Source organism: Lytechinus pictus, chromosome 14 (genome assembly GCF_037042905.1).
Source record: "Lytechinus pictus isolate F3 Inbred chromosome 14, Lp3.0, whole genome shotgun sequence".
Classification (NCBI taxonomy): Eukaryota; Metazoa; Echinodermata; class Echinoidea; order Temnopleuroida; family Toxopneustidae; genus Lytechinus; species Lytechinus pictus.
The window spans coordinates 27,646,050-27,790,228 of NC_087258.1; the positions used below are offsets into that span (position 1 = coordinate 27,646,050).

At 35.4% G+C, this 144,179-nt stretch overlaps 3 protein-coding genes across 3 annotated transcripts; 2 read left to right on the forward strand and 1 right to left on the reverse strand.

The window, feature by feature from the left end:
• The first annotated feature begins 6,478 nt into the window (after positions 1 to 6,478).
• Positions 6,479 to 12,547, forward strand: LOC129255511 (protein fem-1 homolog C-like). The gene is made up of 2 exons (XM_064109457.1): positions 6,479 to 6,615; positions 9,175 to 12,547. Exon 2 carries the CDS (start codon positions 9,216 to 9,218, stop codon positions 11,139 to 11,141), a length of 1,926 nt encoding a protein of 641 aa, XP_063965527.1. The 5' UTR covers positions 6,479 to 6,615; positions 9,175 to 9,215; the 3' UTR covers positions 11,142 to 12,547.
• A 9,108-nt stretch (positions 12,548 to 21,655) lies between these two features.
• Positions 21,656 to 38,023, forward strand: LOC129257061 (adaptin ear-binding coat-associated protein 1-like). The gene is made up of 9 exons (XM_064109314.1): positions 21,656 to 21,790; positions 26,224 to 26,321; positions 27,609 to 27,713; positions 28,918 to 28,999; positions 29,474 to 29,588; positions 33,071 to 33,260; positions 33,973 to 34,078; positions 35,471 to 35,546; positions 35,958 to 38,023. The coding sequence occupies exons 1-8, from the start codon at positions 21,699 to 21,701 to the stop codon at positions 35,502 to 35,504; spliced, it is 822 nt and encodes a 273-aa protein (XP_063965384.1). The 5' UTR covers positions 21,656 to 21,698; the 3' UTR covers positions 35,505 to 35,546; positions 35,958 to 38,023.
• A 7,857-nt stretch (positions 38,024 to 45,880) lies between these two features.
• On the reverse strand, positions 45,881 to 92,217 carry LOC129276821 (ephrin type-A receptor 4-A-like). Its single transcript, XM_054913226.2, has 16 exons — positions 92,119 to 92,217; positions 86,422 to 86,440; positions 85,343 to 85,498; positions 77,047 to 77,355; positions 68,332 to 68,570; positions 66,706 to 66,769; positions 66,275 to 66,383; positions 64,229 to 64,291; positions 61,706 to 61,756; positions 57,086 to 57,150; positions 55,097 to 55,258; positions 53,287 to 53,534; positions 52,685 to 52,888; positions 52,346 to 52,495; positions 51,537 to 51,724; positions 45,881 to 51,142 (listed from the first exon to the last, which is right to left on the reverse strand). Exons 1-16 carry the CDS (start codon positions 92,215 to 92,217, stop codon positions 50,881 to 50,883), a joined length of 2,388 nt encoding a protein of 795 aa, XP_054769201.2. The 3' UTR covers positions 45,881 to 50,880.
• Between the last annotated feature and the right edge of the window lie 51,962 nt (positions 92,218 to 144,179).

Sequence of the window (144,179 nt, forward strand, 5' to 3'; positions counted from 1 at the left end):
ACAAATGCATTTAGGATTGTAAAAAGTAATTGGGAAACAGAAACTTGCAGATATATGGAAAATAAGTCAAGTATTCTGGCTTCATGAGGCCCTATAGTTTACCACAGGAAGGCACAGATGCTAAATTCATGAAGTTAAGATTTCTTGAAGTGTGCTTAGTAGTTGGGTATGTGTATACACTCGTTAATTCCGAAAGTTTGTTATTGTGAAAAGCGCAATATGATACAGGTTCATTTTTGTAAATGATATTTGTAGAATTATTTCAAAGGATTGTTAATCCGCCAATAAGAGAAGGTACGTAATGAGATAAGTTCTGTGCAAGCCTTAGGCCTATTCGGAATATTGAACCTCATTTCAAATCTTTGGATATCCCATGGAGTAACTAACCTTCAAAATAACAAGCTATGCTTTAATGTTTGAAATACTGTCCTTTTTTTAATCTCATGCTCTCAGACAACAAAATAAAAGTTAATGATGAACAAGCAGGGCTTTTTTTTATCTGAGAGATAAATTTGGTCGAGATGTTCATTTTGAAGTAAAAAAATTACCACCTGTGCCCTTTTTTCAGTTTGGATTTGTTATCTTCCAAACTACATAACCTGAAAATGTGTTCTGGTTTAAGATGTTTGATTGATTGTGATTATGCAATTAATAAAGATTTTTTGGAAAGCATGAAAAGAGTATATTGCATTTGTATTGTGTACATAGTTCTATATATTTCTTTATGACAAATCCAAGCGGGAAAGTAATAATGGCATCTCCCTACTTTTTATGTATTTCAAAATCACAATTATCTCAATTTTTTTGTTCAAACTCGTTATAATGGTGAATTGGCAAATTTTGTTACTCTGGAATATTTTACCCAAAAGAAATTTTATAGAATAAGAAGACAAGGGGAAAGGAGTGGCGTTACATCAAGCAGCTCGTTCATATACAACATATTACTCCAAAATCTTTATGGAAAAAAATTTCATAACTTTTTGAACTTGTTATCTGATTTCTGCCTTTGTTGATTTGAGTTACCTGTTTAACCCATCTCAATTTCAGATCTGGGGCCGGTCTTACAAAGAAAAGCGAATCAATCGCAACTATGGAAAGCCAGCAAAGTCAACATATGAAATGCATGTTTGTTCAAAAAAATTCTAGATATGAATGTATATCCATAAAGTCGTTGATTTCTTGACAATTTGGTGTGTTCTCCTTTGTTTACAATTGACATTTTGCAAATTTCCTGTAGAAAAAATTATGACACAGATGGATTTCCATAGAGTTATGATTGATTGGATCAATCATAACTCTCTGTAAGACGGGCCCTGTTACACTTACAAGTTTAGCCCCTTCCATGTTTGGTCAATTCTCTAATAGTGCATAATGCTTTTCCAATTCCTAACGAGATTTTGTTACGATTGTGTGTACCGTGAAACAGTATTATGAAATACTATGAAATATGCAATACTTTATTTCATAAATGTTGCTATTCTTGGTCAGGTCCTTATCAAAATGAATGTATCTGCTAAGTTTATCATTCCGAGTTCTTGATTTAGAGAGTAGTGAAAGAAACAGAAGAGGAATAAGGAATAAAAAGAAGAGAGGAGAGAAAGGAGCTTGGAAACAGAAGAGTGAAGGAAATTGAGGAGGAAGGGAAAGGGTTGAAGGGAGAGAAAGAAAAAAGCAAAGGAAAGAAGAAGAGAGAGGGTTAGTAAACGGGTAACTGAAAGTTTAGCCTCTCCCCTCGAGCGTTACAGGTTGATGGATCGATGAGTTTTTTAAACATCTTTTTTTTTTTTTTTTAAGTTTTTTTCTCAGAGAGGAATTAGAAATAAAAAAGACATAGGAAGGGAAGCGTTCGCAGGTCCAGGGGGCCTTGTCCCACAGAAAATAATTGATTGAAAGAAAGAGGGCGTGAGGGAAAAATTATATTGTGAATCTAGAGGTCTAAATACCAAATGAAAAGTCGAGGGAAATTGAAAGATATGGGCAGATCGTCTTTGGGGCGGATCCAGAGAGCCGAAGCGACTGTGTCTCTACTGCATGCCTTGCGCAAAAAAAGGGGGAGAGAAGCAGGGGCGGCGATCGGGAGGGGGCTTGCACAACGCACTGAAAAGGTGCCCTTTTCACGCACGAAAAATGCCCCCTCACAAATTAACGTGTAATGTGCTCCTTTCACCTGAGGAGGAACCGTTTTAGGTGTTACCAAGTGCCCTTTCTCATATAAGTGCCAATTTTTACCCCCCAAAATACCCCCTCTCGAATGTGTTCTGTGCCCCTTTCATCTCAGAAGGACCCAATTTATCTGTTAGCAAGTGCCATTTGTCGTATCTGCCAATTTTTACCCCAAAAATGCCCCTCACGAACGTGTTCTATGCCCCTTTCACCTGAGAAGGACCCGTTTTATGTGTGAGCAAGTGCCCCCTTGCCTTCTTGTAAGTGCCCTTTTTGGCTCGGTGTAAAAATTGCAGGGGTAAAAATGGCACAGGTAAAAATGGCACAGGTAAAAATGGCACAGGTAAAAACGGCAGAGGTAATAATGGCAGAGGTAAAAATGACAAAGGTATAAATGGCCAGTCTTAAACCCCCATGCCAAAAAAATCAAATATCCCCTCCATGTACAGTAAATTAAATAAGAAAGGTTCTGAGAAGAAAATTTGAATTATAATGTTTGACTAATGGAATGGGTAGCATTTTTTAAATCATACTGTAGATTTTCTGCACCAAATTGATAACACCTGAGTTGTTTTTTCTTACTTTTTTCCTGGACTTTAATACATGCACAGCCTTCTCATGTCAAATCGCTCTTCTAATATTCAAATTTGAAGCACACTTTGGATCCCAAGTATTGTACTTAGTCCATTAAAGGAGAAATTCACCCTGACATAAAGTTTATTGTAAATATAACAGAAAATAATTAAAATGATATTGGTCAGGGTTTAAGGGAATCCATCAAAGATTTAAAAAGCTATTAGAATTTTATATTTTTATGGTGACGTTATTTGCAAGCAGTTTTTTACAAATCTGGTGTAATAAAAAATATCAATGAAATGTCATTAAAAAAAGGAAAATGGTTTTATTGTTTTTCAATTTTTTCAATTTTGATTTCAATTTATTTCATTTTCAACAGAACAAAGTAAAGTGGTCGAAATAATTACAATGAACTTATGCAGACAAATTAAATTGAGGCATGTACAATATATGATATTTTTCCATAAGTAAAACAAAGTATTATATATTAGCAAAATATAATTATAAAATAAAATTCTGAGAAAATGGAGGGATCCACTAAAAAGCAGTGCTTGTATTAATTGGACCCCTCTAAATAATTATTGTAGTATATCAACATACAAATCATTTCACATCCGCTCCTGAAAGACTTTTTTAGCAATCATGAACCACTGATTAAAAATTTGAAAAGTAATACGGGGCAGCTGCTCGTATATGACGTCACAGATCAAAAACTCAAACTTCTAATAACTTTCTTGATCTTTGATGGGTTTTCCGTAAACCTTCACCAATGAATTTTTCTGCTATTTTTACAGTAAATCATTTGTCAGGGTGAATTTCCCCTTCAAAACAGGTCGATTGAATGGTACCTAAGAAAAGCCTATAAATTTGAAATAAAATCCTTGATTCGCTACACATTTCCAAATTCATGCGGTAACTGTTACCATAGAAACTAGTTTAGGAACATGCCATCTACTGGACTAGCTGCAATGAGGTATTATTCTGAAAAATTAAACACTAATTGCTATTATTATATCATTTACACTAAACTATATACGTATCATATCAATGTCTATTCGGATCCATTATGATGTTGAAATATGAAAAATTACTTTTATTACAGAACGTTTTGTTATTTTTCTGTTATCAAAGTGATGCAAGTGGTTCGAAGAAATCCCGAACTTGTCTATTTCAGTGTGTTGATGGTAGCGCACATTTGGTGTTTACATTAAAATTCGTTTGGTATGTATGTGATTAAGTGCTGTTCTACTTTATGAAATGGCCAAGATAAATCCTTTAATCACTCACTAATTGAAATCATTTTGGCATGAAAATGTTTGAGCTTAATCATATCAACGATAAAGTATAGAGCTGACCTAAAATGATTTAAAAATCTAAATAATATCTTTTCAGCTCATAATGCTCATTCCGTCGATAGGAGTCCATTCAAGGCCAATAATTATGACTGATATTAACTGGAAAGGCTCCGTCTCTTCCTAGTTGATATAGCATGTCATGATCTTTACCTCAGTCATTTTTACCTCTGCCATTTTTACCTCTGCCGTTTTTACCTCTGCCACTTTTACCTCTGCCATTATTACCTCTGCCATTTTTACCTCTGCCATTTTTACCTGGCACCCCTTTTTACCCAAGGAAATTACCCCTCACAAACGTAATTTCTTCCCCTTTCACCCGAGAAGGACCCGTTTTATGTGTGAGCAAGTGCCCCCTTGTTTTCTTGTTAGCGCCCTTTCTGGAATCGGTGCCCCTTTTTACCCAAGAAAGTGCACCTTTACCTGAAAAGGACCCGTTTTATGTGTAAGCAAGTGTCCATTGCCTTCATGTAAGTACCCTTTCTCGTATCAGTGCCCCTTTTACCCAAGAAAACGGCCCCTCACGAACGTTTCCTGTGTCCATTTCACATTTGAGAAGGACCCGTTATATGCTTTTGCCTTCTTATATATGTGCCCTTTCTCATATTTAGCCTGAGAAGGACTCATTTTATGTTATAACGAGTGCCCTTTTGAAACAAGAAAACAATATTCTAATTTTTATATGTTACTACTTATGAAGGAAAAAACTTGTAAGGAAAATCATACATGCGTTAGTTTCATGAGTCATGTGAGTGGGATAGATAAGCATTGGCGTACAAATGGGGGGCTTTGGAGGCTCTTGCCCCCTCCCCAAATTTTTCTCGACCAAGTAAAAAAGGGAAAGGTAAGAGAGAAGAGTGAAATATGATATTAGGTTTTTTTTTATATTAGTTGTCAATATCTATCACAAAATTGGATTTTCGTCAGAAAAATGTCAAAATTTTTACTCGCTCGCAAATTCTTATAAATAATTACGTTATACGACATATCTAGCCCGGTCATTTTTTTGGTTCATTAGTCATGTTTTCTTTGTTTTAAGATAGTGCCCTTTTCAAAAGAAAGGTGTCCTATTTTTCCTGTACCCCCCCCCCCACTTTCCATTTCGCTCCGCCGCCCCTGGAGAAAAGAGTAAAAAGAAACTTAATAAAGAAAGGGGAAATAAAAGAAGGGGAGGAAAGTGAGAATAAAGGGAATTGGCAAAAAAAAAAAACTTTTAAGTAACTAAATCAACATAAAAAACACTTCCGCTCACATTAAGAAATCTTATAAGGATTACATATGGCTCTCAAAATATTTTGTTTTCCAAGTCAATATAAATTTAAAAATAACTAGTTATATATTTTAATCCGTGCTTCACACTTTCATTGGTTTGTTTTGTAGTATATACTCCCGTTGATAACTAAAAAAAATAGTGCTTGAAATGTTCCGTTTACATTACAAAATTTAGCTCGCGTTCCGCGCTCGTTTTTTTTCTTCTTTCTTTCCTTTTTTGTGTACGAGCTGGGAAAATACATGAGAACGAAATAAAAAAGAAAACGAAAGAAGATTAGGATCATGGGGAAAAGAAAGGAGGAATGAAACAAAAATTAGGAAGGGAATGAAAGGAGAAAATAGAGAAATAGTTGTCGAGATAAAATATCTTTGGAAACGTTTCTCAAAAGCAGTCTTCATTCGACATAGAGTGACTATTCAGATTATTATTAATATATTTTTTTGTTGGAGTTCAAAAAAAAATCCATGCCTTGGTGCAGCTAGAGGGGAGTACGGCGGTAGAGATCGATCTTGTTTTCTTTTTAATTTTGTTTTGTTTCTTTGTTCGCTTGATTGCTTTCTTACTTGAAGAAAAACCAAACAATTTTTTTCACAGCCCCCCCCCCCCTCCCTACTCTGCATCTTCCCGATAAAACTAAAAGCTTTCGATACTGAAGCCACCAATAAATCGATAGATAGGCCTACTTCCTTTCTTTCCCTTATTCCTTCTTTCTTTTCTTTCTATTTTCCTTTCGTTCCTTCTTTCTTTTCTTTCTATTTTCCTTTCGTTCCTTCTTTCTTTTCTTTCTATTTTTCCCTCGCTCTCTTTCTTTCTTTTTTTTTTCCTTTTTTTTTCTTTCTTTCTTAACTTTCTTTCATCTTTATTAATTTCTTTCTTTCATCTAGCTTTCTTTCTTTCTATATTTTCTTTCTTTCAAGCTATACCTTTAGTTTATTTTTCGTTCAAATTAGTGTTGGGTTAATTTTTCACGAATCTTTCCCACCCGAAATTACTGGTAATTATCCGGGCTGGCAGATTTTAGGAAAGTGTTTTCGTCATTGAACGGTGTCTGCGCGCGCAGTCGGAGCCAACATCTCTGCAATCCGCCAACTTCGGATTTAACACCACGTGCGTCATTTTTGGTTGGAGAAGATCACAATACAGTCAGTAGGTCCATAATATGATGAAGTTTTCCTCTTGAGTCATCGTGATCGTGTTGCCCATCACCGTGTCCATCCTACGAACAATTGCCCGCTCTTTCATCTTTGCCTGGTAAGATATATTCTCTTTCTTCTCGATTGTCAAATTTCTTGGAAAGGGGTCAAAATTAAGTGTTTTTAGTTTGTACAATTTTAAGACCGAAACATATACAATGAGATAACTTTTCAAAACATTGAAGGTTTATACTTTTTCAAGTATTATATGTTTTATATGATTATGTGCGGTGCCCATTGAAAAGGATAGCCAACAGCTAGTAGGGAAATTTATAGTCAAGAGTGAGGATGATATAACAACAACTTCAAGAGTTATATATTATGATTGTCTGATTGGATGTAAATTTTGCTCGGGCTGATTGATGAAGTAAACAGTCGGGTACCATGGTACTAATAAATAGGGAATTGTTACCTGATGGTAACACCATGTGCATGTAACACAAAGCAGTGTCGGAGCATGAAGCTATTGCTATAGCTCCATGGTCGGAGCAGTGTATTAATTTGGCCTGTATACCTGCACAGAACTTCCTTCGTGAGCTATACTGAACTCCGTGGTTTAAGATAATGAGATATTGCGTAACACCATGCAGGGATCAGCTCGCTGGAAAGAGAGAGAGAGATGGAGGAAGGGAGAGAGAGGGAGAGATCAGATAGAGGCGGCACCAAGGGAGGGGTGGTATGTGAGGCATTTGCCCCCGACCGGCCCAGCGGTTTATTACCAATTCGTCTAATACAAATTTGTCCAATTGCCAACTCGTCTACTATCATATTGGTCTACCATCAGTTCGTCCACTCGCCACATGGTCTACTTTCATTTAGTCTAATGCGATTCCGTCTAATAATCAGTTGGTCCAATAGCCATTTAGTCCATATAGCATTTGGTCTAATAAAGTGCTAACTGTGCGAAATGAAGGGAAACAAAATGGGTATTAGACCAACTGGTTATTAGACGAAATGGAAATAGACGAACTGGTGATTAGACGAAGTGATGATTTGACTTAATTGTTATTGGACCAAATGGTTGTTAGACGAAATGTTGATGGACTTGATGGCATTAGACTTAATGAAAGTAGAGCATGTGGTGAGTGGTCAGTAGACGAATTGCCAACTTACCGGCCCAGCTGCCCCCAGAAATTGTGAAACTGAAAAAAATGTGTAGTAAATGCTGCCCCAAAAGCTCCCCCCCCCCCCATATTTAAAAAACTCTAGTGCTGCCTCTGATGGGAGATAGGGGATGCCTAAAGCTTTAGTTCGGTCTCTATCAGTTGCTGGTGTTTGAGTCTGTATAGTATAGCGGTTGGAATTTTAATTCATTTACTTGGATTTCTATCCCGTACTATCATGCCTTGGAATTATAGTCTTAATCTTATATATACAAAACTTATTTGCCCCTCTGCAACCATGAAGTGACGTGGTTCTATCTTATTTAAAGGGGAACTTCACCCTATTTATTGTAGAAATAACAGGAAAAAGGACAATAAACGTTGGTGAAGGTTGGATGTAAATTCATAAAATATTAAAAAATTATTACAATTTTTTAAAAGTCGTATGCGAGCGCATTCCCCATATCGTGGATTGAAAATCAGTGAAAAGTCCATTTCTTAAAATTTAAAGAAAATGCTCTTTATTGTATCTTCTATATATCAACAGACAAATCATTTCACACCAACTCCTGAAAGAAAATTAAATTTCAGTCATCTTGAACCATCATAACATTTATATGCATTTCATATTATATGATAAGATTTATGAGGCAGCAGCTCAAATATGACGTTACAAACCAAAAACTTAAAATTCTAATAATTTTCTCAATCTTTGATGGATTTTCCTAAAACATAATAATGCTCCTGGGACCCGTTTCATTTAACTGTTCGTAAGTTAAGAGCGATTTAAAAAAACGACTGGTGATCCTTTCTTGTGGTACATGATATTCACCATTAATGTTCATTGGTGATTATTTAGCGCGTAAGAAATGATCACCAGTCGATCTTAAAAGTCGCTGTAATAGCTTTATGAAACATTCACCTGGTATTTTTACAAAACAAACTTTTCGTCAGGGTGAACTTTCCATCTTATATAGGGGTACTCAAGGATAAAATAATTTCTAAATAAATATAGTAAAATCAAACAAGAACGCATGCTTGAAGTTATATCAAAATCTGATAACTGAAGTTATTGAATTCCTAATTTTAGCAATATTTTGTGAAAAAATACACGCGGTCATGAATATTCAGCTGTATGAGCTGATGGTGATAACTTTATGTCCAATCTATCCCTTTTCTTATTCTTTTACATGGTAATTTGAATTGTTGTATGTTTTCATACATGAATCTTGTGTTTAATGTGTGTCTACTTTCTAGAAAACAAAATTTTCAGAAAAGATAATCTTACACAGTAAATTAGTAGTTCTGTTTTTTTCGAGCTAAATTGATGCACTTAACGGATGATTGATTTAGAGTAACTATAGTGCTCAGCAATGATCATTAATAACTACAATTGCTTTGGCGGTATTGTTCCCCTTTTGTTGTGTCGTGTCTCCTGTTATCTTCTAGTATTATTGGGCGATTATCAAAATTGTTTTTTTTCTGTTTTGTTTTGTTTTATTTTCCATGAATAGACCTAAAGAAGAACGTGTTTGATTCCTGGAACTAAGTGAAAATGGCGTCTTCCAAGAAGTCTCGAAACTCCCGTGCCATTAACTTGGTATCAAGAATGGAAAAGACCCCGACGATGAGCTTGAAAGATATCAAAAAATTCGCTGCTTCCCACCCCAAAGACTTCGATGTGAATGGTCGAAACAAGCACGGAAAGACTGCCTTGATGTTTGCTTGTGGAAGTCGTAACACCGAACTGGTTGCGTTCTTACTTGATCAGGGTGCCGATCCGAATTCTCAATGTGAATGTGGTAATTCACCAATTTATTTTGCCGTCTTTGATACCTGCTGCTATAGTATCTATGAGTTTAAACATGCTTATTCTCTAGTTCCTGGTACAATAGAAAGGAAGGTAGACATTCTCAGACTACTTATCGACCATGGAGCAACTCCAATGTGTAACTCCAAAGGTTTGGACCCGTGTTGTCTGGCAGCAATGTGCAAGCAGTCAGACTTGGTGAACTTTTTCCTCCAGAGGAATACAAGGTATATGCAGCTGTCAGATGAAGAACAGATACGAGCTCTAGAAATACTCGGGGTGACCGTTATTTTAGCTGAAGATTATTCCCTTGATGGAGACGTTGAAAGTGCGTACACGTATTTATCTAGAGCTAAATCTATTCGCAAGAAAATATCCAGTGCTTCTTCTGAGGAAAGAAGAAAATACACCTTCTCAAACGGCTTTTCCATTTTTTCAGGAATGGAAGTTGATTTTGAAGAATGGAGGAGTAGTCAGTTTGACAAGTGGAATATAATTACCCAAGCATTCTTGATAGCAGAAAGGACTCTACCAGAGAACATTGTAATGGACTACTTCGTGCCGAAACTTCTTTTGCACGCCCGAAGTGGTGTATTTCATTATCGCAGGGACATCGAGATGAAAGCACTTCAGATCTTCAAGGATGCAGTTCAGTTGGAACAACAATCGAAGCTCAAGATTGGTTCAGTGATAGGGTGTATCCTTGAAGGCTTGCGAGGAGTAGATGTGAAATTTTGGAAAAATTATGACGTGAAGGAGTGTATTTCAATCATGAACTCTTGCTTGCCAATATTTGAAAGCGCTCCAAGACGTATTGTTAGAAAGGCACAGGAAGAAATGCTGAAGTGTCTTGGTTCGGACTTGATAGCGATTGCAATGTCCAGCTGCCCCGAATCAACAGAGACATTTGAATCGTTACTGACGTTTGCAGAACAATTTGTGAAAACCATCAGAAAGAAATGTAAAGGATGTAATGTCACATCTGTCAGCCATGATATCATCGTACGATGTCGGAATTACTTACTAGATAGAAGAGTACGTGTCAATGACACAAAGTTAAAGCGTTTGAAACGATTGATTTCAAGGTTAGTACAGTGTGAAGATGCTACCCATCGGAATATTGACAGGAATACAATGCTTCATTCCTTGATGAAAATGCACCTGAGTATATATCCGCAGTTTCTGAAGGATGTGGCATTGGTTCTCATTCGGAATGGATGCGATCCAAAGAAGAGAAACAATCGCCATGAAACATGGGAAGAGGTGATTGATTATTTGCCGTACACATTGACTCCAGAGTTCAAAGATCTCAAGGAGATAATTACGTCTCAAAGTCATTCGGTCTTACCTCTCGAGGAAATCGCCTCAAGGACCATTCTCCGTCATCACATCACCCATGAGGGCGTCCTACCTAAGAATCTTTCTCGCATCGTAACTGGAGATCTTTGGCCACCAGACAGCTCTAAGTCGGACTTGGAAGGCGGCAGAGAGAGAAATGAAGATCGTGATCTGGACTCGGATTATGATATTGATCTGGAATGCGAACCGGAAAGCGATTCAGAGTATGATTCACACATGTATTTTGATTCAGACTCTGATTCAGACTTCTTTTTTCATTCTATGAGCCGATATGGTTATTATGAGGGAAGTTCTTCTGAATTTTATGATTGAGACTCATGTTCATCTGATGCTTCTTCTCCATTTATATTTCTAGAGGCGAATAATGATAACAAAACGAAGAGAGCGGGAATTTGGAGACATCATAACACCAGAGCAGAACTAGACGAATGTGACGCTTGTAAGGGCCTATATACGAATTCCCGAATGCTAATCACTTGGTCACTCTTTATGGTCAAGGATTGTTTGGATTCTTGTGTTTATTCTACGCCCATAGCTTTAATAATTGGCGTCGGGTTGTTGTTGTTTCGACCGGGTCTAATAATTCCCAGACCCTACCGTGATATATTCGTTAATTGTTATATTTTTGTATTTTGTCTGTTATTGCAGTTTTAAAAATTCATTTCATACTTCATAATGTTTTTCATTCTAAATTTTATTTCATCTTTTTTTTGGGGGGGGAGCAATGAGTTTAATTGGTAGCACAGTCCGTCATAGAGTAGTCGAAATTAGTATAAAAAACAACATTTTAAGGGGTTCTGGTCCAGGAATTCAGTGTCCTGTTTATGTACCCTGTAGTGATTGAGAGACATCTTTTTTAACAAGTACATTTTATGGAAATTACATAGAAAAAGTTACTATCAAATGCAACTGTCATCAAATTGAAATACGTCCGTTTTGATTTTTAACAAAATCTTAAGTGTGCATTCAGGAATTGTCCTTCATTTTTTGTTACTTGCCTTTTATGTTAAATCTCTGTCATGATACAAAGTGAAAACAAATTGCATACAAATCGTCAACCCTGTTTATTTTATATAAAGCAAAAACAAAACAAAAAAAGATTACATACAAACAAGAGAACCTATGAATGAAGGTATTACCTTAGATTAAAAAAAAAAATATTGTGGCTTTTCGAAGCTGCCCCAAATTATGTCATGTTATCAAAAATTCCGTAAATTCCCATTTTTTCCATACTTCATTATAACTGAAAAGAAAATTCTGATACAATTGTCGATGTAATCGTACGTTTGATTGAATTGAAAATGATGAATGTACTGTTTTTCAGTTATCTGGAAATAACATTTTATGAATTTTAGAACAAATAATTATGACAGAGCTATTCGTATTTGACGTCACAAAATTAAAACATATCAATTTATTTATTTATTTATTTATTTTGTTTTATTTACCCAGGGTAGTCTCTTCAGTATACAACTGCTTTACAAGAGAGCCCTGTTCAAATGTTAACAATAAAATATTACAATATCATACAATGTAAAAAGAGTAAAACATTACATACAACATACAGAGAAAACAACTATAAAAACCAGAGAACAACAAATAATACCAGCATGATAAAAATAGAAATACTAAAAATAGAGTAATACAATAAAATCAATTAACGCCAGTTATGTCATAATGGCGGTCTTATCCTCGATTTTTTTTTATTAACATCAAGTAAAAAGAAGAAAAAATGCTAAACAGGTATACATATATAAAAATATAGATTACAATAATATATTTAAAGAAAGAAAACAACAACAACAATCCCTCCCCATCCCCGACCCCACTATAAAGCCCACTATGACTATCACATATGATTATATCGGAATTCAGTTAAAATGTATTCAGTTTACTTTAAAAATGAACTAAAATTCTAAACTTAGTTGTTTACAATGCTTCTTAAAAATAATAAATGATCCACAAGTTTGTATGTTTAAAGGAAGAGTATTGAAAATGACGATTGCTTGATAAGAAAAAGTTGATTTCATATATTCTGTTCTAGGTGTTGGGACATGTAAAGGATTGGTTGCAGCATATCTTGTAGAGTAGTAAATTGGTCTATAGGAAACGAGTCTTGTTAGATACATTGGTACAAGGTTATTAATTATTTTATACATCATTATACAGTAATTGAATTTTATACGTTGTTGGACGGATTGCCAATTTAGGGTATGTAACAGAACCTTAGTTGGTGTATATCTATCGACATTCAAAATCAAAGTAATGCGGGTTGGCTTTGTGATCACTTGTCTAAACTGAAGGGAATCACACAAGTCTGTGATTTTCCGAGACAAAAGGTTGTTTGTTAACATATTACAATTCATGTCTCCTGTGATTAGTATTTTATTACTTATATTACAAACGTTTTCAATGTTATATTCTAATTCTTCAAACACATCTATTGTTGCCTTGGGAGGGCGATACACAATACCTAGTAGGTATGATTTCTGGTTGGTTATTTGGATTTCTATCCACATTAATTCCAAAGAAATATTTTCAAGGTCATTTCTCCTTTTATAGGTAATATTTGATTTAATATAGCAACCAACACCACCACCAGCTCCACAAATTCTATCTTTTCTCTCTAAGTTATATCCATTTATATGTAAACTTCCAGAGGGAAAATCATTGTCCAACCAGGTTTCAGACATTGAAAAAATATCATATGGATTAGAATCTAAAAACAACTCTATTTCATCCTTTTTATTCCTTAAACTGTGAACATTAAGGTGTGATACTTTAATTCCCCTCTCTGTTGGGAATTTATATTTTTGCAATTTAGAGTTCTCGTTAAAATTATCTTGAGATTCTCTTGTTAGAGGTACATTTATATCTTTTTGAGGTGAATTTTCAACGTAAAAAGGAAGTTCATTCATTAAACACTTATTACAAATCCAGTCAATCGTCGACATAAAAATATTATCTGAAACATTTCCACATTTCAAATGAGACCATTTTGAACATTTAACACAAAGGATAGCTTTCTGATTGTTTCTAACGGACTTATTACAAAAAATGCATGGGAAAGCTAGGTTCATATAATCTGAGCATTACGTTCATATTTGAACTAGTGTAGATTTCATGAGTCTATAGTTTTTCTATTTGGTTTTCAGAAGTGATAGTTACCCATCTTTGTGTTGCCTTCACAAGGGCTTTGACTCTACCATCAGTTGTGTATACCTTCGATATCAGATCAGATTTGTTAGCAGCGTTGACGAGGGACTGACGATGTCTTGTAAGGTCTTCATGGATGAAGATCTTAGTTCCTTTCAACTTTGCTCTGTTACTGTAGATCATTTTCCTGATGTTATAACGAGCGAACTTCATGATGATGACACGAGGCTTGGCACCTTCTGACATTCCTGATCGCGACGTGAGACGATGACTCCGATCAATATCGGTTGATGTTAGATTGATGTCCAGCTTCTCATTGACCACTTGTCGTATGACTTCGTCCGTGTTTTCGTCTTCCTTCTCTGGAATGCCGTGGAACCGTAGACAGCTTCGACGACTATATTATTCAACGGATTTTCACCAAATTAAGCTTTTATTACCCCAGTATACCCCAGAACAATGTTGATTTGAATAAATAGAGAAGAGAAACATCAACAAGCACAATGCTGAAAATGTTATCAAAATCGGATGTATAATAAGAAAGTTATGACATTTTATAATTATGTTTTTTTCACAGAACAGTTAAATGCACGACTCAGTGACACGCAAATGAGAGAGTCTATGATGTCACCCATGCACTCACTATTTCTTTCGTTTTTCTTCATGGTTTGAATTATACAATATTTCAATATTAACAGATTTTACATTAAAGGACAAGTCCACCCCAACAAAAAGTTGATTTGAATAAAAAGAGAAAAATCCAACAAACATAACACTGAAAATTTCATCAAAATCGGATGTGAAATAAGAAAGTTATGACATTTTGAAATTTCGCTTAATTTCACACAACAGCTATATTCACATCCTGGTCGGTATGCAAATGAGGGAACTGATGACGTCACCCACTCACTATTTATTTTGTATTCTATTATATGAAATATGAAATATTCTTATTTTCTCCCCCTTGTCATGTGAAATCAAGTTTTATTCCTCCCTGAATATGTGGAATTCACATTTGTTTAACATTATGTGGTTCTGTCAAGTTATACCTTATTGTCAATTCTGTAAAAATTGAAATATTGTATAATTCAAACAATAAAAAACAAAAGAAATAGTGAGTGATTGACATCGTCAACTGGTATCACTGAGTTGTGCATATTACTGTTTTGAGAAAAATAAGCGAAACTTTAAAATGTCATAACTTTCTTATTTTACATCCAATTTTGATGAAATTTTCAGCGTTATGCTAGTTTGATTTTTCTCTATTTATTCAAATCAACATTTTCCTGGGCGGGGTGGACTTGACCTTTAAGGACCTACTTGACTGAAACATAAATCAATGGTAATACCATATGTTCAGCTAGGAATATAAAACTCTCGTTTCATATAGGACAATGAGGAGACAATAATAATATTTTCTATTTCATAGAATAAAATACAAGATAAAGTAGTGAGTGGGTGACGTCAACAGTCCCCTCATTACCGACCAGGATGTGAATATAACTGTTTTGCGAAATCAAGCGAAACTTAAAAATGTCAGAGCGCTCTTTCTTATTTTACATCCGATCTCGATGAAATTTTCACTGTTATGTTTGTTGGGATTTTCTCTTTTTATTAAAATCAACTTTTTGATGGGATGGACTTGTCCTTTCTTTTTTGAAGTATCTTTTATTTCACTTTTTAATCCCTTTCTCGCATAATATCGTAAAATTTAGATCCTGTGTTTTATATTGAAGGTGAAGAGATGAAATTTATCCAGTGTGTGAGTATAGAATATCACAAAAGGGTTTTATTTTATCTTGTTTTTTTTATGTGTTGTGTTTCACGGCACCCATTGCTTGTTACTTTTCTGTATTTCTCGGTTTTTGTTTCTTCCTATATATCTCTGTATATGAATTGTTATTAGTTTATAATCTGCAAGTCCGTAGCCGGGGGGGGGGGGATGTTCAGGGTGTTCGATCGAACCCCCTATATTTTCAAGAGCAAGAAAAATAGGGGAGGAAAACAATTTTTACTGGGCAAAATGGCCAACAATTTTGACACTTTTTTTTGCTTGACAATTTTTAAACGCAAGGTCGCACCCCGAACCCCCTAAATGAAGTTCTTGGCTACGGGGCTGACCTGTATGATAACCATTTAACCACGTATTTGTATCACTTCATGTTAGATAGTTCGTTCGTAACTTTATTAACCTTTGTCTAATTGTCGTATCCAGTATAATTATCAAGATAAGAGGAGAGGGCGTATTAAATGAAACCCGCTTTTGTATAGAAAGGAAGACATGGCCATTATTTTGCGGGTTATTTTAACTAATTCCTTATATTGAAGCAGATGATTCAAGACTATTACCCGACAATTCGGATGTAACAAAGGCCATTGACAGTTTATAATTTATGTCGCCATATGTTTTTTTAAATTTGATTTATTTAACCTTTGACAGTTGCACTTTCGGGGTGGCATCCCCTAGTTTCCCCCCACATTGCCCCCCCCCAGAAATTAAAAAAAACAAAACAAAAAGTATGGGGTAATTCGCCCTAGACCCCAGTGGCGTAGTAAACCGAGAGAATTTTGAGGAGGGGGGGGGGGGCATGACGTAAAGGGCAAGATTTCTAAAAAGATGCGAGCAACATGTTGACTTTGTTGATAAAAAACTTATTTCATTAATGATAGATTTTGACATGATTATACAAAGAAAATGGGACAATATTTCATCCCTTTTATATTCCTTTATTTTCTTTTTCCTTGGTTGTGATTATTTTTCGGGGGGTTCATAGCCCCAAGCCCTCACCATATATATCCCAGTGCTTGCCCAACCATTTTCTTTGCCCTGCACTTGCCCCCCCCCCCTCTTAAAAAATATTGGTGCCGCCACTGACCATTGAAACTCTCAAAACTTGTGGATATTTATTGCTGTTATCTACACATTTCTTTGATGGCCGTCCCAGAAATATTCAAAGGGATCGAAAATCCGTAAAATACAAAAAAAGAATTACGAGCAAGCAAGACAAAGCCATTGAGCTTATTGTGAAGCCACCTTCTTTTTTCTTCTGATCATGAGCACCCTCTCCTTAGTAAGATTGGCCATTGTTTCTATGATATTAAAAAAAATACCTTTTAAACCTATTAATTCAAGCATGAAAAATGTTCTCCTTAAGGCCTTCGTACTCGAGACATTTTATTTGTGTCATATTATGTCACTCTACGATTGATTTTATTAAATACCATGTATTTACATTATTCAATGTTACCACCCCGAGTCTCTTGTTTTATTTGATAGTTCCTTCAACTATTTTCCATACGATTAGCAAAAGAGCTTAAGTAAAAATATTAAAGTCTTTGCATGTAGTGTAATGCAGCGTATGTATTACTTTCAAATCCTTAATGATTTTTCATGAAATTAACTTTCGGGGGGGGGGGGATATTCATCCCTACTCTCTCCTCCCCGCCCCCCCCCCCCATCCTTACCCAACCTGGACCATGGTTTCAAGTTTCAAAATTTATTGATCAAATTCCACACATATTGTATCATTCTCAATTTTACAAACAAACACTTGTATGGACAATTTCAGTGAAACACAAAGTTACAAATCAAATATATAAATAAATATAAATACGAAATACAGAGAGAGTGATATATAGATAGAAATCTAGTGGGCCCCTTACATATTTGACTATGTATTGTTTGATTTTGTTGTGCTTTGTGAACGGAAAATGAATAAATCTAAATCTAAATCTAAATCTATAATAGTTTAGAAACATCAAAAATACTTAAGTCACATGGTTGAGATTATTTGTTCGTATTTACGATCATAGCGACTGAGCGAGAAAAATTATCAAATGTTGAGAGTGAATATTATTAAAAATAACACTACGTCTTACTGCATATCTGGAGGCAAAGCAGGAACAGTTTTGGAAGTGTATGGGGTATACTGACCATGCAAAAAACAATCACTTTCGGATGGTGATTTTTAAAGGTTTTTACACAGTTTGGAGGAAAAAAATGGGGGCTGAAACTACCCCAGCCATCGATCCTGAGGGATGGGGGGGGGGGGGGGTAGGGACGATCGCCCTCATTTTTGTTTTAAAGTATTCTTTTATCGCTTCTTCCATATACTGACTTCATATAAATTTCATAACGTCATAAATGATACATCAAGATACCAGTAAAATAACTAATTCATAAACATAATTGATCCATTCATTTTTCAATTTTACTGAAAAAAAGTTAAGCAATATGATACAGAAAATATTTGGGAAAAGAATAACAAACAAACCCGCACATCGCATACACAAAAAATCGGATAGCAAATAGCGAAGTTATTGAATAGCAATATTTTGTGAAACGGTTACATAATTATTATGCACGTTGTCATGAATATTCATTAGATGGGCTGATGATGTCACATCCCCGCTTTCCTTGTTTTTTTTGTTATTCCATGAAATCATATCACTCAAACATATATATATATATATATATATATATATAAATGTTTGAGTGATATATGTCTCCTTCATAATGAAATAAGTTTCAGCAATGAGTGTCTATTGCATTATCAATTTCAATTTTTTTTTAGTTCTTGGAGGAATAAAAGTGAATTAACATAATTTCATGTAATTAAAAAAAAAAAAAAAAACAAGTGGGGGATGTGACGTCATCAGTTTGTTCATTGAATATTCATGAAGACATGCATAGAACTGTTTCACCGAAATAATGCAAAATGTTTAAATGTAAATATAACTTTGTTATTCCTTGTCCGATTTTGGTCAAATTTGCCTTGTTTTGTTTGTCTGATCTTTCTTTATCTGTTCAATTCATATTATTTTCAGTCTGGAGTACCCCTTTAAATTTTTATTAAAATTAAACAACATAACACTTTTTTGGCACTCTTCACGTGCAAAATGCTCGATTTTTTTTGTCCGAGAATTTTACTCTATGTAATTAGATATCAATATTTTCAGCCCGGAGTACCCTTTTAATATTTAAGTAACTTTAGCCTCGGTCAGGGAGAATAGGCGCGACCGAAGCCATTTTCTCAAGGAAGAACACATATTCCAAATAATGACAAAAATTCAGAGCGCGTTTGACAAAAATAAACAAATTTAGAATTGAAACCCCCATTTTACGGCAGTAATATTATTGGGTGAAGTAGGGAGTTCAATCAAAAAAAGTTTCAATGCAGTCTACGCTATTGCAGCTAGGGATAATTGACTTGATATACTTGCAGAAAACATTGATGAATTCTGCATTAAATATTATTTTATGAGGGAGCGTGTAGCGACCGAGCGACAAAATGTTCGAATTTGAATACCGGTGGAGTATATAAAAGCTTTAATTTTAGAGTACTTGACGACATAAATGGAATACTGCCCTGTTCAATAATTACATACGCATATATATAGGGCCTACGTTATCTTTTTATCTACCCCCCCCCCCCTTGTGGTCGATTTTTTTTTTTTGGAGGGGGGGTTGAGCCCGAAAGCCCCCCCCCCGACCGGCCTGATCAGAGGTTCAATACCCGGTCACGTCTGTCGGATGGTGATGTAAATTATATGATACTAGTATATATCTGATTAAGGACGTTCCACAGTTAAAGTGAAATCCATGTCATTTTCACCAAACTTTGCACATAGATACTTTAGAACCTCAATATTCGAAATATGCAAAAATTAACATAGGTCCATGTGCTTGATTTTTTGCTATAGAACTTCAAAGTTCACCCAAATTGAATTTCTTAAGAATTGCGCATTCAAAAGAATTTGGCATTTTTAGACCGCCCAAGATTACTTCAATGAGTTTAAACCTGTATTACTCAGTCAAAATACATGAAAAAGTCATCAAATTTCGCAAGAGAGTTGATAATCGTATTGTTAGAATGGAGAATATATTTATAGTGCTATTTGTTTGCAATTTTAAGTTTAACAGCACTGTCAGTTCTTAAAAATGGCGTAAAAGAAAACAAAATCCCAATCTAAAAAATGTGAAAAATCAGTAACAAACTACAAAAGTACAATAAATGCTGCACTTTATTCAAAATCCATGTCATTTTCACCAAAATTTGTAGAGTTGTAGAGGAAGGTATACCTAAGAGGAACAAACATTAAAAAATAGGGGTTCATGCGCTTGTTTTTAAACTATCAGTATTTTTATTAGAGCAAATGTGCTTTTTAAAACACCAAAAATGAGCCGAATGCTTTGTATCTATGTGAAGAAAAAATCAAAACCACTCTACCATTTATTCAAACTCGGGGTAATATTCGTGATTCTTGGCAGCCCTGCAGAGTAAAGTATTTTGAAATTGTAGAGAATCTTTTTTTTTAATGGTCCATGGAATAATTCCATTTTTTAGCTTCATGAAATAACGCGTCGGATCTGCAGTTAAAGTGCAGAAGATGAGAAAAATCAGCACATACCCGCAGCTAATTAATCACCTGTTCATCCATTGTGACGTCAGCGCGCAGAGTGTAAACTATGCGCAGATCATAATGCGCACAAACATAACTGTGGAACGTCCTTAATACACGTCTGTAAAAACCATAGAGATAATTATAATACATCTCTATGGTAAAACTCAAACGCACACACATTCCAGTGGTATCAGTCTAGTTGGAAATGTTACAAATTTTCATCTTTATAGCAATAGCCTATCGTAATGCATGCCCCTTATAAGGTCGTTGATGGTAGGTGTGGCCAAGAGGGACGTGAAAAAGACCTCCGAACTTGGCTAGCCTAGCTGAAAAAGTATATGAAATCAGTGAGATATTCAAGATTCAAGATTCTTTTATTGGTCAATGCACGGATACAAGGAAATTTGGTTTCCAATGGCTTTAACAATAAGTCTACACAAATATGAAAAGTACAATATATCATAACATTATTGAAATACTTTACATTAACAATCAAAATGAATTATTAATAATTATTTAGTATTGATATTGTCCTGCTTAGCGTCAGGGTCATTGAAAAATCAATGCCAGACACTTTTGGTGGTGAGAGAAGAGCCGCCAGACGCAACATTATAAGGGGTCTGACTTCGTATACTAGCGTAATGCAAAAGTCAAAGATCAATGTATTTTCTTATTTAAAAATCTCAAACTTCCGACACTTTTGAACAGGTATCTTGTTTATGCTGAAACCGTGATACACCAAAACTTATAAATGCAGAAAGTGGCTAATGACTGGTTGCATGGGTAGGGTTGGGGTGTGGAGGGGGTGGTTGAGGGGGAAGGGACGGGAGAGGAAGAACACCGCGGAAAAAGGGTATATCTATCTGGGGGGGGGGGGGGTAACTTGACCGAAGAAAAACATTAAAAAGAGAGATCGAGAAAGGTGAAAGATTGTCACCACTAGGAAATTAACCCCTAAAAATGCAAAGCATCAAGAGTGGTTTTGGATTCGAATTTCGTTGTGGGTGGGGGTGGGGGAGGATGGTCTGCCGGGGGCTTTAGAAGATCGATCCGTTGGTCAATATATGGAAATTACTTAGTCATATCTTGGGCACCATGGGGTTACTATACTGACCACGCAGCTAGGAATCTGTATCTATTTCATCTACAGCCTTCCAGTTGGCATTACCCCACCCCCCCCTCCCCTTGAAGGAAAAAAAAAAAGGAATTTGCATTGCTACAATAAAAACCCGGCTGGCATTTCGAGCGAGATGAACGAAAGTTTGTTGACCTCATCTGTCTTCCGGTTTCGCTCATCTCTCATTCAACATGGCAGACATCGACTACGAAAGAGTTTTATGTGTGAAACCCGAGGTTCATGTCTTCAGAATACCGCCTCGGACATCGAATAGAGGATACAGGTAAGAGTGTAGAGGATTAGTACATGCAAATGGGGTAGGTATTGATGTTTTCTAAACATTATTTCTTGTTTTTCAGCCTTATTTTGCAGGCGGCTGATTTTGAAGGGGGCGTGGGGAGCGAGAGGCCGAGAACGCCGGCGGGGACCGGGTTGGTGTGGCCGAAGATGGGCCTCACGTTTTCGCCTAGGCCCTATATAGAGTATATGGCTGCGATGCCCAAGCCAAGGGCCAGGCCAAGACAGAAATGAACGTCTTTTCTCATATTCCTAGGGTTTTATTTAACAGTTTCTGAGTTTCTTAGAGTACCATCCATCCCCAGACAGCGATGTGACGTGTGATGGGGGGATCTAACAGTAACAATAACATCAGTACTGTAGCCGCTGCCGCTGGTCAGAAAATTGGGATTGTCCCAGTTTACAGAGACTGTCTCAATTTTTAAAGATTTCTTCACACAAGAAATCTAGGAAAGTTCATTCACCTATCAAGTGCCGACACCAATCAAGTGTACTAGTCGATGTTAGTATACTAGTAATACTAACCTCGCAATACGTGTGAGTGAGTCGATGTTAACATCAGGTTTCATAACAATATTATTGGAAGACGGTAACTGGTAAGTCATGAAAAATAGACAGTGAACTGGGGGGAATTGAGGTCACTGAATCTATTTTCAGCACTCTCAATTCCCGTAATTGCTGTCTTTGTCCCGTAGGGGGAAGTGAACAAAATGTCCCCTTAAACAAGGACAGTCTCAATTTATCAAGACATGATTTGTCTTGGTTTATGAGGATATCCTTGTTTTCTGGGACAATCCCAATTTTTGGACCAGCGCCTCTACTGTCTAAAGGCAAAGCTACACACTTTGTTTACAAACTATAAAAACTGTGCCAATTTTAATATTTTAAGAAATTATATTTCACTAATTTGTGGCAAACATTCTAACGTTAAAGATCATAAACCAAGAAGAAAATATCACAAAACTCACAAATACGAAAATCCCGCCGTGTTTTCGGAACACCTCTTAATTTCGCTGCTCGATGTAGAAGGGGTCCTGCTAAATCTACGCACTCGATTCGTCATGCAAAAAAATTGTTCAGGGCACTGATGACGCCACTCACTATGTCTTTCGCATTTTAGTATAGTGAGACCACCACATATCGACCACCTCTTTTGAAACCGACCACCTTGCGCGCATTAAAATTATTGCGTATTACAAACGATACGCGCGGGAGAGTAGGCGCAGTGTCCATAGGAATGGTAAGATTCGATTTTACGAGAGAAAGAGAAGGGGAAAAAGGTAAAAATTTAGTAGAATTTATCAAAATTGTTTTGACGAGAACCCCTCCCTGTTTCCAATAGGAAACGGCTTTAGAACAAATTCGTCAATCGTCAAATCATGTGCCGGAGTTCGCAGTGGAAGTAGTGAAACGATCATTTAGCATGTTGACATCATAGAACTGATTTGGAAGAGTCAAAATATTTCGCCACCGCGACAAGAATCGGCCGTAAACTTAGTGTATCGCGGGTGGTCGGTTTCAAAAGAAGGGAGCAAATTATGTAAAATCGTATTCGTTGTTCGCCGATATATACGCGAATTGAATCGGAGTCGCCAATCGAAACATGGGAATCTGATCTGCTCAATTTTCTGCACAAATGAGACGAAAATTAGGTAAAACTGATAAACATTTTCGCAGATACGATACTTAGAAAATTAGGTGGTCGATAAGGGGTAGTTCCAACCATATATGAAATATAAGATATACCATTTTTCTCATTATCCTGTAATATAAAATAAAGTTTTATTCCTCCCTGAACATGTTGAATTACTATTGTTTTACATTTTAGGGTTCAGTGAAGTTGCTCCGTTTTGTCAAATCTGTTTAAAAAAAAATGAAATGAAATATTGTATTGGAGCAATAGGTATTGCCATACCGAGGACATTTTTTTTATGATGCCGCTTTACCCGCCATCATTTACGAGTTCCTTATAAGCCAATGCTTTGCGCATACACAAAATATGAATGAGAAGTTGTAATGCTCTTGACTACATGTACATGAGCCGTGCCTCCATCACGCCTCCCACCACACCCTGTTGTGATATTATACAAATTGATGGAAGGTGGAGGGCAGTGACATACGCATATGGTAGGCCTATATCACTATCAAATGTAGATCTTCAAAGAGTTTTGTGAGCATTATCAAAGTCATTGAATCGTGTATTTTATTTTGTGAAAATGAGGGAAAAAATATTTTGGCTCTTAAGATATTTGAAAAAGCAGTAGATTCTATTGAAAAGATAGTAAAAAAGCGGTAGGTGCTCAAAATGATTAAAAAGCGGGAGAGTTGGCAACTATGCAATTATCTTCCCCACTTTCCAAATAGAATGGTCATGAGCATTTTTGTCTCACCTGCATAGCAGAGTGAGACTATAGGCGCCGCTTTTCCGACGGCGGCGTCAACACCAAATCTTAACCTTAGGTAAAGTTTTTTAAATGACAGCATAACTTAGAACGTATATGGACCTAGTTCATGAAACTTGGCCATAAGGTTAATCAAATATTACTAAACATCCTGCCCGAGTTTCAAGTCACATGACCAAGGTCAAAGTTTATTTAGGGTCAATGATCTTTGGCCAAGTTGGGGGTATCTGTTGAATTACCATCATAACTTTGAATGTTTATGGATCTGATTCAGGAAACTTGGACGTAACAGTAATCAAGTATCACTGAACATCCTGTGCGAGTTTCAGGTCACATGACCAAGGTCAAAGGTCAATAGACTTTGGCTATGCTGGGGGTATTTGTTGAATACGGTAACCATCATAACTCTGAAAGTGTCTGGATCTAGTTCATAAAACTTGGACATAAGAGTAATCAAGTATCACTGCATATATCATGTGAGTTTCAGGTCACATGACCAAAGTCATAGGTCATTTAAGTCAGTGAAATTTGGCCATTTTGGAGGTAATTATTAGATTGCTGTCATAACTTTCAAAGTTTATAGATATTGATTATAAAATGTGGATATAGGGGTAATCAAGTGTCACTGACAAGTCTTAGGTCGCATGATCAAGGTCAAATGTAATTTATTGTCAATGAACGTAGTATTGTATCATTATACATGAATGGCGTTTTTTGTGAATAATTATTTTATAGTAGTTTTCAAAGCCAGCACTGCTGCTGTATTGAATCGCGTGATGCAGGTGAGACTGCCAGAGGCACTCCACTTGTTTATAATAGATAGCAATTAATGGTAATTTGCACGGACAGCTCCACACATCGATTGTGGAGTGGGGGCATCCCAAATCGTTGCTCGGCAAAATGGCAGCTAATATTCAGACCATGCGGCTGAGTGTGCTGTCGAACTTTGAATGCGCTAAACTCCCTTTTCTTTGACTGAGTGGAATTTGTGCAGTGACCTTGTAAAGTTTAATCAATTCTTTTTAAACCAGTTAAGATTCAATGCTTGTTTGAACATCCTTTGTCTATGTTGCAGATGTAAATTTTGTGATCATTGTGTGTCATATGATTATAACTGTGCAGACATGCTGTGTGTCTACTAGGAGAGTGCACAGACTTAGGGTACCATGGCGTAAATGTAACATAGTTAGCAAACAATTTCAAAATGAATATCAAACAAATCTTGAAAATTTAATCAAGATATTATTTTCTTATATTCGTACATGTAGCTTTCAGCATATGAGTTATTTGATGAAAATCAATGACTTTGGCCCAAAATTAAATCAAAGTCGCAAAGCTCTTGTCCCTGATTCTGATGCAAGATCATCTTCTCTATTCTCTTGGATTGCTTAAATTATTAACATATAAGCAAAGATCCACATCTACATGTAATATACATATCCAAACTGCACTAAATTTGTAAACATTGAAAGTACACTTAAAGTGGACCGGATAGGAGGCTTGATAGCTCAGTCAGTAGAGCAGATTCTAGTGACCTGGGTTTCTTACCCCCACTTTGTGCGCCAGTGCCCTTTGATGAGGCATTTATTCTCATCATTTACTTATTTATTCTAACTCATTTTGAGACTGCTACCTGGCTGGAATTTATATTTAAAGATCAAATCAACCTAAACAACCAGTCTACTTGAATGAAAAATTAAATAAGCAGAAATTCAAGTACTGGTACTTTTCTTTCTCACTGGCAAAATTCATGGTATTATCTTTATGATGAGGGCCCATTGCATAAACGTTGCTGTAATGATAACTGTGCTCTCCAATAATAATTACCATAATAAAAATGCTCAAAAGCCAATGAAAATCAAATATTCATTGGAATTTTACATTGGAATTTACATTGGAGTTTATTTATAAAACCGGTCTAGGGTAGAATTCTATATCAGTAAATATTTTCCCTGATGAGATGCGAACATTGCAATGTATTCATTTTATTATACTTTTTTTTCTTGTTGCAATTTAGAGCTGCAGATTGGAAGTTAGAGTCACCAGACTGGACTGGAAGGATGAAGATTGTCACAAAAGACAAGAAACTCTCAATCAAACTTGAAGATAAAGCAGGTAAACCTTACAGGTCATTACTGGGGGGGCTTTTCAATAAAATTATTTGTTAAGTTATGAATGATAACAAACAACCTTGGAATATTTCACAAGAAAATCTCAATTAAATTTGAAGATAAATCGGGTAAACCTTGCAAGTCATACTGGGGGCTGTTATATAAAGCAGTAGTGCTGTTGTCGATAGGCCTCATATCAACATCGATGTCGACATACGAAGGATTTTCAATGTTTCCGACATGCACGCACCCACATCGACATGTAAACATTAAATAAAAAGGGGTCTAGCCTAGAGTCACAAGTGTAAAGCTTACCTGAAAAGTTAGAAGCATTTATCCCCATTAATTGGCTCAATTAAAAGGTTTATTCAGCTTAGCAGCGCATTGAATTAAAAAAAAATGCATGAGAGCTGCATGCCGTGGCAGCAGAAATACGTCAGTGCGGGGCCCTAGCCCGACGATCATTTGATGAACCTCTATATGCAGTGCGCTAGCGCTAGTGAGCGTAGCATGCAGCATTCACCGTATTCATCACTATTCACTGCACCGTGCTTGATAATATGCTGCTCCTCAATGTATTACTTTTCACATAAACGTGAGCAGTAGCGAACACGTGTTTTTGTCAAAGTTGTGACCGCCGTAATTGAGCGCTTACTTCATTTCACAAAGTCACAGAAAACTTACCTTCCTTCTTTTGAGATCATTGCACGGATCACCGCAGAAGTGGTACTGAAATTATCGATTGATTTTTATTATTTTTTATTGTCATTTTGAGGAGCTTGTGCTTGCAGCACATGTGTACCAGCGTATAATACGCAATGATCACTGTTGCAATCAGTGATTCTCAGTGAGTGTTATTGCACAATGCTTTCGAGACCGGATCTTGGTACAAAAACTTGATTCTCCAGAATAAATGTGGATTAAATCGGTGTTTTTGGAAGTGAATTCACTCTAGCAAGTAGTCAAAATATGTTTTCCCGAACTGAGCATGTATTATAGATTTAGATGTAGTGTGGGGATATCACTTGTGTCAAGGTGAATACATTTGATTGAGATAGTGTTATGTGTTACGATCGAATGATTGTTAGGAAGCCTAGGGCTAGGCTAAATTGTAAATTACGGTCCCTTTTTCATGTCGACATTGTCGATGTCTGGATTAATATTTAAGTGATATGTTGACATGGATTTTTGTTCCCGACAACAGCACTACATATACCAGTAATGATAAAAACCTGATTTTAGCCTGAAAGCAGGAAGTTTATAATGACAACCGTTCATTCTATTGATCTAGGTGAGTTGTTTGCTCAGGCTCCAATAGATACCTATCCTGGTCCTGAAGTAGAAACTGTTCTTGATTCCAGCCGATATTTTGTGATCAGGATACAAGATGATTCAGGTGAGCATATTAATATTAGGTGATTTCACTTTTTAGTGTTGACCCTTTTGTTGTTAGATTGGGGTAATTTCAGGTTTGTTGTTGACCTTTCAGTATTAGTATTGGATGGTTTATACTAAGTTCAATGATGGCCTGATGGTGATAATATTGGCTGATTTCAAATTCAGTGTTGACCTAATGGTGCTTGTATTTGATGGTTTCAAGTTCAGTGTGAACATTTTAGTGTTAGTATTGAGTGATTTCAGGTTTGGTGTTGACCTTTTGGTGTTAGTATTGGATAATGTCAAGTTCAGTTTGGACTTTATAATGTTAGTATTGGGCTAATTTTGGGGAGATCAATAACGTGATTTGGATTATTTTTTGTAAATTCCCATTTGATTTTGGAACTTGGTTTAATCCAAATTTGGGTTTCAACACCAAACTTGAAATATTCCATTTTCCTCATCGTTAAAATTCTATATAAACTCCTCAAAAAAAGTTTGGAAATCTGAGTTTGGCCATTAATTTCTCCCAACTCCCAATTTTATGCAATGGATATTTGATATCATTTAAAAGATCATTTAATTGTCTTTAAAATGATACCCTACATGATATGATTATGGTTCACATGGAGGTGCAGTGCCTTGAAATGTGGTGCAAGATGACACAATATTGAAAGTCACTGTTCTTTTTTTTCTGTGGTGATGAGTGAGTTTCTCAGCGGTTTCTTTTGTTTTCATGCTCGTTAACACCAACTTAACATGGAATCCAACACACCTCAGCGCTAGCCAACACATAACAAACAAACAAACATGCAATCATGCTATCTCACAGATCTCCATGTTAATGTTGATGTTAAGGTGCATGAAAACAAAAGAAACCGCTGAGAAACTGGCTTATCAACACAAAAAAAGAACTGTGACTTTCAATATTGTCTCATTTTGCAACTTTTGAATTTTGACCTTGCCCCACATTTCAAGGCACTGCACCTCCATGTGAACCATAATCATATCATGTAGGGTATCATTTTAAAGGGAATTAATTAAATGATCTATTCATTGGTATCAATCACACATTAATATTCACTAAAACCGAGGAGGGATTATCGATCAAAGTCAGATTTCCGAACTTTTTTTGAGGGGTTTATATGTTTTTACAACACCTTTGTACAGGTGCGGATCCAGCCAGATTAGATACAATACCATTTCAATCTGATTTCTTGCAGGTAGAAAAGCTTTCATTGGAATTGGTTTCCATGACAGAGGAGATTCCTTTGACTTCAATGTTACTCTTCAAGATCATTTTAAGTAAGTTTCTTTTTATAGGAAAATGATGATGCTAATGATTATAACAAGGCTGAAAGAGGCTTTGTAGCCAGTGCATGCTTATCCATATATGACAATCCAGTTTATCATTTTATCCTATTTCTTTATATCAATTATAATAATATGTCCATTTATAACCACAGTTACAATTTGCATATACTCTACTGTACTTGGTGTTTAATAGTATTGGGTGATTTCAGGTTTGGTGTTGACCTTTCAGTATTAGTATTGGCTGATTTATAGTTCAATGATGGCCTAATGGTGATAGTATTATATTATTACGGCAGCTGTAGCTGAGCATTTCATAAAAGGACTTGTTATATGTTAATTCTGACAAAGTCTGTTTAATCCAATAATTACCAGCCAATCAAAAATTATTAGATAACTATTGCAGATTTAACAGATTTGGCCTCTGACTGACTTAACACTAAGTTTCTTTGTATTTTGATTTTCCAGAGGAGTGAAACAGGAGCAGCAATTACAGATGGAAATGGCAGATGCATCCAAGAATCCAGCACCAAAATTAGATCTTGGATTCAAGGAAGGTCAAACGATTAGAATAAACCTGGGGGTAAGACAAAAGATTTGTCAAACAATTAGAATAAACCTGGGGGTAAGACAAAAGATTTGTCAAACAATTAGAATAAACCTGGGGGTAAGACAAAAGATTTATCAAACGATTAGAATAAACCTGGGGGTAAGACAAAAGATTTATCAAACGATTAGAATAAACCTGGGGGTAAGACAAAAGATTTGTCAAACGATTAGAATAAACCTGGGGGTAAGACAAAAGATTTATCAAACGATTAGAATAAACCTGGGGGTAAGACAAAAGATTTATCAAACGATTAGAATAAACCTGGGGGTAAGACAAAAGATTTATCAAACGATTAGAATAAACCTGGGGGTAAGACAAAAGATTTGGCAAACGATTAGAATAAACCTGGGGGTAAGACAAAAGATTTGTCAAACAATTAGAATAAACCTGGGGGTAAGACAAAAGATTTATCAAACGATTAGAATAAACCTGGGGGTAAGACAAAAGATTTATCAAACGAGGAGAATAAACCTGGGGGTAAGACAAAAGATTTGTCAAACGATTAGAATAAACCTGGGGGTAAGACAAAAGATTTATCAAACAATTAGAATAAACCTGGGGGTAAGACAAAAGATTTATCAAACGATTAGAATAAACCTGGGGGTAAGACGAAGATTTTTCAAACGATTAGAATAAACCTGGGGGTAAGACAAAAGATTTATCAAACGATTAGAATAAACCTGGGGGTAAGACGAAGATTTTTCAAACGATTAGAATAAACCTAGGGGTAAGACAAAAGATTTGTCAAACAATTAGAATAAACCTGGGGGTAAGACAAAAGATTTGTCAAACAATTAGAATAAACCTGGGGGTAAGACAAAAGATTTGTCAAACAATTAGAATAAACCTGGGGGTAAGACAAAAGATTTGTCAAACGATTAGAATAAACCTGGGGGTAAGACAAAAGATTTGTCAAACAAGTAGAATAAACCTGGGGGTAAGACAAAAGATTTATCAAACGATTAGAATAAACCTGGGGGTAAGACAAAAGATTTATCAAACGATTAGAATAAACCTGGGGGTAAGACAAAAGATTTGTCAAACAATTAGAATAAACCTGGGGGTAAGACAAAAGATTTATCAAACGATTAGAATAAACCTGGGGGTAAGACAAAAGATTTGTCAAACAATTAGAATAAACCTGGGGGTAAGACAAAAGATTTGTCAAACGATTAGAATAAACCTGGGGGTAAGACAAAAGATTTGTCAAACGATTAGAATAAACCTGGGGGTAAGACAAAAGATTTGTCAAACGATTAGAATAAACCTGGGGGTGAGACAAAAGATTTACCAAACGATTAGAATAAACCTGGGGGTAAGACAAAAGATTTGTCTAACAATTAGAATAAACCTGGGGGTAAGACAAAAGATTTATCAAACGATTAGAATGAACCTGGGGGTAAGACAAAAGATTTGTCTAACAATTAGAATAAACCTGGGGGTAAGACAAAAGATTTATCAAACGATTAGAATAAACCTGGGGGTAAGACAAAAGATTTATCAAACAATTAGAATAAACCTGGGGGTAAGACAAAAGATTTGTCAAACAATTAGAATAAACCTGGGGGTAAGACAAAAGATTTGTCAAACGATTAGAATAAACCTGGGGGTAAGACAAAAGATTTGTCAAACAATTAGAATAAACCTGGGGGTAAGACAAAAGATTTGTCAAACAATTAGAATAAACCTGGGGGTAAGACAAAAGATTTGTCAAACAATTAGAATAAACCTGGGGGTAAGACAAAAGATTTACCAAACGATTAGAATAAACCTGGGGGTAAGACAAAAGATTTACCAAACGATTAGAATAAACCTGGGGGTAAGACAAAAGATTTGTCAAACAATTAGAATAAACCTGGGGGTAAGACAAAAGATTTGGCAAACGATTAGAATAAACCTGGGGGTAAGACAAAAGATTTACCAAACAATTAGAATAAACCTGGGGGTAAGACAAAAGATTTGTCAAACAATTAGAATAAACCTGGGGGTAAGACAAAAGATTTATCAAACGATTAGAATAAACCTGGGGGTAAGACAAAATATTTACCAAACGATTAGAATAAACCTGGGGGTAAGACAAAAGATTTGGCAAACGATTAGAATAAAACTGGGGGTAAGACAAAAGATTTCACATTTTGGGCTATATTCTGAACTCAGTGTTTAATTCAAAGTCTGGTCTAAATTTTTGGCGACTTTATGGATAGCTGATTGTGACCAAAATCTTCCAATAGTAGAGGTTCAATTAGTTGACGTTCGATTCCTGAATTTGGTTTTCTTCACAATTAAAGCATGAGGAAAAAGCACAGTAAACATACAAGAAATATACATTTAAAACAAAATGCTGACATTTTTGGGTTCCCATGTAGTCGAACATGTAGATCATCGTCTAAATTACGCTTGACTTTGAGTCTTTGAGTATTTTGATTATTTTTTAACCTGCTGGAGATTGAGCTCACGTAATCTACAACAGGTTAGTGGTAAATAGTGTTTACCCGACTCCTAAGAAGTTAATAATGATAGTAATAAGCTGAATTTTTATAGCGCTTTTTGCCTGAGGATACAAAGCGCTATTATTACCCCGGTTTTGACTCGAGCTACTATCACTGGCGCTCAGTGCACACAAGGGTTTAATCCTGCTGGGTAGCCATTCACCTCACCTGGGTCGAGTGCAACACAATGTGGATAAAGTTCTTGCTGAAGGAAAACACGCCATGGCTAGGATTCAAACCCACGACCCTCTGTTTGAAAGGCAAGAGTCAGAACCAGTAGACCACGACGCGCCAACTAATTGTGAATTGTGAATAAGTAGCCTATAAGGGACCGGGAAATTAAGATTAACCCATTGACTTGTGAATTCTGAAATTCCCATATAGACTGTTCACATGGTCGTCTTGTTCTAGGAGGCTACATGTTGAATTTCAATTCAAATATAGTGAGGTATATTGCTAGGAAACACTCATACATTCCAGCCCGTATTCTCAAAATACATGTGGAGGTTTAAATTGTATCATGATACAATACCATGACTTATGCAGATTTCTTGTAATATCCCACTTTCCTTTTAGCGCCCTTTGCTACAAGAGTGCGAAATGCTTTCAGCACGTTTAAAAAAAAAAATAATATCACGACTTTCTTAGCAATAACTATTCCCACCTTTTTGTTAAAGAAATTTTCTTTGTTCTGATTAAAAAACTAGATAGAGATATTCATTTCTTTATGAGTACTATCAGTATAGATTTGAATTGAGTTTGTAAAGTTTAGTTTCCTTTCTATAATGATGCTCATCTTGGCAATATTGTTATAGAATAGCAGATTATCGTTGACATCTCCATATATTTCATTTTACTTCAATTTTCAGATTCTGTCTATTACCTCTGAAACTTTGTTACTGTAATATAACTGATGATGGTACATGTGAACATTAAGAATATCTATTTTTTATTTTGTTTATTTAGAACAAATCTGCCAAGTCAAGACCAAAGCCATCTGCTGGTGGAGGGGGCACCCCCATCTTACTACCCCCACCCCCTGGGGCAGGGTCAGGGGCAGGAATAAAAGCACCTCCCATGGCTGTTCCACCTCCAGCACAACAACAACAACAAGCAGTACAACCAAATCCATCACAGCAGCCTAGTGATTTATTAGGTGAGAAAATGTATCAATTAAAAAAGCAGCTAATGCCCTATTTACATGTACATTATGTCTACAATCATTGTTGGATGGCCGTAGGGGGACCGTATGATTTTCGTACAGATTCATGATCATCGTAGGTTCTAAGATTTTGTTTAGTGCCGAGTAATACAAAATTTTCAAAACCATAGAGTCATAGCCCTCAAATAAATTACAGGGGCATCATATGATCAGCACAGGATCATTGTACATTCATCGCATGGTCATCGTATGATCAGCGCAGGGACACTACTATCTCTGTATGGCATCTGTATGGCTTTGTATTTGGTTCTGTAAATGTCAAATAAGAAATCTTACGATGGTCATAAAGAATATGAACACAAAAATCATCGCCCATAGCTATCACCTACAAAAAAAACGTAGACTAATCCATCGTGTGCTGATTGTAGCAAATGTTGAAGAGGCATTACCTTTTCTAAATCGACTAATCGCTAAAGTTGAACAGGTTTTGTTTGGTCCCAATCTTTCCATAATTCTAAACACAGATTAAATGTAACTGCAGATTTTGTTCTGTTATTGCATTCATGTATTGATATCTTTGTTTTTACTTGTCTGTATATTAGGTATGCTTTCAAATTTTATATAAAGTTTTTGTGTATTACTCTACTACATTTATGTTCATGCCCAGTAAACTTACAAATGAACTCTATGTTATTCTTATCTTTAGGGGGCTTTGGCAGTTCTTTCAGTGCCCCACCCCCAGCAACAGTTCAACCACAAACCCAGCAAAATACTAGTGCGTCAGAATGGGGAGACTTCACAAGTGCACAAACGTAAGAAACAAATCTTTTTTTTTCTTTAGGTATGCACTAAAAATGCTTTCTAACATTAATTAAGAGATAAACAGACACAATCTTCCTGAGCAAAATTTATTATAGTCTCAAACATTCCTGGTAAATGTGTCCCCTTGGTGCGTTTCAAATTTGTACAGGAGCATATGGGAGGGGGTTGTCACACGAAAAGTGCAAATATCCAAAATATAAGATTGCTTTTGATGGCAATTGTTAATTTTAATGGGTTTAAAGACAAAACTTAAAGGACAAGTCCACCCCAACAAAAACTTGAATTGAATAAAAAGAGAAAAATTCAACAAGCATTACACTGAAAATTTCATCAAAATCGGATGTAAAATAAGAAAGTTATGACATTTTAAAGTTTCGCTTCATTTCACAAAACAGTGATATGCACATCTCGGTCGGTACGCAAATGGGGGAACTGATGACATCACTCACTCACTATTTCTTTTGTATTTTATTATATGAAATATTTTGATTTTCTCGTCATTGTCATGTGAAATGAAGTTTGATTCCTCCCTGAACACGTGGAATTCCATTATTTCAACATTTTGTGCTTCAGGCAAGGAGGTCCTAATCGTCAAATTCGTAAAAATTGAAATATTGTATAATTCAAACAATAAAAAACAAAAGAAATAGTGAGTGAGTGACATCATTGACTCTCTCATTTGGATGTAACTGGCTCGTTCATATAACTATTTTGTTAAAAATAAGCAAAACTTTGAAATGTCATAACTTTCTTATTTTACATCCGATTTTGATGAAATTTTCAGCATTGTGCTCGTCTGATTTTTCTCTATTGATTTAAATCAACATTTTTCTGAGCTGGACTTGACCTTTAAATGTAATCTTACATGATATGTCCCTCACATCCCCCAACTCTGTACAACTCTAAGTCATTGAATTAGAAATTATTAGAGAGGCATAATATGTCAAGCATCACGATTTGTGAAAATGTATTCCATGGTAATAATATGTTGTCATGACATCGCACTGCAGTACTAAACAATGTACCAAATAACGCTCGAGCAGACTAAAACTATCATGACCGACCATGAACATATGTACTGTAAAAAGCTTTTGTTTTCTGTGTCGCTATTTTTATAAAGCAAATAATGCACTTGCCCTATCATGTAAAGGCAGTAAACTTGGTTTCTTCAGATGGTACATAATGGGCACTTAGCTTAAAGCACAGTGCAGCACCTATCTCGAGACATTGTGCACTCTGCATTTCCACTATTAAACACACTCAGTTCCGTATGTAATGTAATTTCTATACAAATGAATAGTTATTGTTTTATCAAGTAATTGCTGCCTTGGAAGTATTTACCAATAAAATTCTCTTTTTTTTTATTTCCTCTTTATCACTAGGTCATCAAACGATGGAGGTTGGGTGCAATTCTGAAATTAGAATTATATTTATAGAAGTCCTAATTATGTATGATAGGTAAGTTCAAATGTATCCTGTAGGCAAAACAGTCATTTTTTTTTTTTTGGGGGGGGGGCTACTTTTAACAAACTACTGCATCAATATGTAAAGTTGGATTTACATTATAGTGAGCATTTCAAGATTTCAACCTGAGCCCCAGTGTAATTTTCCTCTGGTATGAGTCTATGGAGATTCACAAATATATGTATCACGAAATTATTAATCCTGTTCCTTTTTGACAGACAAAGCTTTTCTTTACAATAAACCAATAAAAAGCCGAATTAGCATTACACTGTAGTCCATGCAAAACCCCTCTTCAGATTGCACTTTGAAATTAATGTGGTGCACAAGTGATTCTGTATCAGTACAATGTGATGCACATATCACTATCCCTTTGCTTCTCTCTCTCTCTCTCTCTCTCTATTGCAGGGAGACAACCTCTTCTCCAGGAGAGTATACTCTCCATTAAGAAGTTAACTGCCCAACCTCTGCCCCATGAGAAACCCCCTGCCATGCTATCCATCCACCATGTTTGAAAACCTAGACCATGTTTCCACTGGATGCCACCAAACTGTGATCCTTATAAAGGACATGACCAAAGACTGTTCATATAAATGTGGTGTCAGGACCCTTTCACATATTGTTGTGGATTATGGCAAGTCATGTGTGGATTTACTGTCAGTACTCATCAGAACCCTAGAACCGATGTGAATGGATACAGCAACATCATCTACATGTTTCTACTTATTTCAGTGTAAATTGTTTATAGCACCTAGTGTTTTTTTTCTTCTAATTTATCTTTTGTAATCTGTGAGTATTGAAAATTTATTTGGTATAGTGTGAACAGGATAAAGCAAAAATGCATGTTTAGTGACATCATCAGAAATATCATCATTTTGTTTTGATGAAAGAATTATTAAAAAAGTAAATGATCATGATTACATTGTCATTTCAGTGTGAAATAATAAATCTAATAAGGTTTATATGCAATCCTATAGTCCATCCCTTTCCCTCCTAATGGTCTCTGTCTGATCTACTTTACTGGCCTTCTGTATATAGACTGTCCATCTGCCTTTAATCTAACCCCAACTCCACTGGCACTACACATGATACTTGTTATTATACATGTACCAACTATGGAGCAATTACTTACTTTCTTCTGGTCTACCAGAATCAGAAGGCACATATGTTTCATTTATACACTTTGTGCTCATTTACTTGAATGCTGTTTGATTTCTGTTAAACCACAATCATATTTTGTCTTTAGTTTGAAATTACATGTTTGTTACTGAGGTATAAATATTCTGTAATTTGTGGCCTTTAATTGTGTTTGAGCCAGGGCAGATCAATTTGTATTAATTTGCAGCTTATTGAATTTGTTTTCCATGTGATAGTGAGTGCTAGCTACCATGTATCTTTATCATGGTAGTGGGGAAAAGGTGATATTTTGGTGCAAGATGGTAAGTAATTTTGTATACAATGAGTAGAATCTTGAAGGTTATGTGAGAGTTGACCAGACTGAAGCCAGTTTAGTGATTGGAGAATAGGGCAAATTTGTATTTATTTATGCTCTTGGAGGATAGTTATAGAAAACTATTTTGCATAAAAAAGGTTGACCGAGCTCCGGGGCTTACAACTCTATTTTTGTCAATTTCATTTATGATTCTTGTATAAGTCATGCTCATATTTTCTTTCTATGATTGATTTGTATTATAAACCTTTTAGCCTCAGTTTTATTGAATTTTTTTGTAAAATTCCAAAATCATTCCTATTTGAATAAGTAACATAATCATCTGCGTAGTTTACATCAGTCCCACATCTGCTTTATTATCAAATGTGAAGTTTGTTAGTTTTTGTTAGTGAACTTCAAAGTGTATTATTCCACTCTTTTTATCTTTCATTGTCCCTAATTATAAAAGTCATTATTGTTGGTCACTCTTAGCTGTTTTATTCACTGTCATTGGTGAATTTGCTTTGTTGCTCTCTGCCCATGCCCTGTTACTGTCATAATTATTTTTTGAAGGTAGGAAAAGACAAATTAAATTTTTGAAGTGTGAGAGCAAAAATACTTAAAATATAAGGAGATCATGTACAGTTGTGCTCAAAAGTTAGTGAACCCCACCACAAAATGCACATTTTCATGCTCAGTGTTGAATGTAGTCAACACTACAATGTTCGGAAAGCCCAGAGAAGCATACTTTATTGAATGTAATATTTGATCACCTGACTTCACCATTGAATATCTAAAATAACTTGAACACTTTAAATATATTCATTTTCTGATTGGGTTCACTAACTTTTGAGCAAAACTGTATGGGAACATGCCAATATTTTGTTTGCACTACATGCCAATTATTCATCAAATCCTGCTGGAAAGTCTGTATCCATTGTTAGCGTTGGTTAAAGAGTTAATAATATAATGAAATTGTTGGTTGGATAGTGATGTCTAGAAAGAATTATATTTATTGGAAGTATAATCATGTTTTTAATTCAAAGAGCTTTCGCCTTATCTTTTGTTTTTATTTTATGGAGGGTAAAAAGACGTGATGTCTTTCGATTTAAGATGATATGAAGAGATACATTGTATTTTTAAGACATTTGCTGACTGTGCTTTAGTTTATCAGAGCTCTTTGTTATCATCATGATTCCTCATTACTTTACTAAAAACATTATTTATGGTGTTGAACTGTTTAAAAATTGTTCATTTGGTTTAGAAAATTTGTGGGCTGTGTGTGTGGTATAAAAAGGAAAAGTAGTGGGTTTTTTTTTTTGGGGGGGGGGATGATGGAGAGCAGTCAGGTTAACAATGGCAGATTACTGGTATGAATAGCAGACATTATATCCTACATAGATTGAATCTTGTACAGTGATTGGTTCAAATAGCATCATGTGACCAAATATATTTCAACTATGATGTTGCGTGACGTCAGACCTCGATATATTTTTCGCTATACCAATATTCTGACGTCATTATTTCAGAAAACTGGATATTAGCTAAACTCTCGGGCGCACCGGCCAGCGAGCTCTCCTCCCGGGCAAGTCCCGTGATGCGTCGGCGCAGGCACTAATCTGCGTTCCGCTGAGCGCGGTGGCTCGATGAAAAGTAGGTAATTTAACGCAAGTAATCGGACTTTCAAAGCTCAGCGCATAGATTTTGGTTATATATTATCAAAAGTAGGATATAAAACAAATATATCAGGCGTTTCATTCGAAAGCATAGTGGAAATTATTAATCCTCGGTTGGACTGGCAAAACTACTATATTTCCCTCGGGGCTTCGCCCCTCGGGAAAAATAGTAATTGCCAGACCAACCTCGGATAAATAATTCCACTATACTTTCTCAAAGCCTGATATATTTGTTAACTGTCAAACTAAGGAACCTTCTCTGGACCAGATCCTGGTGGATCAAGTAATGAAGGATGTGACACTAGTCAACCACAACCAAAACACCATGGCCCGTGTTCTGAAGTCAGGTTTAACTTAGATCATGGTCTTACTCTGTGCTAAAATTATGGGAAGCCAAAGGTGTCAAAATGTTTATTAAGTTGTAAGTTTCTTATATTTACTCTGCTCTTTCCTGATTTACCGACGGTGAAGACAATCATTTATTTATACTTCCTACACAATTATGAATGATTTGAGAGCCAAATGAGCTGAAATATAATATCTCTACTGTTAATGATTTATGTAACAATTGGCTATCCATACTTAAACCACAACTTTAAACCTGAGTTTAAGTTAAACCCGACTTCAGTCCAAGTTTTAATCTAACACCATTCTCCCAAACTAATACACTGCCATTCCTACACGTAGAAGATGGCTGAATCACAACAAAAGCATTGAAGGTCTATTTAATATCAAAACAACTAATTTTCCTTACAATAGCGTGCAAAGATTTTGTGTATACCAAATGAACCAGTTTAAGGTAATTTGCTGCAAATGTGGGATGAATCTGGCCACATCTTTTCACAGGAACAAAAACAGATTTAAAACTTTGGATTAATGATGATGTTTTTTATGATAATTAAACCACAATGGAGGAGGGTCAGTGCTGGTCTAAATCCATTTACTCCAATTTTGTCAAACGCAAATTATTCTAATTTTCACGTTGATTAATAATTATTACACTAAATGGTTAGGCCTATAGATTGTTAAGATTGTTTAACCATAATACTCCCGGGGCCGCGCTAAATCTGCAGCACAAATTTTTTGACTGTGCCGCTCACTGACTTTTTACTTCCAAGTTTTCGAGCAAATTTGTAGACCAAATTTGCATCATCCGGATACACGATTGCGAAATCATGTACTATCATGTAACGTGCTAGTAATCCCAAAATAGCTATTAAAAAAAGTGATTTTATGTACAAAGTCAATGCAAATTGAGTTTTTTTTTCTCTATTTAGTAAATAGTATGCTTTTTTGCAGGAGTTTCTGCATTTATTATAAAGTCAAAATAATTTTATAATACATACACACATGTATTTGTAGTATGACATTAAAGGACATTGCAATGTTAAAAATTAATAACAGAGGAGTAATTACAAAATTTAGACATAAATGCAATGTAAGCATAAGACAAAGTAATGCAGTGGCAAACTATATAAACAAAATAAATGCTTGAGAAATAGCAGCCAAAAGGGATTTCATGAATAAATTATCATAATTAATTCCTGGAAAATGGAATAGTGAATTTAGTGCAATTGGCCTATGCAGCGTAGATTATGTCATTCTCTACCATCATGCAAATGTCGCAATAGCAATATCCTCTGCCAAGATCTTAAAGGGAGCCCATAACGACCCCTAGGAATCACAAGAATCAAAATACCCCGAGTTTATCACAATGCGTGATTGAAAATAAAACTGCACTATTCAATTATATTTTGAATGTCTTGTGACTCTTGCTATGGGGCTGAGTCATGTAACATATAGCATAGTGATTGATCTCTTAGTTGATTTATTGATGGCAATTAATGATCAGTACAATCAGCTGTAAACAGCAGTCCTACCATTAAGTGCTTGGTAACAGCCCTCTTGTTAATCTATTCTTTTGATCAAATATCTCTGTTACTTTCTTTTATGTTTATTTATGTGTAGTTATATTTTAGAAATTACCTCCTTGATTACTCTTCAATATTTCTTTTCAAAGACTAATCTGAAAGAAAAAAAAATTTCAAACAAGGCATTCTGATATACAAAATATCCCAATAATACCAACGAGAAATGTAGTTAATGATGTGTACTGACAAAAATTTTATGCTACTTTTTTTTGTTTCATGTAATGCATAATAATACATGGAAATCCTTTAAAAGGGAATTATAAAATTGTTTGTGTATCATAAACATGTTGTCTATAGATAGTACATTTTATTAAAATGATATAACATTGTAACAAGTAACCAATGTTTCATTTTGTGGAGCTTGATTGAGTTAATGTATTTATCGTAAATAATAAGAAAATGGATGGATGAGACATTGTATAAAGTTGTCAAAATATTTGCCTATGATATGCAAAGTATATCTTACCTTGAGCATTGAGCAAAGGAGAAGAAGAAAGGGTGGCATTACCAAAATGGTACCATGGCATTTGCTCTGGCAACAATTGCTTCGCTGCAAATTTCATACATTAATGGAACACTGGATTTAACACCACCCTATCCCAAACCTAACATAAAACCTTACTGCAACCCTAACCCTACATCTTAGTCGAAATAAGGCCTGGAGCAATTGTCGCCGGAGCAAATGTCATGTCACCAACGTAATACCACCACTGTCATCATCACGATCATCATCGCAGTCATCACCATCATCATCGCTGTCATCACCATCATTATCATCACCATCATTGCTGTCATCACCACCACCACCACCATCATCATCTTCATCATCACCACCATCATCATCATCACCACCATCATCATCATCGTCTCCATCATCATCATCATCACCATCATCATCATCACCACCACCACCACCATCATCCTCACCATCGTCATCATCACCATCATCATCACCATTATCACCATCATCATCACTATCATCATCATAATCCCCACCATCATTATCATCATCATCATCGTCTCCATCATCACCACCACCGTCATCATCACCACCACCATAATCATCATCACCACCACCACCATCATCACCATCATCATCATCATCTCCATCATCACCACCACCATCGTCATCATCATCATCATCATCATGGCATCACCACCACCATCTTCATCATCACCATCATAATCCGCACTATCACCACCATCATCATCATCCCCACCATCACCACCATCATCATCACCACCATCATCATCCCCACCATCATCATCATCACCATCAAAATCCCCACTATCATCATCACCATCATAATCCCCACTATCATCATCACCATCATAATCCCCACTATCACCACCATCATCATCATCACCACCATCATCATCATCCCCACCATCGTCATCACCATCATAATCCCCACTATCATCACTATCATAATCCCCACTATCACCACCATCATCACCATCATCACCACCATCATCATCATCACCACCATCATCATCATCACTATCATAATCCCCACTATCATCATCACCATCATAATCCCCACTATCATCATCATCATCATCCCCACTGTCATCACCATCATAATCCCCACCATCATCATCACTATCATAATCCCCACTATCATCATCACTATCATAATCCCCGCTATCATCATCACCATCATAATCCCGACTATCACCACCATCATCATCCCCACCATCACCACCATCATCATCATCACCACCATCATCATCATCCCCATCATCATCATCACCATCATAATCCCCACCATCACCATCATAATCCCCACTATCATCACCATCATAATCCCCACTATCATCACTATCATAATCCCCACTATCATCATCACCATCATAATCCCCACTATCATCATCACCATCGTAATCCCCACCATCATCATCACTATCATAATCCCCACCATCATCATCACCATCATAATCCCCACCATCATCATCACCATCATAATCCCCACTATCATCATCACCATCATAATCCCCACTATCATCATCACTATCATAATCCCCACCATCATCATCACCATCATAATCCCCACTATCATCATCACTATCATAATCCCCACCATCATCATCACCATCATAATCCCCACTATCATCATCACCATCATCATCATCATCATCCCCACCATCACCACCATCATCGTCATCATCATCACCACCATCATCATCATCACCATCATCATCACCATCATAATCCCCACTATCACCATCATCATCATCATCACCACCACCATCATCATCACCATCATAATCCCCACTATCATCATCACCATCATAATCCCCACCATCATCATCATCACCACCATCACCACCATCATCATCATCACCACCATCATCGTCATCCCCACCATCATCACCATCATAATCCCCACTATCATCACCATCATAATCCCCACTATCCCCACCATCACCACCATCATCATCATCATCATCACCACCATCATCATCCCCACCATCATCATCATCATCACCATCATAATCCCCACTATCATCATAATCCCCACTATCATCATTACCATCATAATCCCCACTATCATCATCACTATCATAATCCCCACTATCATCATCACCATCATAATCCCCACTATCATCATCACCATCATCATCCCCACCATCATCATCATCACCATCATAATCCCCACTATCATCATCACCATCATAATCCCCACGTTCATCATCACCATCATAATCCCCACTATCATCACCATCGTAATCCCCACCATCATCACTATCATAATCCCCACTATCATCATCACTATCATAATCCCCACTATCATCATTACCATCATAATCCCCACTATCATCATCACTATCATAATCCCCACTATCATCATCACCATCATAATCCCCACTATCATCACTATCATAATCCCCACCATCATCATCACTATCATAATCCCCACTATCATCATCACCATCATAATCCCCACTATCATCATCACCATCGTAATCCCCACCATCATCATCACCATCATAATCCCCACCATCATCATCACCATCATAATCCCCACCATCATCATCACCATCATAATCCCCACTATCACCACCATCATCATCATCATCACCACCATCATCATCACCACCATCATCATCGTCACCACCATCATCGTCACCACCATCATCATCGTCACCACCATCATCATCATCATCACCATCATAATCCCCACCATCATCATCACTATCATAATCCCCACTATCATCATCATCATCCCCACTATCACCACCATCATCATCACCACCATCATCATCATCCCCACCATCATTATCATAATCCCCACTATCACCACCATCATCACCATCATCACTATCATCATCACCACCATCATCATCATCCCCACCATCATCATTCCCACCATCATCATCATCATCACCATCATAATCCCCACCATCATCATCATCACCTTCATTAATCCCCACCATCATCACCACCATCATCATCATCCGTAGTCCCATCATGCATCATGATCACTGTTTTTTGCATCATGATCATCATCACCACCATTATCATCATCCCCACCATCACCATCATAATCCCCACCATCATCATCATCGTCTCCATCATCACCACCACCATCATCACCACCACCACCATCATCATCACCATCATCATCATCGTCTCCATCATCACCACCACCATCATCATCATCACCATCATCGATTCTCTACATCAATAGTTTTTGCATCATGATCACTGTTTTCATGTAAACAATGGCCATGAAATGCATATCCTCCAAACATCATCACAATCATCGACATAAGGAGTGCTCCACTATGGCTGAAAGCTCAAAATACAAATCATTCAACCAATGACAATTTGTTTTGCAGTAGCTTTTTATTGGAAAAAATTACATTTTTCAGCATTTTTTTTCTTCATTTCTTGAAACAAGTAATTTCTATAGCCAGCATTATTATAATACATTCCAATAGTTTCCCCAATGATAGTATTAATCATAAAGAGTTAATTACAACAACATACTAGATCTTCAGAGGTTTGATACATTTACATACAAAATACATGTATTTTTTTTAATTTATACATATCTTCTTTACTTATCTACATGGCATTAAAAAACAATACATTCCCACTCAAATCAATTCACCACAGTTATCAAATTGACAACACAAAATGGCTACCTTCTAAGTGATTGTCAGAATGATTTTCAATCATTATTTCAATAAATAATCGAATTTCCGTACTAAGCAAAACAGATGGTTTTAAAACAGAGCCCTTCCTATAACTGAACACAATTTAATTCAAGGAAAAATGATAAAAGTGCATTTATTGTGCACAATTGTTTATTTGTGAGAGTTTTATTTTATGAGTGTATTTCCACAAATTGGTCTTAGATGTGAAATAAACATTTTGTGTGAAATCTAATTTTGATTGCCCATCACCTTCATATTTATTATAAAAATGTTTGTTGAAATGCAGACACCCTGTCATACATAAATCACCCTTTTCATGTGGCTTGCAAACATTTTGTGAAGGTTTTTTTAAAAGATGCGAACATCTAAAAACGACAAAGTCCAACATTCATGTTATATACAACAAAAGTGAGCAAAACATGTGCTTAAATGTTCAGAAGCTTCACCAGCAGTTTTATGTTTGTGTGTAATTTTAATAGTTTTTAAAACTTCTTCCGAATAAAAACGACTAAAAGTGACCATACAAACAACGGATGAAACTTCTGAACATCGAAGCACACATTTTGTCACATAAAATACATATGTTGGACTGTGTTATTTTTTGACATTAGCTTCCTTGCCAAAACCTTTGCAATACAGTGAAAACAGTGCCTGTAGGGACCAGTAAAACTCTTAATTTAATTTTATTCCTGATTATTTAAATCTCAAATGATTTCAAATCAAATTAATCAAATTCATAAAAGCTTTAAATTTAAATCTGCAAGGTTTTGTAAATTTGCAAAATTTAAATTCAGATCTTTACACGAATGACTTATGTGTATGGTATGTTTGGCACCATAAGATACTTCACGCATAGAAATAAAATGTGTTCAGATTTGGTAGGAAGGGTTGTAACTCATTAAAACAAAAATTATAACAGAGGAGATACACTCCTATCTAGAAACTTGTTCATCCTAACTTAACTCCTAATTTAAGCCATTAAATTTTAAATTGTCATATGATAATGTGTTGATGAATGCTTACTAAATACTGTTCTCATGCTAGAAATGAACCGTTTATAACAGCTTGATAAAATTTCTGATTGCTTGTTATAATCTTGTCCAAATGAATAGCCTATGTACAGACTCTGTATCAAATTTGAAAAGGCAGTTTGAAGAAATTTCACTGCTCTAACGTTGTCCTTTTATTTTATCATTCACGAAAATACATTCACAACTTTAACTATCTGAAGAATACAGGGTAAACTAGTAGTAGGATTAAGAAGCTAGAAAAAAAAAACAAGAGGCGGAATGCAAAAGCAAAAACAGAAAACAAACAACAGAACTTGAAAAAGTTGTTATCTTCTAATACAAACTAAAATATTTCTAAAACTGAGATTTTAACACTTGGAAAAAATCTGGAAAAAAAATATGAGTTAGATTGTGAAGGTTTAGATACATACACTGAATGTAATGCTGTGCAATCATTACTGAGCTGTTAATAAAAAAGAATTTACATTTCAAACATATAAAACCTAATTGAAACTAGAAAAAGAGGGGCATTAAAAGGAATTGTGTCTCAAAAAGCAGCCAGACCTATAGTTAGGCAAAAAAAAAAAGATGATGCTAATGCATTTATTAATACTGTTATGCATGTGAACCAAAAAGTATATACATACATGTTATCTAGCACTTTGCTTTAGTCAAATGTACTTGTAAATATAGATTGCATTTTGTAAGTGCAATGTTGCCTTTCATACATTATTATATGTATTTTTTCAAAATTTTCTCCTCTTACTAAGAAGATGAAAATAAAAGATGTAAAGCATAACAGTACTATGCCCTCAATAAATTCTTCAGAAAACATCTAAGAAAATGATATTCTCCGAAATATACAACTTTTTGCACAGACAAAGATCAAGAATAGTTAAACACATATAAATCACTGTCAAATGAAATAAGCAAAACTGCATATCATTTACCATATTTCACATGCTTATACAACAAAAATTGTCCTCATCATAACCACATTTATATCATCAAAAATTCTGTATATCAATATAATAATTTCTCAAATATTTTACACATTTTACACAGCGGGTTTTTATATAAAAAAGCCAAGCTCGACAACAAAATGACAAAAATGCACAGACATAAAGAGAGAACCGAAGTATTTAAACACCTGTTTATCACAATCACATTTTAATCCAAAGACTACTGAATTATATGATCCCTATACGCTTTATATAGAAACCAACCAATACTAGTAGGCAATGGGTTAAAATAGAATACAACAATCACAACATATCACCAACATCATCAAAACTGGAAGCATATTACATTGAATATACACTGATGATGATATACCTATATGTGATTCTATATGTCAAGATATAAAACAAACGTATGTATGCAGCTCCACGTGCGCAACCAATACACACACATTCAGAGGCAGAAAGGCGTTATAACCCCTGGCTCCGAACGAACAGACGTCTTGGTTCGAGAGAGTCATCTATTTTGCATAGAGGGAAAAGTGTATGATTTCAAATCGATGTGGAATTAAATATTTCAGCGTGAGCATTCTCTCTCAAAAAAAAAATTAATCACAGAATTCCTTCATTCAGAATTTCAGATTTTAAGACAAGTCCAAGTTATATTAACTAGGCCCTGTGATATAAAGATAGAATTAATATCAACAACTGATTTAATTTTTTTGTACATGGTTTGTCATAAACATATAGTTACAATTAATTGTATCTTTTATATCACAAGGCTCTATGTTACCAACCACTTGAGAGCATACGCTAGGGGACAGTATCACAAAACTTAGCGACTGATCGTACAGTTGGTTTGCAAGACTAATAATGACCAATGTAATAATTGTAACACTATCATTAGGACTTATTTCTCAACATTGAACTTGTGCTACTTATGCTGACACCTGTATGTGGATGATGTAATATACAGAAATGTAAATTCCTTATACATACAGGACAGGGAATCAATAATACTACACACAAAATGTAATATTAATCATTCAACAAAAATAATCATTTTGTAATAATAAATTACTTGTGCCAAATAATATAATATCACTTCAGGAATAACATTAAGATTATTCCTATTAATTTGTCCCCAATCATAGGGTTATATCATGATCTTTGAGATCTATATGATTTTTATTTCAAGTAATTGAAATATTTTCATTTAATTTGATTTAATATTAAGGGAGCTTACAGCTCACTCTAACATCATATTTGTGTGCAGTTTCTGGAAAAAAAATAAGCATATCCATATGGCCTTTTCATCATTACATGAAATCCCCTATAAAACAGACCATGCCTGCTTGATTGGAACCTTGGTGCTTTACAAGTTGAATTAAAATTAATTCTCAAGTAAATAACCAGTGTGAACGACTCTATATTCTGAAAGTGTATTAGTCATGATGCTTTGAAATGCAATTCACACTTTCAAATTAAATCCAACTTGGAATTTCACATGATAGCCGCTATACATATATTACTTTATATTAGTTGTAAAAATCACTCTGTAATACAAAAATTAGACAGCAGACATAACTTCACCCTGGAAAATCTATGATTTCCCTCCAAAATACAATATATTACTTGATTGTCTATGCAAAAATACTTAATTTACAATAAATTACTTTAAAACTTTTGACTTCTCATGACAAAATCAGTTTCAATTACACAATTAAATCTCAAAGGAGGTTTAAAAACAGACAGCAACATTTCATAGTACTGGCAAGTTACAAACCATTATTCACACACCCTCAGTCAAAGTGGACAAACCCTAAATCAGCCTGAAATTACATACAAATCCACAGTTAAGGGCTAGAGAGAAGAGATGTTCCATTTACTTATACAGGGGAGATTTATTTAATATCCTTAGCTTGACATCAATTCTATGGAATAATTTCTTGCATCTTCTAACATTACACTCCTTACCTATTAGAGAATAAAAAGGGGATAATTATCTTGTACATTTATGTAAAAAAGAACAATCATTAGATTGGCACATTAAAATATTTGGTATATCATGTTCAATTAATTTCATTCTAGCACAAAATCATACTTTTAATTTCCTTTGAATGAATGATAGTATCTTTATCTTTCCATATGAACTGTTATAAAATAGCACTACCTTCATCACACAACAGTGCTTGAATACTTTCAACACACAAATATAAAACATTTCCCTCACACAAACATGAGTTGAACAAATTATACATATGATTAAACAACAAAAATATTAAAATTTCCCAAATAAACCATATAGCATCATGACTTTCCACTTGGTTAGTTAAAAATAACTGAAAATACAACAAGCAGGAAAAGAATTAAAAACGATATTAATTTTCTGAAGCAGAGATCTCAATCTGAACATATATCACAGTAGCTCTCTATATACATATCAAATCACAAAATATAAGCACAAAGTATATTATGCTTCAAATACTTAGTCTATGATTGTCCTTTACTTGAGTTTTTTCTTTACTACATAAAACTTGAACATAAATCTTTTCGGATTTACTAGTCAAACTAAATTCATCACCATCAGAAATGAAAGTATATCTAACTTTCAGAAGGGAATTCTATTCACCTTAAATATAAGGGTGAATAGAATTCATCAAATTACTTATAATGACTGTGATCACATTTGACAAGATGTTAGACTATTTTGGACAAATGCTTACTTATTCTACGATGAAAATACCACCAAACACAATTTGGTGTTGCAGAAATCTTTCATAATAGATACCCTGTAACAATGTATGTGGATTGAGACGCATTCTTTAACTTTGTCAAATAAAATGAAATATAGTATTTGGGAAAGGTTGTTAGTCTACCTGATGTGCTATTAAAAGCAATGTTTGTAGGTCAATCACTTCTCAACATCCGATATGATATAAAAATAATTTACTTCATTTTCTCTTTCTTTTCTTTGAGTTAAGTTGTAATCAGTCCAGGTAAAGAACGATTGTGTATATACATGTATATATTTCTTAGAACTCTCAGTATTTAGACTCTGTAGAGTGATATGATTTCATTTCCCTAATCCGTACTGGCAGTGCAATTTCTGAATCTGATTTCATATCTGAATACTTTGAATTCCTTTGCGCTCCAATTGACTTCCATCTACAGAAAAATCTACATGTATCAGACCATGGAGAAATTTAATTCATATTTCAGAAATTTGTCCTCTCAATCGGCCAAGTACAGAATATTTTCCTGACTTATTCCATTTCCCTTTATACTCGTAGCATTTCAAACCTGTTCTAGTACAAACTACAAAGCTCAAACCATTCTGTAGATCCCTTCACATTACTAATATTTTCTAGGATTTTTTCTATTGCATTGCTTACTCGGAGTCGATCAGCGAACAAAGAAATATCAGGTGCGAAGGGTGTTCTGATTGAAGCCCCGATCCATACTTGCGGAAAAGATGGACAAGGCAATCAATGCTGGGATGCTGCGTAAGAACTACGGGAAGATTCAGCATTTTGGATTTGAAAGTTATCTACATGAACATGGTGACATTGTTGATGACATAGGTTGTTGCTTCAAGATATATTTGCAATTGTCTTATCTCTTGTACTAACTGCTATTGTCCAATTGTAACAGGCATATTTCAAGTCTTCATAGCGTAGAACAAACAGCTGACTCAGTCAACAAGGTGTCCGACATCCAGAAGTTCCTTCCAAGAACTTTCTGAGGGCTTTTAGGAGTGAAGCTTGGAGGCGTGATGCGAGACTCGGTGTTCTGGAGGCCGGATCTGTAAGAACCTTCCAGCATTCTCGGTGTACAAGGTGCGACTATGACCCACTCCAAGACGATCCTTCAAAGAAGTCTCCAAAGTCATTTTTATGAACAAGGCTTAGAGAACCAATGTGAGACTCGGACACCAGACCTGTTGCAAGATCTTGGATACAACCATCAAGGGTTGAAGACAGTGAGACTTTTCAAGAACAGTTACACGAAAACTGTTGCTTGGGATGATGTCTCCCTTCATGCTTTGATATAGTCCAAGGGAGAAACATCCATTACCCAAACACATCCATCAATATATGCATATAAAGTTCTTAATGAAGTGTTTAGCTGGGTCAGAGTTGAAAGGTCAGGGGGTCAGAGGTTAGACCAAGGTCTCTGCCGCTTGCTCTAATTGAGCTCGTATGGAGTGGATGCCTTTCATAATTTTCTTTTGATGTCCAGCAAGAGTGACCCCTAACCTTGGTAGGTCACTCTGTGATAGTCTGGCGATGTCTTCTAGTCGGACGTAACCTGCTGCGCTAAAGGAATCCTTGTAGCGTCCCATCTTGAGGCTATCCAGCCAATCAGAGACAGAGTTGAAGCGGCTCAGATCATTGAGGCTAGAGCTGAGGCCAAGTGGACTCCTGTATCAGCAAGATCAAAACACAAATAAACAGTTTCACAAGGTATTATATTCATCAACATTTGCATACAAGGAATATGACTTCAAGTATCAACATTTCTTTCTGCATACACATTCATACCCAGTTAAGATGAAGATGAAACTCAGATATGTTTTTCATAAATACCTAGACATTACAATCACTTACTCTGGAGAACTTTCAAATTCATTTCCTGTTATCCCTACTGCTTAAAAAAATTGTCGAGCTGCTGCTTCTTGTGCTCCGTGCATTCAAGGAATCAATTGACCTCACCTTGCATGGTCAAGTGCAGCACACAATGTTGGTAAATCTCTTGCTGATGGAAAACATGCCATGGGGTAATCATCAAAAAGGAATACTTTCTAATGAAACTTACCCATTTTTGGCGAGAGGTCTGAGTGCACTGGGATTCCTGATGAGCCGGTCCAGCGTTGAGACAATAGTGGCAAAGGTTGGACGGTGATTTCTATCTCGTTGCCAACAGTCTAACATGAGCTGATGAATAGCTTCAGGACATTCCATAGGAGGTGGCAATCTGTAACCCTTCTCAACTGCTTTGATTACCTGTCATGGTAGCAATAGAAAGATCTTGCATTAATCCTTTACAGGCCATCATTCCACATCTTTTGGCTTAGTTCAAAGCATGAGTAATTGCCTATTTTCCCCATATATTTATTTGTTGAACAATTATCTCCAAAGTTAGTGCATTCCCTTCTTCTTCACATATACTCCCGAGTTTAAAGGCTAGGAATTTACTGAAATTGAGAAGCTTTTGAAGCTTAAAATAGATGAGAAGTTCTTTATCATTGATGCACAACTCAAAAGGTTATTAACTTATCTGACTTTGCAACATCTTCTTTCATAAAACAATATCAAAACTAAGTCAAAACTAAAAACTAAGTAATAACTGTTCAGAAAGGCATCACCTTTGGAGTTGTATGATGATGAACAGCATTTGTAAAGTACCGTATATCTGTGAAAAACATTCAAAGGTGTCGGCTTCTACAATATGTCACACATCTTTCAGATAGGTCTTTAGTTCAGATTTGAAAGTTTCAAGGTTGTTACAATCCAAGTTGAATTGGCGGAGAATTCCATATACCTGGAGCAACCAAATAAAAATACTTAAGATTTTAGGTGGGTACTGGGCACTTCAAGAATGGATTATTTCTTCTGTATACTTACATCTTGGTTTGGCCAATTCCAGTAAGGTCTTTCTCCATACGACATAATCTCCCACATCACTACCCCAAGGCTCCACACATCACTGGCTGACGTGAACTTCTTGTATCCGATCGCTTCAGGAGCAGTCCACCTAATAGGGATCTTCCCACCCTGAAACACAAACAAATGCAAAATGAGACTTTGACTAGAAATCATCACATTATGAATAAGCAGAAATATGGATAGCATTTAGAGACTGTATAAGGTTTTTTCTAAAAAAAACATATGCACGTCAGAAAAGATTCTTCACTTAGGCTTTTGTGAGACTAGAAGACTTCATCAAGGATTTTTTTAGCTCACCCTTGTTTCATAGGCTCCATCTAGCTCCTTGCGTCTCGACAGCCCAAAGTCCGCTACTTTGCACACAAGATGTTCATTTACCAGGATGTTGCGAGCAGCGAGGTCGCGATGAACAAAGTTCATCTCTGAGAGGAATCGCATTCCGCAACCGATACCACGCATCATTCCCAGGAGTTGGGTCACTGTAAATCGTCCATCATTTTCCTGCAATAACAAAGGAAGGTATCATTTTAACTTTACCACTTTGTATTATGGCAACTATGTCATTTCACATAGTTGAATAAGTACCGTATATCTGTGAAAAACATTCAAAGGTGTCGGCTTCTACAATATGTCACACATCTTTCACATAGATGTTGGCAACTCTTTAAACTGAAATAAATTGACATGACTTTCATAACATCATTGGACATAGAAGTGCACAACTTGAATCTTTATATAGCATCTTCCCCCCCCCCCCTCCCCCCCAAAAAAAGTTCTTGATGATGAACCAAATTCAAACTTTTTGAAGAAACAGATCTGGGGACATAACAATCTTGCTATAATAATGACCATAATATTTGACCTATCTATGACCTATGACATTAAGTTCAGCCACTCACCCGTAAGTATTTATCCAGCGAACCGTTCTCCATGAATTCCGTCACAATCATTGCTGGTCTTGTCCTCGTGACCACACCTAGAAGTTTAATAACATTAGGATGGTCAAACTGACCCATGATAGAAGCCTCTGATAGGAAGTCTGACCGGTCTTTCTCCGTTGCACCTGTCTTTAAGGTCTTGACAGCTACTTTGATAGTTGTCTTGTCTGCTAGAAGCATCCGTCCACTACAAACATCTCCAAACTCACCTTTATTTTACAAAAAAAAGAGGGAGGTAGATGATAAAATATGCAATTCCACACATTTATCTTCAGTTCGCACATAAAAATAGAAATTCTCTCATAAAATTTTTTCAAAATCATTCCAAATGATAACAGAATATGATGAATCATACAATTTATAAATCAAGCTCTTATAAGGCCCTCTCAAAGTGAAGCTCTTTACACCAACAAATATGAAATTAAACAAAAAGTAAAGTGAAGAAACATAAATAATAGGACAGAGACAGAGAGGGGTTGGAATTAAGCTTGAAAAAAAAAATTCATAAAGAGAAAAGAAGAATTAAGAGAGATAGGCTTAACGAAAATGTGAGATTATTGACCTAAAATATTCAAAATATTTTGATAAAAAAATAATTTGCAAAGAAATCTGAGATGGTAACGGACAGGGATGACTTCATCCTTTGACACATTTTCTTTTCCTTGTCAAATCATAACACCTTTCTCCTAGCATGCCATTCATAACGTGACAAAATCAATATGGAAATTGCTTCCAAATTGAAATTCTTCTCTTACCCCCCCCCCCCCATGCTCCCATCAATTTATTAAAGTCAATTTGTTTTCATTTTGGCATGTATGAGAGAAGATGAGTCAGAAGAAAGGTCTCACACCAATGACCTCATTTATTATCTTAACATCAAATCATTTTGATACCATTTATTCACAACTTACTACCAGCTGTATTCCTAATATTTACTTCGTTCTAGATATTGGACATATCAAAAGCTGATAATGATGTAATTATCTTTATCAAATGTATCATCTGGGCATTATGCTTTGGGTGAGAAAGAAAGGGGTTTGTATTGTCCATTGTGGTTTGAAGTAATTGATGAGACTATTCGGGTTGACTAAGATTGTGTAACAAACAATTTAGTTCTTTACCCCATTGACTACTGAATTAAGCAATTGACATACGTTACATACAGGGGTCATGCAGTTCCAGTAGGCGAAGGGTGAATATTTTGTACCCATCTTACTTAAGTGACATAGGATAACAGATATATATGAACATATATGCATGAAGGACAATAAAACACTATAATACCAACACATATACTACACAGTAACTTTCAAAATAGCAATGCTGGTTTATATGACATGTTTCATTAACGAGCAAGCCCTCTGTCTTTTATACAATTCTGGTTACAATATTGACAATTTCAAACCAATGTGTGAAATCAGTGAGTAATAGAATAACAATTACTTTGTATACAGCAGACTGTGATGAGTAATATGAATTATTTTCCAATCAAAGGATGGTCACACCCTCAAGGCTCTTATAAATTAAGTTTAAACTTACAGTGCATACGAAGGACAGTTTTGTTGAAGGGGGGGGGGAGGTGAAGCTGATTAAGGTTGATACAGTGTCCTTTAACTCTTTATTGATATATTTGTATCAAAAAAATTCCATAAAAACGAATGAGAAGAATGTGGTAAATCACCCCTTAAAAGTGACAGGATTTTATAAAACGGTACAAAATTTCCACCAATTGTTTAATAAAAACATACGTAAATACAAGAAAAGTACTAACCTCCACCTATGACTTCAAGGATTCTGATCTGCGATGCATCAATCTCGGTAGCAAATTCCTTGACAGCCTGGTTAGGGTCTTCATAGGTGAATGGATCAACGTAAGTCTTGACCTTCTTGATGTGAGGCGGCAGAATAACTGTTGAGTGACCAAATGTGATTGCTGGTCATCATAAATGATGTCGAAAGGGAGGACGATGTGGGGTATGATGAGGAAGATGGTGAAGCACAGCATTAAGTTGTGAAGAGGAAGGGGGGAGACAGGTAGCGGTGATAGAGATAAGAACAAAGAATGAATGTTAGTAGTGGTGATGAAGTTATTAAGGCATTAGTGACAAATAATTATCAAGATAGAAATGTTAACTCAAGAGATAGGAATAATTAAAGAATGTTAGTTATGATGAAGTTTTATCAGCATCAGTGACAATTATTATCAGAGATAGAAATGTTATTAACACATCATTAAATATAAGGGGAAAAAAATAAAAACCAGATGAACAAAGAAAAGGGATGGTTGGAAAGAAAGTGGATAAGATGAAGTTGATGATAGAGAAGAGGAATGTGAAAATGGAGATGAGGATGGGAAGAATTTTAAAAAGAAAAAGAAAGATAAAGGGAAGTAACAGATATATGAAATAAATGGTAAAGCAATGATGACCAGGTATAGGTATGCAATATCAATTAAGAAGGTGAAGATGGAGATTTTAGACAAAGATGCAGTAGATTAGAGAGAGAATGAAATGAGAAACGAAGATTATTAGTATTTCAAAACTTTTTCAAAGCAACGCTGCAAATTGTTAATCAAGCAATTGGTCTGTTTTCGCAAGTGCACATGAGAGGTGGTCCCTACTTCTATAACATTTTCAAGGGCTTTATTGCAGGGAGCTGAATATTTTTCGGTTTAATGTGGAAATATGATCAAAGTATCTTCAGAATCCCCTTTTTTTTCAATTGTTTTTTTTTGGTGCTCTTATAACCATTCTGTACTGTGGTTTGATAATCCCCAAATAATTTTGTTAAAATCAATACAAACAGAAATTCACATTTTAATCATCTCCATGGATATGATTCTAGCCTTAAAAATAAGGTTATTTGAAATTGATTTGAGTTTTTGTATAAAAAAAAAAAAAAAAAAAAAAAACTTTAAATTGACAAGCATGCATGGGATTAATTGATGTAGAATTAGTATAACAGGATTCCAAACTCAAATGCATTTCACATGATACACCAGGGGTGACAATCTGGGATATATTTCAATATGATGACATTTTAACCAAGTTTTACAATGCTAATGAGGGATTTATTTAATGGTGTGTTCCATAAACTAAATACAGAGATTACAGTTATTTTGGAAGATATCAATATAGATCTGCATTATTCTACTTTTTGGTTTGATTTCATCATCCTATCATATAAAAACTGTAACCAAAGGCAAACAGTATTTGATGTATTATCATATAAAAATGATAAGAAGGTTATGGAATAATTAAAGACAAACAAGTATAATAGTAAAACTAACCATAAAAGGTGTTCTGGATTAATCATAGAGAAAGAGTAATTAAAGTATTATTTGCCTCCTCTTAAGATTTGAAAAAATGAGCCACTTGTCAATCAAACATAATTTAGTCTAGTGACAGGTTGGAATAAAATAAATCATGCAAAGTGATCAATTTCATCCACAATAATTCATACAGATTAATATTACTTTTTAGTATCACCTCCATTTAAATAGATAATACTGCATCATTTTCAATCCCATTGCATAACTTATTTGAAAGTCATGACAGTGATGCGCAGCAGCTAGAACTATTAATATTAAGTGCTATTGAGATTTTACAAATCATTATTATAAAAATTAAAACCTTAAAACTTTATAAGCAAACATACCTAGAATACACATCACACAATATTGAAAATCAAACAGAAAATATTGTTCACACATCCAGCTAAAAAATTATCACTACAAATGACTTTTTTTTTTCAAGCTTACCTTCACCATTTGTGCCGTTGGCATATATAAGATGGCCATTTTCTGATGGAGGTACTTCCTTTTTCCTGTTAAGTAAAAAAAATGGGAAACAAAGATTTATAAATAAAAAAATAGGCATTGATTTTATGAGAAGTTTTGTTCCATGTATTTCAAGCTTGAAAAAAAAAATCAAGTCATAGAATATAAAATGTTTACTCCTTGAATACCATATTCAGCAGCGTAATTTACAGTTCTACTGTTTTAAAATGATTATTTTCCTAATATGAAATATATAATATGACTATAGCCTTAAAATGGTTTATACCTCTATGTAAAAAAGAGAAAGATAGGAGAGTTTATTTAGAATAGTCAGTTGAAGCTCACATGTTTTATTTCTTGACTTTGCTTTACTTCTTGTATTTCTTTATGAAATATATAATATGACTTATAGCCTTAAAGTGGTTTATACCTCTATGTAAAAAAGAGAAAGATAGGAGAATTTATTTAGAATAGTCAGCTCACATGTTTTATTTCTTGACTTTGCTTTACTTCTTGTATTTCTTTATGTTACCAAGACTCAAGAAAAATGAGGAGAAAATGAAAGACCTCAGGGGCAATTTAGCTTGCTTTCTAAGACCGATTTAGCATAAAATACTCATTTGGAGGCTTTTAAAAGATGTGAATTTCATGGAAAAGAGCCTGCTCTTGGCTGGTTAATGGCAGGATATACAAGGCTGCTAAAGGCATTCTGGATAGAATGTTTGATGGAGTGCGCTGGTGGTATATATCTAAAGCGTTTATGCATCAATCAGGAATTACGGCTAATACGGAATATATGAGTATGTTCTGGGAGGAGAGGGGAGGGGGAAGGTAGAGAGGGAAGACAGTGACAAAGGAAAAGAGAATCATGAAGAAAAAGGCAAATTAACTAGAGAGGAAAAATGGAGAGGAGTGACAAGAAAAGGAAAACACAGAAAGTGTAGAAAGAAGATAAAGGAAAAGAGCAAATGAGAAAGAGGGAAGAAAGATAAAGGGAAAATTAAGATTGAGAGAAGAAAAAGATTGAAGAGAGAGAAATAGGAAAGGGAATAGAGTGAGAAAGAGAGAGTTAGAACAAAGAGAGGAGAGAAGGAGGGAGAATAAAATGAGAGAGAAAGGATAGAGCAACTGGATATTTAACTGGTTTCAACTTTTATATTTCTCCCAAATTTACCTCAATTGTTTTCAATATTCTTCATTCAGGTTGATACCAAAAAAATCAGAGGAATCTTGATAGAGGTTATCATATTAGCTTCATGTACAATATACACACTAATACATTTTATTCATGGAAAAGGCAAGTATTTGGAAGAGATTTTTTTCATCTAGCTTTCCAAAATACAACTGCAAAATCTTTTATCAAGTTGCATTTGGAACTAAAACAATTTCCTCTCTGCTCATAACCTTGATAAATACTGCCAGTGCTGGAATTTTTTTAAACATTCCACATAAACGAGCGAGCGAAAAAGAATTTTCAAAGCGCTGGATGATCTGATCATCTTTCAACAAAAAAGTATATTAAATCAAGAAGTGAAGTCATAAATCATCTTCAATATTTAATCAAGGAAAAAGATGTTTTCTACCAAGAGAAGGAAAAATGATCCAGGATAACAAGACGAATAGGGATGTGAAATATTAAATATATACCACAGGGTTATAGTATCATATATTCACTACCATATTACATGTGAGAGAGGGAAAATTGACAGTAGTAAATCACAAGATCTATAACAAGTTAGTCCCTTTGTAACCTTAATATGAACTTCAAATTAAAAATGCGGAGTCTGTGAATATTCCTGCAATTTTTTTTCTGTAGAATGGAAATTCAAGTAGAATTTGTTTGCAGAACTATCTAAGATATCTTACCAAATTGCAAGGCTTGGGAAAACTCATGGAAAAAATTCAAAATAAATAATATTTCAACAATTTGGGGTGCTTTTGTGAAATTATGTGGATGTTTGGCTATGCACTGTGATGAACTGATCAGAATGTCTGTTTAACAAGAAAAACTAACATTTTGCTACATTTGCTGTGCCAAAAGACATAATTGTTGCAGAGAGCTAAAAGGACGATTATATTTTAAAGCAATTTTCTTTAGCTGAGCTAATTATTTTCCCTTTTTTTCCATCAAATAAAACATAACATTAAAGAAGAATTATTAAAATGGACTACACGAAAATGTCTTGTCACTTATAATTGGTTTAATGTGAAAGTTATCATTATTTCACTGGCAAAGTAACAAAGTAATGAGACCCAAAAAGATAAAATGTGCGACTGGTTTTGTTTTGTTTTTTATCTGCACAAGATTTCCATGTACCTATAATTTTTTCTCTCTAAGCTACAAATCCACTGCACCCCCCAAAAAAAACATGCAAGAGGGCATCATTATTTCACATAAAGTGACATCTTTTTAGCTCTCAGCTTTACATACAAAACAACAATGATACACATTGAACACTTCATCAAACTGTGTGCCCTCAAAAATTCAGGAAAATTCATTATTAACAAAATGCTTGAAAAAGGAGAAGTACTAAAACTTGATTTGTATACATTACATTTCTATAATCACAAAACTATTGTGCATTGCTACTCAGTGGAATGTAAGAAAAACATAAATATTTCTAGGCATGCAAATTCATTGCTAATAACGTTGATATAAAATTTGTTACTAGTAATCTGCTTTATGAGTGAAAATTGTACTTTTTTCTTTTTCTTCTCAGGAATTATATTATTTTAAAACTATATATGAATTACATGTACATTTTTTCTAATCTATATGCAAAGGTATATTTACAACTATTTATTTAAAAAAAGGAAAATTCTAATATAAAAAATCAAAGATGGAAATTATATAAGTCTAAAACATGAATATATTTCAGCTTGAAAGTGACTGCTTTTCAAATTCAAGGAAAAGTTTTTAAAAATCAACTAAAAAAATGCTTAGATGAACAATCAATAAAGAAAGAATATGAAATAATATGCAGTTGAGAGACATAATGAAATTGATTTTTTTTAAAGAATAATCAATTCCCAAACATCAGAACTGCCCAATGGAATTACCCAAATAAGTGGAGATGATATTGGTCAAATAACATGTTCCATGAACCATATTGTATAGATATGATAAAAATATTACCAAGATATTGACAGAAAATGGTTTTCACATCTTGTGATATTGTTTTTCAAAAACAAAGAATTATGAATTACCTATCTTATAACATTCTAGAAAGCTGTTTGAGCATGTACAAACACTTTCAAACATGCATCAGTGATTTCAAAGGTAATTTGTTCAAATGAGTAATTGTTTAAATTTCCAACTAATTCTCAAAGATATAAATAAAATTGAAAACAATACATTTAACAAATTAGGGAAGTTCATTATGTAGGATTAATGTTAAATGCAAAATTGGTGGAATGTGTGAATACAAACCAATCATTACTTTCAAATAAATCAGAGCATTAATACTTTAGAATGAAAAAAAAATATGTGAACTTCCCTATTTTGCCAAAATCACACCACGGAAACAGACTCTGGACCGACCAAATCTATTACATTTAATTGCTATCATTGGTCAGTATGGAGTCAGTTTCGTTAGTGCAACTGTAACATTAGATAGCATGAAATCTGTTGAGGGAAAGATTATACAAAGGTTAAAGATCAGTTGTGGTCCTTCTAAAACATGAGGGTAACAAAATAATTCTGGGGTTACTCTAAATGGTTTTATGATACTATTAAATCAAATAGGAAGGGGGTCCACACAGGATTTGGGGTGGGGTAACAAATCAAATCTGATGAAGTTAGTGTTTTTGTTGGTGTGTGTATATACAAATATCATTAGTTAGTATACAATGAATCATTAATCAGAGATGTGCATTTGGTGTGTGTTATAAGAATGAAACAAAGAAAAAACAGCAACACGCAAGAGAATGAATGGGTAACAACAGGCAGTGAGGAAAAAGGGAAAAACACAAAAAACATGCATATTTTGACATTGAGATAATTATTCAGGATAAATGGGCCGCAAGACAAAGCAAAAAAAATATCAATAAAGGATATTTGAAAAGCTGAAAAAGCATTTTCGAATAAATCATATGGCTTATATGACATCCTGTTATAACAACTCCTAATAATATACAGCCATTTTAAAAATTCTGGCAAAAGTTATGTCAAAAGGTCTCAAAATCATGATAAACTCCTTATCAATTAACAAACCATAAAGTTGCTATTGTATTTGTTATTGAATGTAAACTATAAGTATATAGATCATGAAAATACAGAGTAGATATGACTTTTTTGAAGAGAAGCTGTCTTGGAGGAAAAAAATTGTTGAAAGAATGCAAGAAAATGCAAATTTTGTCAAAAGGTCTTGTGATCAAAATTAAAATTTAGAATCACAGCTTTCACAACATTTTAATAAAAGTCACATAGACACATTCATAATTGTTTCTAAATGAAGATTTTGTAAAATGAAAAAAAAAATGCATGACAGGGTGTCACAAAAACCATAAGATTTACAAAGGTGAGAGAATATAGGTAAAAATATCAATGATTTTATTATTCATGGGAGAAAAAAACGAAGAAAAAACCTCTTCTCTCATTACCTAGGAGGTAGAGTGGATATCTGATAGTACAATTGCTGCTTGGCCTTCCATCTGAGGGGGGAGGAGAGTTAATAAGTGGAAGGGACAGAAACAAGTAATCACAAATCAGTTAACAGTGAGTACATTAGCCAAACTCACTCCCTCTGCCAGTGGTGACAAACCATAGTTGGTGGTGTATGGTGGATGCAATGAGCAAAATGATAACGGAATTTGGTTGTCCTTTGGTGTGCAGTGTGCAACAAGTGGCAGTATCAGTTGGTTATTTCAGTGTGATTTCAAACCATTAATATGCAAACAAACATTAGTTTGGACTGTGTATTGTGCACATATACATTCTATTGTCAACTCTAGCTGACAAAAATCACAATAACAATATTCTCCTAATAATAATCAACATATTCCTAGAATAAGAAGTCCCAGACATCATGATTTAATTCAATCTATAAACATAGATACAATGTGATTTTAAAATCAAGAATCAAAATACATTGTATCACAGCTATTGTTTTGATTAAATCAATTCATATGAGCTTCTTAAAAAACATCTTACAAATAGTTTTGATCAGTTCATATCTAACAGAGATATTGGCAACTCTGAAAAGAAAAATAATTGTCAATGTAATTGACTCCAATATTTGTAAGAGGGGGTATTTTCTTTAAAATTTCATGTTAAATGATTAAGGTAAAGGCAATCTGTAAGTATAAACTAAGTCTCTATCGAAATCTCCATTACAATTTCATTTGGCTACTTATTTTTCAGTGAATTCTTTTGACACATGATTTTTTTTAAATCAATATTTAGCTACACAGGTCCTCAGTGTTAGTGAGAGAAGTTTCTACATTCTTGTTTAGTTACAAAGCAAAGCTGGCCATACATTAATTGCAGGTAACATGTTAATACATATGACTGTCCGGCTCAATGACTTTGAATCAAATATCTAACAATTCCTGAAGTTGATATGATTATATTATCAGAGGAAATGAAGGAATATTAGTTGGAAAGTTCGCATCATCACCCAATACAGTACAACAAATATAACGACAGTCTTCATTGTTAATGCTACACTCTAAATTCATGGATTTGAAATGATTCCAGATAGGCTCTAAAAAGTGAATAGTCAATAACTCAATTAAGATTTGGATTTAACTTCAAAATTTGATTATAAATCGATTTGAGTTGAAAGAAATATTTAGAATTTAAATCTAAATCCAAAGTATTGTTGAATTTCATCAACAGCCAATCGGGTTTAATTTCAAAATCCTGTAAATTAGAGTGCGAAAGCTTTTATGACACATGCATATGAACAATGTATTTCATATTAAAGTCAAGTACCCATGCATATGCATGCCTGATATCTATAATGTACATGCTAGTTAATCATTACAAAGCATATCAAACATATAACATGCAATCACTTTTAAGCAAAACATGCAATATTAAGACCATGCATTATCTAAACAAGGTCATGCTTGTCAAGTTAGTAGACATGCTTCTTAGACATTAGACAAAACAAATACATGCTCTCACACAACATGAGACACAGGACAAGACAAGACAAAACAAAAGGACATGATACAGTGTTTACATACAGAGGACAATAAGTATTACAGTTGGATGTGGGGAGAAAGTTTCATAATATTATGCTATTTGTCAGTACTCCTGAATATAGATATATTGTTGTGATGGTTAAATATGTCTGCTGTGATAAGTGACGTGAGGGTTACGTGACTGTAGAGGGCAGTATAAGCAATTACAATGGACGGTGAATCCCTTGAATAAAACAAAAAAATGAATCCTCAGGGAAAAAAATGAATCCTCTGAAGAAAAAAGTGAATCCCAAATGAGCTGGGTGAAAAATTTTGAGAGAAATATCATATCTCACACACACACTCTCTCTCTCTCTCTCCAATTAGAACACACTTTAGACTATAAAGTGAATATATGGTATCAATCTCTATTCTATTCAGTATGTTTGAATATCAATGAAACTAAAACTACTAGATCTAGAAGAAATACTAAATAATAGAATATCATTGTTTTTTAAAATCTATTATAATCACAATAAATGTAAGGTCAATCTATTTTCCATACTTTTTAAAGAGTTTCTCAAAGAGCTAATGTAAGTTTCATGCTTTACCTACGAAATTACAGAAGAAAATTGTAAAAAAAAATAATTTAAGAATAGAAATCCCTTCACCAAAATGAAATCATCACACCCTAACTATTCTCATATAGGATTAGATAGGAGTGAATGTAAAAAATAAAAGCACAGAAAAAAAAGTTAAATAAAAGAAGTGAGCTAAAACTTGAATGAAATAAAAGGTTTCACCATTTATAGGTCAAAGGTCAAATTATAATAACATTGAAAACAGTGTCATCAGGTCTTAGCAGCCACCATTATGCATTTAGGGGGTTTAAATGAAATCATACTGAGAGGGGCATGGGTTGTGACATTATTTTGATGTTTTATCACACAAGGCGTGAGCTGCCTGTTTGAAAGTCTGATAATGATCATTATTTACCGAGTATTGGAGGCGTCGGGGCCTGTATGAGACAAGCCCTTTCTCAACTGTTTCAGGGATTTTCTGGGGTAATGGAAAGAGAGACACATAGACAATACACATCAGAGAGTCCACACCAAGAAGAAATATCACCATGCAATTATAAGGCAGATTCTTACTCAGAGTTTATAATTCAATTTAAATCCAACATTTGATATACCCTGTTTTGTTCCATTTAATAACCGATCATGCAAACCGTTACGCAAATCATTATTTTTTTCAAATCATTAAAAAGCACATGAAGATAAAATCTGAAATCATGACTTGGCCATGCATCTTGTACTCTTTGTCAATTGAAATTAAAAATAAATTTTTAGTGAAATTTGGTGATTGAAAAACATGTCTGCCTTGTATTTAAATAAAAGTATCAAAATTCAAAACCTCATACTATATTGACAAAATTTGAAATATAAATCAACATTTCTAGCTTCTAATAATAAGATATGTAAATACATGCACAAGCACATGAACAAATGCACATGCACATAACTGAAGATGACATTAAACCAACTTAATATTAAATTATTTATATAAAACATGCAATTTAGAAGCTAGCTGCCACAACCAAGGTAACAAACAAAGATCAATTGAACATTTACATCAATACTTTGACTAAACAAAAAAAATCTACCCAACACTTTGCTCTTTTATACAATTTATCTTTCTCACTTTATTATAAATGATTGTAAAAGGTATAGCAAATTTCATTATTGCATTATTGGTCCAAAATCATGAGAACATAGAAGAAATATATATATATTTGGTTAACCAAGTTATTTAATCTCTTGGTTTTGATTTTACTTATCATATTAATTGAACTTGTTACATTTATTTTTTTTAAAGAGGAATTTGCAACATACATGAAAATTTCATTTGTTTTTCACAAGGGAACAGGAGATGGGGGTTTAGACAGACACAGAGGTATATAATATTGGAAGGTATTAGTATAAGTTTGTGATGAATGAGTGTGCATTTTTTATCTTGTGAAGGGGGAAGGCGGGGTTGCTTTAGTTTGGTTAATGTGATATGAATAACAAGGGAAGGAGGGAGATTAGTATATGAGGACCTAGCTTCAATTTGAATATTTCCTTTAATATTAATAATCATATCCCACCCTTTAAAACATATGTACGTCTTTTTTATCTACTTGTTGGGAAAAGGGTCTGCATTCAAAATTTCAGCCTTAACAAATACTGCATGCTTACTTTACTCGAAATGCAATGAAAAATACAAAATTTCATGCCTTTGGAATTATAAAAGTCAAAATCATTCTTTTCTTAACACAACAAGATACAGGACAATAAAAGAAAAATGAAATTCCAGCAAAGATAGAACACAGATTAACACAGATACAGTAATAATTCATTTTCAAAAATTAGTTTGTTCCAGATGCTTTTTAATAAGTAAATTAAGTGAGAAATGCCATATCATTTTATACTCTCGGACTTGCAGCTTCATTGCAACATAAACATTATTCATATGCCAACATCGCTTTTGCTACATAATATACTCAATTTGGCAAAAAGGAATGAAATTCTTGCTGTTTTAAACACTGCAAACTTGTATTAGGGGGCAAAAGAAAAAAATCAATAAAACTTTTTAAAGTTAAATCCTGGGAAAGAAAGTAGAAAAATCAAACTGCACAGCCCACATCAATGCAGTTAATTAGAAAAATTAAGTTAACTGCCAACCAAACATTAAAAATAAAGAGTGAGAAGTGTGTTTCACACATACTCAGAGGGGGGGGGGGGAGTGTTATTCTGTTTGTCATTTATTTTCTGGTCCTTCAAACATTACTAGATCATAGAGTGCTAAGTTCAGTCCCTATTTAAAGGCGTTAAGAATCTTCCGGTCATTTCAGTAACATTATACTGTGTATTGTACACAGCTATAGGGGTAAAAAAAATCCTGTGAAAATGGGGAATATACATACATTTCATTTGTTATAAGTGTTGAAGTTTGTTCATAGTTCAAAGGTCATTGCTTAAAGGTCATAGGGTTACATACCTTCTCCAGAAGACAAGGAAGATGACCACAGCTACCAAGACGACAATGATAAAGATGGCTGATACTGCTGCTGCTAGAATGACTGTTGGCACAGACTGACCTCCAGAACCTGTAAAGGTCAACATAATGAATATTCATATAGGGATATTAGTGAAGTCAAATAATGAATATTCAGACATTTTAACTACATGTATGTAAAACTACATAATTACATCAATTGAAAGAAACAAATATGCAAGATGGTTTGAAGATTTTTTTTATTTCAAGCAGAACATATCGTACTTTTTTTATACATACAAAAGCAGAAACATATATAGACATATAAACCTTATTTTCAATGAAACATAACCTGCATAGTACAACATGAAGAAGATAAATGTAAGTTATACCTAATAAACCCTGTTCACACTAAAAGATAAAGCTGGACTAACCTGATGTAGTAGCTAATACTTGTTGGCTATAGGCACCTACCCCACTTGCAGTATTGGCTGCAACCTGTAGAAACAAAAACAACAGAAGACCATTAATATTATATATATCATTAGAGTGATAGACTAGCTGCTTCTAGCATTCATATTACACATTAAACTATTTCCACTGAACTGGTTTCAAGAAAGTATGGGTAATTACTAATTTGTTTAAGTACTTGATATGCTTGAACAAGACTACAATGGAAAACAAAATAGTGCAGAGCTGTTTTAAAAAATAGTTTATTTTCACTTTCTCAGTAATAATACATTTTGTGATAAAAATTAAACAGCATAAGTTCAGCTGTGGCTGTGGTTATTTTGTTCAGATATTTGTATTCATCTCTCTCTGTCTCTCTCTCTCTCTCTATCTCTGCTTCTCTTTCTCTTCATCAAGCAAGTCAATATAAACCAGAGCAATAACGAATGGAAACATGATCTCAAAAATTGATTTTTCTGAAATAATTGAAGATATAATGTCCAAACAATTGATTTTATCTTGAATAATTGAGTGGTGTACATTTCTAGACTCATTGATTTCAAGGCATACGTTGAATGAATTATCCTTGGAAACTATTTCATGATCAAGCGCACTACATGTGTAATTGAAACTATACAACTTTAGCGACAAGAATCCTTTGCAGGCCTTGATATAAAATGTTCAAAATAACTCTTAAAGAGAGAATATTGCTTACTGTAGCAGAATTCTCACTCAATTATAATCAATGCAACCAATATTCACACATAGAGACACCATGTATTAAAAACTAGCAAAGGAACATTTCTTCTATCAGAATTATTATATGCACTCCTATTATTATTCAACTTAGAAATGTCAAATTGGTAATATGGATATAAAGAAGAGAAGCTTCTGTCCATAATAAAAACCCCTGACCTTTACAGCATCTTAGTCTGCTTTGATTATGAAGTGAGAGAGTGGAAAACATTGAAGCGTTTTTTAGCAAGGATGTTACAAATATTGGCGGTTGAAGACGATAGCTCATAAAAGTAAAAAGGAAATCATAAATACAGCTCCACCCACAGACGGGCTCCTAATCCTTGGATGTATTGTTAAGGTACAGTCGACAAAAGACATTTAAAATGCAAAATGTCACTTATAAATTATCTCTAGACAAGATGGCTAGAAAGCCTGAATCAGGATAAGAATTATGTTTTCCACAATTCAAGGAAAGCATTAATCATGTAGAGGTGTAGTCATCTAATCGATATTCCATTTCCTATTGGCAGTCAATGTTCCATAATGCTAAATGCTAAATTTGTCTACTTCCCATTCCCTATAATTTGTAACTTGTTTTTAATTTTTCTTTTTTGAATAATAATGCACATGTCTCCTTTCTGTATTTCACATGTTTATGGTGAATGAAAATATAATTAAAGTTGAATAGAGATCACTGTTTAGTGTTGTGGCTGGTATACATATCATCCAAACTCTCTCACAAGCTTCAAAACACTCAAGGGAACAGTATGACTTACCTAATTTGGACTCAACAACAGATTTTAACACCAAACTTAAAGGACCAACACCAAACACCAAGATTCAAAGCATACCAATGTACCATTAGTGCTTACCTCAAAGACATATTCTGTTCCTGGTACCAATCCATGCACCGTGGTTTCCTGAACCTCTCCATCCGTTACACCCTGGTAATGGTACTTGACATTCTCCTGGGTCTCGGCGCTGGTACGGTAAATCACCTGGTAGTTTGTGATTTCACCATTTGGAAAGAGAGGCTGGCGCCATCTTAGTTTGATTGAATCGTCATTGACATCATCCTCTACTACCTTCAAGTCTCGTACAGCGGAAGGCACTGAGAGAGAGAGAGAAAGAAACAATTCAAGATCAATGTCTGGCAAATAGTATTGAATGACCACTGAATGCAAAAATGATTAAAGTGAACATTGAATACACATAGATAGAATGTTCCTCTTGAAATCTGGCGCTGCAGAAGCCATCGAAGACTGGAGGGGTTTCACTAAAACAATATTAAACATATAAATTATAAATGAAGTGTCATTTTTTCAGTAAACATTTCATAATAAAGTGGTATAAATCAATCCAAAAAAAAAATCTTATCATATTCACTAAAAATAACAATTTTGGCAAATTAAAAAATGAATTACAAGAAAGAAAAGCATATCAAGACTAAGTTTTTCCTACAGTGAAAAGAACACAAATTTCATATTATAACAAAGGTGGTTTAACCGCCAATCTCTATAAACTGCTGCAAACCAGTAAAGAGGATCCGATTCCACATTCCTGATGCCTGAGATAAGAAAGCATTTACTCCCCTAAATTCTTTGCCCGAAACTTTCTCCTCAAAAACATCAATTATTGGCGAATTTACTTCTCACTCGACAAGTCCATCCTCAGCTAGGTCGTTAGACTCGGTTCGTTTCTCAATCTCAGATATAGTTACCAAATGCAGAAATGCAGGTGTAGCATTGCTGTCTTTTATTAGACGATAGACGCCTTGGTATCTCATGTATTCAATAACAAATGCTTGATGGTGTAAAGAGATGCCTCACCAAAAGAGTATAACTGTTTAGTGAAAAATTTATACTGTTTTTTTTTTTAGTCCTTCCTTTTGTTACTATGTATGATATTTTGCATGTTTTTTTACTTATAATTTGACTGTTGCAAATGTCCCCATTCTTTACCAGAACTTTTTTTTTATCTGAAAACAACTATGGGTAAAAGTCATTCTTTGGTATACTTTAAATCCAAACTTAGTAATGAAAAAAATATTAGTAGGTTTCACGGTACACCACGTATCTTTCTTGGGCAAGTTTCGAAAATTGGGCACGCAAAACCAACGATGACCGGAAATGCCGTCAGTTATCATTCCCGCTATGATTAGCATGAATGACAAAAGCCACTTCCATGAAATATTGCTTTTCTTTCACTGTGATGGATCAGTATGTCTGAAAACTAGTAGTTATCATTCTCTCTTGTAATTAAAATAAAATTTTAACAAATTATATTTTCCAAACTATGATGTTCTTCATAAATTGATGCCAAAATGACTTGTCTTCAGAGTGATACGAGTAATGATATCCATAGCTGTATGAATGACAGAAGATTCTCTGACATGCCTGGATTAGAAAAGTTCTCACACTGATGAAAATGATATCATCGTAGGAATTCAAGTATTTTCCATTTCCGTCAATAACAACTGACCCCGAAACAAAGCTCGGCACATCTGGATTCAATAAAGGGAGCCCTCGTTCTGACACTCTCCTGCATACACAGAAGCTATAAGGCGAACTTTGATTGTCATTATCATGGTAGAATAAAAGTAGAAAACACATCCAAAATGACCTTGGAATAACAACAGTTCTCATCATTCTTGCTTGATTGAGTAGTTGACGCCAATGGCTAAACATAAAAATTTGATGTAAAACAAGTGCTGTGCATAAGATTTGAGGACAGGAGTGAAAGGGAAAAAGAGAGAGAACTAAAGATGAAGAAATAGAGATAGCAAGATAGAAAGAGAGAGAAAATATGGATATATGTTCAATGTAGGAAAAGAGTGAAGAATTGGAATTAAGATATGATTGACATTCACAGCAAATGCCTGTGTGTCTGCTAAAGACCATGACCTTGCTCCACAGTAACAGCTCTGAACATAAATTTCACACTCTCACTCCAAGGAAAGATCATCTAAATCAGATTCTGTCCTTGTAGCTACACACTGGTCCATTTCAATAATCATAAGTCACTTGGACCCAGTTCTCATCTACTTTCTTAAACCAGATTATTGCAAACCAATGTCACACAAACACTCAAAGTGGTCTTGGAAGCGACCTTAAATGGTCCTCCAAACCAGTTTGGAAATCCACCTGATGTGATGCATCGTCAAGACCATTTTGCTTTGTTTAACCGGTGTCAGCGTAGATGAAGACACAGCCATTCTTCTGGAAGCAATCGTCGCACAGAAGTACGAGATTGTGTGCACGTTGGGCATGTTAGTCAGTACACACTGTGTGTAGAATGCCCACGCTGTTGTTCAAATTTCCTGCGAAAAATGTTACCATACCGAAAGTGTTCCCACCAGCAACAAGACCACTTTACATGAAGTGGTCCCGGAAACAAGTTCAGAAGATGGTGATGAGAATGCTAGCAAAACTTTCTTCTAAACTGGTTTAATGAAAACCAATTCAAGAAAGATAAGAATGAGGTCTTGGTTGACACACATGGTCTTACTCATAGAAATAGGGTTGCTCTGATCATAGTCAGATTTGCACAAGGAGATTTGCACAAGGAGATATCTTTAAGAAATCTGTACGTTCTTAATCACAGGCATTCAAGAAAAATATGTTTGACAATGACCAATAAAAGAATGGTTTAACATATGCTTCCAACTTCCTTGATCTTGGGGACATTTCACATAAAAGTCTTGTCAGTGATTTTTACCAACTAATTTGCTCTCAACCAATAAGATGCAAGGATGTTCAGTAGCTTATAAAACAAGTCGGTGAACATCACCAACAAATCTCTTCATGAAACCTGAACTGACTGGTTTATTCCACGAGAGAGGGCAAAGAGATGGAGATGTCAGTATAAATATGATCCGGACAACAACAACTTACCACAAGACATATTCAGCTGGAAACAATATATCAAATCATTAGCACTTCACCTTCAGTCTAATTGCTATAAGCGGTGAACTGATTGGAGCAAGCTACTGTACAAATGATAAGCAAGACAATGTGCTATGGTGTCTCCAAAAACAATGTTTTGTCTTGAATTATTGAAATAGAATCCAAATTGGTTCTGAAAATAACTGGATCCCATTTCTTTCAATGTATTCTTTCCTCTTGCAAAGAATTCTTGAATGCATCAATAAGTTCATTGTATTGTTAAAAAAAACTTCAAGTTTCAAGTCTCAAACTAAGTTCTTTCCGAGTTAATTCAATGAATAAAATAAATAGAACTTCAAATCATCACCTGTAACAAGGTACAATTGAGCCTAAGAGAATTGAATTCAACCTTCAATGAGAATACAGGTTGTTTATAACAATTCATCTTCTATCTGACTAAAAGTGTTGCCATACAGCCCTCTTAAACAGTAATTCAATATTTTCAGTAATCAAAAGAAAGTTTTACTAGTGCTAATTTATCGTTATGTCAATACGAGTGCAACCAAATGATGTAGATGCCAATCAGTGCTCAAACCAAAGACCTCTTAAACACTTCATCTTCATTACCTAACACCAAAAACATTGTAAATCTAAAGAGATTCACAACAAGAGGATTGCTCTGTACACGAAAAAAATCTTTATTTTATTGACTTTCCATCTAGTGGCCGTTCACCACATTCGGTGATTTCACGTCTCGTCATCCAAAATCTGCAAGTCGTATCAGCGGTGACGGTACTTCACGAAAATGGAGATTTTCTCCGCAAAGAGTGTTTGATCGTATGTTCTTTGTTCTAAAAGGTGAATGCATTAAAGATCTTTCTTTGTTCATAGGTAAGGATGTGGGTCTGTGAGGAGAGTCTTGGACGGACAGCACCTTCGGATATCATGATGATGGAAGGGCACGTCATTGTGAGTTTTGGAACAAGATGCTTATTTCAAGGGGTTGCCATCATAATAGGTAATTCTCACCTTTTAAAAGATCTTTGTCCCTTTGAAATTTTTCAAACTGATGAGCAATATTTCCGTCAGATGTATTTCAAGATTAAGATGTGTTTTCAAGAACTCTCACATTTTAAAATCTTTGTTACTGATTTTTAACTAGATGAGCAATATTTCCCTATGGTGTATTGACAAAGGATTAAGGAACTCCTAAATATGGGAGAAGCCCCACTGCATCACCATCTGAAGGAACCAATCTCTTTTTGAAGAAAAATCCAGAAGTATCACTTTGATGAATATCGATGGGGGAATCGATGACGGCACCCCATGATCTAATCGCTTAAAATATTTCCACACTTTTGATGAAGAAAGTAGTTTCTTCAGAGTTTCTCAGGTTTCAGCGTGATATCATGACTTGCCCCCTACAATTTCCTTTCTTATAAAGAGGATGAGATGGCAGTGAGTCAGGCAATAAGACTGAATTCCTTTTCCGTATTTTTTCAATAACCTATCGAACGAACGATTGGGAGGAAACCTGAACCTCGCAAATACTCAACCATTTTTAAGATTTAGAATGGGGGGGGGGGAGGGGGCAATCCTTAATGCCTATTTGGACAATGAAATTACCATGGTAATTGGTTATCTTCATCCGTTCAATACCACCATCCCCCCTCCCTTCTATCAAGTACAGCATCCTCTTTAACAATTCATCCAACTCTATCTTGGAAAGTCATTTTACCAACCAGTTTGCCGTTCTTCTTCATGCAAACTCTTTGCATTTTTCCACAACTTGTACATGGCTGTTCAAATATAAGAGAATAAAAGGCAGATCTACGTTCTCTCTCTCTCTCCTTTCCACTGCCAAAGACATTGTTCGATATCCTTAATAGGCATCGCAAAAAGGGAGTAATTACCAGAGTGCAAATATGATTTTCTTCTTTCAGTCCCACATGTCTCTTTTTGACGATGGTTAAAGTGCACTCTCCTCAGGTGTTAAGTCACACATTATTAATGGTGGATTGTAATTGAGACAGAGAAAGAGGAAATCCTAGCTGCCCGAAGCCATCAGGTCAACTTCTTTAGGCGATTGCCGTTTTCATCTCCAGATGGTATCAGTATTTTTGATAAATTCCCTTTAAGACAATAAGTGATCCAACTATTTGATAAAATACCTACCATAAGCATAAAAATTGATGCAAAATGCTAAAAGAAATACCAATAGATTACTGGGATTAGAATAAGAATGGTGGGAAGACAAATAATCTACAGAATGAAATCATATTCATCTGATGTGAACCAGTTTAGGAGTTTGTTCTATATCTTTCATTTTGAAGATACCATTCATAACAAAGGTTTGGTTGTCTACCAAACCTCCAGTAATCATTGAATCTGTACAGTAATACAATTCTTTCCCATCCATCATTTCACCCTAAATCTTAAGTTTTATTTCTTTCTTCCTTCGTCCAGGCCATCGATCTCACTCCTTTCCTTCTGTGATTTAATTTCCTGTTCAAGTCGGGAAGCTTGACCCCTTCTCCTGTCATTCTATACCTGCTATCCCATTAAACTATATGCATAGGCATTCCTACCAGGTGTAATACACCCAAGTATCAGCACCATAGTATGCAGGTGTAATACACCTTAGTATGTAGGTAACACCAAAGTATCAACACCATTGTATGCAGGTGTAAAACACCGATGTACATGCATACATGTGTAATACCAATGTACATATATGAAAGTGACACCAAAGTATACTTGAGTGAATGCTCAAGTACATGATCAGGGTAGTCTTGCTAAGCCATGGTAAAAGTATGCAGCTTTTTATGGTAGAATCATTGTATTAAGTGCTGCATAAGTGTTACAAATCACTGCTGTTATTTTACACCGTCAAGTGCACCATTTATGTAGGTGAAATTATATAGGCAGGCATTTCAAATAAAACAAATTTAGCTATCTGTCGTTTAAAAATACTACTGCCATGATATCCATTGGTGATGTTATGCGATTATTATCCTGAACTAATAATTTGATGATGTTGCATATATTACATTTCCAGAAAGTCTAATATGTTTTTCAAGTTAAAGTTTCAAAACCTTGAACTATCTTCTTTATATTGCACAGAGCTGATTTATCTTTCACTGCAAAAACTCCGGTGTTGATTTACCACTAGCCGAGAATTTACATATGTTCACACCAGAGAAGTGTTAAACAACACCAGTTTTGTTTTGGTCTAACACCAGATAGGTGTTTGTACAACACAATTATCATTAAACAGCATCGGTTTGATTCCAAACTGGTGTTGTTTCAATACTTCTCTGGTGTGGACATATAGATTCCGGGCTGGTGGTTAATCAACACCAGAGTTTTTGCAGTGTGGAGATCGCTTTGCAATGAAAATCAGACAGAGCAGTAGGGAAATGAGGGATCCAACTGATTCAAATTCTTCTTTAACCAGGACAAAATTGTGAAGAAAATGAAATCAATCAGCCTGTGTTTTGAAAAAATTCAGGCCTTTACAAAATACATTTTCACAATAAATCATATTCTCCCAATCTGTATTATAAATCTTGTGGAATTCAGTTGCATCCCAACGCAGGCCTAGGAGAATTCCATTTTATGACAGCTCCTATGTCCTATGTCTTGTTTTATGTGCATAAATATGGCATGTTTATCATGATGAAAATGGCAGGTATATGAGGTAAAGCTAAAGATAGACAAATAACGGAGGGTGAATCAGAAGCATTTATCCTTTCCTTATTAACAACGTAACCATATTGTCTTATAGCCTTGAACTTTTCTTTAACCAACCACGTTTGTTTCTTTCGTTTTCCCATTCTCCTTAATGAGTGCCGTGCTCTGCAAGAATGCTTTGGGAGAATGCTTTGCTAAGGTTCAGCGTATCTGATAAACGACCCACTTAGCGTTCTAATAGAGTCGTTAGGTGCAAGATGCAAGAAGGGAAAGAAAAGTACATGCTCCCTTTACTTCGAAGGCTGTGTCAATATTGGCTGAGCCTTGAAGAGCCTCAAGTAATGAACTTGGAATGAAGTTGTAGGGAGACCAGGTTTTACTGGCTATTAGTTATAAGCTACTGAAATCCTTGCATCTGATTGGCTCAGAGCAAATTAGTCAGTGAAAATCACAGATAACATGCTTTATGAGACCAGGTTTAACTGGTTTGTCACACTACCACAATGGCGTCAAGCCAGTTGGTATCCACATACCTTCATCTAAAGACACAACTTGGTATAAACCAACAATCAGTTAAGACTGGCCATGTTTAGATAAATTCAGAGTAATCAATAAACCAAATTCAAAATGGTGTTACCAAGTTTTGTGCTAAAAAAGTTAATTGTATTAATTTGAACATCATGTCAATGAATCTCATATACCATTCTGGATAAGTAAAACATCTAACAGGGATACCCATGTCTGAAAGTGTGGGAGGTATTACGTTTCAATACTGATAATGTACACCTAACCTGGCTTGTGAGAGGATCCAGAGCAAATCACTAGGGTTTCATTACACTGTTTGATCTAGGAGATACATTTTGTTAGATGCTCGTTATGAAGTTTTGGTAAGTGTAGTACTTGTATGTGCAGCTGAACAAAATGGCTCCATTTGGGGAGATGAAAGCTACTTTGATCTTCATGCTAAAAGGCTTTGACTTTCATCAAACTTCATGATGGAATGGGAAAGAGATATGAAGAGCATCAGGATAAGAAAGAAGATAGGTGGAGGATGAGATAAAGGTGAGAGAAAGGAAGGGAGGAAAGGTGAAAAAGAGGGCAGATTGTATACTGCATGTCTCAGATATATATATATATATATATAAAGAAAGACAGAGGAATTGAGAGAATCATGGAAAAAAGGATGAGAAAGGATCTGTATTTTTTTTTGCAATTATTATTGTGGGGAAAAAAATAATAATGCAAATTTATATTGAATCTTTATTTCATAAAAAATGAAAATACCACCTTATCTAGGACAGGCAATATAGACTAGAGCAGTGAAATACATCGCAATTCAGTCCTTACATCACTCAAAACATATTCTCCACTGCTATCCTTCCCATTCGGTTATTCATTCTCAGACAAACATAAGTATTCCTACTATCTCATCTACCCCATCCGTCCCAACCAGTTTTTAATCCTAGGTGGTGAAAAGACATTTCTGACACCCTGACCTCCTACCAAACACTCCATTAATCTCAATTCACACATCATCTTGTTGTTGTACATCCCCTCCCTGTACAACCCCTGCTCTATCCATCAGTAACCAAGCCAGTAGACGGCATCAAGCTCAATCCTTTGTTATTCCATGTCAGGCAAACCAAGCTAGGGAAATACACGCAGACTGCATTTGCAATAAACATTCAAATAAACGGGACAAGATTAAAGAATAAATTGTTTAGATGGGGGTGTTTTTGCAAGATGCTGGCATCTGGGTTGTGTGTGGTGGTAAGAAATGGGTCATGTTTTGTCTTAGGTGTGGATGTTAGGCGTTACATGTCAGATGTTTTAAATGCATCATTTTACCTTCATCATGTCTATGACAAGCAAACATCATCAGCTAAAGTTATGATCCATCTTATTATTCGTTCAATTCTCATGTGCTGCCTATGCTATCTTAAAAAGCAGAAAATGAAGCGGGTAGAGAGAAATTTCTTTTACACTACAAAATCAACTTAAACTTCTTACCTGAGGAGAAGGTCGTAGCATTGACGCCAGAAAATTTATCCACCGTGCTCTGGCTGGAGACCTCATTGTACGAATGTACTCTGAACTCATACGTCGTATGCGACGATAACCTGCTCACATTGACCTCATACCCCTGACCTATTCGCTGGATGGATGAGAACTGGACATCGGCCGGACATCGTTGACACTCGATTCTGAAGTCTATATCGGTCCGGCCGCCAAGGTTTTCGGGGTTGCGCCACGTTAACGTGACGACGGATGATTTTTCGTCGACCACGGCAGTGAGGGATGTGGGTGCAGATGGGGGTGCTGTAATAGTAAAGAAAGTGATTGTTTTGAATACTTTAAAATCAATAATGTACACTCACTATAAGTAACTGTTAACATCAGCATTGACTATCAATTGAATCTATACACGGACTAAAAAATACAAATTATCTATGAATTTTCAGTCTTCGAGGAAATGGAGAATACTTTACTGAAAATTTAGTAAATCAATTTGACTGCATACAGTCATATAAATAAATAATTACACTTTGGGCAGGTTTGGGTTAGGGGGGAACCACCTACTCTTAACCCACTAACTACTGACTCCTCCAATTCCAATAGGCATTGTGCAAGGACCACCAAGATATCACAGCCAGTGGATTAAACAGAGGTGAAAAGGGCAGATGATTCATTGAGATGCTTTTTAAATTCTAGATGATCATCAGACAATATCGCCTCAAGATGGATTATTTGTTTTTTCCCAGACATATTGCCATTTGATGAAGCTGCTTTATTACTATGACTGGACATGTAAAACATTCAGACCCTAATTGAGGACATTATATCGGTTTCTAAATCACTGAGGGGGAAACAAGTTTAAATTACACAGTCACATTCTCCTCCAGGCAAAGTTATTTTACTTGGAAAGATAACGAGAGAGAAGGGGGAAATCTTCTCTTGACCGAATGTGTCTTCAAATTGGAGACGTCTTGTCTCCTGGAACATTGTGATACATGAACAACCAAAAAGACAGAGTGGCGAGGCCTATGACATCCCCATTAGATGGATACATCCCCAAACCACATTTTCATTAAACATGGAGACAGACTTGGGAGGTCTGAGGGGCGAATTGACTACGAATAAATCCAACTTTGATGAGGGTTGAGTTTGTTTTAATCTTTTTTTCCACCAATATTCAAACCCAATCCAAAAGAAGCAAATGTCACAGAGTTCAATGGATTATGGATGAAATCGGATCTTAGTCATTTTCTATGAATATTCGCAAATGAAACTTGCATTTCAGCTGTGCATGAAAATGTTTCATATGCTTGAAGCAGGCAGAAAAGCAAACATCAACGATAACAAAGTTAAGTACAGAAAAGGAAAAATATATCGATCTACATGTACATGGTTCCCTTAATATTATATTTCTTTAAATAATAGTGTCACAATTTCATTGAGGGAGGGGGGGCTGGTCCTTAAAAGGTTTTGTCTGACTTTTTTCTTCCAATCTTTGTTAGATGTGAAACTGGAGTAAGGAGGGCATATAAAAAAAAAACATACTCTTGTTTCAAGATTATTTCTGTCTCATAATCTTAATATATCAAACTGTCTGGTTGTCAGGGGCCTTGCCAGTGTTCCATCGCAGAGATGAGTGGTATTAATTTTATATGTAGAAAATACAAGGATACATATTTCATATCAGAGAATAGGTAACAATCTTCCAGACATTCATGTTCCAACAGTCCTAAATGCACTCTTCTAATTGGTTGCAAGTTAAGTTTTTTTTCTATTGCAACCCTTTGTGCACCAGCCCCCTCAACTCCTAATTCACTTTATATTTTTTTTAAACTAAAAATCAAGGAGGTTATCTCAATGTAACCATAATTAAATATAGATTGCAACATGGACTGAACAGGATTATCCCAATTTGTTCAAACATATGAGTAGGATGTCAGATGTAATACAAGTCAGTTCATGCTCTGGTTATCTTTTCCTGAATTCATGTATTTAATAATTGAAGACATTATCTAATGAGAGAGTATAGGGGCATGACCAAGGGAAACTTTCATTTCATGTATAAAGCCTTTCTTGTACTTATCATCTGGTCACTAACCATATATCATCTTAGAGATGTTGGTTAGTTTGTTGAGAGTAGAAAAGGTACTAAAGCCATTTCTTAAATCTAGAGAGTCAAATATGCCTTCTGGCTCCAATCTTAAGGATATCAGCCACAGCTGTTACAGGGGAGGTTGTCCTATAAACATCATTCAAAGATCATCATAACCCTATTCATCACTCTCAAAAATTGTTATCACCAGAAAGAGGTTTATCATATGATTTGATAAGGGGTGAGAGAGCCCTTGGGATCACATTCATGTTCAAGAGCAACGCCCCTTTCATGGACTGATTTCCTGAACAAAACCACTTTGATGATGTTTATATAGACGAGGCCTTTAGGTGACAGCGCAAAGAGTTAAGATGCGATGGAAACAGTGGAATATGGGGGGATAGGGTAGGGTATGGTGGGTGGGTGGGGTATATGATATTTCAACTCCATCATGATATTCTTTCACAAACATGGCATATGAAGTCAAAATAAAATCTGTATGATCAATGCAGGGAGTAATCACTGTTCTAAAAGAGCACAGGCATTATCCTATAATCAGACATTTTTAGGTCATCTAATGAATAAGCCATAACCCTATAGGCCTATATTTTATCTATTTTTCAAAATTAAAAATTGACAGACATTTATCTTCAGATATTGATTGCATTTTTTTTTTTGGAAGCCTTTATCAGAAAGTAAACTGAAAAAATTATTCCTCAAAACAATACCATTGTTGAGATTTTATAATCCAGGAATATTAACTTCTTCAATATTTTTGGAAAGCTTAGTTGTCAAATATTCAATATGTTCAGACTGCCAAATATCAACATATGAAAATCCATCATCAGCATTAAAAATAAATAGTATTGAGATAAAAGATAATTTGTTTCTTTAAATGTCATGTTGTTGTGTCATGTCCTAAAGATAGAGGGCCTAATGTACAGTTGTACATGCACCACTGCATGGCCTATATATTTACTGTAGCTTTACAGTTCATCTTGTCTCCTTATTGTTACCAATTTTATATTGAAGACATATTTGGGAAGAATTTCAAGCAGTCATTTACAGGGTAATCCCTCAAGATGTAAAACCCTGATTAAAAAGTCATCACCAATCCCCAGTCATTTGACCTCTTGACCCTAGACTGATGACCTCTCACCCCTTAGGTGACTTCTCATCAATTTCATCAATTCCAAGTAGATGTTGTCATAGCGATAACATCTCTCAAAGGCTAGTTTATTACTAAGCCTGGAGATTGAAAGGGACTGAACTTCAAGTAAACCTATATGTAGTCATATCATGTTACTTTATCATAGCACATGCATTCTGAAATATAAAAAAGTGTTGCTTTATGCAGGAATGACTATATGAATTTATTTGAAATAATAGATAATAGACCTGAGTCCCTTTTCATAAATACTTGTTATAATAACAAATTTCCATAACAAATTTACTTTCAGCCATCAGATAGAAGGATTTCAATAGCTCTAGGCTGCGTTTATGCGACCTCAAGCCAGAATCATGATTTGAATCATGATTTGAATCATGATTCAAAACACAAACATGAATCACAATATCACAGAATCAGCGTTTAGACGACCTTCATTCCAATGCTGTTTCTCCTCAGATTCGGGCCAATCCAGTGCGCATCACTAGTGCGCAGTTTGACAGAGGAAGTTTTTCGCACGTGTTTCGGCTCTCGAAAATTCTTTTGCTTCCATCAGAATTCAGTCTATACCTCATTTTGTTGACTTCTATAAAGGGTCCATATGCTTCTATTCATCTTGTTAGTTTATCCAAAATGGTGTTCGGAAGTGAATTTCAGCGTAGATCCAATTTGATATTGATACTGTATACTCAACAACAACTGAGATCATTGTCTGTCCAGTTAATTAATTTACTAGAACTTGAAGTTGAAGACATGACCAAAAAATGAAAAGTAGTGGACGATGCGATGACCAACACAGAACTTGAACATGACAAGAAATGAATTCATATGTACATACAATGAGCATATAGAGCGCCTTGAGCTTGGCAAGAGTCAAACCGAAAGTAGCCCGACACAACAGTGAGGTCATATAATCATGATTGTAATCACGATATCGTTTATTCGAACATTTTCGTACGTGATTCTGCAGAAACGTCTTTCCAAACGCCCCTTTTTTCGTGTTTCATGTTTGTGATTCTAATCATGATTATATTCAATTTCGACTAAACGCAATCGTGATTCTGCAGAATCATGATTTGAATCATGATTCAAATCATGATTCTAGGGTAAAAAAGTGGCGGATAAACGCACCCTATAACTGTTATTACAAATTTGTTATTATTACAAGTTTTATGAAATGGGTCCCTGATTTGATATGATACACTTGGAGCAAAGATTTGAATGAAGATAAAAAATCAATAAAAAGGAAACTGCTATATCTTGCAATTTAAGACAATGCCTGTAATCTGAATCTCAATATCACTTCCCATGAAACATACTCTTCAACTGCCAAGTGCTAGGTCAGTCAGATCTCACGCAGCCAGGGACATAGAACAGCCTGATTAATAACAATAGTTAATGTTCCACCACATTATGCATGGAGTGGAGAAAACAAAGGAATACATATGGACAGATACCTGAACACATTATTCTTCCAGAACCAGAAACATCTTCAAGAATTATTCAAGAACCTATGACATTTGAAGAATCTTGTGGTTGACTGGACATAGAGGATAGAACTCCCTAGGTATTCATTCTTCATATACACATGATTAGCCGAGCCCGTACTCCCTAGCGATAGTCATCCGTCATGAAATAGTATTTACCAGACAAAGAAGAAGCTACATTACCATTTACATCCTCCCTTTGTCTCCACAAAACATCTCGATCCGAAGCCCATTATCAATCAAATTAGGCAAGTTGGTTCATTTTAAATGCAGGTTTTTAATGTCTCCCCCCTCCATTTTGCTTGAATTGGTGCATTTTGGTCATTTCATGCTGAACTCTGCTATTCAACTGGACATTGCTTTTTCTTGAATTCCTTCATGGTGAACTGTAAATTTTTACTTTTCAACTGGACACTGCTTTTTCTTGAATTCCTTCATGGTGAACTGTAAATTTTTACTTTATGTTTAGTATTTATGTAAGCAAGTTGTTTCATATAAACAATCCACTTGAACAGATTGCACAATACATCACCTTTTCTCCTATAATATTTCTTTCAAGGTGCACAATGCCCTTTAATGTTTTCTTGAATGTTTATATCAGATGTGCCAATACATCTGACATGTGATTTGTTAATGTTATTACATGTTTGGTGTAAATTAGTTTTCCTCGTAAACTTATTTCAGAAAAGTATGTGGACAGGAGATTAATGAGGACTAACAGAGCCAAGATGTGCAAATTAACTGTTAAGGTCAATAACATGATGACTTTTCCAGAACCATATTAATAATCTGAAGAAAAACCTTAATCAACTTCTTTTCAGTGCTCACTAATTTTGTATTTCAACCTTTTATCACAATGACTCTTTTTAGTAAATAAAGAGGCTTTAATAGGAGAAAATTCTAATTTGTAAACAAAAACTCTCTTTTTGTTATTGAAAATTTGGGAACATTCTTTTTTCTGAAATGGTCAAAACATGCATTGAGGGTGTTCTTATATGAGCCCCTGGTAAATTTTTAAGTAAAATAATACATTCGTTGCTGCTTTGATTGTCTTGGCATTAGGAAATATGTCTCTTCTTTTGAAAGTGGAGAATTGCTCAGCAAGAATCATATTTACGGATGATATTTATTCTTCATTTCAATGACTTTCATTAGATTTGGCACAAAACAATGTTACTGAATCAGTAATGCCAAATGGCCCCCTCTTGTACTCTAGTGACTGAGCTTCTTGTCAATTGTAAGAAATTGGGTGTACTTTTTCCAGCAGTATGAATTTGGCAAATATTGTGATAAAATCATATTGTTCACCAAGGTTTAGCATTTGAATGACAGGAGATTTATACAACCAAATGAGGCAATAGAATCATATGATGACTATTTATGAACATTTCTAGTATTTGCTGACACGGGAGAAGGGGTTTAAGTAAATAAATTGTTCAAATCAGTCTTATAAGTTTGTTTTGGTTGTATATCAAGCAAATCAAACACTGTCAGTAGGAAACTTGATGGATTTGAGTTTATCTAGGGCTGTGAGAGAATCTTTCTAGTTCGTTGGGGGAAAACAATATTTTCATATTTCATGTAGATGATTTACATACTTTACGACAGGTAACACAAACTTCATTCCTCGGCCACGTCAACTTAACACTTTTGACGACAGTTTGTCTGTTGTTCAATTTTCCCAATTTCCCCAAACCCAATCGGTTTATATTTTGTTACAGTAAATTATCTTTAAAATAGATTAAGATGAGAGTCTAGCTAGTTTCATAAGAAAGCAATCTAGAGGAACATTGCATGAATAAATTTTGGATGATTTTGTTTTTTTTATTTAACTGCAATCTGTTAAAAGCTAGTGCATCATTATTTCTGATTGGCTGATTTTTTTTTATTTAACTGCAATCTGTTAAAAGCTAGTGCATCATTATTTCTGATTGGCTGATTTTTTCTTTTTAAACTGCAATCTGTTAAAAGCTAGTGCATCGTTGTATCTGATTGGCTGATTTTTTTTAAAAACTGCAATCTGTTAAAAGCTAGTGCATTGTTAAACCTGATTGGCTGATTTTTTTTTTTTAACTGCAATCTGTTAAAAGCTAGTGCATCGTTGTATCTGATTGGCTGATTTTTTTTTTAAACTGCAATCTGTTAAAAGCTAGTGCATCGTTTTATCTGATTGGCTGATTTTTTTTTAAAACTGCAATCTGTTAAAAGCTAGTGCATCGTTTTATCTGATTGGCTGATTTTTTTTAAAACTGCAATCTGTTAAAAGCTAGTGCATCGTTATATCTGATTGGCTGATTTTTTTTTTAAACTGCAATCTGTTAAAAGCTAGTGCATCGTTGTATCTGATTGGCTGATTTTTTTTTTAAACTGCAATCTGTTAAAAGCTAGTGCATCGTTGTATCTGATTGGCTGAAGGGTCTTTGCACTTGAAAATCACCAATGTTGATGGTTGTTGAATATGCTTTCCCAAATGTTAACATTTCTTTTTCAAGTCAAATAAGCATGGGATCCATGGTACAAAGTCATTTAATTCCTTTCCTGATTATTCATCTCCTCAGTGAAAAAAATAAAATATATCACATAATTATTTTTCCCCAACTTCCCAGTTTCCATGAAAATTAATCCTTCCAAAATGCAACAATGATATGAGAACCAGTTCATGGCCCAAACACTACTAATGAAATTGCTTTAAAAAAGTCGATCCCAAATATTACATCTTTTCAACCAAAATCATGCCCAATTCCGAAGGGACACTCCGTCTCAACTCAAGTCTTTTCGTGACCACAAACACGGGTCTGATCATATCGTTTGGGCCACCGGGAGGGGAACAGAGGCATCGAAATTACTATGTGGAGTCAAAGAGATCTAATTGAGAACCATCTGATACTACAAAACAAATAGTGAGCTCACGCACACATATTTACACGTGAAAAGACACAATAACTATGGATAAAGAACAAGGCAGGTAACCTAGCCCGGACCTAGGGAAGTCTTTCGGGGTCCGGTTTCCATGAGTCATGGTTGAAAAGTAAACTTTAATCCAGTTATTCTTTCAAAATAAGAAATGAAAAAAGGGGGAAAGGGCTGATTTTGAAGTTGTGTATCCAAATACACAAAATTTTCACGACCCCCCCTCGATTCATTCTTTTTTTTATAAAACCTGAATTGGCCTCCAAAAGTTCATTTTTATCAATGTTATACTGCAATGGAAAAATCAAATTTCTTTGGACGAAAACATCTACTTCTGTATTTCTGACATAACTCGAAATGCGACTAATTCAAAATAGTCTTCTAAACAATTAAATAATGAGGTGAAAGAGAAATGTTGGATAGTAATCACAAGACATGGAGGACCCCACAATTACGTAGATTTTTGGTCCCTTTTTTTCTTGTTAAGAAAACTGAATTGAAATTGAATTGTATATGAGGGTTCTTTTGGACTATACCACTATGAATGAAGGGATGTCTTGGACTATACCATTATGAAATGAGAGTTCTTTTGGATTATACCACTATGAATAAGGGGGTGCTGTCCATCTTTACCTGTGCAGGGATGAGCAGCTTCCTCTCCTGGTGCTCGATAATAATCTGGTATACAGGTACATCTTGTTACTGCTACTGTATCTGCATGGCTCTTGGCAGGGCACGGAGAACATTCAGTTATACCAATATCTGACTTGAAAGTCCCAATTTGACATTCTGTAAAATAATGAGATAGGTTCAGAGAGAGGGTTATTTTCACACTCTTACAAAATGTATTCACCATTAACTATTTCAATATGATAGACCAAGTTCACTTTGAATATGGTCACAATCAAGACCATAATGCGTTAATATATAATCATCTGCTCGAGCACCCGAGTCGATAAGATACAAAGATTTAATATTCAATTCAATCGCAAGAACTGCGATTAAACTGTTAAGGTTTTATCAAACAATAAATAAAATACAGATATAGGTAACATAAAATATAAGAGGTAGGATAAAAATCAAATTATTTGAATAATTCTTGAGTGTCTTTAAGTGGATAGATATCTCTTGATCTTTAGGTCATGGCAATATCAACATAGTTGTTCATTTCTTTAGCTTTAAAATAAGTAAAATAGATGTGTAACTGAAATTACAGCATTATATTCTACAACAACAAAGCTTTCAAAAGATCAGAAAATATATACATCTATTCAGACAATAAATTAATTTACATCTGCAGGCTCAAATTCATAAACACACCAACAAACCTTATTCATCAGTGGTTCGAAATTCATAAATTCAAGCAAAATATTTTTATTTTGAGCCAGCAGATATGGAGACAAAACTATGTTTGATTGAATAAGACATGAGAAGATGCAGAGAAGAACAACTCAAGCTAGACAAAATTGAATTCAAATGAAGTTTATAGTGGAGTAGGAAATACAAAACTAAAGCCAGCCATAGGTCAAGGCCATTATCATGTTAGAGAGGAGTCTGTGCTTCCATCTTGGTTTCTTTGGTTAGGGTAAAAGGAGAGGTTTGAAGAAGAGACAAGAAATGTACATATTGACCTTTTAAAGCTTCTGCTCCTCAGTAGAAAAAGACATGATCTGTAAATTGTTTCTTTTTCTAAATGTACAAGGATTACCTACGCTCAGAGACTTTCCAGTGCTACAATGGAATAGGGAGATGAATAATTCTAGCAAAATGTTAAATGCAGTGTAAGATTTACTTCAGCCTCTGTTTCTTCAGAGGCAATTCACAGCATACAAATCAATTACACCTACATAGTACTTAATTTTATATATATTTTGCAGGTTTATGATATTTGTCCAGAGAGACTGAGCTCTATGTTATTGTCTTTTTAAAAGGCTTAATAGTTATTGCAAAATCCATGAATAAATCATGATTATCTAAATATCTTCACAATTACTGATGCTCTCATAATTTCCATCTTCCAATCTATTTAGGATTGCCATGACAACCAGTGGTATCTAATCCTCTCACCACTGAAAATAGGCTTATGTTATTTTGGATGATCTTCATCTTAAAAATCTTCCTCTTTATTAAGCATTATCATCCATGGGATTTGATTCTTCTTTCATCTTGATCACAATCCCTATAATCTACCATCCATCTTTTTCTTCCTCCTTCAATACCCCCTATTCCCACTAATCATCCTTCTTAGGGATTATAACCATCAGTGTCATCATCATCAATCATCTTTTTCTTTACCGCCGCTACAACCATCATTAACAACAGAGACAACACCAGTGACCACCACCACTACAAATACCATTATCACTTTCCTCCTCCATCATCATAATCAGTATAATCTTCCTCATCACCACCATCATCGTCATTTTCAACGACACCATCAGCAGTAAGACTGTAAGAGCAACACTACCAATCACTGCCAAGAGCCAACAACAGACATCTTTGATAAAATCATACAGTCATAAACTCCTGGTTTGGGTAATCAATCATACGCACTATAGCTTGCCTGTTGATCTTAGTAAATGTTTTGATGCTGTGTGCAACAGCAAATAAAATAATAGCAACTGTTCTACAATTTACAGCAGACCTGTCCACTTGTAACACCCAATGTCAACATGTGTAATAATTAAAGCATAGAGCTATTATAGCTCCATGATTAAAGGTAGAGGCAAACATTACTAAGAAAAGAATAGCATTAAAGAAAAAGAACAAAGTTGAATAAAGCATGAGCTTGAATAGAGAATGGGATGGAACATTTAGAGAGGTTCAGATAATTCAATGAAATGAAGGAGAAAGTGAAATAAAGAACAGGTGGAAAGGACCACACCATAGAAGAAGAAGAAGAAGAAGAAAGAAGATATGAAAAGGTAACAACAAAAACAATGATTAAGGGAAGTTGATTGAAGATATAGTTTGAAATTGATTGAAGTTAGAATTTGAATATGGAAATCAAAGTCTATAAAACTGAAGAGAAGTGAGAGTGAAAGGAAGAGAGAGAGAGGGGGAGAGATGAAAATAAAATCCATAGACATAGGCCTACATCATAACATGGACCTATAGGTCCATGATCATAACAATGCATGGGCAGTAAATATCTCAGACTGTCAGCTGCTCAGAAATATGTGTAAACGACAATCATGGGGATATTAAATAGGGACAATTCCAACACTTTTATACCATGTAGGGATGTAGCATGTGTAAAGTCATTATATTGAAGGATTTATGTTTCTAGAATAGAATAAAGGAAAGGAGGAGAACTGTTTAAATGTGATAATGATTTAGAGGTGGGCTTTAATTGTGTTTGAAATAGAGAACATAAGCTATTTTGTGTTGCATATCTTTGAAACTTCGGATGTGAAAGTTTGCCAAGTGTATGAAAATCAATCACCAAGGACAGACACATCTACTTAACACATATTTTTCTTTTTGACTAAGGTATAATAAATAAATAGAAACTAATTCATTTAAGACAATCGCATACCCAACAGTACTACTTTATTTGAAAAATCGACTAACTAAATAAATATTTGGTCTGCCTATCAATGTAGCAAAGGATTAAACAATAGATTGGACATGAAAACATGCACGCTCAAAATAAGAGCCCATCTCTATTTTTGTTGAATAGCACCATCTATTGTTCATGATATGTCATTCTTCAACCATCCCTCACTTGAGTCAAACTGATAGCATAGTCCATGCTGATAGATACAAACCCAATGAAGTGAAGGAATATGCAATATTCAGATATTGATATAAATTCTATGGTTTATATATCATTGATAGGAAATACCAATTATATTCTGTCGATCACATCTTCTTTTATTAAACCAAATTTCCTAAAAGCAAGATAACATTAATTTTGTTAGTTTTCTTGACTTGTTGTTTCTATAAATGAAGCAAGGGAGAACAGGAAGTAAATTATAAAAAACAAACCAGTTAGAATGGGCTATTCTGTCTTCGATCAGTACAATATTGCCATTTACATATCCACTAGTCTAGCAAGGTTTCAACACACCTTCGTCCATTTTTCTTATCACTTAATTTACCCACAAGCATTCTATAACTGGAACTATTTCCTAAGAATATCAAAAGATAAACACGATTGATGTATAATTTAGAAGGGGGGATTTGACTATGATGTTTGATGGGATTGGACATGAATCTAACAAATGAGGGCAGTGTTCAAAATGAAACTACTAGATAAATGTATGAACTATGAAAAACAAGTTCCCATGTGACTAATTACTTTTGATCCTATTTTATCTTTTAATAAAAGTGCATTTCTTGATGAAAATCTTCATTTTCAGGACTTCATGACCTTTGATGACCTGTAGTTTAAGGGAATCACTTTCCTTTGGTTGACAATCTTTGACTTTCTTTTCCATTTCAAGGCTTCAACATGATGCTGTGAAAAGCTTTAATAAGAAAACTTATTGTTGAAGCTATGTCATAAACAAGTAATCAATAAGAACAATTCAAGCTTAATTCCTTGACGAGGAAGGCATCGCCTGAGGCGTTCTTAGTGGACAAAAGTTCTTGTTCATAAAAGCTTTTTTTCCTTTGGACATTTTAATCTATACCTTCAAGGAAGAAGATGTCAACAAGGAATACCTGGATGATCTCTTCTCTGATCTTTTTTTTTTATTAATCAGAAGCCCCAAATCTTCATCATACACATCTTCCATCCTCTCCTGAATGTTGGTGATTTTTCCTGAGAATTTGCTCCTTGTTTTGTTGCTTGTTGACAAGATCTTAAACTACTTGTTACTTTCCTGCCCTCCATCGGCCGAACAAAAAATCAATCCTACAAGAAAGCTCACAAACAAGCCAAGAAATCAATACTCCAATATTGCCCACTCATGTGCCGTAGTGTTCAAATGACCCTCTATCTACTAACATCTCTATGAAACACTCGCGTTTAGTTTTTTCAAACCCTCCCGCTTCACTGGGAATTCAAAATGTCCCTCTGAACTGAAAAGAAGTCACCTTGAAAATATATTGGATGTGTAAGCTTGGGTTTGCATAACTTCTTGCATAATATATTCCTCTGTTATCTTGAAGATGTTAAAATAGAAATAAAGCAACATGCATCCAAAGCTGGATGGGTGAGAAGAATGCTCTGACTTTGGAAAGGGTTGTAACAGACTTCTAAAGAAGAATCAAGAAAAAATGGACTTGATATTTTTAGTTGGTTATACCACTCACTTAACAATTGAAATAAAACTGTAAGATTATCTGCAAATTTGATTCCAATTAAGTCTCAAAACTATTAAGAAATTACATATCAAATTACAAGCAATATCCCCATTAGATTTGTATAATCAATCTTTAATCCATGCATCCATCCATCTCATGAAATAGGCCAAGTGCCACACCTTTTTTGGACAAAGTCATTTACCATAACGATCTGGTGGAAATCTGCATTTGTGGTTTGTGATATGGACATGTAAACATATCTAGCCATTGTGTCTCTTGGCACTGGAATAAGAGAAGACAAGAGTTACATAATAGGGGTACAAGATGAGCACAATGGGGGCAAGGTTTGGACAAAAGGAACAATAACACCTGACACAAAGGAGTACAAGCGAGCGCCCAAAGAAATATAGCTCACACAAAAGGGGTACATCCAAGAACATAAGGGATGAACATAATAAGAACATGAATTGATGGTTATTTGTCTTAAGGGTTCTCTACTATCCTTCAAGAGCCTCTTTCCATAGCCATCCCCTTCTAGCTCCAAGAGAGATGTTATGGTCATGAGATGGGACCAACCGATAGTAGGTATTGATCTCAAAATGAAAGCAGGTCTGAAGTAACATCCTTGCCCCGGGCGCCACCTCAACGGACGACAACGGTTTGTCCACTGACTGATGATGAAGAAAAAGCGGGTTCTTATGCACAATTTTCAAAGCCAGTAAAAGTTGAGCGTTTTGTATCTGAGAGTACACTGTATATTTCAAAACACTTAATCTGCCAATAGAATTTAAAAGCCCCTAAAAATGAACACAACCTAAATGAGAAGAAATCTTGTCCTATGCAACTGAAACCACTATTTTTTCCCTTATTGGTCAATAAATGACAACAATAGCTTCAAACAAAAGATTTATTGATTCATTAGGTCATTGCCTTGTGACAATTTTCCCAGCAAACCAAAATGTTCTACAACTTAGAAATAAATGACACAACTTCTATTCTTACAAAGGCTAATTAAATGTAATACAGATGACATTATTTCATACAATTTTTAGAGAAAAAAAATACATTGATTTCCAATTAAAATTCAAGTAAATCACACTTAAAATTGCTAAGATTAATCTTACCCGCTTGTGAAAATGACTAGCACTTTGTTATAGTTCTCATGAATGATTCATTTCAGAGAGTCCTCAATAATCTTTTTATATTTTCCTTCTTCTGGGGTACTCTTTTTTAAATTACATTAAAACTTATTAAAAAAAACACCCCTCTGGCCGGGTTATCATGATCAAATTATTCTTTTAAATAAAAGCAACATCCTTTTCAGTGCATTTCTGTAATGTGATATTGTCTTGATTACAAAAACATTTGATTACTCTATCTTAACCGTAGGTGGTATTTCCATTTCCTTTCTCTTGAAAAGTTTCATCATTTCTAGTTGAGAAATTGAAAAGGTTGGGGATGAATAGTTAAAAACCTTGGGAATCTTTCGCGCTTACTTTTCAAGTACCCTATTATGGAAAGATCTTACTGCTGCTGCCGCCGCAGAAAAACCACACAAGAGCAAATGAGATCGGTTTAATACTGTAACCAAGAAATTGCATGATTGTGTATGTTTTATATAATTTTCTATTGATTAGCCGAGCCATTTCCAAACCACAGAATCGTCTCCAAATAGCTTCTGTCATTGTTTCACTCTCAATGCATGTATTTTTTTTTGTCTTGGCACCCACCTGTCTTGATCATAAGAATCATTAATAATTACATGAAGCCTGTAGAGTTCCTACCTGCTGTCAACCAAAACAGGTACCATCTATAAAATAAAAAGTCTTAAAAGTCACCTCATGCCGCCAAACTGTCATGCAAGAATTGCATATGACATGGACCTAGGGAGTCTTTCATGAAGTATCTTGCAGGTGATTTCCACTGACTAATTTGCTCTGAGCCAATCAGATGCAAGGATTTCAGTAGCTTATAACAGCTATAATCACTGACTATTTATTTAATGACATGCTCCCCTCGTGTCCTTGTTTAAATTCCTACTACATTCCTTTGACTGCACTTGGTAGGTTTCTACCAGAGACAAGAAGAAGCATCAAAACTTCAACCAATTTCCTGGGGAATGGTTACCACCACACGGTCTCCATTGACATCTCTACCATCTCTACCACTACCAAGGATTCCTTACAAGAAGAGTTAACAAGGCGGAGTGTCTGGGGACAGAGATTCTGAGGAGACGGTGGTAACTGAGAAGACATGGTAGTATCCAAGATTGAGCTCCTGGACAATAGTTTGATTAATGTTTACTGATAAGTTTATATTCATGCAAGGATTCTGCTTCTTGCTGATCTTCCTACCAGTGGTACACTATGACGTCCCTTGGGTTTTTGGATATTGGGAGATGATCACATCATCCTTTTCATCTTCTTCTCAACTCTTCTTTAAACTTACTCAAGAAACAAAGAATTTAGAATAAAATTATACTGCAGCCTTTCAGAGGTGAGATTATTAGAAAACTTAATGGGGCGATCTGATGAATTGATGTAATACCTGCTTTTATTGGCTCTATTTCTGTCATAGCAAACCTTAATTGTTTTAGAAGCTTTTCATCATGTTATCCCAAATGCCTCTATTATGTGATGATCACATATTGTTTACAATTCTCGACAGTATACTTATTCATTTATGTTATTTCTGACAAATAAGTATAAAACAGCTATAAGACTTTGAGTCTTTTTTTCAATTATAAACCTTTTACTGTGACATCAGATGTAGAAATAAAACAAAACTCCTGAAAGATGATTTAACTAAGAGGCAGCATATGTAATAAGCAATCTTGTGACATCTGTCAATACATATGTTCTGAAGCAAAACATAAAACTTGAACATTATTTTCAAAAGACACTTAAAAGCACAGATCAATGAGGGCAGCACAGCTGAAGAAACACCAATCATTTAGACCCCTGAACAATTCTGTTATTGAAAAAATGGAGTTTACAAAGTTGGGAGGGAGCTCCTTCTGAGGACATATGTAATTGCTCAATAGAACATTATTGATTATCTGAAGATGGCAATAAAATATTCAAGGACAATTAACAATGTTTAAAACATTCAATATGGTTATTTACCAGAAAATCCATCAATATACCTTGTTTGCTCAGACATGCAACCGAAAAACATTTTTCACGACCTTTGGGCTTAAAATGTTTTAATGATTGTCTGGGCTCACTCTTAGAAAGGTTATATTATGGCTAAAATATATAAAGGGATTTTTAAGATTAGATTCCAAATTGATCCTAATTTGTGGTTATCAAAGACTAGAATTCCTGTTGAGATTACATGCATTCAAAGCAAGACTATAATTGAAGAGAACAGTTTCACTCAGTGCACTTAATCAAAGTGATTTCATTCAGCTGTCTTTTTGCCTTATCGTCTTAAAAGGTTACATACAGTGAGGAATGGGTTTATTGCCCATAATGTGATGGGTTACAAACTGTAACTTCCACTTAATATTACAATCCAATCTCTAGCTAGTCTCCTAAAGGTTTTTCAATGAACAGAATATAGAGCAGTTAGTGCAATATTCCACAAACATAACTGAGAAGCATTTTAGACATCAAAACATGTTGAAAAAAACCCTGTAAATCCACCCTCAACCACTAAAAAAATTCCAACAGGAGTATTTCGGAGAACCAACAACCAAAGATCGAGAACTGTGACTGAGTTTACAATTTTCAATATGATAAGCACAACAAATTTTTATAAAAATGAATTTATTTCAATGTTTTAAATAAGAGAGCAATGAGATTAATAGTAAACATCAATATTCTGAGCAAGTGTTCAAACTATAAGAGCAAGGCAAAGAATCTGTGAAGTGGTCCAAGACTGGATCCTTAACGTGTTGAGGACTAAACACACATAGGGGCAGGCTGGAGTCTATGGGAAATGTGTGTTACAACATAAATAGCCAGCCTCCAATGGGTTTAAAAGGACTAGGAGAATATAGGAATACATTGGGATGAAGCATTAAACATTCAAAGACATCCCCTTCCATTAAGAATCTTCAAACTTCTTCCGACTTAACGACGACAGTATCTTTAAACAGGTGACCAATTGCACAAGAACAAACTAGCCGCGAACAAATTTGACAAGCCATCGCGCCGCACCCGTGAACGGAGCGTGAAATGAAGCGGCATCGGCAGCATCAGTTGCTGGATCTGTTTGGCAAATACAACTTTAGTCCAACAATGATGCGACAGCGGTGCTGCCGGCGGAAATGGTTTGGCTGAAGTAATCCATGCTATTCCGCTTGAGAAGGCATTTAATGATTGTTAATATGAGCATTGGAACTCTTGTACTATTTGCTTTTAAGACTTGAGGTGGGCACCACTACATGAAAGAAAAATTCAGTTAATACTTTTCCGAAGCACTCTTAAAACGAAGCCCCATACCCCCCTCCTCCACTTATATCTCCTTCCACATGGTTGTTCACATTTATTCATGTACACATGAACCTGATTTGTACTATCCTCTCAGAACATTTTAAAATTCTCTGAACTATTTAAGAACTTTGAAACGTCTTCTCACAAATATAGATAAATGCTGCAAAAAGGTGGATCATCATCTGTTCAACAGAACCTTGGTAAATACAAAGAAAAATTACTTCAAAAATACAATTTTTAAAATGTGTTCATATCTATTTTTTCATGAAACAATAAAATCAACAATTTTTATTTCTGAACTGCATCATCATATTCCAATCAATTTTACAACCTACAGGAAACATGAATTTCTTGACATGCTCGATGTGATCTATGATTTTAATATAATTCTTTATTCTCTATCTTGCAGGATGAGCTATATGACTAATTGTCTAACTGAAAAACAGCTTAGAATCAACAACACTCCACTCCTTCCAAACTTTCAATTCAATTTGTTGACCATCATAGATCTACAAAGCAATTTTCACACCCCAGCGAGGCACGCTCTGTCGGTGAATAGATCTCTGATAATCATAAATATTCATCGGTACGCTTGGTTTGGTCAAAATTCCTCTTGCCTATCACACCCACAATCAGATTTCACAGCCACTTAAGGATTGAAACGCCTCATTGGATATAACTAGCACTGATATCGTTAGAGATTGGAAGAGTCAACAAAAGCCTGTAGTTTATTCCATTATGAAAAAAATATTCAGAAGGATACATGAAGAAATATATTCTGAAGAAGGATTCTGTTAAACCAGAGATATGTTCTTGCAAGAATTGTAGGGATAGCTTCATGAAAATTCCCTCCAACTGAATTGACAAACATGCTTTATGAAATATTGCCTTACTCATGCCTAAATGAAATCAACCCTCTCTCAGATTACTGTACACTTAAATGATTAATATTCCAACATGGTTATATTCTGAAGGTGAATTCCTGAAGGCAAGCAAGCTTCCATTCCAGTTTATTACTGAAGACATGTCACATTACTTGTTTTCTGGCTATGTTTATAACCAATCTGACCCCACGGGCTACCAATTTGACATTAATTTTTGACAATATATTCCATGGCGAGGCAGCAGTCATCCAAAAGTTTAACAAATGATCAATTTAAACCTACTTTGTTCATTAAGGTATACTACCGCAGGGCACATTTAGAATGCTTTGAGCAAGATGTCTCATAACCTTGGTAAAATCAGAGAAAGATAATGTTTAGGTTACCGAGTGCTTTTTGAAACAAAGACACCAGAAATTCACTCTCGATTATTAATCAAATGTAACCCCGGACGGATGACTCAGAATCCTGGTCCCTTAGACCTTAGAAAAATAATCCTGACCGTTGTTTTGGGAAGATTTGATGACAAATTGGGCGAAGTATTAAAAGCTGTGTGGGTCATATCACTGCTAAATTAGCAGAAATGAAAATGGATATGGCCTGAGGGGGCGGGGGTGGAAGAATAAAAGGGAGGGTGAGGGGCATAGAGTCTTTTCTAACCAGACCTTTCACAATCCTATCATAACCAACTGAATCAAATGGTAACCAATGAAGAGAGAGCTACAGAGGTTAATGTTTCTCTAATTTCACAGTCACCACAGTAATGGTCATCAATTCTTGGAAGTCTTTCGTACCCGACACCAACCATCTCAAAGAGGAGTCAGACATGCTACCAAACATAATGAATTAGACTCGCCATTGAGACTAAGTTTATGGAGGGTGATCTTCCAGCAAAAGGGTAAGATCTTCAATCCTTTGATGGACCCAAGTGGGATTGGAACCACCTGATGACTCAATGCAGTGATTGCCTTTGACAGGCACAACTCACTGGAGTCGTGTGTTATTACTAGGAAGATATAGGGGTAAAGGGATGGAAGGGGATGCAGTCCAAGTGGTACAGTGGTGGTGTATTGGTGGTATTATAGGAGGAGACAAGGAATGAGTCAACATCTACTATAGATGACCCAGGATGAAAGCATTCTTAGGTGGTGTCTGGCCTTTAAAGCTAGTTCAATGTGAGGTCATCTAGTGTTGTTATTGAAAGATGCTTCTGTCTCCTAATCATCTTATCATCCTTACATCATCTTATCTGGTCCATCTTTTCAATAAGATACATATCAACATCTGTTATCAAAACAAACGTTACCTTACGACCGACCGACCATTCTTCTATTCAACAGCCTCTCTGGAGTCCACAATAGAACCAATCCATTATGAAACAATGAATCATTGCATTTCAATCAAAACAAAGGATCCAACCAAGGAAATCAAATGCCCCAATATTTAATCTGCTCTCGATTCATTCTCAATCATATGATTCAATTTGGTAAACCATACTCCAGAAGGCTTGGGCTATTATTATATATATATTCATTTTGCAATCATATTATTACACATATCTTTTAAAAATGAAAATGAATCAGATATAGACTATAAATCTTGAATCTTGAATCTTGAAGAAGTACTCTCCCAAAAGCGTACACGCTGTCCTGGAGAGGGTTGTGCTGTGTCAGGTGCTGCCAGTGCTTCAGGTGATGTGGTGATCCTGTGGTGGTATTCTTGGTGCACTATATACAGTGTGCTAGGTGCAGTGTGCGGGTGGTGCGTGTGTGTCCCTCTTACAGCATCTTAAGGGGAGGGGGAGGCAACATTTGCTGAATGATAGGCAATGTTGCTCCCCGGAAGCCAGCTATAGAGGTCGAAGTTACAGCAGCGTTTGGGAGAGTATTCCAAATACGGATGGTTCTTGGGAACATACTGTACATGTAGCAGTTCACTCTACAAAAAGGCTGGGTGTACTTGAGCTGATGTCCAGTGTGTTGTGAACGTTGTGGACGAGAACTGCTGCTTAACTTAATCTGATGTGGCATAAATACTTTAGAAAGTACAATATGATTATTTGATTTAATATGTATTTTATATAATCATAACCAGTATTATAAAATTAGCATAATTCAATCACATTTTCAGTGATGGTATATAAAAGTATTTTTACTTAAGAATAGTCTTCCAATTGTATGATCAAACAAGTTTATCTAACAGCTTGCAGATGAAGGTGAGGCAGTGGCAGAACTGAAAAGTTAAACTTTATTTTACATTAATCTGTAAATCAGCGAGAAGATTTTCAAATTTGAGAAAAATTTTCCCTGGGAAAGTCTAATAGTGAGTGATTAGTCCCAGTAAAGTCATTACCACCCTCGCACCTTGAAAGCCTGTTGTGAACCCACGACAGCTGCTCTACATGAAATTATACGCCACATTATTCCAGGATTCCCAATCTGATCCCAGTATTTTGTTGATCAAGCCGATGGTAATATGACCACTTTAGCCGATCCTCTGAGGAAGCACCCATCTCTCTCTTGACCGCATCACTTTCTGAGGAATACTTCTGTTTGCTTTGGGGCACAAACTTCTCTTTCATAACAATGAAATAAAAAAAATATGCATAATACTATCCCAAAGAGAAAGGAGGTATGGGATAGGTGAAAGAGAAGAGAAAAAGAAATTGCTTTGGAAAGAAATTTGTCCGGTCATGCAATTCCAATCGCAAGAAAACAGTGGTCTCGCTTTCGGGGTAATTTGATACCGATATCCTCGCTTGGGTTTTCCCTGATGGTTACCGGGCGTGCACCCCCATTAGACCGATTGCTCTATTGTCAAGCCAAAACATTGACAGTCAAGTCTAGGGGGCTTGGGGGCCCCTCTCCACCGTGGACAAAGAGCTGTGGGCTTAAGTTACGGCCGCACTGCTCCGGTATCAGCCCCGGCGTATAAAACAGTCCACCTCGACCATCGAGTTTTCACCCTCGACAATGTCTGGTGTGATTGCCAAACAAAACCTCAATAGAAAGACAGGAAAGGAAAGGAGTTGGAGGAATTTTGCAAGAAAGAGAAGAAGGGGGAAGAAAATTAGGTAACCAACCTTCAGATTCACAGAGTAAGGTGAGGAGAGAAGGTCACAAATTGGAATGGAATAATTGAGAATGCTTCGAGCAACTTGACAGTCCCACGATTACAAAGCGCAAATCATATTTACAAATTTACATTGGTGGCGGGCACCACTGCAAAACTTGAAGAAACATTGTGGTCTTTGAAATTCAACTTAATGCAGTCAACTGATTAATTGTTCCCCCCAAAACTTGATACGATATGCAAATAGACCTGGACCCCCCCCTCCCAATCTAAAATCTTTCCATGTCCTATATTACAGTCTCACTTTGACTTTCAATCAACATAGAATTACATGTTCATGATCAAATTTGTCTTTCTCTAATGGTATCACCTGATCATCTGAGTTGACATGTTAGGCAAGCATGATCATAAAACTACCATGTTTTATATTGGGAGATTGAAGAGTCAAACATGGGGACTTGGTAATGAAACCTGCTGAATTCAATGGCATAATAACTGTTATTCCTCATTTGACATTAGCTTTGAAAAATTATTTCAATTACTTTGCAAAACAATTGCAAAATAACTTTTCAAAAGGATCCCATTAGATATCATGTACATTTTTCAGTTCCCATGATTTAAACCCTTCTAAATGTCAAATATCTCATGCAGCAACTTGGAAACAAGCTGAATAATCAGATGTCATGTATAATACTGCTAACTTACTCACCCAGAAGTGGAAAACTATAATGATGTGGATGATTTGTGAATAAAATATCTCAAGTTCTCATGGCAGTACAAAGACACCATCTTAACTTTCAGTTTTAATATTAAACTTGGTAGACAAGAGCTTCACAATCATCCTAATTTCCCCCTCATTTCTTTCTACATGTAATGAACGTGTGAATGCTTAGTCATCTTCCCTGCAGTTCTCCTCTTTCTAACGTGATCAAAAACTAATAATGACCTCATCGTGTCTAATTAGTTCAGCTGATCTCTGTTTAAATCCCCCTGAATCTCAGATGCCCACGAAACCTCTGTCTCTTTCTCCATCTCACCCTGATGATGTTACTCTCCTATTCCTGCTATACCGAACCCCTTTAGATCCTCTAGAGTTTGTATGCGTGTTCAAGTGCCATTCGTGATACAATGGGTCAGGATGAGATTGGCGCAATTGGCCAGCCACCTTACCTGGACCCGTTCCCGAGTGCAATTGCCCCCCTGAATCGACAATAAGACATCTATAGTCTGCAAATCAGACAGATATGTTCTGATTAACACACGCTTTCTTCTCTATAATCTCGAAAACTATTGAGTGGTGGGATACTTCAATTGAAACTCTGAAAAGCAAAGATCCAAGAGTTGCTAGTTTTATTACTATTATCTGCTTCTTTTATTATTTTCTTGTCAGTATAATCAAATGCAGAGGGGAAATACCTCTAACTCTTCATAACATCACACTTTGTAAGGTCTGCGGCTACCAGCCTAATAGGTTGCATTGCACTTTCTTCGCAGCACCATTCCTTAGCAAACGTTACATCTATTACACGGTTGCAGGGCCGCCTTCCTCCTCGGTAAAATCCAATAACTACCCCGCAATTTGAAGAGCAAACATTTTCGGGATTTGGGCCATGCACGCCCGCAGAGAGAGATACCTTGGAGATGAGGCGCTTGCTTGCGTTGAAATCAAATCGGTGTTTGCGCTTCCTGATGGTCGCTGTTTTGAGATCGCAGGGGCGAAGAGTCGTGCCCAGGTGACACTTTAGTCTTCCATACAGTTTTCCATCTATCCTCAGGACTTTTTGAGTTTTAGCACGTGTAAAAGAATGCTTGAGAAGAAGCATAATGAAAACGGGTCTGCGAGGTAGAATCAAACTCAGCTGTCAGTGTTAATTGTGTTTATTTATTCTCAATTTTCATTCCTCAATTACGACATCCAATCAGACAACAGTTAAAGAGATCCGTTTTGCTCCCCTAATATGAAAAGCCTCTATTTTTACGGAACTCATGCAAAGGAATTTAAGAAAATTAGATACCATACCCCTTTGCTAACAGATTAAAAAAGATTCTAAAGAGTAAATTGCAAAATACAACTTTGAGTTATCGCTCAAGATGACAGCATTCACTTAATTTAAGTCGCAATCCCCATAGAAAATATGAGAATGTCAATCTATCTCTTGGGTAGGGATACACCACACAAATGAAGAAAACCTGAAGCAGAATCATAATTCCACACTGCAAAAAGCAAACATAGGTTTGAAGCCTACCACAAGATAGAGAGCCCCAAAATAGGTACCTGCCCAGCATTTTTCTTGCTTTGATGGTGAGAGCCAATCGCACCTCGTTAAAGATTCATCGTGGTATTGGGGTATTTAAACACTACTTCTGATCTCTGCAAATTTACCTTCACAACAGCATCATCCCGCGAGGTTTGCATTTTAATATTGGCCCCAGAGGTGGGCTATACTTTTTGTCCATCATTTGCAATCAAAATCTCATCATCTTTTACCCTTCTCTTTTTCCTCTCTCCTCAAAAATATATCTCCTGAATTTCTTTGGTATCCTGAAAACATTTGCCATTCTTCCTGGCTGAAGCAGGAATAGTTTTCGTTCCTCATACGAATAGACAACATGGAAATGATACACATAAAGCAGGTAGAAGGTCCAGTGGTAGGGTGGTAGTGGGTTCTAAACCAGGAGATCCAGGTTCAAGTCAAAGACATACTAGTATCCTATAGGGTAATGTCCTTAGGATATGATAATAGTTTACTTGAAAGTGTTCTATGCAATGGGATATAAATATATTTAAAAAAATATTGATTGAATATTAAAACAAATATATTACATGCTAAACACAAAGATACATCTCGGATACAAACCTGCATATTTCTTCTTGTATTTTAAACACAATGCAAGAATTTTGATGATTCATCTACTTTGAATTAAGCAAAATGTAGTGAGGGGATATGTTTTAACTAATTCTCAATATGCCTCGATACCCCCCCCCCCCCCTCCCCAATCTGACCATACCGGTAAACTGTAAGAGTGACATTCCACCTTGAACACTGTTTTACACGCTGAATACCTCATCAAGATCTTGTGGTACCCAGCGTAGCAGCCCAAAATCTGATGCATCTCACGTATACCGGAGCTAGTTCATGTGGGGTGCATCTTTATTTCTTCACCTCTTCTCTCTCTCTCTTCCCCTGCCCTCTCTAGTTAAGATTAAACACTAAACCTGCTGCATTATTCTTTAATGGAAATTGTGATTAGAAAGATGGTGCAGATTCCACCTTGAACTTTACAGCTAGTGGGGATGTAGGTCATTTTCAACTAGGTTCATCCTGTAATTCTATTATAAGAATTGGATGTGTAATGATTATTCCTTTTTGTTCATTTGAAAGTGGTGACTTTGCTATATGTTCAATAATTGTAATGTTTGTAATATGTTTTATTTCAAAGCTGTCAACATTTTAGATGTTTGTTTTCTCTTCAAAATAAAGTCTTCCCAGTAACCTTAATTCTCAAACCTTGCCTGTCTCTTTTTCTCTCTCTCCCGTGTTATATTCCTTCATTTAAATCCATCAATCTCTCTTGTATTTTTTTACTTCCTATTTCCATTCCTTACTCTCCATTTTTTTCTTTATATTTGTTCCTTCAACTTATCTACCACTGTCTAATATTTTCCCTTGCTCTATCTTTCTTTCTTTTTCTTTTTTCCCCTCCCTCCCTCTTATTCTCATTCTCTCTCTCTCTCTCATCTATCTGCCAGTCAAATCTCTCCTCTCTCATTCCTTCTCTACCAAGTCCTTATCGTTCCCATCTCATCTTCCCGCATCTCAAGATGCATTTAGAAACAAAACACATCACAACTTCATTTCTCCCTAATGTCTCACTCATTCCTCAAATGGATTTCTTTCTTTCACTCACAGACAGTTGCAGATATTGCTTTCCAAGTCCCCGTTCACACCTATCAATTCATATCACTATTTTGAATTTAAATAGGTTTGGGGAGTTTAATCATTTCTATGAATACAAATGAGCATAATAATAAAAGAAACAATGCAACCCACTCCCAAATCTCATATTAGTAGAAGATTTATACAATTTCTAAGACTTCAAAGCCAATTTGTAAACTAGTAAGCTGAATCCAATATAAAAAGATAAATATGCAATTAAAAAAAGATTTATAATTATATGTCCATAACCAAACAAATAATTTAAGAAGACTTACAATGTCTCTGATGACAGATAAATTCAGTTACAGAATAAATAACTTTAAATCATATTGCAATTTCAAAATCTAAGAGCTTGAAACTGAATTTTTTCTGGGAGATTTTTTGTAAGACGAATTTCCATGAAATGAAGAATATAGATATAGTAATATGAATCTTTTAACATTGGTCTGCTAAGAGGACTTTCTATAGAAATGTTCTATGAGGAAACCTTTGTGATCTAAATGAGGCCTATGTGTATCACAATATTGTGATGTGGAGGAAAGCGACATTTGTGTGACTCATAATAGGAGAGAATTGAAGATCTCTTTGGAGTTTGGAAGTGGTAGATGGGGGATGCGGGAGATGGAAGATGCCTTCAGAACAGGATGATGCAGGATGAGACTGTTAATGTTGAAACAACATCCAGAAGCTCTTTATTAAAAGCCCTGACCTACAACCGATAGGCCTCTTATGCAAACACAGGGGATGAGTGAGAAAGAAAGGGGTAAAAGAGAGAAACAAAATAAGAGTGGCAGATACATGCGAGGGCGCAAGGGATGCGCGCCCTTCTAAATTTTATTAATCACCAGTTGAACATACATATTTATAAAACTATCTAAAAAATTGTCCTCTTTGAGCCCCCTCTAATTCAACTCCCTGGATCTACCATTGTAACAATGAAGGTAAATTGCAATGGAATTTTTTTTCTAATAAGTTAATCTAAAATAATTAAAGAAAGAATAACTTTGAATAAGAAAATTTTGAAGGCAGTGAAGGAAAGGATGACAAGAAATGGTGAGAATAAGGGGGGGTAATGAGTAGGGTATTAAATTGGGATATGATCAATGTAAACGGTAGAGAAAAGGAAGATGGAAGAGTGAAAGATGGAGAGGAAGAATAAATGAAGAGAAGAGGAAAAGGATAAAACATCAGCAAAGGAAAATCAATACTAATTATGACTGATCAAATATACATTCTAAGAAGAGACTAGATATGGAGAGAAACTAAGTTTTAAAAAAAACAAATATAAAAAAGAAACAAAATTTTTTTTGCAATATTTTGTAACGCTGATAAACCTTGTACACACTCCTTCATATGATCTTTTAAGAAGTATATAGAAAGAAGAGTCACACTATTATCATTTAATTCTTGTAAAATGAAGAATGCAGTGTGCCCCTTTTCAATTAAATTCAATGTTTGGATTTTAAATGCATTAGGTATTATTTCAGGAGTTGTTCTCTCCACAGCACTATGTGCAATATTATTTAGAGAGCACCAATTAGTGTTCTCAACAAATTGTTGACATAAGAAAAGTTCGAGTTATACTTGAAAAAAAAATACTGAAACAAAAAGAAAAGAGAAAGAGAGAAAGAAAGGGAGAGAGAGAGAGTTTGGGAAAAGGCATATTCTGACAAGAAGAATACAAACATGATCAGCCTCTGTCACAACTAGTTGCTGATGACAGGCTCTTAGAGCCTGGGCACTTCGTATTTGTCAATCAGCATGAAGAAAGAACCGCAGCATACCTTGCAAGAGGGAAAATATTTTTCAATTTGGAAGAAACAGTGAAAGAAGATAGATAGAAGGGAGAGGGGGAAGGAGGGGAGGAAAAGGGAGGGGGATGACAATGGAAGAGGGAGTGCAATGTCTGGCAATGGGAATGTTTTTGTTTTATGAAAGAATGAAAGAAAGGACAAAGAAAGATGGAAGACAAAGATACTGAGAGCGGTAAAGAGAGAGGGACAAGAAGAATAAATCATTTTGGGCTGCATTTCGGTGGTAGAACAGGGGTGAAAGTGATAAAGTTGATAACGAGGTGCAGAGTTATGGCCCCGTCATAAGATACACACTTTCTGATTGGCTGAAGCTTTCTATTTCAAACACTTCTCTGGGATTACAAGGGGCAAAATGAATACAAGGAATAGCCATCTTTCATTAGGATTCAACTCTAGGAATGATGTTTGACATAGACTTGGCAATCACTATGGTGGGAATGTACTCTGAAGTTGATATTACTTTTAAACTCTTGCCAGATGCCCACGGTAACGAGGTCCTCGATTAGATTTGTTATGTGTGATCAGGGGCTAATTGGCTCCTGTTGGCTTGTTTGAATTTCATATGTGCATGTCATTTGATCCAAAATTTCACTTCATGGAATAGTCTCCCCCCCTCCCATTTCCCTCTTTGAAATTCATGGAAACCTAACATGTCAATCACTAATTATGTCAAAGGTTACAGTGGTCCTAAATATCTTTTTAGAACTAAAAGCCATTATTTAACATCAACATAGAATAAAAAGGGTTCTTTTCATTTTGCCATCTATTTCATATCATCATTTCTTCACCCAGACAGACACAATTGCATTCAGGAACATTAATCATGTCAATTTTAAATCAACATAAGCATATGATTTCAAAATAAAAACACAAATGCCATTTTCATTTAAGCAGGATTACTGATATTACATATTTTGATTATTCACAGTTTAAAGTTGTCCTAAATTCTTAGAAACATGTTCCGAGCATAGGCCTTCAAGACAATTCACAATGGGCCCTTACAGATATGTAGCCCTTTTATATTCCTAATTTTGTACAAGTCCCTCCAAGCAGTTTCTAAAGGGGCATTATTTGGAGCTGTCCAATATTCTAAACTTTACAGCAGACCCTCTAACCCAGTCCCTATACTGGACTGTGAAAGCTATTCTGCATGGTCCTACACAGCTGTCTTCATCAGATCCTCCAAACTGTTCCAAAGTCCCAACCTAACCCTAGATCTGCCCTCTTATGACCCTAGCTATAACAGAACAACATTTTCATTTTCTTCAATGGTGTTCCCTGAATAAACACCTATTCCATCCCTCTGCCTTCGTACTCCTATCATGTTTCAATCCATTCTCTCCCAAAGAAAATGTTGGGTCTTGCAAGACAACTGCTTTGCTCCCAGTTAGTTTCGGTCTCGGTTTTGGCAAACAGGTGACATCTTAATCGTTAAACAGTGCCATATACCTTCTCTCTCAACAAAAAAACATGGTTGTAGAAATACCTGTCTTAAGTTTTATGTTCACTTGCAAGAGAATCACACTTCTGAATATACCTTCATTTCCCCCTGGATATTTCCCTAAATATCATTAGACACTCCACACACATATGGATACAAATGAAGTTACATTATTCAAATTTCAATACAAACATTTCATGAAGACAGTTATCATAGTCAGTCATTCACATGGTCACTGTAAAATTATAAACAATCTCAGAAATATAATGTTTGAATAATATGTGAAGTTCAAAGAAATCTTCAAATTGACAACCTCAATTACCTCCTCAATCAAATCAATGTCCCTTGCAGTAAACCTTAATTGACACACATTTTTTTCCCACAAGTTAGTGCAAGAATTTTTTTTCTGCAATTCAGTGCAAGAATTTTTTTTTCCAAATATTTTTTTTTTTAAGATTTCGTTCCTGGTAAAACAAAGTTCTTGAAATCTGCTAGCAAAGTTTAAAAAGTTCATAGAACATGTCTTGATTGCCATCTGTCAGCTAGCTGTATTTGTGAGAAGTCAAACATGACTTTCCACAAGGACTAGTAGTACAAAGACTGGCTAATTTGCCAAGTAATTGTCCCTTCTAGGTGAACAAATCCTACAGCTTGACTTTGGCCAACACTAACTTGAATCCAATACAGCAGCAACCAATGCCAAATCAAATTTGAAACACGAAACGACTGGAACCGCAATACACTCTCTCAAAGAGATGTAAGCTATTTCTTTACATTTGTTTGTACAAAACAATCTTCATGAAACTAGTCATGGACAAGTTTGAGCATATATATTTAAATCTATTCTCTGTAACTCAAAAATAAACAAGCGTAAAAAATCCCTTGACACTGCGCATGTATGCAGCTTTCACTATATGCCTTGCAATACCTATCAAATTTCCCAACTTTCCTGTTGAAATGTTCAAAGCTTGGAATTCTTGGGGGTACAAACGTAGTAGAAACAGGAACACTTTTGCTGTCATTTGAATGATTTTACTCTATAAAACTCTTTTCTAATCAGTGTTCTGGTGAACTTGCCTGAACTATGAAACTTGATATTTTTCATGTGAATATTTTCTTCTTCTTTAATAATTTTTTTTTTTGGGGGGGGGGGGTGGTGGTGTTCTCTCTCTCTTCCTCTCTGTTCCTTTCAAGCTCTCTTTCCAGCATTATTCTCTCATTGTGTCTACCGATTCTCATAGACATCAACAACGTGTGAGCCTCCATTGGGAAATCACAAAATAACCTACTCTGGTTCAACTCTCCCCTAGCCGTTTTCATGTCAATAACATCTTTCCCAGTAAACTAAATAGTAACATAAACAACATGAACATAAATCAAGTATGATTTATGTAATTCATGCAAAATACAATAATGGATCCATATACTCCTTAATTTTCCCCTTATTCCTAAATTTATCAAAAACAAAAACATAGAAAATGGAGAATATCGAGAAAAGCCTGTCACAGTGAGTCTAAATCTTTGTTGAACATTGGGTCAAAGGTAGAATTCCCTATAGTGGGGCCAGAAGTTAAAATGTTGAAATTGTTCAGCAATTTTCTCAGCCAGCCGAACAAAAAATATTTAACTTTGGAACACAGACATGGCATAGATTGGGGTGATGGGCTGGAGGGAGTTGGGGAGCTTGGGGGGGGGGGGGGAGTGAAATGATATGAATGCAAGATAAGGGAAAAGTTTATGAGATAATCATTTCAAGAACATATGAAATGATAGTTAATTTCTAACAGGTGTATACTTGATCATCTATCATGATACTGGGTAGCTTTGGATTGCAGGAGGCTCGGAAACCATCCATCATAAAGATTTAAGAGATCAAACACCAGTCTCTCTCCTGTCTCAACATTTATTTCCTACCATCATAACTTATCATTTACAGCAGAATATGACACCAGTCTTAATCTCTCCTGTATCATCTCAGGAGAGCATGCCAGTATGGGTTCATCAAAAATCTGCTTACCCCCCCCCCCCACAACATAAACAAAGTACCCAACACCATCTAAGAGTGAAAGTATAACTTATTTCTTTTATCACATCAATTAGATTTATAAGCAAAAGCATTATAGAGGATTACTAATACATATGCAAGAATCTACTACATGAACAGTTGTACAATTATCATCAACCTTTCCTCTTCAAAATTGCAGTGAAGCAACGATGTTAGCCATAGAGACAGTTTCAAAGACTGTGTAGCAGGTGCCCATCATAACTGTCATAATGTCTGGTTTATCTGGGCTAATAAGTGATGCACCCTTCTAAACGATACCCTATGCACTGATACTCTATCATTCCCACTTCACGCCACTTATAAAGGCACTACATAATGATAGGGAAAAGAGGCGCGTCTTCAAATATGTAGACAGAAAATCAGTATATCCATCAAAACAAAAATGAAATAAAAAGGGGTAAAGAGGAGCTTTAGGGTGCGTTTATGCACCACTTTTTTACCCTAGAATCATGATTAGAATCATGATTCTGTAGAATCACGATTGCGTTTACTCAAAAGTGAAAATAAACGTCTTTCAAATCACAAACATGAAACACGGAAAAAGGGGCGTTTGGAAAAACGTTTCTGTAGAATCACGAACCAAAAAGGTCGTATAAACGCAATCGTGATTTGAATCATGATTCTATGACGTCACTATGTGTCGGACTACTTTCGGTTTGACTCTTGCCAATTCAAGGCGCGCGCTATATTGTATGTATGTGCTATGCATGCTATGTATTTCTTGTCATGTTCAAGTTCTGTGTTGGTCATCGCATCGTCCACTGCTTTTCATTTTTTGGTCATGTCTTCAAGTTCTCGTAAATGAACTAACTGATCAGACAATGATCTCAGTTGTTGTTGAGTTAACAGTGTCAATATTAAATTGGATCTATGCTGAAATTCACTTCCGAAAACCATTGCGATAAACCGACAAGATGAATAGAAGCAAACAAAATGAGGTATAAGAGACTGAATTCTGAAGGCAAAAGATTCATTTTTCGCGAGCCGAAACATGTGCAAAAAAGTTGACCTCTACTTCCTCTCTCAAACTGCGCACTAGTGATGCACACTGGATCGGCCCGATTCCGAGGAAAAACAGCAGTGGAATGAAGGCCGTCTAAACGCTGATTCTGTGATATTGTGATTCATGTTTGTGTTTTAACTCATGATTCAGATCATGATTCAAATCATGATTCTGGCTTGAGGTCGCATAAACGCAGCCTTAAAGAGGGAAACTCAGTAATGAAAGCTTCTATTGTCCTTCTAAAGAGTGACATGCTTTCTACAGGAGACATAAAACAAAATATTTTGACTCATATTTTCCCCCCTAGATCACACCATTGATATGCCATCCTGGGTCTTCATTGTTACCATGGTAACATTCATCAGGGGATTGTAAGTTTAGACTTTCTTCCATCCAAGGTAACTTAACTGTCATGACTGTCCTAATCAGTTCAATAGCAATCCTAAAGAAAACAATATCAATGGAAAATCCCACTTCCCAGAAAAATGAAATGACAATAATTAATTGGTTTCAAGCAAAACAGATGTTATAATTTTGTCACTTATAATGTATTTCATAGCAGAGTCAAATAGCAATTTGGTGTTTTGTTTCATACAACATCAAGATATATACCCATGATAAGGAGAGGCAACAGAGATGGGAGCAAAGCGTGCTGAATAATAACTGTCAAATTTGTGGATGATTTGCCGATTCTCAGAGGGGAAATGATGCTCCAAATTACACTAACAATCTGATTAACACCTCACTGCCTCAGTAATGCCTGCAAGCTATATGATAGATAATCATAAGATGAGAGAGATGAAGAGAGAGAGAGAGAGGGGAGGTTGGTGGATGAAAGTTTATAAAGAATGAAAGAAAACATGATGGCAGTCACATAAAACTAGGGAGATAGAGCTAAACAATTAGGAAATGGTAAATGCACAAATTTTAGGAAAGTTAGAGAGGGGCAGAAGATAAATAATTTTCTTATATTCTGGTAACTCACACACATTCCCTGTAAGGGCACTTTAATTTTCTGTAATTAATATTGCTTGTATGAATGGGGCCACAGATACCTTTGCCTCCTGCTTGAATAAAATATTCTAGTTTAACAGTACTGGTCATGATGAATGCTTGCCCTATATAATGTATCGCCAATCATAATTTTGTGAATATTGTGAAAGTAATTTTTTTTCTTCAATTTTTGTTAATGAAATTGATGTCGAATTCAAGCCTTATCTTACTCTTGTTCGTACCTAGTAATTGTTTTGTGGGTTTTTTTTTTGTCCTGTCAAAATGGCAGAGCCAACAAGTACCATAAAAACCCTGAATAAAAATTAATGATGTTTTGTTTACAAGGCATTTACAAATGTTATAATTTGTATTTCTGGTTCCTTCAACTGAACAAGTTCCTATTCTCCCATTCTCTAAGATTCTGTTGAATAGTGCGAACAAAGATAAACTCTAGCTCTGATGAAAGTGACAATAATCTTCACTTCTTCATCATGAAATCCCTGGGGGTTTTAGTGTCAATTCTCCTTCTAGGGAAATATAGCATTTCAATAATTAATGCTCTCATAAGAAATGAAACAAGACTTCTATTACTCAAAGAGCTTAAGCTTTTCTACATTAAAAAAAGCCAAAGATGTGAAAAACTTAGAACCTCAGGAGTCCATTCAAACTATAATATTGACAGCCATTTAAAACAAAGAAACATTTCCTCAGGTTAACTATATTCCTTTACTATCTATTTCTATATTTTGTTCCCCAGAGCTGATCAAATAATCACTCTAAAAACAAAATATCATATTCTTGGTTTAAAGACGATATTGTATAGATAATATTCAAAGTAAACATATTTAAGTTTTCCAACATGAGAGTCTATTTTCTTCTTCCAAAATTCATCCCTTTTATTAAATATAATTATCTTCAAGGACTTGTCGGACAAGTAAAACTTTATTGATCAGAGAAAATAGATATGTTTGTAATTGTCTGATATCAATAACATTGAAATCGCCAGACATTGTAAGAAAAGTCACTTCTCATCTTTATCTTCATCTATATGTTTCCTTCTCTCTTTTTCTCCCTCTCTTTCGATTTATCTGTTACTAATCAATGGCTGGAGGAAAGGACGGACAAAAAAAAGCTGAAATTTGAGAAAAACTATGCAAAGGGGATCATGTTTCATAGGGGAGCATCTCGAGTTGATTACTTCTAAAAATGTCTTCTTTTCTTAAGCTTTGAAACGAAGACCAAAAGCAAGGGAAATCAACGGAAAAGCCACAAGTGATGATAAATTAAATTATGTCCTCCTTTTTTCTCTCCTTTTCGTGAATTTCTTCTGTTCCTTCACGTTTATCAGGTAGTGTTCAAGTGGTGAGTTTAAATCATAGTTTCCCCAATATCTACATTTTACAAAAAAGAAACAAAGGCAGTCTTAACATCTTTTCAAAATTTGTGCTACTGTACAAATATCATTAGAATATATGAGTAGGCCTGTGAAGCCTATGAGGCATTTACAACTATGTAAGAGATATTTTCAAATATGTTAGATAGAGATGACAACTTATTATTTAAACTCTCAAGACAGAATTTTTGTAGAATATTGACTCTTGATTTATCAGCACTTACAAAGCTTCAAATCAACCTATATTAAGTTTCGAAAGCTTTAAAAATGTTATGGTGTGGACACAGCTGTAAATATCACAAAATAGCACAAGAAGATACGAGATGCTAGCGGGTATTCAGGTTGATTCTATTACGTTTCTCTAAAGCTACAAATAAAAAGACAGGATAGAACGGATATGAAATATAAGGAGATTTCTAGTGAGGGTATTGCACGGTAATACACTGGACTTGATATTGATGATGTAACCTTGATAAATGACACCAAAACAGTGCCTTCTTTCAATAATGTTCTCTATTATTTCATTATATTTAAGAGAAGTGCCAATGTCCGGCATTGAACAAAGGCATCAAAAGTTAAAACAATGCACAGTAAAAATGTGACATGGCTATCATATTTTTTTTAACATTTTCCAGATTAATTTATACTCACTGTTCTCAAAGCTGTCTAAGATAAAACAGAAAAATAAAAGTAAATTTCAAAGCACTGGACCATTCCATTTTTCATAATATCTTTGAAGTTAAATTATTGATGGAGTTATTAGGCCTGGTATTGACAGTAATATTTCCTTCCTTTTCATGGTTTATTTGGACCAGTTTGTGTATCCCAATGGAGTATTTTAAATTCATTAATTTACATTGGAGATATGAGAGACAGGGGGGGGGGGGGGGCTGCAAAAGAAAATAAAGAGAGTGATATGTATATGCAAATGATTATATTGTTTAAAAACAAAACATGTTATCTTTGATTTATAAAAATATGAAATTAATCAATTCAGGGGGAACTGAAATTAATAAATACAATTTTGAATATTTCCTTCAAATTGGAAAAAAAAAGAAATAACACCTTTAAAGTCAATACAAATTATGCACTCAGAAGAAATAACTTGTGGGCGATCGAGTCAATTTTCTCCTACAATAATATTGGATGACTAAGAATAAAGATTTATACAAATATGGCTGACAAAGCTCTGCAGGAAAACTTATGAAATCATATCCACTCCAGGCTACAGATACTCTTATGGGTATCATAATATGTTTCAAATTAAATACACAATGAGATGATTTCATATTTTCTGTTTTGCCTTGGAGACACCTTAGACTGCATGTGATGAAGAGGAGGGTCCTCATAATAGGAGATCCTAGGGTCAAATCTCAGTTACAAAATTAATGGTCTTGTGCCCTTTAGTATGGCATTAATGGTTACTAAGTCCCTAGGATAGGATGGAAGGCTGATAATCATCTGGTGACCCTTCAGAATGACCCATCAAACTCGACATTACAATCACTTTTAACGAGTGTGAATGGGAGGTTGTGGGGGAGAGGGTTGGTGTGGAATGTAAAGTGGATGTGACAGGCTCAAGCAGGGAATGACATGATAGCATAGTATCATCTTAAAGCAACAGTATGCTTCTAAATATATTTCTATCATAATTATTCACTAGCCCCACTTTCGTACACAAATCTAATACAATATTGTAAACACGTGCTATTTTCATTTTATTCTCCAGAATTGAATTCACTTTAGTGTTTTAATTCCTTGCCATGAGTGAATAGTATGTCAAATCATAATCTTGAACAAAAAAGTAAACCCTTGTGCCTTACATTAGAGGATTTCAACAAAAATGCAAATTAATAAACTTAGTATTTTATGAGATTTGCTTAAAAGCACATACTTCATTCTATTGATTTTTTTTCTTTAAACAGCTGAATTCAATTGCCTTCAAATTGTGATATTAAATATTCAATATAATATTAGCTGCACTGCGGCACTAAAATATTTAGATGTAAAACTCCTTCTCTTAGATATTGCTTCAGCAATCATGGATATTAATAGTGCTTTTAAAAGATGATTTTATTGCGAGTTTGGCTTCGGCAGGTACCAATGCCAGTGACTTTTCCTTGGATCTGCAAGCGGTTTATGTATTCTCTATCGTCATGACGAAATCAACTGTTCCTTCGCTCCGTAGGGGGTGGGAGGAGTTGACTGCTAAAGCCTGCTGTTCTCAAACATTGCTGAGTTAAAAAGCCACTTTCAAAACATCCTTGTCTTTCCCTGTTGCCCCTACCCCTAATGTAGGGTTCTATTTCTGTGGGTCAACCCCCATTCAGACACCCAAAAATGTGTCATATAATTATAAACAAGCAATCAGTGTTTAGAAGGATCTAGCATTAATATGATATTACACTTACAGCTACCTCAGAAGACCCATAATATCATCTTCTTACAGATGATATTATCCGACGCTTCACGTGGTATGTATTAAAAAAGGTTTTGTGTGATTTCTCTCTTCTGAAAAGGCTCAGAATCTCATAATGAGCTGTCGAAACTGGTCTATTTCGAGATCCATTGAGTTTTTCTGTAAGGTGACTAGGCCCACGCTATGCTTGTCCCATTTTAGATGTACTTTTACGATTAGATCTGGGCATTTGGTATCCATAAAAACAAAAATATATCAATGACAATTTAAGAAGCATTCATTTCTTCCACTTCCTGAATTATAAAAATAAAATATTAGCAAACCTGTATCTTGCCAATACAGAAAACTTATGCATACATCTCTGCTGTAGTCTCACTTTCTGTTCTTAATGTTTCACCATAATAAAAGAATAATTTTTTAAACTAATGCATGACAATTTCATCATTTGTTATTTTCTATATTTTGCAGGTCTCGTTTTAAATGCTTGAATGTACATACAGATTTGCTAGATTTCTTGATGATAAGTTTCAATAGTTGTGTTGAATTTTAAGTAAAATTTATCAGAATCAAACAAGCTCATGATCACCCAACCTTGATTTTATGTAACCAGTATGTCTCTCTGTTGCTCGGTCACACCAATGAAACTGATTCCAAATCGAACCTATTACGTTATTACCAATGACAAACCATCGGTCGATTTGGAGCAGTTTCATTGGTGTGACCATACCATAAACCCAAGGCATCATTTCCAAATCATGAATGTACTTCCGTGTCACATCTTCCTCCAGTATAGTCCAGGAACTCAAGAAGGTTTGTTTTCTTTTCATTTCATTTTAAAGACATTTGATCCCCATGTTAGCCTATATCTCCCCCCCCCCCACCTTCAAACATACAAAAAATAAAATTGATAATAGTGCCAAAATAATGTAGGTGTATTTTTTTCAAATGCCCTTTTAGCTAAATTCAACAAGGAAGCAAAATAGAGAAACGATATGATACAAGTAGATAGATACAGCATCATAAGACGTATTACGATGGAAGATTTACAAAAATTGGTGAAAACCTGGAAAAGCGTTCTCCTCTGTCACTGCTTCTTCATAGCTTGTTGCTGATGGATCAAGACATCGGATAAATTGAGAAATAAAGAATGACTTGTTTGAGACGGCCCTGGCAAGTTAAGATGGCAGGGTTTAACTCTGGAATTTATGCTACTTCATGCTTCAAGGCAAAACACTCTTGGCAACAATTCCCTTTTTCCTCCTCTCAGCTGTATGCATGAGGTACGAATTTGTCATACTCAATTTTTCTGAGGAATACCATGAAAATGCGGATTAATGGTGCACTTGGTGTTTACATTTTACATCGCATGAGAAGTCAACTCATATTAGGGCACAACTTTCAAAATGTCATAATTTTTCAATATTTTATATCATGTTTTCTTTACCAAGACATAAGTTTGTAACAAGAAACCACAACGATAGCAATTAGGACAAAAATATGCTCACAACATTGTTAAGCCATATGAATTCCAAATGAAATGAATTAAAAAAAAGCAAGTTGAGAACAATTAATGAGGCAAGCTTATAGTTATTTTCACCAATGAATTTGATATCAGCCAATCAGATGCACAAGAATTTCAGTAGTTTATAATGATGGTCTACTGGTCAAGAAACTATATACATTTTTACCATTTCTATTTATTTCCATTCTGACCATTCACTGAGCTCTGTTGACTACCCCCCCCCCCCAACGCTGACAAACGAAAGACGATGTCGCGATAACTAGTGAGATGAGCCGGCAATTTGTTGCGGGGCCGCATCAGATCATATCAAGCCCTCTTCAAAGACCATAAAGCCGACAAATGAACGACAAACAAACGGGACTAGATAGGAGGAAAAACATAATATAGTCGTGGTTTGTGACTCTATACTACACGAGCACGTAAAGACAAACATGCCTAATGGACCCCCTAATTTTCACAAACGATTCCCTCCCTCCGTTGCCAGGGGCACTAACGTCAAGACCATTTCAGCAGCAGACCTTAGAAGGGAGTGGATTATTAATCACCAAACTACCTGGCTAGCAAAGGAATGGAACTGGAAGTTTATGTTGACTTGGTTAATTAGACAAGTCACGCTTATATAAATTCTCACATGTGGGTCGGGTTGTTTGTAAGAAAAGAATTATCAAATTGTCCATTCTTAAGAAGGACTTTGAAGAACACTTAACTGAAAATGCAGAGGGGCTAAAAATATACAATTAATTTCATTTAATCAGATTACGTTTAAAAAAAGGATAGATGGAGAATGAATAGGTGATTTCTTTAAATGTCCACAGCTGTTTGGGCTCTAACAAAGTTAAAAACCTTTAGTATACTAAGACGATATTACCCCCAAATGCATGTCAATAGTTATAATCTCTAATAGTAATACATAACCAGGCAGTAAACTGGCCTTTCAGTTTAAAAAAACAGGATACCTCAAAATTTGTGTTTAATACAAGTGCTATGATATCAAATAATAATAATTTACATTAATCATTTTTTATTTTAAATCCAATTTCATTTTATTTTTCTTGACTGGACCTTGTGTTTTGCAGACATTCATTCTGATATTGGCTGATACACACTTGTTGGACGCAATACCAATTCACAATACAGTAGAGTCCTCACTATATCAAAGATGGTAAAACTACTCTATCAGATGCATTTAGACATTTTCTTCTTTCCCCGCAAAAACACAGTTGTGTTATGCTTCTTCTGCCTCCAAATCCTCACCAATTCCTTGCCCAACAAAACAAATTGTGTTTGCTGCCCCCGCAAGCCCTCGTTCGAACAGCTGATCAGTGAAATTGAGATAACAATAACAGCGCGGAATATCACAGATCGATGCATGCTCTCAAGCCAGCTCACTGAGGTTCTGCTGATGCATGCTCCCCTCTATTCTTCTTTCTTTTCTCCATCTTTTCTCATTCTCTCCCTATTCTGTCCTCCCCCATCAGCCTCTATTTTTTCTCTCCTTTCCTCTTTTTCCAACTATACCCCCCCCCCCCCTTTCTCTCTATCTATTTCTCTTTTGTCATTTTATCATATCAACCTTTCATCCACCTTATTATCCATTTCTCTGTTTTTAAAGTGATATTTCTTTTGTGCGTAACAAAATAATTCCTGAATGCAAAACTGTCAAAACTTCCATTGATAAGAATAACACATTGTCATATTCCGAGGAGAGAAAAGTCTGCTTCTTGCATGGAAAGAAGTTCAACAATTTGTTTATATTTTTATCTGGATTTCTGGTAAGGTTTTATTTTTAATCAAAAAAAATATTTGTTTTGTAGTAATAAAGTATACATTGATCTGTTGTGAAATTGATAATTTGAGAGGAAAGTTTGAAAGCAATTCTAATTTAATTAGTAATAAATATTAGTCCTTCATTTACTATGAGAGGCATTTCTCTGTCTTACAAATTCAATTCTTTCCTTTGATAATTAAGACAGATGAATTATCCTCTGTTACCTCTCTGTCAAGGAACTAATAGGTTTGAACGCACGATCCTCCCATCTTACTATCCATCAGGCAGTTCTAGCATGAGAAGTTTGACATTACTAATGACCCTAAGCCGACAGCACATTAAGACTCCGGATAAGAAATAGTCGTCAGGACAAGCTACGGTTGGGGGAAGATAAAATACCTGACCTCCAAAACGATACTCAGAGAGTAATTCTCCCAAATTACTTCATTTTGGATTCCATCCCCCATAAATGTCGCTAGAGATCTTGTCTTGTTTATTAGTGTACTGTGACGATGATACCCGCGGTGTGACTACATACAACTTACCATGGCTAGCGTTCTTCTTTAAAACATTCATGCATAATGTCACCAACACATCTGCTTGTATGCATTACAAATCCAAAAGATTGTTCTCTCCAAGTAACTTGTATGGAAATAGGTTAATTTAAATCATTATTGATTGATTCATTCTAAATATATAATGTAAATTTGAACATTTAATTTGCCTAGAACCAGGTGCTTCCAGTTCTATGAAAATCATAGAATTCTGTTGTTAATCAGTAAGGAACAAAATATTTATGTTGTTAAAATAAAGATTACAAAATCCTTATTGATTTTTTAAATCTGTTTTAAGTATGGAATATTATAATACACCAGACCTCAATAATACAGTTATTAATTTCAAATAATAAATCTACAAAGAATTTGATTTCTGAAAGACTGAATGAACTTAACTTCCACAAGGTCATTTTACCTCCATACGCTAAAATATCTCATGCAGTTTTAATTAGAAAAGGCCTGGTGTAATACGAACAAGCACTATCACTGTAATCTAGCGATTGTCAAATTAATAATGCATAGGGTTCTATTGAGTCCAAGGGGTGAAATCAGGTCACAAGTTGTCATTAGTTTAAAGGGGTCTCTTTTGACTCTATTTAGTAATTGCTTTGACCACAAACACACACCAGGCGGGCAACCCAGTCTGGTTACACTGTTTTTATTTTGTTGGTGCCCCTTTTCATATCAGTTCTGGGATCATAACTGGACATTGCATTCATTCTCTTTCTCCAAATTTTCCACTTCTTCTCTCTTGCTTTCTTTATGTACAATTTTCATTACACGATCTCTTTGTATTTTCTTGATTTCCTCTTCACTACCCCCCCCCCCTTCTCTCTCTCTCTCTCTCTCTCTCTCTCTTTCTCTATAAATATACATCTCTAGCTATATTTATATAATCTTTCTTTTCTCTCTGTATCCCCCTCCCCTACCCCTCTCATTTCCACCTACCCCCCCCCCCCCTTTCACAGCCACTCACATTTGATCTCATACAATTCTATCCCTTTCTTTCCTTTTCTTATCAAACCAATAACCTGCTGCATTCTATTACCCATTAACCCTTTGCCAACTGAAACCTAGTAGTAGTCCATGTACAAAACCTATGAGAGCAACCTAATTCAGTAGTCAACAGGTTAAGATATGAACAACTTGGGGTTGATTAACCTAGGGATACCACAATCAATTCAACGACCCATCATCGTCTCCTCGCCCATTTCAATTAATTCCAATTTCACATTCCCACTAATGACTCTTATCTCTCTTACTCCACTGCCACAGAATTACACCTCCTCCATATACACCACAACTTTTCATTCATTCTAATTACCTTTTCTATTTCAACTGCAGTCAAAAATGCCCTATCGCTGCCATCAATACCTTTCTATGCTATTATGAGAGAATATTCCACAATTGGCAGAAGTTCATGCACTCACACAGAGCTCCATGTATTCTGCCCAAATAATGCAACTTGATCTACAAGTGTAAACAATAAATCTACAATAACTCTCATCATGGTTATGCATAAAACAAGTTTGTCTACGCTCGGTTGCCGATGCGCATCCCGAATCCAAGCTCGTCTTCAATACCACGGTTCAGTCCCAGGTTCGATGACACCATTTTAAAACCCCTGGTCTAATATACACCTATACTGTGGTTGACCAGGGTAAATGTGACTTTCACCACAAAGATAGAAAATATTTTGGTCAAAGCACAGATTCCCCCATACAAACCAATACAATATAACCACATAGTTATTTTCTTACTCATATTTGTAATAATTTATATCAAATATGTTGTGTAAATTCCTATTTCAAATGGACTGTTAAAATGGGAAAGGTTATTCAGATACAGTTAATTCAACTGTTTTACTATCTAATGATGATTGTGTTTGAAAATGAAACAAATAAAGACATCATTTATAATGTTTTACTTTAGTTATTGGATGTGAAATTCATCAGTTGGCTTGCCCTTTACTATAACCTATTATTTGGATATAATGTAGGCTAGCAAATGTAACAGAAGTACAAGTACAATTTTGACTGATAATATGACATTGCTTTATAAACCAATGGCTATGGTAGACTGCAATCGGGCAATCTTGTTTTACAAATGTTCTAGAACCAACTGGTGTAACAATACTCCCCAAGAAGGCTGCTGCGGCATACCACGTTTGCACTTATCTGCCATCAAAGTTTGATGGGTTTCCTATATAGCAGAGAGAGATGCATGCCCTTGTCTAAGGGCCAGAATGCTGGAGCCATTTTCCCATGCATTTTACATGAGTGCTGTGACAAACGTGTGAAGACAGCGCTGCCCAGACTGAGTCAAAGGCACTAAATCACGGAAACGCTTACAATAGGCAGTGATGAAAAGATAAAGGAAGTAAAACGTTACTATTCTCTATGTCTCGACCTCCTCCGCACTCCCTCTCCCGTGTTCAATTTTTTATTTTATCTCCTTTTCTTATCACTCCAATATTTTTACTCTAATTTACCTTATAATTCATTCTCTTCTTTTTGTTTTTTGTTCTTGTCTTTCTTTTCTGAAGAGGTTGCTCTCTTAAAAAATTTTCTTCTTTCACCTAATCCATACATAATAATTCATCCACACCCCCTTCTGGTTCTTCTCAAAACACTAATTACCCAACTTTCTATTCCTACCATATCACATTCTACAAATTTATTTTCTTTCCACATCTTATTGTTTTTTTCCTCAATACAGCAAAATTGTCTTGTCTTAATTTTTTCATCTCTTTCATAATCACAATCAGACTGTTCTCCCATTAATAGTCCTTAGATTCCAAGGTTCCTCATAATTCTTGGTCATTTTCATTCATCCCCTCTCTGCCCTTGACCCAAGTAGTCATCGTTTTTATCCTCAACTCTCACTCTCTTTCTCTCTTCTATCATAATTACTGTACAAAAAATATGAATAGCTTATGAACAGTTATGAAATTCAGACTAGGATAGTGTCTAAAATGAGAGGCATTTGGTGATGAAATTATCATGAGAAACCAAGTATTTATAAGCATTCATTTCTGTCATTTTGATCACAAGAACAAATGCTTAATGTATGACATTTTGTATTCATTCTTAAGTTGCATTTTTCCTTACCTGTTATGCGTGAGCAATGTCATGACGATGGAAGGAGACAGGGCCGGTCAAAAGTTGCATGAAAGATAAAAGAAAGCAGAGAGAAAAAAAATAATAATTAAAGACCAATTTACATATGCATTGCAAACAGTTTATGAACAGAAGTATCATCAACTGAATCATAGAGAATAACAAAACTTAAATGACAACATTTTTAATAATTAGGTCAATTGTCTACACATGCAAATAATCAATTATAAAATTTAGGCTTTTTGGTTGGTGTTTTTTATTCTGTGTTAACGTAATTAAGAAGGATCACATTCATTTTTGCATAAAAGCAATTTGAGGTTTATTCAGTTGACTCAGTCTTGTGGAATGCTTGTAATTGTCTTCCACTTTGTAAATTTACATCCAAGTACGTGATATGCCCGTTAATTAGCACATGCTGGAATCATCAACACCTCGCTAACATAAAAAGAACGAAGAATTCTTCTCAAGACCTATCATTCATCCCATCGACCGTATGAACCATCATGAGAGATCTCGAAAGGACACACGACTGACAGGAACATAATTGGCCGGTCCGTCCCTCGTGATTGGTCCCTCGTTCACCCGTTCGTCCCTCAAGGAACTTAATTGGGATTTCAGATGCAACGCTTGAACGGTCTACCTGCAATGACCATTAGCTACATACTTGGCAATTAGGTTTTGACGCGCTCCTGTGGGGTCGATTGTTACTAGACTGATGGAGTTGATGAAGAAGGTATGTGGACTCTCGTTGGGGTGATAAAAGATACAAAGATACCAGTCACGGGGATTTATTGTCTTCCGTTATTGTGTTCATGCCAAGCTGAACATGAGCAAGGATGTAACCCTGGATGTGAATTAACCGAGGTGCTAAGCAGTAGAGGGATTGTAGTGTGGATACCAGTAAGCGGCCAGTAGAAGTTCCATGTTGCATTAGAGCATGGACCTAGTAGGTCCATGATTAGAGGGAATAAACTCACTACCTTGGGCCTCTATATTTATGAAAGAGGTTGACTGTCAATTCAATTTGTATTCTGAACAAGATGTAACCCACTTCCATCTATGCACCACCAAGACTTACAAATTCATGAAACATATTCAAAGTGACAGTATCACAACTTAATTGTAGTAAGCTGTAAAATAATAGCTATTTCAACACCTTTCATCATATTCAGATCATATTACCATTGCAATGATACATCAAAAACATCAATCTGGCATTTAAAAAAATTAATTTGCAATGTCTGTCCCAATGTTCTGAGGAATTTTGTAAACAAAACCATCAAAATCATGGTCATTATAACATTTTGTGTATCAGCCATCCGCCCATCTGTAGCGGTTGACGGCACAATGAATGCATTCGTCCGGCCTTTATAACTACTAGTAATCACCATCTTCAGTTTGCCATCTGGATAGCAAGTCAAGCAGATACTGAACATGAAGTAATTCCATGAATAAAACATCAAAATCAGTCAAGTTGACAATATTAAACTTCAGATTGATAACAAACTCAAGTCTCATTACTTCTAGATTAATTTTGAAATTCTAGAATTGAATATACAGCAAATATTTCAGGATCATTAATCAGAGTCCCCTTTGAGCTATTGAAAAATTAAGGAGTGGTGCTGTTATTGAAGAAAAAGGGAAGCATGTCATTCTGCGTCATTGCGTTATCACAAGATACATGGACAAACATAAAGGCTGATCTAAATGGAAATCAAATCATATGAGGTGAGGAAAAATAATTCATTGCTTATTATAAATACACATATTTTTGCAATGGAAATTCATGAATTAAGATACAATAAACCAACTATATGCAACATATCTGGCAGACTGTACTTGTTTTGACTTCTATGGTCTTGTTGAGTTGGGTGTATTGTTTAATGATAGCTATTTGATTACGAAATAAGGTGGAGAAAATACATGATCCCCTTCTTTATGTACTCTAAAGCTTGAACACATTTTTATTTACTAGAGGAGAATTTAAATAATGTTTCCCTTTTTGTAATACCTTTCGTTTAAGGCATTCTCTCACGGAACAATTGACGACGCCCTTGCCTATAAAGATCAGCCGAAAATCAATCAAGTACGGGATTATACTTGTCTATCTTTCAATCTGTTGTTATGAAACTAATGTGTGCTTTTCTTGAATAAAAACAAACGCTTCTCTTCAGAGCAAAGTTCCGTTTGATTAATGTGATACAAATCCTCCAATGACATTACAAAATCAACAACAATTTACCAACATGAATACAAAGCACAAGAATCGAGGAAAGAAATATTTCCTTCAGTGTCTTGGGCCAACTTGAAGGCTATCAGTCATGCGTTCCTGAAACGTCTACCCCCCTCATTGGTCCGACGCAGGCATGCGACATCGTCTATTTTTCGCCAATGACAATCGTGAGAGCTTGCGAAAAGAAAATATTTATAGAGAAGAGAAAAGGCAAGTCATTAGAGCTATCATGCATAGGACAATCAAGATGGGGTTATTTCAATTTTCGTTGGTAATTCCGGTTTTGTCGCGGCGAGAATCAGAAATAATTTGATCTACTAATAGAGCCAGATGTTAAGCCAAGACTTATGGTAAACCATTGTGCCTTTCCCAAACTCTTATTACCCCTATAAGCTCTAAATATTCTGTATGAACCTGGGAGAAGTCACGGTATAGATCCCACACAACGTTATTCTGTTCGTTGATAATACAGTATTGTTGATCGGCGACAGACCTGTATGATGGATGATATTACTTACAATGCCTACCACTGTCATGGGCTTGGGGGCATCAAATTGCAATATTTTTGCAACCCATTCAGTGATTCCATAATATTGTATCCCCTTTTACTAATGCATACCATCTCTATCCTCTCCTTTTCCTTCTTTCCTCTTTTCTCTCCTATAAGTCCCTTCTTTCGCTAGGGTTTTTTTAATATTTACCTTCCTCATCTTTCAATCTTTCAATGTCTCTTTTCTTTCTGCAAGGATTCCTGACTTTTTCTCACCTTTGGGGCATATACTTATCCCTTTACCTGTACATTTCCTTCTCTTTCTCTTCCTTTATTCTCTCTTCCTCTCAATTTCTCTGCCACTCTTTCTTTCATTCCTTTCTCTTTCTCCTGTCCGTCTCTCATTCACTGTTCATGTAAAGAGTTTCACTCTAAGGGGGTACAGGGCCTACAGCTCAATCCAGACTGTCGCTCTGATTTTATCACCGAGCATCGGGAACAGTTTCAGATCGATCAGCCGGTTCTTTTGTCAAGTTACCCCTGCCTAAATGGAAACAATTCCACCGCCAGTGTTCATTCTCTTCCTTCTATTTTATCACGTCACATCTCAGCAAAGCAACAATGAAAAAGTTCAAGTCTATAGCTGACTCGTGGGTAAATTATTGTTGGGACTGGGTTTGCAAGCCAGGAAATGTTTCTATCTCATAAAATAAGACTGGATCTCCCGTCTGTGGCAACGTGTATATTCTGGTATAAAACGTGGCAGCTGTGTCCTGCCAATACATGATAGATGTGTTGCTAAAATCTTATTTGCCTTAAGCATTTCCTTTATTCTCATTTGATTTCTTTCAACCCTGGCTATCACACACACATAAAATGGCGCCTGCAGTATTCAAGCACCATAGAGAGGTCTCAATATTTCATGCTAGGCATGACTATTTCAGCGGATCAGAGTTCTTTGGAGTCTCTACCATGCACAATAGCGCATGTAAGATGCAGAAGATGTTTCTCGTTCGCATCTTCAGTCCGTCTCTTCCACCATCTTGAAGGCAGAAAAGGATTTATGTGTCCTTCTCTCATTGGACGATTGCTTAGTAATCCCCAACTCTTCCACACGGCATTAGGTGACTTCTTTCATCAAAGCATGCAATAGTGAAGTCATATATATTCTTTATAAACCTATGGCCTTTTTCCTCCATTTCTTTTCATCCCCCTTCTTCTTACGTTTGATGAATATTCTCCTTCTACTCACCCTGGGAGAATAAATCCTTTAAAATACGATGATCAAAACTCATCAAAATATTCTCCTTTCTTGAGAAAAGGATATAAATATTCGTGCCTGGATGGGGAAAATATTCCAATGCATGATCAAAGGGAAATCATCTACACGTAAAGCCTTTCAGCTAGACGGTTCTGACAAATCTCCTTTCTGTTCTTAGAGACAATATTTCTTCTAAAGTAAAAAAAATTCTCATGGCACATGCAGAAGATTAGGGCCATAGTATTATCAGTGTTTTCTAATGTATTTTTTTAAGGGATGTCCTATAATGCAACACAACTTTCCAATCTTGACTGTCATTTCATCATTCTGTTGCTCATTGATATATCTTCAAGGTAATGTGAAATATAACAACTCGTATCATCAAGTTCAGCAGAAAATGCTGAATTGATAGATAAGTTTGAGTCACATCTATATATTTGATTTTTGTTCACTTGCATCATTATATACATGGACTATTTCAACAGGTCAAGTTTGATCACAATATAATATCACAATACAACAGACACACAAGCATTTAAAAACTGAAACCTCTCAAACTACCCTACTCAATAAACCTACGGACCTGTACCTATGCATGGGAGCCATGCAAACTGCAACGTCTAAAAACCTTGGAATACAATAGTTTGAGAAATATTAACATTTGATAAGAGCCTGCATCTTTTATAGCTCCTTCATTGATACTTCTGGCCACTATTCATAGTTCTTTATCGTGGTTATATTCCTCTTTACAGCCAGGTTACTTCCTTCTGGCGTCCTCCTCGCTAGCTTGTCTGCATTTTGACAATCGACTGGACAGTTTTGTGACAGTGAGGGCTTATTGATGGTGAAATTGTTCGTGTAAAAGCTCAAGAAAATCGTAAGGATTTTTCTCTCAGTCTCTAGCAGACAGACTATTGCTTGAATGATTGAACAGTTGGTGGATATCTCTTCCCTAACTATCAAATGAACTGGCAGTAAAAAAAATAATTAAAGTATTTTTATCTAGCGGTGCAAAGTTATGATGCAGAAATTCAAAAGTGCATGTACTGATACAGGCCTACTTGCTAACGGTTTTAGAGTGTAGTTAAAGATTTAAATGGATACAAAAATGTTAGAATTATTTCTAAAATGCACAAAACCTCTTCTGAGATATACTGTATGCCATTTCATATTTCAGAATGTAGTCAAGGTATATGAAACTTCTTTAATCTGTAAATAAACAAAAGAACATTTCTAGCAACCCTCCTCCACACCCCCCCCCCCTCCCGCCCACTACTCGTTGAGACGTACAGATAAATAATAGGAAATTTCACAGAAATGCATCTGTGGTATCACCAGCCAACCCCCCCCCCCCAAAAAAAAAAAAAAAAAAAAAACTGATTAAATGTTTTTAATGTTACACTCCGAAGCTCTCAAAATCTGTGATCAAAGAATGGATGATCAAAGGGACCCTGATAGTTGAAGCCTTTTAAGCCACTATTAAATTGATTGATTTATTGATGATAAATGGAGAGACCTAGATTCACCTCAATCATTGTGGGTAGGTTCTATGCTTTTCATGTTTAACATTGAGGTTGGAAAACATACATGGCTACAAACTTTCTTTTTCTTATTAGAGAATAAACTTTGGTCTAATAAGAAGTAATAATTTATTCTTTGACTTTGGCATTGCAACTTTTAATATCAACACCCTTCATCTCTATTTAAGCTGAAATTATATATCCAACTTATAGTACCTTCAATTTTATTTTAATGCGTATGATTATGTGCCCTTAACTCAATTATGAATATAATTCAACATGCTTACGTTACTTTATAAAGATGTACTATTGATATTTTATACTAAATGATAACTGCCATTTGTTAAAAATATGCTTGCAAAAAGATAAGGAACCAATATCCCCTATGATTTCATAAAGAAAGACAAAAGCTGATATCCGTATAGAGCATGTTTCCTGCACCTTAATACCCCTTTCATATTGCGCTTTTCACCGGCGAAGTTCGCCAGTGAAGGGGAAAGTGTCCAGTATGAAAGGTACACAGGAGAACTTCACCGGTGAAGTTCGCCGGTGAAAAGACCAGTATGAAAGCAAACCGGAGAAATTCTCCTCTTTAATGACGTCAGAGGTCAATTTTTTCTCTCCCGAAGTCCCCTGTACCGAGATTCCACACGCGATAGTTGCAAGCTCAGCTGAATGCTATGGCCAAGTAGATACCCTCGAACATAATTTTTTTCTACTAACAATATTTATTAAAAAGCACATTTTACATGTATAAAATGCACTAAAAAATAAAAACAAGGTGATATTGTTTGTTTTTATCGTAATACTTCCAAAATACGTTGTAATTAATTTTTTTAATACCTTTATGAAATAGGTAAGAAGTAATGTTTACAATTTTCTTTCGTTTGTTCTGCAATCGCCCGTTGACTTTCGCCGGGGAAGAAATGTCAGTGCAAAAAGGTACATTTTTTTCTTCGCCGGGGAAGTGAGGAATGCGAGGCGGAGAAGTTCGCTGGCGAAGTTCGCCGGTGAAAAATGAAGAGGGCAGTGTGAAAGGGGTATAAGATGTTGGGGAAAGGGAGCAGAGGGTTCAAGTGGAAAGGATTCATGTTGGATTTACAGTTTGCAATCTGGCCGCTTCTTAGGGCATTAGGAGAACCTTAATTAATCACATGGGATGCAAGAAGACAATGTATAGACAGATGAATAAGCTTAGGAATAGTAAGGTGGTGGGCCAGTAAGAAATCTTTTTGAAGCGATGTAGACAGCCTCATCTTGGACCCAACCATCTATCTGACTGGTGCTACTTCAATAACAATCAAAGGAGAGGTTTGATTTCACAGATTTTGATAAGTTGAGAAGACACAGATGGTTGACTTCTTCAAACCAAACGTAAACTGTAGCTAAAGTTTCATTATTAAAGAAATATCTTATTTTTACTTATTCATATCCTCAGGGATTGAAGCACATGAATCTTGGTATAAGCAATTCAAAGTTAAAAAAAATTAATTTCAAGGGGTCTGAATGTTCTCACAAAAAATGTCAAACGTGTTCTTAAATTGTTAGAGCTTGGAATATGAAGATAATAACTGTCCCTCAAAATATTATTTCTTAAATGAATAAGTCTACTCTATTCCATCCTCTGATAATTAATTATTTAATCTAAGTTAAAGAACATACTGCATGTATAAAATATTCAGTCTGAAGAGACGTCTAGCTAACGACATTCCACCATTGTAAGATGACAATAAACCAAGTACATTTGCTCTCCTCCTCTCTTGCCGCTTGAACATCAACCAAATACACAGCACGGACAAATTGCAGGCATTTTCACGCTATTCCGGACACCTCAACAGAGGCCTATAAGCAAACAAGTGTGTCAACATAATTGCTTTACTATCGATTCATCGGGCTTTCAGCGCTACGACCGAGGGAACGCTTTCCTCACCAAACGTTAAAGTCCCCGTCGGGAGGTGCGCGTGGTGGGAGAAGCTAAGACAGAGAACTATCTCTCAGTTCTCCTTCACTATCTACCGTAGCCCTTACCATGCCAATTGTACATTACAGGGATTGAGTTGGGATTGGAGGGGTTAAGATTAGATGAACTGGTATCACATTGGATTGACAGTGTTACGAAACATCCCTAGAGCAAGAGATAACAACTTGTTTCCTGAAGAGTCTCTATTAACCCATCGACTGTTGGAGAAAAGAACAAGGTCATTCAGAAAGAAGATGAAGAAAGGGTTTTGATGAAAGTGGGTCGGTTGTCATTGATCGGTTGAGAAGATACTGTTTTATAGAGAGGCCATTCCAGTGAAGATCTTCTGATGCCACTCAACTTAAAAGAAATGAAAACTCTTTGAGGATTACTTTTCAACAAATCTACTCCTCATTATTAACTTCAAAGAAATCCATCATGGAGTAACATTCTATTCTCTTGTTTTGGTTTGAATTATATATAGGCCCATGGAGCAAAGTAGAAACAAATCCATGCACAATTCTTTCTTGCATCTCCAATTGCTATTATTCCATTAATAATAATACACTACATTAACTTTAAATTATCCTTTTGCTTTAAACACTTCCAATTCCAATGTGTTGCAAGCTATGTTTTTCTTTATACAGGTGAATATTTTATTCAGTTCTATCTTAAGCCTCCCCTCCTCTCAAATCCACCCACTCTCCCTCCATCTTCACATTTCTGGACTGTTTGCATTGATGCAACGCTGACATTTGTTTGAGCTTCTCGCATGCAGATATTGCATCCAGCCATTTCAAGTTGTAAAACTTTTAAAAGTCGTGGGAGGATTATTGCGCTATTTATGTATCCCCTCACGTCTCATCTCTCTCTCTCTCCCTTTCTTTGATCTGTCTCTGTCTCTCCTTCTCTCTCCTTAAGAAATCATAATCTCTGTCATTCAAGTACATCTTTAGTGCACTAACTTCTTGATATTATATATGAAGATGTAACTTGCCAATTAGAATTTCCATTGCTCCCTCTCTCTCTGTTGAAGTCCTTAAAGTCAAATTTTGTCTTTCTACCCCCTTTCTTCCCCTCTCTCTTTCATTCTTTCTATCATTCACTCATCTATTGCCTCTATAGTAACTGGTTTCTCCCTCTACCCCCCCCCCCCCCTCTTCCATCTCTTCTCCTCCCAAAAGGGTTCTTCTTTAAGATGTTACCTTCCATCTCTTCTTACCGTAACCACTACAGTCCCTCTCTCCCCAATCTACGTCACACTATCACATGAGAACAAGAAGGGTATTACATCATATATTACAATACAGAACTAATATCCTTGTAGCGCTGTATACTATCTGTGACCATGTCACTGTTACAAAGTGCTTTCTACACAAACATGATAACCACACGATCACAAACAACGGTGGCAGGTGCTACCTGAAATATGCATCGGATGAAGGGAAGCGCTGGCCCTTCCGGAATAAATAGTTTAGCAGCGCCCCGAAAGCCAATCGTGTTTCGCCAAAAGACATCAACAAAATCACAGGAAATCAGAGAACCTTTATTTTTAACAGGACTTGTCTATAATTACTTCAAGGTTGATGATGAATGGACTAGTTGCAATAATTTCAAATGAACTTCAATTATTCTATCATTGTCCACTTGTCAAGCTTTCTATAGATGCTGGACTCTCTTTGCCTTAGATAAAGAATAAACAAAACAATGAAATAATACAACTATATATGAGGTCTCAATGCATATCAAGAAAAAATAAAGAAGCAAAGATGAAAAACGCAGATGCAAATGCTATAAAGACATTATCACAAGTTAAATAATTTTATTTCAATGCAAATGAGTTTATTGGAGGCAAAGGCTTGTCTTAAGGAATACGAAGAAAACGGTCCAAAAAGATATCATTCGATCAATGTTAATTTGTTTTTGCTTAGGAAACAAAGGCAATATCGACAGTCTCGGGCATCAAATACTCGTAAATGTCAGCTGTAAACTCTGCTGCCACCGAGTCTGACCAAATGTTGTTAACCATTGAATAGCCATATCAAAGACAAGAAGAAGAAATGATAAAGACGAGGCAAGGGTTTGATAGAGGATGCGGTGATAGTTGAAATGTAATATGCAAATTACCCAGACATACAGTCTCTGTCAGTGTGATACAGAGAATGGTCAAATGAGAAATAGAATCATGATAGGTCAGATTAAAATTGAATGGCGCGATAGATCGGTGGGTGCTTACATTTTAATGGATGGCAGACCATATTGTTGAATAATATGATCTTTGCAGAATTTCTATGAATAATTGGTGAGGAAGATGCATTAGATAACAAAAATAAAGAGGAAAATAACTCAGTTTTTACACTTGGATGGGAAATATATGTTAATGCCAATATATTCAGGCACGGTGAATGTTGGTTTGATTTATGTATTTGAAATGAACTGGAGAAAATGAACTTAGTCTAAAGTGCATGACTTTATCCCACGACTCAATAGCATTTCTTGATGGCCGGCCTCATGGATTTTTAGGAGGTATTCTATTCCAGAAGGAGCAATATGACTTTTTCAACAGACTGGGAATTTGTCAAATTTAGTAACAGTTGGAATACAAATGAGAATGATTTGTGTAATAACAAGTACATGAGAGTTCACTGGTGAGAAACCTTGACAGATCCTGATGATGAAAATGATTTGAATCAACAATGTATAAAGAGCATGAGATTTCACACTCTCCATTCCCATAACAGAGTCAAAGATGGAATATTTACAAAACACCTATTCCCCTTAAACTTCAATATAAACACACACTGGGATGATAAGCCTGCAGACATTTTGCCCCATGTATAAAACATGAACTCTCTCGTATTCTCCTCTTCATAATCATCATCCATGTAGCATCTTATCTGTAATACTGCAAGCAGACTTGACATGCTATCAAACAAGATAACCCTAACTCTCAAGCCCCCAACGGCATATTTTCTCCATGATATCTACCCTTTTCCAAGCCCAAATGTCATTAGACATTTGTCTTGCAGTTATTCTAAACCATTATATTTTGCGGGGTATATGGGATGTTGAAGATGAAGGTCAATAAGTGTTGGTTCTTGATCCTCTTGTCCAAGTTATCTCAAATGTTTCCTAAGATCTTTGTGTTTAGAGCCACTTGGTATTTAATATCACAATGATAGATGTCAATGCTTATGCTACTTCACTTCAAGAAACCCCGGAATATTTAACAGAGAATTGCCACATTCTAATCCAGTATCATCTTCTCCTTTGTTAATCCTATTCTAATTTAAAGGGTAAAACGTGTTTTCTTTGCCGCAAAGTCTGAACTTTTTGAGAATCTTGTTTATTACTTCCAAGATGAGATTGATAGTTCACATAATAAAGTGCACAATAGGTTCTCATAACAATCTGGAATAGTCCAGAATATTCTTGTCCCCAACCTTACTTTTTTTAGAAATAGTTTTACTAGAGACTGATTCTTTAGGACATTAAGATTAAAAACTTTCTTTGTGTCATTTCATTAATCAGTCAGACAAAGCTAATCAGCGATATCTTGAAGATTTGATGGAGAGGAGAAAAGTAAAATTGTCAAACTTGTCATTACAAAGAAAATTCTAATTCTAAATACAAGCTTGTATATTTATTTTTGTTTAGTATTCATGAAGAAAACTGTGCAAAAATATAATGACAACATCTCTCAATCATTTCTCCAAGCATTTTCTCTCTAGTTACTACTTAAACCTCCCTCTTTGCTTTTGAGTAATGCATACAGATAAAAGGAAAGAAAACGTCTAAAGTCTCCCAGATAATTATACTATGCCACTTTTTCTTTCCTCATGCATTTTCATTTCTTCAATTTCTCTATTCTGTCTTTAGTTTTTATAACTTCATTTCAAATTCTGACTTCTTTTACCTTCCTTTCTTTCCAGAGACAGATGGTCGGAGTACCTTGGCAATTAAACTTGAAAATGAGGGGTTTTTGTCTCAAGGAAATTGGAAGAAAAGTGAGGAGCACCACAAGCCTCGAAGGGTACAACGACAAGCTGCAAAATGTCAACGCTTTTATGAGAGTTCATCTACGGACAATGGTTTTTTAGTCTTCCTACATTCACATGTAAAATACACAGGACTATAAATAGTGGATTTCCATTGCTTTGTTCACACAATCAAATAATCAAGAGAAAGATGTGTTCATACTACCAAATCATAAGAAAGACGTGTGATGTCTGTTTTCAAGACTTCACTCAGTTATAACTTGGAATCAAGATGGCTTCGTTCATACGAGACCCCCAAAATGAAGGTTGTGCTAATTTCTACCTTATCAGACCATATGACAAATTTTGCAATCCACACATCAACATTCTTCATAACCATTTCAAACATCATATTTGTGATTCCACTAACTGCAAATATAAGAGTGCAATATTCAAATCTGTTCATTTCATCCCCTCCACATTATTCAAAAGTAGGTGAGAGTAAAAACAAAGTTTGCACGAGACCCTAGCTTATTTGCGATGTCAGCTCCCTTTGTTAAAGGCAAGAGATTTTTTTTTTCATTCTTCACTTATTAGACAGGAATAACTCCTGAATGATCAATGTTTTAATATCATTTATGCTCTGCTGGACAGCACATGAATGATGTAAAAACTGAGAGACTAACCAGCGTCATAGAAGTGAAATGATTTTACATCCGGACCTAATTTATCAACTCCCCTCCCACGCCCCCCCCCCTCCACACTTCTTCTGCCTTAATTTCATTTAATATCCTTTACTGTTTCAGACTCTAACATTTCTAGGGAGTTCTTCCAGATAAACCTCATTCAAAATTAAAGATTTCTTTCAATAATTTTCTTAGAGCTTGCTCGCAATTGATGATAGCACCCTCCTAAAGGTTCTTCATTATTTCAATTTAACCCACTGCATATGGTGTTGGTAAACCCCTCTATTAGACCTAAGGGAATTTCGATAATTCAGTGGTCAAAGAGTTAAAACACAGTAGATATAGCAACCACAACATAGGATTAATCACATTTTCATGTTTTAAAGAGGAATTGATTTAATAACTCTTCTATGCCCGAGAACTTGACCTCCGACCTATATGGATATTTTCTCTTTCTCTCCCGTATCGACGCAACATTTTAAGCAGTCGGAAAAGAATCGGTAAATCATGTTAACAACCATTACATCCCATTGGAAAAATAATTTGACCATCGGTAATATTCCTTGGCCGATCGAAAAAACATTTATGGCACATGCCCGGTTTATTCCACCTTGTTTATTTTCCATAAACAGAATTAATCCGCCAGAGGGCTGTTTTCCTAACTAAACCAATTCCAGCGGCAGAGATTCTGCTAATTTGGCGATCAAAAGTTTTCTCTAATGCAGAGCGAAAATCTACACCTGACGCCGCCGACAGGGAGGGCAGTAATTTCCTTTCTGATGAGAAACATGCTCTCCTCTCCCATTCTTAGAGTTTGGAAGATGAAGAGAATGTTAAAGGATGTTTTTTCAGTGTTGTCATTTTGCTGAAGGCTGCACAGAAGAAGGAACTTATACCTTCAATGCACAGAAATTTTCCTCACTGTTACATCAGCAAGGTTTGTAACTGAAAAATAAGACGTTTATTTGTTTGGAAAGTTTTATGACAATGATGACAGGAAGACACAGTTTCTCAAGTTCATATTTCATGTTTTGTGGGTTTTAAATATCAGTTTTTCTCGTCATCTTTTCTGTTATATCTTCCAAATCTTATTGATAATTAATCTGTAATTACTTGTCCCTTTCTTCTTAGTTCACAAAGTTTTTACACACCCTCAATTCCTCATTATCCTCTATGATTATTCATTTCTCATGCCTTTTATTTATTTCCATCTAAAGATGAAAATTTCCCATCGTATTCATTTAAATACCTAATATTCATTAATCTCATCTCCAGAAATATATGTTAAGCAGCAGCATCATCTCCCAAACAACCTCCTTTCCATGAATCTCATCCAAACAATGTCTACCTGCTGTGAAACACAAGTACACCATGATAAAAACTCCCCACCATCCCCACCACTGAGTTGTTCCTCCCCGCTGTGAAGTGGGCTGATCCAATGAAATCCATTCAGAATCACTGCCGGCCAAGTTCATTAGCTTCCCGACAGGGGGTGGACTTGGATGTTACAGGAGGAAACATCCCCTCCCACTGATGAAATATGTTTGAAGAGCACTAGTCTCTTCCTAAGTACTGCAATTTTCATACAACAAAAAAAAGTAGATGATACATCGATCATGAACTGACTACGGAAGACTTTTCGCCTATCTGAAAGTCTGAAACACACCTCTTTCTTGCAAAAAATTACTCAACAACTTTCCACTTTGCAACAGAATGGAAAACTTGAATTTTTTAAATCTCTTTCATATAAAACTTCACCTATCAAAATATGTACCATATTTGTATATTATAAAACCTATGTTGAATAGTAGGCCCTAAGAATGAACATGGTTTGCCAATATCTCTAGTGAATCCAATTCTCGACTTATAATGGGAGGGGAGTATCATCAACTTATACTAGGAACCAGACAACGCCCATGCCACACCCTGTCCACACCCATGTTTCCTTACCCCTTTCTCCTTCACAGGACAAATGCATTTACCCTACTGGACTCTGATGTCAATAACACACGTTTAAAAAATCTGATTTTTTTCATAATAATAGGAAGCGTAAACACACGCTTATTCTCAACCCCTATCAACTTTAATATCAAGATACCTGGATGATCCGTAAGAATGTCTGAAAGTTTTCTTCATGTCATCATCTTGGGAACATTGGTCATGGCATAACCATGGCAGACAGGTCATTCCAAAATCAGTTTGGATTTGCTGAGAAAAATTCAATTTCATTCCTAGCTCCAGGGCAAATAGTTGTGTCTAGATGTGAGCTACTTGTGGAGAAGTCCTGCTGATCATTCCTCCCACTTTAAGAAGTTTGGTCAAGTTCATACATCTCACATGTATGCAATATTTCAGTGATAACATCATGACCATAATATCATGAATAGAGTGAGCCAAAAGGTTTCTCTTTCTCTAATTAAATTGGAATGAAATTATCAACAGTTCCTGTTTAAAAATGGTCAGAGTTTGGTAAGTAAAGAAGAGAATTACTCAACCATGCAATCAAACATATGAATTTACTCTTCTGTTTCCTTGAATTTTGACTATTATTGTTAATTAAGAGAGTAGACATTGATGTACAGTATCATAAAATGAACAGAACCAAGACAGGAAATTGACAAGGACTCCAAAATGACGATATCACCAGTATAACTTCCCTTATTACTTCCGCTATTGTAACTTAGCAGTTGACTTTAGAAATGATTAAATGATACATCAACACAGTGATTACTGCAAAAGGTCAAGTTTGAAGAGAGTGCATGATAAAAGTCATGTTTCAAATTTTAATTTCTTTATTGTAACCAAGGGTAAGTAATACCTAGACATCCCCAAGGGTTTTATTTTAGATTGCCAACTCGATAATTGTCACATATCTTATATTTTGAGAGTTCGCAGATACCCTCATTTAAGTCAATACATTCATCTTGATATTTGCTCCCTGACTAAATTTTAAAGACATGACAAAATAAGTATCAAAATTTTGGGATTTATTCATAACTGTATGGATGTTTAAATCATTATTTGTTTTCATTATAAAACATTTGCAAACAACAAAATATTGATTTAGTATAATACCAAGATAGATACCTGTGTTTTAGTTATAGTCAGAATGTGATGTGTTTAAATACTGGTCAAGTTGGACTGGTGAAATGACAAGACACCATTCTCAAAAAATCATTCAGTTGTGGTTTTTGATAAATAAATTCTCCCTTTGCTTCTGAATAATGATTTACCAAATTTTGGCCATATGATTTCAGAGGGAAGAGGATGACAAGCAATATTGAGGATAAATGAATCCATGGTAGCAGGGCGTTACGAGGAACACCATTACTTCCTAGATATTTTAATGAGTAATTAAATTTAAAACCCCCTGCCCCAGTGACTAGGCACTTCACATATTAGGAGAGTCTGTAGTATGACTGGGCATTACAACACTTTTTGTGCCCCCCCCCCCAAAAAAAAAATACTACAATCAAAATATTCAAACACACTGGGTATGTCTTATCATTTTAAATTTACAGTGTTACTAGATTCTCATCAGTGTAAACTTCTGTAAAGTAATTGCCATAGTAATTACCAGTAGTAGAAAGTAGCAAATGCTGAGTGGTCTAGGCAGTGACCTTTACTGTTTTGGTTTACAAAAGTAACTACATATATTTCCTGATTTAAAAAAATGATTATTTTCCAAATTTAACCGAGTTCAATAAATACAAGTCAGTAAAGTCAAATTTCAAATTTTTTATATCTTCAATTGAAAGCCTTTTCTGAAACATCTTCTGATTCTTCTTAATCTAATTACGAAAGAAAATCATTCCAAATGTTTGAATTTTTTTAGTTCAATCAAGCTCAAAGATATTCTGAAATGAAGGCAATGGCAATGGTCATTTATTCCAATATGGGAAATTAATCCTTTATGAACGGTAGCTGATGAAGGATCGAGTCCAAATGCTGGGTCAAATCTACAATATTGACAAAAAATGTCTTTGTTCGGTCGGTTATTCTTCGTCCCACAACAATTGATCCACTCCTACTTCCTTAGACGGACTTGATTTCTTCTCGTTTAATGAGGAAGCAATCCCTTCAAGATTATCCCGTCAAACCTGAAAGATGATGGGTTACCGTAGTGATGAGATAACCAGGCATGGATGGAGTCTGAGGCTGGTAATAGATGTATCAAGGGGGTAAACACACGCCCCCACTTTGGATGGAGTCAAGTTCAAGAGAATAAGAGAGGAATGGTATAGAAGGGGTACAAATATACTTGTTTTTATCCTACTCTATATTCACTAGTTGTTTGGTTAGATTTGGCCTTTAACAAGTGGAATGGATTATATAAATGAATCCAAGACATGATGAGGTAACATGGTATTTAACCATGTTAACGGGGTATTCCTTCAAAGTAACTAGATGTGTGACTCAATCTTTATGCTTCTAACAAATTATCAATTTCCTATCATGTATCCAAAATTTATTTATACCAAATGGTACATTTAAGATTAATTCCCCAAATGAAATCCCACGCTTTTAATTTTCCATTCGTGAGTCTTCACTCTCATTCGATGCACATCTCAGAAACATGATTCAGAAAGAGAAAAAGGAATCTATTTAGTGATGCAGTCCACAAGTTCATGTCCTTTTTTAAACCTTCCATAATCTCTAATTAGATTTTTCTTGACAGGAAGTTTGAACTCCATATAACGCCCTCACACATCTGTAGTTCGTAGAGTGCTCTCAAGACTCGGTCGTCACTCCAATGCAGTTTATTGTTGTCACAAATGTTTTACATGAGACTATGGATTTGGAGAGAATTTAATTAGAACTATTCCCTTTCTGACTCCCCACCCAAGAAAATGGAAATCAAATTTCCACTTTCCTACACAAGAAAGACATGATAATTTAAGACATGTTCTTTTGATTTGAGAGGTACAATTATAACCAAATTGATCATGTTTTCACATTTTCCTTCAATTTTTTTTTTTATTCAATGAAAGGTTTATTCTGAAATTAATAGATTTTTTGGTAAACTTACTTCTTTCCTGACGCCATGAATGAGATGTATCTGATATTGTCTAACTAAACACTTTGTTAAAATAAAAAAGAGCCTTCCCATCAGTATCAACATGAATCTAACTTCTTAAAGAGAAATCACAGTTCTATCCTTCCACAGATTGAGATCGGACACACAAAAATATCGCGCTTGGCCATAAACTTTTTTAACCACTGTATAAATAAACTTTTTGCATTGTTAGCAACACCAAGACCCCGAAAGCAGGGGTATCACCTTACCCTACCCAAATCCTCATCTTGGTAAATTCTACCAGGAAGAAGAATAAAGCTCACGTTAACCTCCCCTCACCTCACCCCCGACATCTTATTAAACTGCTGATGACAGCCAACATCAAGTAAAACTCGCAGCAAATAAGCTTCCTAGGCGGATAACGCCAGCAAGAGTGCATTTCCGTCCAGCTCCGTAACGACGATGCCGAAAAGAGAAAATCGGGAGGCGAGAGAAAGACTCGAGCACAGTCTCTAATTGAGGGATCAGAACCGGGATTCGGTTGGAATAAATGACACTTTCATTCTCTAAACATCACAAGGTCCTTGGTAACAGTTCAAAAACATATTGCTAACACATTTAGGAAGAGGTATCTACTTTCATGTTACTATGGTAACCGCCTCTATCCGTAGACTTGTAAGTGGTAAAGAGAGAGGTGTTTTCAAAGGCTTATAATTCTTCCCACCTCCATCACACACGTTTGCCTTGACTTTGTCATCTTCTCCACCCGATTTCCTCCTTGATCTTGGGGTCCCGGACCCCCGCTGTGAGAATTTTTGCCCTAAATCCAGTGAATTTACACCCAAAATTTGATACAAGTCATGTGTTATGAGCGATGGGAAGAGCTGATACCAGACTTGTTGTCAAGCAGGAGTCTTTTAGCACCAAAACAAAAGGCGATTGCAGATTCTTATCCACCACACTTATCTGATTTGGATACAATTTCAATACCGATGCATTTTTTTCTGGGAGATGGGGCACTTTTTGTTAACCCATCAAAGAGTCCATGAAACGACCCATATATGGAATTCTTCAAATATGCAGTATTTGACTCTTGAGTTTGCTGGTCTCCTTTATTGCATATCTTTAAGAGGAGTTTGAAAACTTTTAAAATCAATTATGATATAGAACATCATGTAATATTATATTGTTGAATTTAATTAAATAATATCTAATAAAATGTTGGCAAAAGATGCATCAAAACATGAACCATGGACAGAAAAACAAGTTATATCTAACCACAATTAGGTTCTAAATTCATAGATTTTTTTTCCATCATGAACATACATTTGCTAATTGTTTTGCAATATACAAAATCAAATTGATTTTTTTTAAATGATTATTTGTTAATTAGTGGTTTCTGTCCAGTAATTATAACTGTAAATTGAGTCCTATTCACCACATCCTTATATATGTTTGCTGATATTCAATATCATTTTTCACATAACATTACATATATATCCATAGTAAATGTTTAGTCATCAGTGGTAATCATAATGTTAATAAACAAAGGACCCCAATTTCAAATAGTTTTGAAAATGATGTTGTTATCTTGAATAAATATATTTCAATAAATGAATCAGAATGTTTGATTAAATATTGAATATTTGTTTTTATCACATAGTAAAATTTGTAGAGGGATGTTATTTTCAGTGATCCACTTGAAAAAAAAACCTTTGGTGTTTGTTTCATGAGGGCTTCATTACAAGATACATAATCACTTACCTATGTAGATGAAGAGAATGAGCAGATGGTCGCAAGAAGAGCATGAAGGAGAGAGAGAAAAAGAAAACCAATAACATGATCAATCATTTGTCATAATAACATAGCTTGGGTATACAGGTAAGTCTCTCAAAGATTAATGACAAAATGTTTCTCTACTTAAGAGGATTATAAAAATGAAATCACAAACCACGAAAAAAAACAAATATCAAAGAAAACAAAATTTCTTGAAGAGGAATATAGCAATGGAATTCTCAAACATTATGGACACTTTAAAGGTTAAGGTATCATTCATATAGGAATAGTATTTGCCATTCTTTAGTTTTAGATGAATGAATAAACAGAATATGACTGGAAATTGTAAGCTATAACAGAATATACTGGTTTACTTGAAATATCTATCATGACATAACATGGAACATTTATACATGATAAATGACTCCTTTACATATCAAATCACACTTTCTTGTCTTATTTGGAGAATATAGGCAGCACAAGATAACTTTCAAACCCTTTGTAATATGAAATACAGCAACCAAAAATCAAACAAAGGAGATTACTACAATTCATTCCAATTCACTTTGAATATTAAAGATAACAAGATTCTGATGAGGGCTTCCATTTCGTGCACAATTATGTGCACAGAAATATGAATTATATACAGATAGCAAATATCAAATAAGGGGAACAAAATAGACTTGAAATATTATCCCCTTCTCCATTGCCCCCTTCAGGTGTATTATCCATCAAAATATAGGTCATTCTGGGTCAGGAAATCACAAGCCGACACTGGAAACCACATAATCATGTCATTTGTATATTCCTGGTGTTATATCTTTAAAGGAGAATGAAACTCTTGGAGCAAGTTAGCTTTTGTGAAAGCAGAAAAATCAAAGAATAAGATCAACAAAAGTTTGAGTAAAATATAGGACTAGCAATAGAAGAGTTATGAGCATTTGAATGTCGAGATCACTAATGCTATGGAGATCCTCCTATTGGCAATGCGACCAAGATCTATGATGTCACAGATGAACAACTCTCCCCTTTTGGACACTGAAAATATACCCCAATACATCTCTTTTTGCTCATTCTAATCATATGACAAACGATTCATCAATGATATAATGTTGTGAAACCTCTGTACTTGTCCTCTCATAAAGAGAACACATCACCTTGCGATAGACTCTATAAAAGTGAGAATATAAGTGAAATAAGTACTAAAGTAATGAGGGAGTTGTACGTGTGTGACATCACAGATCTTGGTCGCATTGCCAATGGGAGGATCTACATGGCATTAGTGATCTCAATATTCAAATGCTCATAACTTTCTTATTATTCATTCAATCTTCCTCAAACTTTCAACAATATGTTTCGTTGATTTTTCTCTTTGATATAGATTCAGCTGATTTCAAGGGTTTCATTCTCCTTTAATTCTTTAGCAAGGGATCTGCTTCTCAAGAATTGATGAATTATTAAAGGATAGTTGGTCCCTCATCCTATTGTCATCTGTATCTTTTCTATGAATGAAGTGATATGGGTAAAGCACTCCCTCAAGCTTGTAATCTTTAGTCCACCCTTTTCGATGAAAATGTGATTCCTACCAATGAGAAAATGGGTTATACAGCACCATTCTTTTTGGGGGAAAAAGATGATTTCCTCATACTTTATTTTCAGGGAAACAAGCTTCATACAAGAAATCAAGATTATCCATACAGCTGCTTTTGTAAAAGCTACAAATAACCAATAATTGGATAGTGTTCATGTAATTTGTGTTTCCCAGCCCTCAATATTTCATTCTGTTGATTTCCTTTCTTTTACGAGTAACTGTACATCTGCGTACAATTCATGTTTTTTTTAAACGACTGTTGGTGTTATTGAAACACATTAGAATTTTATGTTAGGTTTAAACTCTAGGGTGTAATTTTAACACCTTAGGATGAAATCCTGTCCAGCTATCAACTGACGTTAGTTTTAACACACTTATTTACACTAAGAGTACAATATGATACCAATAACTTGGACATACTTGAATTAGGATTATATTTGCAGGAGCAATTACTAAAGCCTTTTCTTCAAAATAGAAAATCATAAAAAGTAGCACCTGAAAGAGTGAGAATATTGATTAGAAATGGTGTGTTCTTTTCTTATCACTTATCATTAAAGTAAAAAAAATCACAAAATGGCAAAAAGGAAATTGCAAACTAATAGAACTTGTCATTGAGTCTTCATTCATACCCAATTCTAAACCGAAAAGCTTTTGACACAACTAGGTTCCGGACGCCCAGACATCTGGTATATCACATCAGGCCATTCTTGTCAGTACGTGTTTTGCCATATTTTAGATTTCATTTCAATTTTTCAAAAACCAAGACTCAATCACCAGCATCCGTTACTCTTCATACAGAACATCCCTGTATTTATTTATGTACACAAAGTTAAAAGGGCATGGGAAATTGATTATGCACAATTTCTACACAGCGATGTTGTCATCACTAAATGTGTGAAAGTAATCGTTATGACCAAAGATTTGTATAAGAATCAAAATGTTTCTCAAAGAAGGCAAACTTGAGAGGAATTAATTACTTTTCCATGAAGATTGAAGAGTTTTTAAGTTATTGACTGAGGCAAAATTTCTTAATGGAATTATGATAGACTGCCAACATATTTTCTTTAATTATGATGGACTTATGTCTGGAAATACATCATATTCTAAAATGTTCCTCTCTTAAACTTTTTCCTGTTCAACTTAAAATGTCACTGCCCTGCTCTCCAACATCCACAGTAAATATACCCCCCCCCCCAAAAAAAAATATAACACTTGATTCGGCAGGCTTAGACCCAAGGGCTAAACAAAAAATGACATTGTGATAAACAAATTTGATCTCCAAGCAATTAGCAATGACTCGAAACAAAGTATAATTCAGTTTTCAACCATTTACTCTTGTTACATAGGAATGCAGCAGGTTTGAAATTGTGAGAAAAGAAAAGGCTTTACAGCAATAGAAAACACTGGGAAACTCAGAACTCCTGTGGCCTGAAAGATATAAAGGACAAGGAAAGGGTGGCAGGGCAAAGCAAGTAAATAGGGACAAAATGGGGGAATAAAATATGAAAGTTGTCATCTGTAATAAACTCTCACTTAGTCTGAAAATCTTAACTCTGTACAATTAAGATACAGATCCCTAAATATCTCCAAATATAGCCTACCTACTAAGTGCACCTTCGCTCTGCAAACTAAAAGTTCGATTTATTTAAATTACGTAAAGTTTGTACCTTATGTAATAAAAAATCACGACTTAGAATAAAAATTGTTCTAATTGTGGTTTTCCGAATCTAAGCTACAAAGGGGTCAAGTTCAGGAGTTTCTGTTCAAATGAAAATCTGGAGCTTAGACTATACTAAGGCAGGTGAAACCGAGTAAGGGGAGAGGATGGTATCTAAAGGGGTCTCTCTCACCCTGCCCTGGGGCCTATGACCTCCATGACCTAGATTACCCTTTGACCTCTGTAACTTGAGCATTCTTTGCCCCTAGGACACATAACTTGTGTTAAGTTCAAGTGCATCATTCATAGTCAGCATCTCTTTCAGAACCTCAGAAAACAAAATTATATAGGGCCCATTAGCACCGAAGAGGCATAAGCTCCAAGTTAATACAGGACATCTATGCTTATGTCTTTCTTGCTCTACAAAGACTACCAATATTCAATGAATAAGATTTGTAAACTCTGTTTTTGTCGTGTGAATCTAAGTCCCTAATTGGTACCTCATAATACGCACCAAATAAGCAGTTTTTATTATGACCAATACACAGGCTCATTGATGTAAACAATTGTTGAAATACATGACACCTTGACACATCTAACGTATCAGTTACAATCTGACTATTTTTTTATCACAAAATGCATTAAAAAACACATAAAATGTCTATCAGTGTATTTTTATAATCTTTAAATCAATAAAAAAAATGAAAAAGTCCTAAGAGTTAAAAGCGATCACAAGGTTGATTGTTCGTAAAGATGTCTTAGGGTGTGTTCATTTTCGATGTGAACCATTTGACACATCACAAGAAAGGTAAGTTCTGGCACCCGTTTGTGTAGGCTTCCACTGCGAGAGCTAATTAAAAGATGTTTCAAAACACAATTGCGTTCTATGTCGCAATCGCGATGCTCAAGGTCGTAAATTTGAGCTGATCGCGTTTACAAGCACATCTTTTTCGATGTTTGAATTTTCCTCTGAATCATGATTTGAAAGACGTTTACTTTTACGATAGGGAATAGTGGACACTGAAGACACCCTACGTTTCTCATTATATTTGCGTTTTGTAACGTTTTCAATCACGTTTCATGTTGCCATTTAAATTTTGAAACTGACATTGAACACACCCTAAGTGCAATGTCATTTCTGTGAAAGGTAGTTATGCTTTTCTTGCACGCAACCTATGAAAAAAGTTTGAACGCTAACTTTATCCACATTCAAAATGTGTATTATTTTGATTGATTTTAGGCATGGGAACAAATAGAAAGTTTCATCGAGGGAAATACTACTGTGAAAGCTTCAGACATACACTTGGAATATAGGAAATGTCATTTATGGCTTGACAGTTTATATGATGGAAACAATATTATAGAATTTAAATGCAGTTTGAGTACAATGGGAATAATGTCAAGAAAAAAGGATTTAAGGACTAATTCCTCATGCTCCCAGCTTTCATTCTCCATCCAGACAACAGAACAATCAAAGAAATGATTGATTGATCATTTGATTGGTTGGCACAAGCGATTCAAACTGCTGGGAAAATCAAGAATTCGCGAGTATTCCCCTCATCGAATTCGGAAGCAAATTCAATGATATTGATGTCCCTGTAGATTGGTGGAAAAGATATCCCAAA

What these genes read in the sequence shown, in the direction of transcription:
- LOC129255511 (XM_064109457.1), top strand. Translation starts at nt 9,216, where the DNA reads ATGGCGTCTTCCAAGAAGTCTCGAAACTCCCGTGCCATTAACTTGGTA.
- LOC129257061 (XM_064109314.1), top strand. Translation starts at nt 21,699, where the DNA reads ATGGCAGACATCGACTACGAAAGAGTTTTATGTGTGAAACCCGAGGTT. An exon ending in CAGGATACAAGATGATTCAG is followed by an intron (nt 27,714 to 28,917) that starts GTGAGCATATTA and finishes GATTTCTTGCAG; the next exon opens with GTAGAAAAGCTTTCATTGGA. An exon ending in GCAGCCTAGTGATTTATTAG is followed by an intron (nt 33,261 to 33,972) that starts GTGAGAAAATGT and finishes TCTTATCTTTAG; the next exon opens with GGGGCTTTGGCAGTTCTTTC.
- LOC129276821 (XM_054913226.2), bottom strand. Translation starts at nt 92,217, where the DNA reads ATGTCTTCTCAGTTACCACCGTCTCCTCAGAATCTCTGTCCCCAGACA. An exon ending in TTCCTTGTCTTCTGGAGAAG is followed by an intron (nt 64,292 to 66,274) that starts GTATGTAACCCT and finishes CCATTACCCCAG; the next exon opens with AAAATCCCTGAAACAGTTGA. An exon ending in CCTTGAAGTCATAGGTGGAG is followed by an intron (nt 53,535 to 55,096) that starts GTTAGTACTTTT and finishes TGTAAAATAAAG; the next exon opens with GTGAGTTTGGAGATGTTTGT.